This window comes from Pseudorasbora parva, chromosome 6, assembly GCF_024679245.1.
Source record: "Pseudorasbora parva isolate DD20220531a chromosome 6, ASM2467924v1, whole genome shotgun sequence".
In the NCBI taxonomy this organism is placed as follows: Eukaryota; Metazoa; Chordata; class Actinopteri; order Cypriniformes; family Gobionidae; genus Pseudorasbora; species Pseudorasbora parva.
Genome location: NC_090177.1, coordinates 44,106,145 through 44,239,517, shown reverse-complemented (window position 1 = coordinate 44,239,517; position 133,373 = coordinate 44,106,145). Strand labels below are relative to the sequence as shown.

At 42.3% G+C, this 133,373-nt stretch overlaps 2 protein-coding genes across 2 annotated transcripts; one reads left to right on the top strand and one right to left on the bottom strand.

Moving 5' to 3' along the window:
- Nucleotides 1-14,072: 14,072 nt before the first annotated feature.
- Nucleotides 14,073-19,630, bottom strand: LOC137079529 (E3 SUMO-protein ligase ZBED1-like). Its single transcript, XM_067447481.1, has 5 exons — nt 18,390-19,630; nt 17,616-18,240; nt 14,558-14,683; nt 14,434-14,491; nt 14,073-14,287 (listed from the first exon to the last, which is right to left on the bottom strand). The coding sequence occupies exons 1-5, from the start codon at nt 19,628-19,630 to the stop codon at nt 14,073-14,075; spliced, it is 2,265 nt and encodes a 754-aa protein (XP_067303582.1).
- A 36,176-nt stretch (nt 19,631-55,806) lies between these two features.
- samhd1 (SAM domain and HD domain 1) lies at nt 55,807-125,613 on the top strand. Its single transcript, XM_067446986.1, has 10 exons — nt 55,807-55,950; nt 66,040-66,140; nt 66,220-66,328; nt 66,635-66,726; nt 66,818-66,933; nt 67,042-67,181; nt 95,772-95,861; nt 98,648-98,752; nt 122,958-123,095; nt 123,443-125,613. Exons 1-10 carry the CDS (start codon nt 55,822-55,824, stop codon nt 123,629-123,631), a joined length of 1,209 nt encoding a protein of 402 aa, XP_067303087.1. The 5' UTR covers nt 55,807-55,821; the 3' UTR covers nt 123,632-125,613.
- The last annotated feature ends 7,760 nt before the right edge of the window (nt 125,614-133,373 follow it).

Genomic DNA, 133,373 nt, shown 5'->3' with positions numbered 1-133,373 from the left:
GAACTGAAAACTACAAAATTATTTAAGGTTTAAAATACAAATACAACAACTTGTTTTTTTTTTAAAAAAGATAGAGAAAATATTGCTTTATCAATTGTACACAAATCCTTACATAAACAATTTCGGTAACACTTTAGATTACGGCCCGGAAAATACTATATATAATATACTGTAAGTATTTTTTAATTAAGGGGTAATTATACTGTAAGTATTTTTTAATTAAGGGGTAATTATACTGTAAGTATTCTTTAATTAAGGGGTAATTATACTGTAAGTATTCTTTAATTAAGGGGTAAATATACTGTAAGTATTCTTTAATTAAGGGGTAATTATACTGTAAGTATTTTTTAATTAAGGGGTAATTATACTGTAAGTATTTCTTAATTAAGGAGTAATTATCTGTGTAGTTACAGGGTATGTATGGATGTGCGGGCTGTAAATTAAAGTGGCAAAAATTCTGATGAAGTGCTGGGTTGGTTAAAACCACAAGCAGTTCTGTCTTTGAAAGAGTGAGTTAAAGGTGGTTCTCCTTAATACAGCCAGAAATATCTTTTAGGCAGATACAAACACCAATTGTAGGATCATCTGGTTGAAATGAGAAGTAGAGTTAAGTGTCATCAGCATAGCAGTGATAGGAGAAGCTGTGTTTCAGAATGACAGAGCCTAATGATGACATGTAGACGGAGAAGAGAAGTGGTCCAAGCACTGAGCCCTGGGGAACCCCAGTAGCTAGATGATGTGACTTAGACACTTCACCTCTCTGATACTCTGTAGGACCTACCAGAGAGGTAAGACCTGAACCACTGGAGAGCAGATCCTGAGATCCCCGTCTTCTTAAGAGTTGACAGGAGGATCTGGTGGTTAACTGTGTCAGAAGCAGCAGACATATCCAGCAAGATGAGTAGTGAGGATTTGGAAGCTGCTTTTGCCAGTCTCAGTGCCTCAGTTACCGAGAGTAGGGCAGTCTGGGTCAAGTGGCTGCTTTTGAAGCCAGATTGGTTGTTGTCCAGGAGGATGTTCTGTTCAAAAAATAGATAGTTGGTTGAACACAACTCGCTCAAGTGTCTTTGCAATGAAACGCAGAAGGGATACCGGTCGGTAGTTTTCTAAAAGTGCTGGATTCAGAGAGGGTTTCTTAAGCAGTGGGGTTACTCGATCCTGCTTAAATGCTGTGGGAAAGGTCCCTGTGTGAAGAGAAGTGTTGACAATGTGAGTGAGTGCAGGAGTAATTAAAGAAGAAATGGCCTGAAGGAGGGGAGAGGGTATATGAGGGTATATCAGGCCCTCTTCTCCGCAGAGGGCCTGAAGGAGGGGAGAGGGTATATGATGAGAAGCTTTCTGCCTTGGAGGGTAGCATGTGTGTGTTAGTTGTTGAGATGTGTGTGTGTCAGTTTGTGGTGTGGAGAATTGGCTGCTGATGGAGGTGGTTTCGCTTGTGAAGAATGATGCAAAGTTGTCAGCTATAAGAGTTGACGAAGGAGGGGGAGGAGGAGGACAAAGAAGAGAGGAGAATGTTGTGAAGAGTGTGTGAGAGTCAGAGCAATTGTTGATTTTGTTGTGGTAATATGTTATTTTAGCAGTGGAGACATTTGTACAGAAAGAAGAGACTGATATAAGGTACGGTCAGTAAAGTAGCGCCATTTCCTCTCTGCCGCCCTGAGTTCTGAGCGATGTTCACGGAGAACATCAGACAGCAGATGGGGTGGGGCGAGCTGGTCTGGATCAAAGGGGACAAAAGCTGTCTAAGGAAGATATTAGAGTGCAGCAAAGAGGGTCAGTAGCACTGTTAGTGTCCAGTGCTGAGAACTGAGTAGGTGGAGGAAGTGAGGATGAAACCATAGTGGATAGGCGAGGGAGAGAGCGAGCGTAGATTACGCCGAAAGCAAATCTGCGGACGAGTGTGTGTTGTGTCAGGAGCCAGTATGAAGTTAATAGTGATGAGAAAGTGGTCTGAGGTGTGTAATGGAGTAACTAAAGTGTTGTCTGTGGAGCAGTAGCGTATGTAGACAAGGTCCAGTTGGTAACCTAAATTGTGAGTAGTCATAGTACAAGATGCTCTGACCCAGTCATCTAATATTTTTGCCATTGTCAAACTCGCTCAAATCCTTACGCTTGCCCATTTTTCCTGCGTCTAACACATCAACTTTGAGGACAAAATTTGTACTTGCTGCCTAATATATCCCACCCACTAACAGGAGATGAAGAAATCAGAAAAGATGATCAGTGTTATTCACTTCACCTGTTATAATGTTATGTCTGATGTTTATGTGTACATAAATCATTAACATCATTAGAATTTGTAGCTATGTGTTTTAGCCTTGAAATGCTTGCACAAGTTTCACAACTAAGGGATGACATTTACATTTATTCATTTTGCAGACGCTTTTATCCAAAGCGACTTACAATTGAGGAATACAAGCTGTATGTGGTGATGGATGGAAGTAGAGCTGTGGGTGCTGAGGTTCCTGCTGATATCCTTTGTGTTGGACATAAAACTTTAAAACAATCCTGTGTTCTACAGCTCTGAAAGATCTTCAAATGAACTTTGAATATTATCACTTGATACTATTAAGATTATAAATAGATGCAAGTTGTGTGCTTCCTTCTCTTCCTGTCTAGTTGGTTAGCCATGCCTGTCTTGTGTGATGCCTGAAGCTCAGTCAGATTAAGTAATGGGGTCATATCTTCATTGGAATTGGTTGATCAGTGACCAGGCTTTACTATTATAAAAACAAAATACATGTGATGTCCATTCCAGTTACCACAGGGAAGGGGTTTATGAAGCCTCTGTAAACCTTATGTAAGGGATAGATAGGAAATATTGACTTGAGTTTAAATGTTTTATCAGCTCTAAATGCAAAGCTTCGGCAGAAAAGCAGTTGCTAGCGAGTGACGTGTTCAAACTAGATAGACATTTAAGGGATACAGTACAGTCATACCACTTACAACAGCTAAACAGATAAACAGATAAAGCCACAATAAGCTGGCGGAGTAAGCTTGTCAATCATCTTGATAGATGACGCAGAGGAAACTGACCAATAAGAGGAAAGCTTTACTCACATGTGACTTGCATAAACACATTTTGGTAGACTTTGAAAGGTAGCCTTGTGAAATCAAAATTAATATACAACATGTAACAAATTAAGTCCCCGTTTCAAAACAAAGCAAATTATCTACAGGTCTGATTTACATTTACATTTATTCATTTAGCAGACACTTTTATCCAAAGCGACTTACAAAAAAGGGGAGAGCAATAGAAGCAACGAAACAAACAAGGCCAACAACCTGTAAGAGCTGTAAGAAGTCTCAGTTTATTAAGCACAGTACACAAACAAATATTTTTTTTGTTTATTTTTTTAATTTTTTTGACAAACAAACAAAATGTAATGGATCGTTAAGTTCTATTCTTTATTGGTCAGGTGCAATTGGAAAAGATGTGTCTTAAGATGTTTTTTAAAAATGGCTACAGACTCGGCAGCACGAATTGAGATCGGCAGGTCATTCCACCAGGTGGGAACGGTCCAGGAAAATGTCCGTGAGATCGATTTCATGCCTCTTTGGGATGGAACCACGAGGCGCCGCTCACTCGCAGAACGCAAGCTTCTGGAGGGTGTGTAAGTCTGAACAAGTGAGTTTAGGTATATTGGTGCAGAGCCAGTGGTTGTTTTTTAGGTGAGAACTAGTGCCTTGAATTTGATGCGAGCAGCCATTGGCAACCAGTGCAGTCTGATGAAGAGAGGCGTGACATGTGCTCTCTTTGGCTCATTAAAGACCACTCTCGCCGCTGCATTCTGGATCAGCTTCAAGGGTTTGATAGTGCATGCTGGAAGCCCAGCCAGAAGAGCATTACAATAGTCCAGTCTGGAGAGAACAAGAGCTTGAACCATGAGTTGTGCAGCCTGTTCTGATAGGAAGGGTCTGATCTTTCTAATGTTGTATAAAGCAAATCTGCAGGACCGGGCTGTTGCAGTAATGTGGTCAGTGAAGTTTAACTGGTCATCAATCACAACTCCAAGGTTCCTGGATGGAGTTATGGCTGATGAACCAAGCTGAATGGAGAAATTTTGATGAAGTGCTGGGTTGGTTGAGACAACAAGTAATTCTGTCTTTGCAAGATTGAGTTGAAGGTGATGCTCCTTCATCCAGTCAGAAATGTCAGTCAGACAGGCAGCGATACAAACACTGACTGTAGGATAATCTGGTTGAAATGAGAAGTAGAGTTGAGTGTCATCAGCATAGCAGTGATAGGAGAAGCTGTGTTTCTGAATGACAGAACCTAATGATGACATGTAGATGGAGAAGAGAAGTGGTCCAAGTACTGAGCCCTGGGGAACCCCAGTAGCTAGATGATGTGACTTAGACACTTCACCTCTCCATGACACCCTGTAGGACCTACCAGAGAGGTAAGACCTGAACCACTGGAGAGCAGTTCCTGAGATCCCCATCTTCTTAAGTGTTGACAGGAGGATCTGGTGGTTAACTGTGTCAAAAATAGCACACAGATCCAGCAGGATGAGCACTGAGGATTTGGAAGCTGCTTTTGCCAGTCTCAGTGCTCAGGTCTGATAAACGCCCTTAAATGTACTGTAACCTCTCGGCCCCAGAGATACTGCGGCAGCAGCTGATGCTGTGGGGAAACTCCTTTCTCTGATATGTCCTGAAGCTCTGTTGAATCTGTTCTCATTTGCATGTGAACCTGGCCTATAAAAGTGAACCCAACACACCATTTGACTGAGCCTCAAACTGCACTGCAGCAAGCTTATGGTCAGAATGATCTCCCTGTCCTATCAAATCTTGCAGATGAAGAAGGGGAAAAAAGTTCCTAGGACAAACTGTTCCAGGTAATTTCGGTGGAAACGGGGCTGTTGTTTTCATTTATGTGGCTGTTTATTGTGCCTAACAGCCTGCAGTTGAGGCTCCATGTTAGAGGGTAAAAGGAGAACACCTATGTTGGAGGAGCTATCCCTGGTCCTGATCGTACTTACTGGGTAGATCCTTACCCAGATTTCTTGGCCTCCTCTAATGGTGCTCTCCACGGTGCTGAAGAGGACTGTGCTGCTATGTGAGGGACTGTAATACTTTCTGGCCCTTACATACCACTAGCTCTAGGCTCCTGTGAAAAACCCGATATTGAAAGGCCACCTCAGGAGTGGAGAAGGCTGTCTTCAGTTTGGCTTGAGAGGTTTGAGGCACTTGCCCATATCCAAAGGTCAGGTCCATGATGAAGCATGCAGAACTGTTCAACTTTAATCAACTCATCTATTATTGGCATAGGATAAGTGTCGAACTGGGCAATCTCATTTCGTTTTCTGTAGTCTGTAACGGCCTCACTTTGAAGGGTGATAGGTTCATGCCACAGTTTCAAGAGGTTAATGTGGTAGATTTGCTGGCCCTGCAGCTGGGTTGGTGCACTCTGTAGTTGACTGGGCTCGTCCATTCTACAATTTCATAGGGTCCCTGTCACCTGGTCAGAAATGTACATTCATTGGATGCATTGGATCATTCCAAATCCTTCTAAAGGCATTACAGATTATTTGGAACAGTACTCTAAAGCAGTGGTTTTCAAACCTGTCCTGGAGGCACCCCAGCCCTGCACATTTTGTATGTCTCCCTATTCTAACACACCAATTTAATTCTTGCAGTCTCTACTAACGAGCTGATGAGTTGAATCAGGAGTGATAAATGAGGGAGACACAAAATGTGCAGGGGCTGGTGTCTCTGGTGTCTTTTCTCTGCTCTTCACACCTGTTACCACTGTATGGTAGAATATCTGTTAAAATAGCAATTGTGCTGGCATTTTAAGATTTTGATTAGACTGAAGTCACATTGTGTTTAAGTGTCAAAATAACAATAGAAATTTATTTCAAGGGTGATATTTGTGTACTATCTACCCATGTAATCAACCTTTGGAATTGACTGTTTGCACTTGTGTTGACTGTGAATGAGTAGTCCCTGAGTAGTCACAGAGTAGCCCATTTTCAACCCATGGACTAATTTTCCATTACTGAACAAACTAGGTCCCACATGGGGAGCCCAGCTGGGTTTGCCCATGTGGGGCCTACTTAGTTCACCCAAGTGGACCCCAGAAATGATGCCCATTTTAAGCCCATGCCCACTCTGTACCCCTGTAGCCCATGTTTAATCCACATGGGACCCACATACACGTGTTGGCTGGGAAAGTAATTTCTATGTTCATGAAAATAAGATGTTAAACATTCTATCCAAACAGGGATATTTCACCTGGACGTAACATTTTTGTATAAACTTTCAAAAAGGAATTTGGATATAAATGTGTAGTTCAAACCGCTAAAACTGTTGCTGGTCATTTACAAAAACAAAAACAAAGCAACAAACTGGTCATTTACAAAAACAAAAACAAAGCAACAAACTGGTACTTCCAAATCCTCTTTCTAAAAAGCTCTATTTATCACTTGAGAGGTTCTTTGCCAAAAAACAAACATATCCACCTTGTTTGGTTTCAGACAGGAGCGATGATTCGATACATTACCACTAGTGCTAAAAACTCTCTCTGATGCATAGCTTGTTGCTTGTATGCACAGATATTTCTGTGCTAGTCTGCATAGCCTAGGGAAGTTTATTTTGTGTACACAGCAAAAACTCCAGTGTTAAATTAACTCTCCTCAGAGTTTATTTGGCTCCACACTCAAGAGTGTTAAAAGTAACTCTGAAGAAGTGTTAAAGGTAATGAGATAATTAAGAGATTAATTAAGTGATGATTGACCGTTAGTGATGACACCTGATGATAACAAGCAGAATCACTGAAGAGTCACCATTTTTAAATCACCATTATGGAGATCAGTATTTGCTTTAGTTGGGCTCTTGACTTTATAACATTAGTCTTTGTCTGGCTGCTTTAAAGCAGCCATACAAGTGCAGAGAAAATGTGACCAAGTGTTGATGGTTATGTTTTGACATAATCCTCATGAGCTGAATCACTGATGTCATTTAGAGCCTAATCTTTGAGTTAGGTTTACTTTATTGACTATAGCAGCTCTGTGATTCTACAGCATACGATCTGGTGTTTACAATAATCAGAGGGATTTTTAAAAAGTATTCTGTTCTAAAAAAAGGTTTGAATCTCTTGTCATTCAGCTACACAGAGACATCATTAATTAGTGTATGAATCTCAACAATGGTGGCCATCGAAAAGCTTTTGCAGTGCATTCTGGGTGCACCAATCAAAACTCGCCCATGGCTCCCAGCATGCATTGCAGCATGCATAAATTATAAGATGAACTGATTTATTGATTTCTTTCTATTCTCTATTTACTGAATGATGATTATGTTAATCAAAACATCACTAACTCCTGAACAGATTTTCTCTGTGCTTTCTTTGCCAAAATGTGTGTTCCAAACACACAGTTAAAGCAGCCAAAAAAAATAACTAATGTTAAAAAGCCAAGGGTCAAGAGCCCAACTAAAGCAAACACTTATCACCATAATGGTGACTTAAAAATGGTGACTCTTTCCTTCAGTGATTCTGCTTGTTATCATCAGGTGTCATCACTAATGGTCAATCATAACTTAATTAATCTCTTAATTATCTCATTATCTTTAACACTTCTTCAGAGTTACTTTTTAACACTCTTGAGTGTGGAGCCAAATATACTCTGAGGAGAGTTAATTTAACACTGGAGTTTTTGCTGTGTAAGTTCCACCATTTCAGTGTGTCTTCTCCATGGTCGACACTTGGCATGTAAATGTATGCGTTGAGTTCAGCAACCACTGCTTCTCTAAATTGTACCATGGGATCATGTGTGGTTGGGGAGAACCAAATGTGGTTGATGCTGTTGGTGTTGTTGTGCGTGTGGTCCCTTTCGAGAGTACTTGCTAGATTCTAGGGGAATGTCCTTTCCTCTAGATTTTGAAGCAAATTTTCATCCTAAAAATACTATGTAAAACGCAGTGCAGCTGCACAGCTCTCAGCAGGAAGCAGCTGCGTGCTGATTGGCTGTGTTGCTGCAACTGCAGGGAACCTATGGCGAGACCGCTGGGCGGGGAGGACCAATCAGGTCCCTCTAATAATCCCGCCACAGGGGGCAGCAGAATTTGCATAGCCAGGGGTATAAAACACCCTGTCTCGCCAGGTTCATCAGATTATTTCTTCTTCACCGACTCACCTCGCTGAGCTCTGGATTGAAGCTTGCCGTCGACACGCACCCAGCGGAACTCTGCAGCCTGAGGACATCGGACTCTCCGCCTTCAGCCTGCCTTTCAGCTGCGGCGTCCGGCATATATCCTTTTATACCAATCCGTGTGTTTGTCGTTGCTACACACTCACAAAAGAGCCGAGACGTTGTTTCAAATGTGAAATTGTTCCTGTGCCACGTGTAGAGGTCTTCTCCCGGACGAGGATTGGCACATTATCTGCGTCTCATGTCTCGGACGAGACCACGCGAAGGCCGCACTCACCCTGAGCGGCTGTCCTGAGTGCGATGATATGGCGCTGCAGACCCTTCGGGCTCGGCTTGCCAGTTTCGATCCGTCGTCCCTTGCAACTCAGCCTCTCGAGCCGCGAAAGAAGAAACGTCTCAAGAGACTCATCATCGCCCGTCAACAGCACAGCTCCCCTCACCTGGTGGCTGCTACTGCCTCCTTCGGTGGACCGGAAGAGGAGGAGGATGACAGCCTTTCACTCGCTGCATCTGAAAGCGGTTGGTCGGACAACGTCTCGGAGCACATTACTTCAACGCGTACTGACAGCAAAACCTCAGTTGATGCTGAGCTTATGCGCCTGCTCGCTAAGGCCGTGGATGACCTCGGGATTGACTGGTCTCAACCCCAGGAGCCCACGAGAAGCATACAAACTGTATACAAACGCCGTTTTCACGGCGACCCATATGAGTCACAAAAAGGGTTTTTTCTCTGTAGGCAGTGTGCCAGCATTAAAGCATGTACCCCTACACTCAATCACTCCCTTATGTTCCCCAGCCCCCTACACTCAGGTGGCTGTAAACACTATCCTCATAACCAACGAGCCTGTACACAAACACGCTCGCCTGTACACAAGCACCAATATTCTATGTCCTCCGGCCCCCTGCACTCAGGCGGCGGGAAACAATTTTCTCGCAGTCACAGAGCCTGTGAACAGACGCGTTCCAATAAGCGCCACCTTAACACAACACCCTGTTACCCAGCGACTCGCCCCACAAATTAATCCAGCCCTTGGCTTTGAAGGCCGAGGCCTGGCAGGCCATTTCCGGCATTTCAAATGGGTGTTGAACATAATAGAACAAGGTTACTCTCTACAGTTTGCTCGCAGACCATTGCGCTTTCGTTCCGTGGTAGAGACAACGGTGAGAAGAGACACAAGTCACGTGCTTCAAACCGAAATATCGAAACTGATAATGAAAAGGGCGGTGGAAGCCGTTCACCCCTCACAAAGCGAGTCAAGCTTTTACAGTCACTACTTCCTTGTACCGAAAAAAAAATGGTGGTCTCAGGCCCATTCTAGATCTCAGACATCTGAACAAGTGCCCGTTCAAAATGTTGAAAATTAAACAAATCCTCACGCACATTCGCCCGGGAGATTGGTTCTTCACCATAGATCTAGAGGATGCCTATTTCCACATACAAATAGCCCCCCACCACAGGCCATTCTTGAGATTCGCCTTCGAGGGGAAAGTTTACCAGTACAGGGTGTTACCCTTTGGTCTATCTCTGGCTCCCCGCATGTTTACGAAGTGCATGGAAGTGGCGCTAACCCCGCTGAGGCTTCGGGGAATGAGAATTCTCAACTATCTCGACGACTGGCTTGTAATAGCTCAGTCAGAGATACAGTTATTGAACCACAGATCTTGGCTTCTCAACCATTTGAAATGTTTGGGCCTCAGAATCAATGTGGAAAAGAGCTCATTGTCTCCCACACAGAAGGTTTTGTTTCTGGGAACAGTGTTAGACTCACTATAGATGAACGCGTGGCGGATGTCACAGTGTGCGCTCTCTGTTCGGAACCGATCGGTTTCCCTCAGGTCCGGTGTATACGCCCCTCTCAAACACTTTCAGAGGATGTTGAGACTCATGGCCTCGGCGGTGCCAGTCCTCAGACTAGGTCTGTTACACATGCGCCCTCTCCAATGCTGGCTGAATCGCCACATTCCAGCTCACGCATGGCTCTTAGGCCGATTACAAATCAAGGTAGACCACAGCTGTGTTTTGGCTCTGGCCCCCTGGTAAAATCCCGCCTGATATCAGATGGGCGTGAGTTTGGGCACTGTTACGAAGCGGAAAGTTATCTCGACAGATGCATCCAACCTAGGTTGGGGAGCCCTTCACGAGGGCAGGCCAGTCTCTCTGGTCAGACTCGGAAAAGAGCCTTGACCTAAACTGTCTAGAGATGAAAGCGGTCACGCTATCGCTAAGAACTTTCCTTCCGTACATTGTAACAATCAATGTCTGTCACAAGATATCTAGTACCGATGGTTATGTTCTTCCTGGCCTCTAGGGGGAGATAGGAACATACTCTGGCTGGTGTGCATGTGGGTATATAACAGGAAACTATAGAGTAAATGTTAGGGTCTGTTTGATGCTGCCTCGTGGTTGTTTGTAACCTTTCTTTCCAAATCCTGTTTGAGAAACTGTTGGTTTCCAGCTCAAACGTAAGTTTAATGTTGATTTGTATTGTATTGCTTTTAAGTTAAAATGAAATAATTTAGTTTAATTTATTGTTATTGCAGTTGATGTTTTCTCTTTGTAGAGGATTTGTTTGTGAGGCACTTTTTTTGCTCCTTGACTGTGGGCAGCTACATGTTCACAAACCTACTGTTTGTGTTGGTGAAATCATCCTCTGCTACCATGAAACATTATGATTAACCACACATCCAAGTGAAGGACAACAATCTCTCATCTTTCTGTACCTCTACTCACAGACAGATAAGACTGTTTCCTTCAATTGCTGAACTATTTATGCTCTCAGATAGGAGAACAGGACCGTGTCGGATAGTGTGACACCCCCCCCCCCCATTCACATGCACATATATGTACACATGATGAAAGCATTGAATTGTACCTATGTATGACTTGTAAGAAAGAGGGTGAATACATAAGGGTGAAAATATTACACAACTCTTGTTTGTTCCTGAACTTATTTGTTGTTAGGTCCTTTTTCACTACAATACCATTTCATTAATTGCACTAAGGACGAATCCCCCTTTTGATTTTTTTGTAGCTTGCCCAGCACAACGTAACTGGGACGGTTATAACATAAAGCACCACCACGTCCTAATCCGAACGGACAGCAGGTCGGTGGTAGCCTATATAAATCGCCAAGGCGGCTTAAGATCCGTCGGGCTACACGCGATGACGAAAAAAGCCCTAATATGGGCAGAGCACAACCTGAGCTCGCTGAGAGCGACTCATGTGCCAGACATTCTGAATCTGGGTCCAGACATGCTGTCCAGGGGCAAAGTCTCTTCACCTGCAAACGATTCAGACAATTTAGGTCATGTTTGGCAAGGCAAAAGTGGATCTTTTTGCCTCACAAAGATAATGCTCAATGCCTAATATATTTCTCCAAACACAGGGACGGGTTGGCCCACAAATGGCCCAACCTTCCCCTTAATGCTTTTCCCCCAATCTCAATGTTACCTCAGGTCATATAGAGGATCAGGGAGAGCAAAAGCGCCGTGCTTTTAATAGCCCGCTCTGGAGAAATCAACTATGGTTCTCGCTGCTAAGTTAGATGTCAGACACAGCCCCGTGGCCGATCCCGCTGAGGAGAGACCTCCTCACGCAGGCGAAACGGCAGATCTGGCATCCCTGTCCTGATCTATGGGCGCTTCACATCTGGCCCATCAACGGGTACATAAGAACCTCTCCGAAAGTGTATTAAACACTATTTCTGAAGCTAGAGCCACTGGCGGCTCTATTCAGGCAAACGGTCAGCCTTTACAGACTGGTGTAAAGCACGAAACCTGACCCCACATAATTGTGAAGTGTCAGAAGTGCTCACTTTTTTACAAGAGCTACTGGACGCGGGTTGTTCCCCCTCCGTGCTCAAAGTCTATGTGCCCGCTATATCACCGCACCACATTCAAGTGAATGGACTGTCACTTGGGAAGAACGATCTTATCGTGCGCTTCCTTAAAGGGCCTAGAAGGCTGCACCCACCTTGCCCCCTTCAGTCCCTATATGGGATCTGTCCACAGTCCTGGTTGCTATGAAGGGCTCAACATTCGAGCCCCTGCATTTGGTGAGCTTAAAGCTCCTGTCACTCAAGACCGCTTTTCTGCTAGCGATCGCATCAGTTAAGCGAGTGGGTGACCTGCACACGCTCTCAGTGAGCGCCTCTTGTCTGGAATTTGGGCCAAACGACTCTAAAGTCGTCCTCAAAACAAGACATGGATATGTACCTAAAGTGCTCTCAACTCCGTTCAGAGCACAGGGCATTTCACTTGTAGCACTCTCATCATTGTTAGATGAGGAAGATGCTAATTTGCTCTGTCCTGTCAGAGTGCTGAGAATTTACATAGAGCGTTCCGCTGCTTTCAGGCAAACCGAACAGCTCTTTGTGTGCTTGGCGGCCGCACCCGTGGGTGCACAGTTACAAAGCAGACCTTGTCACGATAGATAGTGGATGCTATCTCGCTGGCTAATCAGTATAGAAATCTCAGCTGCCCTATAGGCATCAAAGCCCATACTACTGGAGGCATGGCCTCGTCATGGGCTTGGTCTACTGGCATTTTTCTGGATGATATCTGTGTGGCGGCAGGTTGGGCCTCTCCGTCCACCTTTATCAGGTTTTATAACCTAGATGTCCCTGCCTTACAGGCTGGACTTCTTGCTGTGTAATACACATTAACCCCTTATGGCCCGATAATCCGGTCTTGGTTAAATAATTATTAGGGCTGTCAAAGTTAACGCAAAATCGTTTTAACGGCACTAAATTTATTAACGCGCGTTAACGCAGCGCGCATTTTCTGTTTGATCCATAGCCTGTAGTTGGAGAAATCAGGATAAGCCATAGACGTAAAGGATGCAGCAGCAACATTAATAGGGAAAGAAAATGGTTATCATTAATATTCTAAGCCAAAAGTACAGTTATTGCCTATAAGCTACCATATTTTCTGTTTAACTATATTAGACACCAGGTCGAAAGAAAAGTCAGTTTACATTAAGCACATTCTCTGCAGTCCGAGTGCGATCCGTGAATACACTGATTCAAACAGTTATGAATCAGTGAATCGATCAAATATTCGGATCGCGTGTCAAACTTATGAAATTACGTGACATTGGCGATCCGATCATGAATCAATACGCTGATTCATAACCTTTTGAATCTTTATTTGAGGAAAACAAATCCAGAAGAGAAGACAATGCTGAATAAAGTTGTAGTTTTTGTTATTTTTGGACCAACATGTATTTTGGATGCTTCAAGAGACTCTAGGACAGACATGGACAGTATAGTGTGCATACACTTGCATACGCTCTCGGACTAAATATAAAATATCTTAAACTGTGTGTGAAGATGAACAGAGGTTTACGGGTGTGGAACGACATTAGGGTGAGGAGTTACTGACACACATTTCATTTTTGGGTGAATTAACCCTTTAAATGTCCCAGCTTCACGTCTTCATGACGATGCAGACTGTAAATCCAGTAACTGCACATGTGAAGCGTGTAGTCTCGTCCTGCATGAACATCAGCTATGGCTGTGTGTGTGGGACAGGAGCTGAGTGTTGGCTCAGCGGGTAGCTGTCGTACAGGGCCCTCAGGTGCAGGATCAGCTCTCCGGTGTTGTCTCCAGTCAGCGCAGACACAGGAATGACCATCTGACGGACACGGATCCGCAGGGCCTCCAGGTTCCTCCTGGCATCGGGCAGGTCCATTTTGTTTCTTTCTATCTTTCTCTCTCTCTCCCTTTTTCTCTTTCTTTTCTTTCTTCTTTTTCTTTTTCTCCCATGGGACAGAGGTGCCATGCAGCCAATGCCTCCCTCAAGCCCATGGCTATGTTCTCTCCCATGTGGTCGTTAGGGAAATAGGATGTTTGCAGGCAGAGGCTTTTCAGTTCAACCTCTTAGTCAACAAAGTGCACAGTTAGGCTAATATAGTTTTCAGTTGTTCTGCTTGACCACAGGTCCGTATTTGTTGAAAAAAAACATCAACATAGCCATTTCCAGTTGAACCTTGCAACGGCATTTGTTGTAAAGTTCAGGGATTGCAACTTGAGAGAAATAGTTCCGCAAGGGCAGCTGGTACCTCTTGTCCAGTGTGCGGATCATTTTCTGAAATCCGCCCTTGTTAACGGTGTATATGGGCAACATGTCTCCTGCCAAGCATTATAGAGTTGCTGATTTCTCTATATCTCTGTGAAGGCGTTCATATGGCGCGACACTCAAACACCTCTGTAGTTGTGTTTTGTTTTGTTTTGTTTTTGTCTTACAGATTGTTCTTTTTGTTCAGTTGTTTCTTTACTAATCTGGGCTTTTACCTTCATGCATTCATCATACTTTTCTCTTTGCCGTTTCAGGTGCTGATAAAAGTTTGTCACATTGTCACGTGATGTAGCAACTTTATTTTTACAAATTTTGCACAGTACCTCTCTCTGCTCAGTGTCGTATATCTTATAGCCAAAATATCGCCATATAACTGAGGCAGCATTTTTTCTGGCCACCAATACGGTGTCCGTCTGCTCGGCATCCATCTTCACCCGTTTCACTCTGCACTCCGGAAAAAGTCACGACATGACCATATGCGCCACACGTGCCACTGCCTAAACTGAAACTCACTGATCTGTTTTTTATTAGCAGATAGCGGTGTAGTGTATAAAATAGGCAAACAGCTTTCAGAGAGATGTGTGTTCATGTCCACACATGCATTTATTTATTATTTATTTATTCATAAAAGCGCAGCTTTTTGCGCCATATAATCGCACAGGCTTGATATCGCGATATGATTAATCGTGCAGCACTTATATATATATATATATATATTAGGGTTGTGCATTGGCACTTCCTTCACGATTCGATTCGATTACGATTCACCAGGTAACGATTCGATTCGATTCTATGATGCATTGTGATGCATCAAAATTCTACTGCACACAAAGCAAATTTTTCATCAGTCATGAGGCAATACAAGCAGATATTAAACAACAGATTGTATTGGCTGCTATGTGTCTCCTGTATCTTTGACATAGAAGTTCAAATAAAATAAAATGTAATTAAATAAAATGCAATTAGCCCTTAAATGCATGACTGTTTCACCAAACATTCTTACATATTCAGGTCGTTAGCTTTCAGGTCGTTAGCGTTAGATTTCTTTAAGACTGCAAGGGGAGCTCGGCTTCCCTTATAATGTCACAAAATTAATGGTCAAATATGTACAATTATATTAACATTGTATTGACTAAAAATGCGTTAGAAAACGTTCATCTCAAAAACGAGTTCGTTCAGAATCAGTTACATATAGCAGGTCGGCTGACTCGATTTCCTTCTCATACATTCCCGCAGCGTCACAGTGCATTTCCCTATTGAAGCCCAGCGTCCATTGATTTCAATGGGGCTGCTTTGAACATTTTTTTTCAGCGTTTCAAAACTAGACGGTCATTGGATAAACGCTGCGATTATGTCCCGCCCACGGACTGCTCAGCGTCTCTGGGAGTGAATGGGGAGTGGGCTGGCCCGGACTCCGAGCTTCTGCGTGATGATTGGAGGGTCTGCATCTCCTTTTGACTGACAGCGATTCTGTATAAGGAATCACTGAAGCTATTCGCGCTCAGTCCCATCGCGAATTTCTCAAGTTCAGTCGAAATAAAAACTGCTGCAACCTATTTCTTTGACATTTGCTTGGCGAAATTGCTTCATTTTAGTAGTGGGAAGTTCGGATCATTTTACTGACTCGGATCTTTGAGTCTCGTTCAGCAAAATGAACGAATCTTTTTTCGAGTCATTTCGAGTCATTTCGTTCATTTCAGCAAAATATAATTAAAATGACATGTTAAATAGCCCAACACATCTAGAACTTATGAAAATGTTGATTACATTTATAAAACTAAATAAAAAAAACTATAGGGTATTGCAACCAAGGCCAAATTATAAGAAACTGAAATGTTTAATTAATTGATTAGTTGTTGGGTCAGGCTATTGCAGTCTAACTCTGTTAGTTCACCTCACCTCCTGATCCGAGACATTCTTGCTATTGCAACTTCATATTTATATCACGTTTGTTCTCCGCCTCTCGTGTCTTCGAGCTCCTCGAGACGCACGTTAGTTGAATGTCGACTCATCTGTGTCTGACTCAAATATGGGGGCCGCCCTGACCGTGTGACACAGGTCCGGAAACAAAAAAGATTAGTTCTTTCGAGTCTCGGGTTTGAGTCTTTGGTTCTTCCTGTCAGTCCCATAGAGTCTATGCTATCAGTAACGGAAACAGAAAAGATTAGTTCATTCGAGTCTCGGGTTCGACCGGTTCCGAGTCTTTGGTTCTTCCTGTCAGTCCCATAGAGTCTATGCTATCAGTAACGGAAACAGAAAAGATTAGTTCATTCGAGTCTCGGGTTCGACCGGTTCCGAGTCTTTGGTTCTTCCTGTCAGTCCCATAGAGCCTATGCTGTCAGTAACGGAAACAGAAAAGATTAGTTCATTCGAGTCTCGGGTTCGGCCGGTTCCGAGTCTTTGGTTCTTCCTGTCAGTCCCATAGAGTCTATGCTGTCAGTAACGGAAACAGAAAAGATTAGTTCATCTTTCGGGTTTGAGTCGTTCTTTTGTCACGTGACTTGTCACGCATTGAACACTAATGCACCTTTTTACTAGGTTTTTTTTTTTTTTTTTTTTTTTTTTTACTTTTACAGTTAGCAGATGTGATTTGTTCTCAAATGTATATAGATTATTTTCTATGTTAACCCCTAATGTTAACATCTATAACATTGAATGTGATATTTAAGAGTCGGTTAATGCAAAGCTTTATCCATATGATAGGGGAAACCACGTTGAGACTTGTTTACTATGGATTATAATTTTCAGTTAATATCAGACATATACAAATATGGGAAATATATTGACTATTCAAGTCTAACATCACAAATTCAAGTCAATTAGACTATTACTAATTTTTGAATCAGCTGTATTTTATTTTTCTCTATTGAGTTGTTTATTTTTTGTCCTTTGTGTTATTACTGGATGAAAATCAGTTGAAAAAATGAAATTAAGTGTTATATATTTTGGATTCAAGCATATTTTTGAGTCATTCACTATGTTTTTGTCCATAATAAATCACCTAAAAAGTTTGAAACCTACACCTTTGTAACAGCTTATTACAACACTGTACACACTCTTGACTGGTTGTTTATTATTTGTTTATTATTCTTTTTTGCTAATAAAGCTTTAAAACAAATTGGATAACCATCCAAAAAGGAATTAAATTAAATTAAAATAAAATAAATACAAATACAAATTAAAAGGACACCCTAAAGCCACAGAGAATAATAACCATAACTTAACTTAAATCACAATATAAAGCCTAAAAACAATATTGCACAATGAGCCAGGCTTTTCAAATAAATAAACAAACAAATAAATAATTGTAAAACACACTGTGGCTATATTTTAGAGCCTGCTTTAAGGCATATTTGCATTCAAAAAAACAAGCTCCCGGACCTTGGCTGGGCTGAGCCTGTTTCTTCTGTCCGAGATAATCTGCCCAGTCTTCGAAAATACTCTTTCTGATGGCACAGATGTGGCCACGATGCAAAGTCTAGCCTTCATGACCTCAGAAAGGCTTTTATAAACAGCTGAACATCTCCTCCACCATGCCAGAGGGTCTGATGTGCGGGGTAAGAGTGGCTCTGCAAGGTAGGCCCGCATCTCCACCATAGCATCTGATGTAGTTGAAGTGGTAGCAGAAGGCCTTAAGCTTGCTACCCTCTCATCAAAGTCTTCCCAAAACATGGCCCCTGCACTGGAATACGCACCAGAATCTGGAGGATGCTCCTCTTCAGTGTGAGTTGGGTTAATCGCTGCTGCAGCTGCTGTAACCCTTTTCACTGTGTCTTCGGCTGCCTGGTGGTTGACAAAGGCTTGCTTTTTGAACCTTGGATCCAAGCAAGTTGCATCAGCAAGCTTCTCAATGAGCTCCACCCTGTCAAACCGTTTAGTCATTGCTGACATCAGGGTATCCACTAGTTTTTTTACTGGTGCAAAGCTGGAGGGATTCCTTTGATTCCGGGCAACAATCCTCTGAAGACCTCTAGTCATCAATATGATTTTGGAGGCAGTCACAAACCTACAAAAATGTAAACATTTTTACACACTGTACATTTAACAAAGCCAAAATCAATATTACACATACTAGAAATACATGATTAAGATAGAGTTTAAAATGTGGTTTTGATATGAATGTTAATCAAAAAATGTTGATTTAAAAATACTTACTTTTCTGCACTCACTTCAGTAGTGACCTGCTCAAATGGATGAATGATATCCACGATTTCTCTGCACATTTCCCATTCATCTGGTGACAGGGTTGGCAGAGATGCATTGATAAGAGCCATTGTAGAGATAATTGGCTCTTTGATGTCAATAAATCTTTTCAACATATAAAATGTTGAATTCCACCTTGTGGCCACGTCCTGTTTTAAACGCAGCTGCTCTTGACCCATTTGTTTTTGCGTGGCCTTCAGCTTATCTGAAGCAACTGTGCTTCTATGGAAGAACTCAACAGTTGACTTTACCTTTTGCAATATTTCCTGGACCTCTTTCAGTGCAGCTCTCACAATAAGGTTCAGCACATGGGCAAAACAAGGTATGTGATCCCAGTGGAGGTGGTCTTTCAGGGCTGAAACAATGTTGCTGGCATTGTCTGTGACACAGGCTACAATTTTGTCAACCACACCCCATTCATTTGTAACCCTGGTCAGCTCACTTGCCAGGTGAGCAGCAGTGTGTCTCTCAGTCAAGACAAAGCAGTCCAGGAGATAGGAGGTCATCTGAAAGTCCTCTATGAAATGGCAAGTCACAGCCATGTAACTTGTGGTAGTCACAGAGGTCCAGCAGTCTGTTGTAAGACATACAGCAGATGCAATCTTGATTTTATCCATGATGTCTGCCCTTAACTTCTCATACAGCCTAGGCATTACAGTTTTTGTAAGTGTTTTTCTGCTAGGTAGGCTGTATGATTGGTCCAGAAGAAGTGAGTATTCCTTAAAGCCCTTATCCTCCACTATAGAAAAGGGCTGAAAGTCACAAGCAATCATTTTGACCAGAGCCTCATCTAGTTTGTTCTGTCTTAATGGATCCATTGGTCGTGTAATGAAGCTGCTCATAGAGGATTGCTGTTGTGGCCTCCTTGACCTAACTGCTCCTTGGATGGTGGTGGGTGCTGCTGGTATACTGGATTCTGCAGATGAGGTGCCAGCCAAAGAAGTCGAATATCCAGCTGAAGAGGTGCTGGTGGTGGAAACAGCTCCAGCTGCTGCAGGGCCACCATCTTCAACCTCTGTTCTAACTTGTGCTAACAGCAAAGTTGGATGTGAGGTTTTCAGGTGTCTTCTCAAATTTGAAGTGCTTCCTCCTTTGGTGGAAAAATTCTTCTTGCAGATGTTGCATTTTGCGTCAGTGGCCGAAGTTGCCACAAAATGAGTCCAAACATCACTCCTTTTTCTAGAGCTCATCATGATCTATTTGAGTCTCTTCTCTGCTCTTCACCTTGTGCAAAACAACGGGGGATGGGATGGGTGTGAAAGGGTCACTGTCCCCTTGGTGACAGCCTTGAGTGACAGTTGCAATATAACTCAACCATTGGCTAAACCCTTGTTTGACACACACACACACACACACACACACACACACACACACACACACACACACACACACACACACACACACACACACACACACACTTTATCAGAAAAATAAATGTTCCACTTTATTATTGCCCCTTTCCATCACTCTTTTAAATGTTTATTGTGCATCTGTGTTTTATTATTATTATTGCTGTTATTATAATATATAATAATAACTCACATTGTTATATATATATGGCTGTATGATATATAAATAATGCAATAGGCCTATAAGCTACAAAGGTGTAGGTTTCAAACTTTAGGTGAAAAAAAAAAAAAAACACTAACCAACAATGAATGACTCAAAAATATGCATGAATCCAAAATACATAACAGTTCATTTAAAATGTTTTAACTGATTTTTATTCAATAATGACACAAAGACAACAAAATAATATAACAACTCAATAGAGAAACATAAAATACAGTTGATTCAAAATTAGTAAGTCTAATTGAATTTGTGACGTTAAACTTGAATAGTCAATATCCCATATTTGTATATGTCTGATATTAACTGAGAATTGTATATATATATATATATATATATATATATATATATATATATATATATATATATATATATATATATATATATATATATAATACCTACGTGCTAGTTACTAAAAAGGTTGTGAACTAGTGTTCAATACGGGGACAAGTCACGTGACAAAAGAACGACTCAAACCCGAAAGATGAACTAATCTTTTCTGTTTCCGTTACTGACAGCATAGACTCTATGGGACTGACAGGAAGAACCAAAGACTCGGAACCGGCCGAACCCGAGACTCGAATGAACTAATCTTTTCTGTTTCCGTTACTGACAGCATAGGCTCTATGGGACTGACAGGAAGAACCAAAGACTCGGAACCGGCCGAACCCGAGACTCGAATGAACTAATCTTTTCTGTTTCCGTTACTGACAGCATAGGCTCTATGGGACTGACAGGAAGAACCAAAGACTCGGAACCGGTCGAACCCGAGACTCGAATGAACTAATCTTTTCTGTTTCCGTTACTGACAGCATAGACTCTATGGGACTGATTCAGAACCCATATGTTGCGTAATGCGCATGCGCGGTCAACACAAAATGAACGAATCACTCTCTGAGACAACTCGGTAGTCCCGAGTCATTTTAAAGATTCGTTCAAAATGAACGAATCGTTCATGAACGACACATCACTACTTCATTTTCATCATACATTTCACACAATTATACACCACATTCCTTGTTTCAGTTTTACAGAGTTTAATATTTTTTAGATCGTTCATTCATTCACAGGGTAAAAGACCATTTTCTTGAAAAGGAACGTAGGGCAGAATTTACTTTTAAATAAATAAGACAATTGCCCGAAAATGAGCTTCCCCTCTCTAACAGACCAGTAGCCGCCACTGTTAGCGACCCAGATCTATATTTAACATGGAAAGACCTCTACCTGTCGTGATAATATATAAAACTCCTGATTTTAGAGTAGCAGCTACAGAAGAATAAAATAAAACCTATTTTCTTTTGGAGCTTGGAAGGGTTCAGTTTGAGCAGATGTTTAATACCATCATCATATGACCTCGTCAGAGCTCGTTTACCAGTATATTCATTCAGCATCTGCTCATATTCGCGATCTCCAGCATATTCTCAAAACTCATTTTCAATGTCTTAAAAATCAATATTTTGATCACTGACAGCTTCTTGACCACATCCATCATCAAGAGACAGTGACACTAACATATGATTGTGTTTAGTACTTGCTTTCTGCAGTAAATCACTGAGCCATTTCAAGTTTTGCAGATTATTGTTTCGTTTTCTGTCAGAGGTAACTATGAGTGAAACGTCATCATTGCGTATCAGACATTGCCACCTTGTGGAATAAAGGTGAATTGCGGCGTTTTTCGTCATTATAGATTCATTGATTATTGTGCAAAAAAAATATACATACAATCCTACACACCTCGGGTCGTTAGCGCGTTTTTAATAACCCGTCTATCGCGGTCATCTCCCTCCGCCTCAGCCATCTTCCTTGTTGTTGTTGTTACTCTCTCGGAACCGGAAGTATTTGAAACTTCACAACTTTATCGTCCGCCAGAAAATAAACAGTGACATAATCGATTATGGCACTTTGCCGCATCGATGCTGAATCGTTCATGCCCCGCATCGCGATGCATCGCCGAATCGATTATTGTTGACACCCCTAATATATATCTCTGACGTTTGTTTTATTGACTTCAGTTAAAGCTAGATTATTTATCGGATTGTAGTGCACATTCCAGGCCCCTCTTTGTCCATAACAGTTGTTACGTCCAAGGACGTATTGATATTTGTTTCTTCCACAATGAGTGTTTTTGGAGTATTTGTTCTTCTCTCTCTCTTTCTGTCTTTCTCCCTTCCTGTGTTTTCTTGCCCGATAGGTAAATGGTTACCACCTGTTCATTCATCTAATCTGGGAGTTGCCTACGCCCTGATTGGTGCGTGTCCTGAGGAGTCCACTATAAAGCTGCAGAGAGTACCGGGGAAACAGAGAGAGACATGCGGCGGTTGAGGCTGATCCGGTTCCCCAAACCCAGACCAGAGAGAGAGCTTGGTGCGCTCATTGTTGTTAATGTGGAATATGGAATGAGTGTTATAGTGTTAACAAGTTGGTGTCTGTTATAATTAGTTAAGATGTTATGGGTAACGTAGGGTGGAGGATACCTAACATCTTTTCTCCTGTTTAATGGTTAGTTAGGGAGTGAGGGAAGTTATTTGTTGTTTCGTTCATTTTTCTTTAACGTAGGTAATTTAATAATTAATTTCTTTTAGGTAGAGGAATTTTTGTTTTCTTTTGTTTAGGCCCTCCTCCCGAGGTAAAGTTTTTCTTTTTGTTTATTTTTCCATTTATTTATGAATGGGCTTTATTTCAAAGGAAATTTATATTTGAATTTTGTGATCACTGCTTGGTAACAATAAAAGGCAGAAACGCCATTTCAGAATTGAAAAGTTGGTTGATTATTTGTTGCTCTGGGTCTGGAGAGCTGGAGAGCCTCAGTCTCTCCATCTTTTTGTTCGTCGTTCCCTATTGTCCCCTAGATTAAGGGAAGATGTAACAATTGGGGGCTCGTCCGATCGGTAGTTGAACGCCAAATAGTGAAAAATTGGTAAGTGGAATTTATTTTACTCTCTTCTCTCTTTTTGTCGTTTGAGATGTCTTCATAGGGGAGGGGGGAAAGAGTGACCTCTTGTGGGAGGAAAAATGGAATTCGATTTGACGGCTTTCACTCTTTCTCCTACCACAGAGGTATTTGAACGGTGTAGAAAAAAAGATTTGGTATCGATTGCGGAATTTTTTAATATTCGAGTGACAAGAGAGGCTGCTAAACAAGTGATAAAAAAGGAATTGTATGACAGGTTAGTGGCGGATGGCATTTTGGCAGCAGAAGGTGCATCTGCTGAGGTTTTTGAGACTGAGCAGGTGCATCCATATGATCCCAGGTTGGAAATTAGACTCAGAGAATTAGAATTGGAAATAAAAAAACAGGAATGTGAGAGTCAAATGATAAGGCTGCGCGTTATAGATGCGGAGAAGGAGCGTGATATTCAATTGCGTAAACTAGATCTGGAAGCATTGAAAAAGCCGGTGCCATTACCTAGTTCTCGACCACCCTCTATTGCAACGTCCCCTGTTTTGCCAGTTAGTTCTGTTCTTCCTTCAGCTGTTTCTGCGTTTGATATTAGTAAATATGTTAAACTGGTGCCTCCTTTTAGAGAAGCTGAAGTTGACGCTTATTTTGTAGCCTTCGAGCGAATAGCTGGTAAGCTTAATTGGCCGAGAGATATGTGGGCTTTGTTGCTTCAATGCAGTCTTGTGGGTAAGGCACAGGAAGTTATTTCAGCTTTAAGCCTAGAGGATTCGCTTGAATATGATATAGTAAAGTCGACAGTGCTTCGAGCATACGAGTTAGTTCCCGAAGCGTATCGCCAAAGGTTTCGGTCTCATGTGAAGACATCCAAACAAACGTATGTTGAATTTGGAAGAGAGAAGAGAGCATTATTTGAAAAATGTTGCATGTCTAGTAAAATTGACACTTTTGAACAACTCTGCGATTTGTTTTTGCTGGAAGATTTTAAAAAGAGTATTCCAGAGAAAGTTGTGCAGCACTTAAATGAGCAAAAGGTGATCACACTAGCAGAGGCGGCCGTAGCAGCTGACGAATTTGTGCTTACGCATCGTAAAGTTTTTTCGCAAGAGCTACCAAGTTCCCACTTTTATTCATCTGGTGATAAATTTATATCGGAAGAATCCCCTTCCCAGAATTTTTCTCGCTCTTGCAAAAGCGTTTCTCGTCCTAAGGTGAATGGTCAAAATACTGCGCGTCAAGGAGACAGGCGGGTTTGTTTTTACTGCCTGGATCCTGGGCATTTAATTTCCGAGTGTAGAGAGTGGAATAAAAAAAATGCGAAAACAAAAAGTGTTGCCCTCATACAGACGTTGCCGGGAGTACGAGAGGTTGAAATGTCTGGGTATGAGCCATTCATTTTAGATGGACAGGTGTCAATCTCTGATTCTCCAGTTATACAAGTATCGGTCTTGCGGGACACAGGTTCTTTTCAGTCGTTTGTACTCGAAAGTGTCTTGCCTTTCTCGGATAAATCGTATACTGGTACGGATGTGTTAGTACGAGGTATAGAAATGGGTTGTGTACGGGTGCCTCTGCATGAAATGGAGTTAAGGACTGATCTTGTCTCTGGCATTGTTAAACTAGCTGTTTGTAAACAGTTGCCTGTGGCTGGAGTACATATTATTCTAGGAAATGACCTTGCTGGTGGCAAAGTTTTTTCTAGTCCAGTAGTGATGCACAAACCCTTAGTTAAGGAGCAGCCTGATCTAGGGGTTAAGTTTCCTTCTGTTTTTCCAGCATGTGCAGTGACAAGGGCCCAAGCTCAGAAGTTTCATGATGTTGTTAATCTTTCTGATTTGTTTTTAAACACAGAATCCAAGACTGCGGAGTCAAAGTCAGGTGAGGCCCATGAAGTGACCGAGACTTCCCTGATTCTGGAAGCTCCTTTAAGTATTGGTAAGGAGAAGTTGGCAGTTGAGCAGAAATTAGATCTGTCTTTGGTAGAATGTGTTAAGACCGCAGTAAAAGTGAAAGATAGAAGTGACGCAAAAGTAGGTTATTTTTGGGAAAATGAGGTTTTAATGCGAAAATGGAAACCGCGTTATGATGAACAAGGTCTGCAAGAGACATTTCAGATCGTTTTGCCTACCACTTATCGCATGCCAGTTTTAAAATTGGCCCATGAAAATATCATGGCAGGTCATTTAGGAGTAAAAAAACTGTTCGCCGTATTTCTAAGTACTTCTTTTGGCCTGGTCTTCGTTCATCTGTGGTTAACTTTTGTCGCTCATGTGATGTGTGTCAGCGCATCGGAAAGCCTAATCAGAAAGTGCCCGTTGTCCCCTTATATCCCATACCGGTAATCGAAGAACCATTTGAACGGCTTATTGTTGATTGTGTGGGTCCGCTGCCCAAATCTAAATCAGGACACCAGTATGTGTTAACAATCATGTGCGCAGCCACTAGGTTCCCCGAGGCCATTCCCTTGCATTCGTTGAAAGCCAAAACAGTAGTGAAGGACTTGGTGAAGTTTTTTTCTACATTTGGTCTACCGCGAATAATACAGAGTGATCAAGGAACTAATTTTACTTCTAAAACTTTTTCACAAGTTTTGAAGGAGTTAGGAGTTGAGCATAGAGTTTCTAGTCCTTATCATCCAGAGTCACAGGGAGCCTTGGAGAGGTTCCACCAAACTCTTAAGACTATGATTCGTGCATATTGCTTGCAGACAGGAAAGGATTGGGCGGAGGGATTGCCTTTTCTTTTATTTGCTGCGAGAGAAACAGTTCAGGAGTCCTTGGGATTTAGTCCTGCCGAACTAGTGTTTGGACACACCGTGAGGGGTCCGTTAAAAATGATGTATGAGCATTTGTTGACACCAAATTCGTCTTCTGTGTCTCTTTTGGATTATGTGAGTTCTTTTAGAGAGAGACTTCACAAAGCGTGTGCAGTAGCTAAGACTCATTTGTCTGTTGTGCAGGCGAAAATGAAACGACAGTTTGACAAAAAAAGTGTCCAAAGAAATTTGCAGGTTGGTGATTCTGTTCTTGTGCTTTTACCAGTGCCTGGTGCAGCTTTGCAAGCAAAGTTTTCAGGCCCATATGTCATCGAGAGAAAGCTCAGTGAAACTGATTACGTTGTTCAGACTCCTGATCATCGACGCAAAACTCGAGTTTGCCATGTAAATATGCTAAAAGCTTATGTGGTGAGAGAACCATCTTCTATAGATGTTCCACTGGTTCCTTCCATAGTCACCATAACTACCTCTTGTGCAGTAGAAAATGATGTTGCTCTTATTTCTACTCCTCATCTAGAGAATTCCAGTATTTTACGGGATTTAAGTAATTATTTGAGATACTTGTCTGAGGAACAAAATGAGGATGTGTGTAGGTTGATTCATTCTTTTCCCTCACTTTTTTCAGACGTACCTAGTAGAACGTCGGTGTTATGTCATGACATTGAGGTGGGTAGTGCATCCCCAGTGAAGCAGCATCCATATAGAGTGAATCCACGAAAACGCAACATTATGAAGGATGAGGTAAAATATCTACTAAAACATGGGTTAGCTGTACCAAGTCAAAGCCCATGGAGCTCCCCATGTCTGCTTGTGCCCAAACCAGACTCTACATATCGCTTTTGTACAGATTACCGGAAAGTTAATAATCTTTCGGTACCTGATTCGTTCCCCCTACCTCGTATTGAGGATTGTATCGATCGGGTGGGAACGGCAAGATACGTGACAAAAATAGATCTATTAAAGGGTTACTGGCAGGTGCCTCTCACACCCCGGGCTTCTGAGATTTCTGCCTTTGTTACGCCTGATAACTTTCTTCAATATACTGTCCTTGCATTCGGCATGCGAAATGCACCTGCAACGTTCCAAAGGCTTATGCAGAAAGTTTTATCTGACGTACCAAAATGTGAGGCATATATAGATGATGTTGTGCTGTATTCAGACAGTTGGGTAGAGCATATGGACAATCTTGAACTATTGTTTACTCGATTGTCAGACGCTTCCCTGACTGTAAATCTCGCAAAAATCTCACTTGGGAAAGAAAGTGGGTCAAGGAAGAGTGAGACCAGTAGAAGCGAAGGTTTCTGCTATAATAGACTATCCATCTCCATCTAATAAACGTGAGTTGAGGTTTTCTTGGAATGTGTGGGTATTATAGGAACTTCTGTAACAACTTCTCTAGTGTAGTGACCCCACTTACTGATCTCCTCAGTGATAAAAGAACATTTGCATGGTCTAGTGAGTGTGAACATGCTTTTGTGTCCGCTAAAGATCTTCTGTGTTACGCACCTGTCCTTAAGGCTCCAGAATTTCACCACCCATTCAAACTGCATGTGGATGCTAGTTCAGTTGGAGCGGGAGCGGTATTATTATAAGAAGACAATATGGGTATTGATCATCCGGTGTGCTATTTTTCTAAAAAGTTTTCAAAGTGCCAAAATAACTATAGCACAATTGAGAAGGAAGCTCTGGCTTTAGTGTTGGCACTCCAGCACTTTGAAGTTTATTTGGGAGGTAGTAGTGTGCCTATTGTTGTATTTACCGATCATAACCCTCTGACGTTTCTTTCCCGTATGTGCAATGCCAATCAGCGTTTGATGCGATGGGCATTAATTGTACAGGAATACAACCTGGATATTAGGCATTTGAAAGGCACCGAAAATGTTGTCGCGGACGCGCTGTCCAGGGTGTAGTGCTGAAGGGTATGTTTCCTATATTGGGGGGAATATAGGAAAATAATTATTGGTGGGGGTGTTACGTCCAAGGACGTATTGATATTTGTTTCTTCCACAATGAGTGTTTTTGGAGTATTTGTTCTTCTCTCTCTCTTTCTGTCTTTCTCCCTTCCTGTGTTTTCTTGCCCGATAGGTAAATGGTTACCACCTGTTCATTCATCTAATCTGGGAGTTGCCTACGCCCTGATTGGTGCGTGTCCTGAGGAGTCCACTATAAAGCTGTAGAGAGTACCGGGGAAACTAGAGAGAGACATGCGGCGGTTGAGGCTGATCCGGTTCCCCAAACCCAGACCAGAGAGAGAGCTTGGTGCGCTCATTGTTGTTAATGTGGAATATGGAATGAGTGTTATAGTGTTAACAAGTTGGTGTCTGTTATAATTAGTTAAGATGTTATGGGTAACGTAGGGTGGAGGATACCTAATATCTTTTCTCCTGTTTAATGGTTAGTTAGGGAGTGAGGGAAGTTATTTGTTGTTTCGTTCATTTTTCTTTAACGTAGGTAATTTAATAATTAATTTCTTTTAGGTAGAGGAATTTTTGTTTTCTTTTGTTTAGGCCCTCCTCCCGAGGTAAAGTTTGTTCTTTTTATTTTTCCATTTATTTATGAATGGGCTTTATTTCAAAGGAAATTTATATTTGAATTTTGTGATCACTGCTTGGTAACAATAAAAGGCAGAAATGCCATTTCAGAATTGAAAAGTTGGTTGATTATTTGTTGCTCTGGGTCTGGAGAGCTGGAGAGCCTCAGTCTCTCCATCTTTTTGTTCGTCGTTCCCTATTGTCCCCTAGATTAAGGGAAGACGTAACACAGTGGACAAAGGTTTGCTACATTTTGATTGGATCTTGTTGGACTAGCACAAACAAAATGTCCAACGCCATAAGATAAAGATGTTCGGACAACAGCTTCTTTGAGGGCAAGAAGAAGACCTCTAGTTTCAATCCCTGGAAGGACAGGACATCTCATTTGGTCTACATGCAGTTTCTGCTCTTCACCCACCTAGAGACTGATCCCTATGTCAGGGACTGATGTCCTGATTTGTGACAGCCCTAAACATTCCTCAGGACCTCAGCAGTAGTGGGTGAAAAAAGAAAGACCAAAATGATCCATCCAAATCCATTCACAACTATGTTTGGAAACCTTAAGACTGATGTAAACTACACATCCATTTCATACTTATTCAGCGAAATAAATACCCTCAGTAACAGCTATTTGTAATGCAACATCTTACACAGAATCAGCTGTTAATGAACAAATTAATGAACACATAACAGTTCAATATTTTTCCATCATGTTTGGTGTCTATTTGTTTTATATATTGCCAAGAGTATTCTGATGGTGGTTTGGAAAGTGAGAAATGCATTGTTAAACTTTAAAGACACTTTAAAGACTTCTAACTGTGTACAGTATGCAAATGAGTTCCACAGGGGAAAGAAGGGTGAGCAACACTGTGTGCCCTCTCTGATGCCAGCAGCCAATAGCAACACTGAAAAAGAGAAGTGCCAAATTGCAATCTCCTCCTATACGGAAAAGGATAAATGTACCTTTTCAACAGACACTACTTGTTCTGAGTCTCCATGCGAGAGACAAACAGTTCACCAGGTTCTGAGTCTCCCTCAAGAGACAAACAGTTCATCAATTTTTGAGTCTCCTCATGCAAGAGACAAACCGTTCACCAAGTTCTGAGCTTCCGGTTTAACCAGAGAGACCACACAAGATCTGAGGATCTGAATCTACAGCTTGTGGCTGCAACAGATATGACAATGGTCTGAGCATCCAGCCTGTGAGGAAAGAGACATTAACCAACACTACGTTCAGAGTTTTATTCCAGTGAGATGACTACAGCACGCCCCGAGTCTCCATGCTAGAGAGACCAGAGCGGATTGACCAACTTCTGAGTGTCTGCAAGTTGACAGAGATCTTCGTGCTCAAGGCAGTTGAAACGGATCCCAGCTCCTTTCCTTATTGCATTGTCTCCCAGCAAAACCAGTGGATGAAGTCATTACTATCGGACTGCTTACTCAACTACGTGGAAAGTAAATATCACTTAACCAAACCTCTTTCTAGAGACCATGGCATTGGTGCATATTATCAGTCTATGATTTTCTAATTTACATTAGAGGTAATATAACTGATGTAAGTTAATAACAAATAATCTTTTGTTTATTTGCTTGATGCATAATAAGGTTCTTCACCTTAGTTTCAGAGAAACAACAGTTTATCTTTCCATAAGATACCGTAAATTGAGCGTTAGCGTCAGTTCTGGCAGGCTAGGTAGTCAAGACGCTGCTAACGCTATTTGGTCTCATCAGCGGTTTCTGCTCAGCTGAGATGCATCAGCTGTTCACACTCCCCTGCTGCTAATGGCTTGATATAAACAGCGCACATCTTCAAACAGATTCAGTTCGCTCCCAACTGCTGTTGCTAGCTCTTTGCGCTTCTTCTCCTGCACGCTGCTTTGCATTCAAGATAAGTATCATGTGTTTTTCCATGCTATAATCACATATTTGTGCGGTCAACGTATCTATTCATCATGAAGGTACTACTCTAAAAGGAAATCATTCGATTTGCCTTCTATTCGCATATCAAACTGAGCTACGTAGCTATTTCTTTGTTTGCTCTTTAAGAGTCCTGTGTTGACTAATTCGCATTAGGTGAGCGTTATCATGATTTTGCAATCTAATGTTCTCCATCACGAACGTGAGGTGAGCTGCATTTTCAGCATAATCATATTAGGGCATTTACATGTCATAGGAACCGCAGTGATAAAACTTTGCCAGAATCACCCACTGCTAAATGCAACTTTTTGCTTTAATACGAATGGTCAGACCATTTTCACTTTAGCATGGATTGCTTTTTCGGCTGGTCGCCTCGCCCGCCCTTGCCATATAGATCGTGCAAACAGCTCAAAGCAATCTACAATAGAGCCACAGGTCTCCAATTAGCTATATCTCTCAAATCCCCTTTTTTGGTAGCAACGTTAGAACCGCCCTTCTGCAGCTTAAAGGGAGTTGCTCTTTGGCAAAACTCTCATTAAAGACTGCTAACATATCCGGCCCCATTATGCTCCAAAAAGTTTTTAAAAACTCTATGGGGATTCCACCGATTCCTGGAGCTTTACCATTGGCCATACTCATCACTCAGTACAGTTCACACAATAACAACGGTTGCTCAAGTTTTGCATTTATTTCAGGTGGTACTTTCGGAAGACCTTCAAAAAACTCTTGTGCAACATTCAAATCTTCTTTATATTCAGAAGCATAAAGATTTGAATAAAAATCAACAGCTCTCTTACGAATCTCAAAAGGCTCTACCAAATCATTCCCATTATCACCTCTTAAGGAATGAATTAATCTACTTTGACCATTTTTTTTGTTCAAGACCAAAAAAGAAACTGGTTGGTGCATCCATCTCATTTAAATTCTGAAAACGAGACCGCACTAATGCTCCTTGCCCTTTGATTCCCAACAGATCTGTTAAAACTTCTTTCTTTTTTTTAATGGATTGAAAAAGACTTTGATCTTGAGTGGAATCACTTTCATTCATGAGGAACTTGAATCAGATTCAAGTTCCTCAATTAACCCAACAATACTCTTAGAGGTATTAAGAGTGTATTGTTTACAGAATTGTTGAATCTGGACTTTTCCCACATCCCACCATTGTTGAGCTGATTCAAATTGCTGTAAATTCATTTTTCATTGATTCCAAAAAAACATAAAACCTTTCTTGAAACGAGCATCATTTAACAATGAAACATTAAAATGCCAATAAGCACTCTTTATCTTAACATAATTAATAAAAACAACTCCACAAACCAGACTATGATCTGAAAAACTAACTGGAGTTATTGTACAAGATTTAAAAATCTGTGAATGATGTTTATAACAATATATTCGATCAATTCTTGCCATGGAAATGGAGTTATCTCGGTAATGTGCCCAAGAATATTGTCTAAAATCTCCATGTTTATCACGCCACACATCTGTTAAATCAAAGGCTTCCACAATACTTGCAAGCTTCTTTCTCAAAGCCATATGTGGCTCAACATGATTTCGATCTAAATTATTGATTGTACAATTAAAATCCCCAGCTAAGAAAAGAAAATCAGCAGGCTCACATCCTGTCAATGTATCAGACAATTTTCCTAAAAAAAAACACTCTTTCTTTTGCATTAACAGGACCACATATATGTGATAAAGTTCGTTTGTGGAAGGAAGGAAGAGGACAAGGGGGTCGGTTTGACTGCTGACGCTCTCTTTATTTGTATCAAAAACTGCCAGTGTGTATTTCTCTCAGTCACTTCCGGGTTCCGGTTCAAACGTTCCGCTTCCGGGTCAACGTGTCTCACAACTCAATAGCTGTGTCCCAAAGTGAAGTGCGCGCACTTCGAAGGCCGAATTTGAAGTGCGATTACGTCATACCTGCACTACGAAGACTGTCCCAATGTGAAGGCTGCACCCTCTGAAGGCCGCATTTGAAGTGCAATTACGTCACAGCGGCACTACGTAGGCTGTCCCAAAGTGAACGCTGCACCTGTGAAGGCCGCATTTGAAGTGCGATTGCGTCACAGCGGTGCGACGAAGGCTGCCGCAATTCATGAGCGACTTCAAAATGCGCCCTTCGGTTCTCAGGCAAAGGAAGGGTACAGCAGATGGGACCTTCCCATAACTTCGCAGCCTTCCCTATCCCAGAATTCATAGCACACTGGTGACTAAAGGATTTGACTGGTCCGCATTCCCGCGGCACTCGATCAGATTCCAGTTAAAGACGGTAGGTCGGTAACTCAAGTGTAGCCTGGGTAGGCTACTATTGAACACAACAGCGCAAGCGCTAGAAGTAAATAAAACGTCCAACGTTAGTGCATTCACACAGTTCCCAGTTCCCTGCCCTGAGCAAGATAAACTTTAATTTCCCAATTTTGAAATGCTATTTATTTCTCAACCATTATCTCAAGAAGAGGAATCAGTCCATTATCACCCTTTTCGCTGTTTCTTTTTTTCCCATACACTTTCTTTAAATAGCCTTCAAAATATAATCTACGCGGCGCTGTATTTTCGTCCTGCTCCCGCTATTCCGCACCGCACCATTCTGCTCGCGCAAAATTCACTCCGTGCTCACGCTATAAATTATTTTATTCCCGACCCGACTGATCCAGCTAAATTTAGATTTTGTTTCCAGAATCTATCTTTTAAATTTCCCTTACAGAAAGAGAGACACTGGATAGGAATTGTCCGTGCAATCATTTATTTTTCTTACAGCAGGCTGTAGCCTATGTCAACACCGTAACTAAAACAAATATCACAGAAAAATAGGCTAAATCAAATGTGACATCTGTCACTCAGAATTATAAGAAAAAATACAAATAAAACGAAAACTGCTGACTTAGATGCTAAAATAAAGTTGTTGTTTTTTTATATGAATGAATGTTCACTGACGACGGTCAACGAAACATCGATCCTCCAAAGGCTGAATGCGTGGCCGACACAGAACAATTTAAATGGCTAGCTTATTATTTTTTATGCAAGTTATTTGTAAATTAAACAAACTGCTGTCTATTGTTCATTTTCGTTAACTTCAAACGTAAGCTAAATGAAAGAGAAGTGTTTTTTCTATAGCCTAGCTATTGTTTATTTTTGTAATGCACGTTATTATTTGTAGCTACATTAAACACATTTATGTTTAGGCTATACATATATTTTCTTGTCATGTAGCCTAATTTAAAATGTGTAAATGAAAATAAATTGCCTATTAGCCTACGTAGGCTTTTTACAACTATAGCCTATTTATAGACCAATAAAATAACTTAAGTTTAACATTAGAAACAACAAATTTTTATTATCAGCCAAACCAGAAGAAAACACTTTTCAACACTTTCATTGCGCTGAGCGGGAGAAGCTGGAGCTGGACCGGGATGGGGAATAATGCACAATAGCGACTCTGGTAAGGCCTGAGCGGGACATCATCTTCTGGGTGTCAGGGTATTTACATGGAAAGATGTCATTCACTATCCAGTCCACTAGGGGGACTCGGGGAGTTCTGTACGAGAGAGATATACAGACGAAGAGTAAGAGTGTGTTCCTGATAAAAACATGTGTGTTCCATGGCTCTTCAATAAACATCAGAAATACGATTAATGCCTCCTTGCAAATGCATACTAGACATGGTGTCAGAAGTATAAAGAAAAGAGAAGAGCAAGATGTCAAAATTTAGTCCGCCAGAAAGTTTTAACTTTGATCGTCCAACAGAATGGCCAACCTGGCGGCAGAGATTTGCACGCTACAGGACTGCTACAAAGCTGAGTAAGGAAGAAAAAGAGGTACAGATCAGCACTTTAATATACGCTATGGGCATCGAAGCTGAGAACGTGTTAAAGTCGTTTACTTTTACGGCAGAGGAAGATGCAGGGGATTACGAGACAGTTCTGGGAAAATTCGATTGTGTATTTTTTGCCGAAAAAGAACGTGATACATGAGCGGGCATGTTTCCATCAGAGAGTGCAAAGGCACGGAGAAAAGGCGGAGTGCTACATCAGAGCCCTTTACGAACTCAGCGAGAACTGCGAATTCGGCGCGAGTCGAAACGAGCACATAAGAGATAGGCTTGTAGTCGGAATTCGGGATAAAGAGCTCTCAAGGAGAATGCAGCTGATGGCAGCACTTACGCTGGAAACGGCGGTGCAAATGACGCGGCAGGCCGAGGACGTCGCGCAGCAGATAAGCCAGCAGGAGGGTCAGTCAACGGGCAGTGCGCAAGAGGTAGCAACCAGACGTTTTTCAAGAGTAGCAGAAAGGCCCTGGACAAAAGATAAACACAAAAGAGGCGGTGAGAAAAGAAGAGAAGACACAGAGAACGAATGTGGCAGGTGTGGTAGAACAGGACACAAAGATATCAGAAAATGCCCAGCAGCAGATACTGAATGCAAGAAATGTAAAAGAAAAGGACACTGGGCGAGAATGTGCAAATCAAAAACGGTGAGACAAGTGACTGCGAAAGAAGTGAGTGAAGAGAGCTTTTATCTGGGCGCAGTGAGTAACAAAAATGTGTCAGAAGAAGCTAAATGGACTGTGGTGCTTACGATAGGTGAAACTCCAGTTAGTCTTAGGATTGATACAGGAGCTGACGTAACCATAATAAACACTGCAACATATGAAAAGCTTCACCAAAGAGCTCAGCTTGTTCATTCAAACATACTACTAGACAGCCCAGGAGGATCACTAAAGTGCATCGGACAGTTCACTGCAGAAGTGGAGCATAAAGGTAAAAAGCATGCCATCACAATGTATGTGGTAGCAGGGAGAACTGTTAATAACCTTCTAAGCCGACAGACAGCTGAGGAGATGGGGCTAGTCAAAAGAGTAGAGCAGATAAGCACAGTATTTGAGGCAGGGGGCACAATGAAAACAGAGCCGGTAAAAATACATCTGAAAGAAGGTGCTGTGCCATACGCGGTACATACTGCGCGAAGGGTACCGTTACCGCTACTGCCTAAAGTTAAAGTAGAACTGCAGAGAATGGAGGAACAAGGTGTTGTGGAAAGAGTCACACAGCCTACAGATTGGTGTGCACCCATGGTACCAGTCACAAAGCCTAATGGTGCCATCAGAATTTGCGTCGGGCTAAATAAGCTGAACGACAACATAAAAAGAGAGAGATACATGCTTCCCACGACAGATGAGATACTAGCCAAATTAGCTGGAGCAAAAGTTTTTACATCATTGGATGCAGCGTCAGGATTCTGGCAGATTCCGTTGTGTGATGAGAGTAGTTTGCTGACGACATTCATCACTCCAGTGGGGCGCTATTGTTTTAAGAGACTCCCATTTGGAATCAGCATAGCTCCAGAGATTTTCCAAAGAAAAATGAACGAGCTTCTAGCAGATATGGAAGGAGTCGCTGTATACATGGATGACGTGATTGTGTACGGGAAGGACAGGGCAGAACACGACATTCACTAGAAAAGAGTACTAGAAAAGATGGAAACTGTGGGACTCAAACTGAATAAAGACAAGTGTGTATTCAGGAAAGCAGAGCTGAGTTTCCTGGGACATGTCGTGGATGCACAAGGTGTCAAAGCAGACCCGGAGAAGGTGCGTGCAATAAGCGATTTGCAAGAACCGAAAAATTTAAATGAGTTGAGGAGGGCGTTAGGCCTCATAAACTACATGAGCAAATACATCCCAGACTTGGCAACGAAGGGAGGTCCGTTGTATGAGATGCTCAGAAAAGGACGTGCGTGGACATGGGATCAACCTCAGAAAAGTGCATTCGGCTTACTTAAAAGAGCGCTTACGAAAGCTCCAGTCCTGGCACACTATGATCCTGGAAAGGAAACGGAAGTATCAGCGGATGCAAGCAGTTACGGTATCGGTGGCGTTCTACTGCAAAAGCATGACAACAGCTGGAAACCGGTTGCGTACTGTTCTAGAAGGCTGACAGATTCTGAAACAAGATACGCCCAGATAGAGAAGGAATGCCTTGCAGGCGTATGGGCGTGTGAAAGGTTTCAGAAATACTTGGTGGGTATGGACTCATTTAAGTTGATCACTGATCACAAGCCGTTAATACCGCTGATCAATAGTAAAGACTTGGACACTGTGCCAGTGCGATGTCAGAGACTCTTGATGAGACTTATGCGGTTTAATGCAAAAGCGGAGTATGCACCAGGCAAAAGCTTGGTTGTTGCGGACGCATTGTCACGTAGTCCATTGAACACTACAGAAGACTTTATGGCAGCAGAGGTGAGTTGTCACGTAAACGCAATCATCGGATGTCTGCCAGTGTCACAGAGTAAGTTGACAGAAATAAAAACAGAGACACAAAAGGATGAGCAGCTACGAACTGTAGAGAGATTAGTAACAGAAGGATGGCCAGAATATGCTAAAAGCGTTCCTAACAGTGTACAGAGCTTTTACAAATGGAAAGACTCTTTGTCAGTGAGTGAGGGACTGATTGTGCTGGGGAATCGCATTGTAATCCCAAAAGTGATGAGACCTGAGGTGCTTAGCAGAATTCATGACGGACACCAAGGGTTGTCAAAATGCAGAGCACGGGCTCAAGACACAGTGTGGTGGCCGGGAGTTTCTGAGGATATTAGACAAAAGATAGAAACATGCAAGTTTTGCATAGAAAACAAACGTGCCCAGCGCAAGGAACCTCTACAGTCAACACCACTGCCAGAAAGACCGTGGTAGCGAATAGCCATAGACTTGTGTATGCATAAAGGAAAACAATATCTGGTAGTATCTGACTATTATTCGCGCTACTTAGAAATTCTTCTGCTACACACCACTACAACAGAGCATGTCATTCAAAGGCTTAAAGCGTTGTTTGCAAGATTCGGCATACCAGAACAAATTGTTAGCGACAATGGACCGCAGTTCGCCAGTGAAGCTTGGAGAAGCTTCTGTGGTATGTACGATATTCAGCACATTACATCCAGCCCGTACAATCCACAGGGGAACGGACATGCTGAACGGGCAGTTCAGACGGCGAAATGCATTCTGAAACAGGATGACCCGTTAGTAGCGCTCATGTGTTTTCGAGCAACCCCTACCTCCTCTACAGGGGTCAGTCCGGCGGAATTGCTCATGGGAAGGAAAATTCGTACTACCCTACCTACCCTACCGAAAAACCTGAAACCAAAGTGGCCAAACAAAGCAAGTGTAAAAGAGACAGATAAAGCAGCGAAAGACAAGCAAGCGTACTACTTTAACAGACGACATGGCGTGAAGGACTTGCCAGTTCTCAGACCAGGGGACTCAGTCTTGTTAAAGCTGGATGATGAATCACGATGGAAAGGACCTGTTACAGTAATGAAGGAAAGCAGTACTCCAAGATCTTACGAGGTCTTCAGTGAAAAGGAGGGAGAGAAAAGGAGAAATCGCAGGCATCTTCAGCTGCTGCCAGATGGAGTTTCTGGAAGCACTTTAAAGACTGAGCAGAATTCAGAGCAGTCACCATTAAAAGTGCAACTTCATGGGGACTCTGATTTACCTGAAGGGACGGTTGCTAGGAAACCTAACATCACTAGGTCAGGCAGAGTAAGCAAACCTGTTGAGAAACTGGACTTATAATAGAGATAAAGTTATAATTTGCAGTCAATAACAAACATCTTTATTAAGTTAAGTGACCAGGCTTGGTTATAACTGAATAGTTAGGATTATCCTGAAATGTGAATGTGAGGAATTCAGAAATGTTGTTTTAGGACAGCATTTCAAAGAGAAACGTTATGTTTAATTTGAAGAAAACCTGTTCTGGTGAGTTCTAGAGGGTTAAATACATTGCCTTTGTTTTAGAGAGAAGTAATAGAAATTTATGTTATAATCTGAACGAAAATAATGTAAACCTAAGCTGTTTAAAGTGTTTGACTTAAAGGGGGAGGTGTCAGGGTATTTACATGGAAAGATGTCATTCACTATCCAGTCCACTAGGGGGACTCGGGGAGTTCTGTACGAGAGAGATATACAGACGAAGAGTAAGAGTGTGTTCCTGATAAAAACATGTGTGTTCCATGGCTCTTCAATAAACATCAGAAATACGATTAATGCCTCCTTGCAAATGCATACTAGACACTGGGATGAGTGCATATTTCCACTGTCCGCAGCTCTGCGGGGCCGAATCGGTCGACGGCTGCATGGCATGCCATAAAAAATGCATCTGAGATGATGAGTTGAATAAAAATAAGTAGGCCTACTTAAAAAAAAAACTTGGACGTATATAGGCTAAATGTTTAAAATATATTGTAACAGTTAAATTTAACATAAGAAATAAACTGTTAAAGAATATTTGCAATTTGACAATATTTAACCGGCTACAGTTTACATGCTTATGGTCCAGCCCATCGTCGCAGGCTTTGAAGCATGTCAAAACCCAATAGAAAGCTCAAAAAAAGTATATATATATAAGTAGTAGTATATGCTCCATTTCTCTTTTTAAAATCTCCTCACGAATGTCCGCTGTCAGTTGTCAGAACCTGCTAGTCCATTAACGGCGCTTTGGTTCATTGTTGCCAAGTCTGGAATGGGGTTGCATTTAGGCTACTGTTGCTTTGGGGTGTTTGTAGCCTATAGTCCACAGGTTAAGTTGTCTTTACTTAAGCAATATTTCTACTGCCCGCGCCCCGCATTTTGGGATATTTTGGCCCATTCTGGCTGTGATTCCGATACTTTTGAATAACAATTGGAGGGGTTTTATTATTCAGACCTGGCAACCCTGTCCCTTGGTTCGCCCTTCGTGCACTTCGTGCACTTTGAAGGCGTGGCCTGGTCTGGCCTTCGAAGTGCATGGCCTTCGAAGTGCGCACCCTTCACTTTGGGACACAGCTATGTCCGTGGGTGTGTGTGTGTGTCGCGTCAGCAGTCCCTCTCTCTCTCCTCGGTCTCCGGTTCCACCGATGTCTTATACCCTCTCCGCGCTCATTACTGGAACGAGAGACAGGTGTTATTAATCTGCTTCCAACCCACTCACTTACCGCTCGTCCCGCGGCTCTCTCTCCCGCTGCAGACCTCGCTGAACCACGCCCCCCTTGCCACAATATATAAATCATATTTTACAATGACTTTAATAAGCCTTCCTGCTATAACTTCTTCTAGTTCATATGACAGAGGTATAAAAGATCTTGAAAAAAGAATGGCTACTTTTATGACTCATTATAACAGTGCCATCCCATTCCCTCTTCCAATCAACTTCATTCTCAAAACATGAATGAGTTTCTTGTACAAAGGAAATATCAATGTTCTTTAATTTCATTAACTCATAAAAAGAAACTCTTTTCTTAGCATCTTGTGCTCCATTTAAGTTTAAGGAGGAAATCTTAAAATCAGCCATAAAAAAAGAGCTATGACTATCAAGACAACCCTTACAACATAGCGTTTCCATTTATCATTGTGATTCTTCCAATTCATCTTGTGTTGTTTGTGCTCGTGCTCGCTGCACCAATTTTTTGAGACGATAAACCTCAGCTTCAGTGAGGGCATCTCCTCCCACATTTTTCATCATCACTTTCGCAAATTCAATAAACTTAGTTCGATTCGGGAAAAACCACATTTCTCTTTCCTTTTGTTACTTTTAGGAAGCTACGAAATTGGCGCAGGCAGGGCAAGCCTCTGGGCTGGTAACGGTAGCAGTAGGAAGCCTTCTTCCGCCTTCTCTTATGATAATGAGATGGTGGTATGTTGCTTACCGCCTCTGGCAGTATTCTTTTGAGAGATGAGATGGCCAAAAGAAAGATAGTTTTGAGGGTGAGGAACTTATCCGAAACCTCCTCTAAGGGTTCAAACGGAGGCTCAAACAAGCCCCGCAAGACAATGGCCAAGTCCCATGCTGGGACCCTCGAGTGCATAACCGGCCTCAACCTTAAGGTACCACGGAGGAAACGTGTATTAAAACGTGTCTTCCCAATGACACTCCACCCAAAGGGACGTGGAAGGCACCCAAGGCCGCCACGTACACCTTTATTGTGGAGGGGGTCAACCCTGCCGAGAACCTTGCCTGCAGGAACTCCAGCACTGTACCGACCGGGCAGTTAACTGGGTCCAACTGGCGTTCTCTGCACCATGCTGAGAAAAGTTTCCATTTCAAAGCGTACAGCTTCCTCGTGGACGGAGCTCTGGAGTGAAGGATGGTCTCAACGACCTCGGCCGAGAGACCCTCCTCTATGAGCCTGGCCCCCTCAGAGGCCAAGCCCATAGTTTCCACATCTCTGGGTATGGGTGCAGGAATCTCCCGCCCGCCTGAGAGAGTAGATCCCTCCTGGTCGGAATCTCCATCGGAGAGCCTTCCAGGAGAGATATCAGGTCCGAAAACCAGATTCTGGTCGGCCAGTACGGATCCACTAGCAGTACTTGGGCCCCGTCCTGGCGTACCCTCTCCAGAACTCCTGGAAGCAAGACAATCGGGGGGAAGGCGTACAGGGGTAGCCTCGGCCCTCAGCGTCCTGACGCTTCTGGCATCAGGAACGCTTAGACGAGGCCTTCTTGGCGATCAGGACTGTCCTCAGATCAGCCCTGCCCCTCGAAGGCCTCGTCTGAGAGCGCCGCCCCTCATCCCCGCGCTGAGGGGGAGTTCGGGTGGCGACGCTCTGCTTCTGCTTAGCCCTGTGCGAGGCGCTCATACTCGGTTTGGGCTGCTTGATGTCAGCAGCAGCCCCAGGGACCTGGACCCGGAGAGGGAGGAACTGCTTCAGCGCCGCAGCTTGCTTTTTCAACTCCTGGAACCTCTCGGTGACAGTGTGAACTGCGTCACCGAAGAGGCCTCCAGGAGAAAGCGGCGCGTCAAGCAGAAAAGCTTTCTCCCTCTCCTTGATGTCTGTGGGGTTTAGCCAAAGATGCCTCTCCGTGGCCACCAAGGCTGCCATAGAGCGGCCAACACATCTGGCCGTCTCCTTGGTGGCCCGGAGAGCTAAATCAGCGGATGACCATAATTCAGATACAATATCTCCCCCCACGACATCACTATTATCCAGGTCCCTCAGCAGGTCAGCCTGATATGCCTGCACGATCGCTAACATTTTTTCCAAGCATTTCAGCCGCTTCCATCACGGTAAAACCAATTCTGATTTTCCTCAATGTAATTGCGTTTGCTACGATTCAGATTCACAATTGCGTTTCCGTCTTCTAAAGTCTAATCATGGTTCTCTAATTAAGGTAACATTGTGTTAATAGCTGGTTGTTTCAGAACATACATAAATAAAAATGACGACAGTCGCCCTCGGACATACCGCAGACTTGCAACAGGGGAAACTACAAAAGAATAGTAAATGATCTTAATTGTTACAGGCATCAATCTTTCTTGCGACTGCCGCCTCTGCGTACTACAGACATACTTTTCACACGCGACAATTGCCTTCATCATGGATCCCGCACAGGTTGCTGTGGTGATGAACTAATAATATAATGTTACTTGCTGGTAAAGCTAAATCACTAAAAAATGCCAATACAAAGCGCATATTTTGCAAACGATTAGCCACTAGTTGTAACCAGCTGATATGTGAGCCTCACGTTCTACGGGCTCGCACATCAATGCTTCAGTCAGAGCAGTTCACAATGAAATGCGCACATTCACGCCAAAGCGAATTTTATTAAAAATGAGTTTTCTTTATTGTGACTAATATTGTATGTCGTACTACACACTTCACACAGAGAGGCCGGATAGCTGGCTTGAATGGTTTCTAGCCAAGTGAAGCAAACTCACATAGGCTATCAGACTTTCAAAGGGGGTTTATTATCACCGTAAATCCCTCGCACACATGGGGCAGTTAAACACTCCACTGACAGCTGCATTACTAAACAGAAAAACAACGGCAAAGAGTAACAGAAATTAGAACGCATCCATGCGACGTTCACAGCTTGCGCTTCATCTACTATGGACTACCCCATAATATACGTAGACGCCCCATAGACTTACGCCCGTTACACACATACTCCGTCTGCAGTGCGTGTGCGTTGCGTATTTTTTTCCGTACCCATGTTAACGGATTACAGCTTTCACACTGCACGCGGATGCTGTCCGTCAGTCCGTTCCAGGAGCGTTGCGTCTGCAGCAGTGTACGGATCGTTTTCATACCGAGTCTATTTTTTGCTGCGCTGCGTTTCTGCATTAAAGCGACAGAAGACTTTTCGAATTAAAATTAACATGTACTGACGTGAAAATCTAGTCATTTTACCACAGATGCATATCATTTTAAATATACTCTTGTTTCAAAGTCAACGCATGGCTTTTTTTCTCAAGTAAAGCAACAAAACGACACCCACCTGGCATTTAGGTTAAAAAAAAAGTGCCATAATGGAGAGCACTCGTACTTTCTTGGAGGTGAAAAGCAAAGTTATTTTTGCCCTGCAGGATTTCTTTTAAAAGGGTGTAAAAACGAAAGAAAATACGAGAGTCGGCTGTTTTTGAATAGACTATTGTAAGTTTCTAATTTAAAATGTTTGTGATTTAAGGCTATAACCTGTGCTTAAATGTTTTGCCACTTGTGTGAGCTAAATCTAAAGTATACAAATATGAATAAATTAATTTAATAAAATGTTGTTTAAATGTAGTAGCCTAGGCTACGTAACCTGACTTCTATTAAAGAGTAAACAAAGAGAATTGCAATTCTGACGAGGCATGTTCAGTAAAAACTTTTGGATTTTAAATAAAAATAATGAATAAATGCTGTGTTTGTGGTGTGCAACAGCGGATCAGTTGCGGACTGCAAACGCAGCATATGTGAAAACACTACTGGGCTTACAGATCCTGCAACGCAACACGCACCGCACGCGCACTGTAGACGGAGTATGTGTGAAACGGGCGTTACGCTGCGTATTGGAGCGGACGTATCAGCGCGGCGCCATCTTGGATGGGTTCCCAATGCGCCGCCCCCCGCATTTATTTCTACTGAGGAAGATGTATTCTCAACTACAATGATCATAACTCCCCAAGTTTTTACCGGATTTTCACACGGTTTGGTTTGTTACAAACTGCAGAGACTTAGTTATGATACAGGACGCTGTCACACATTGAAAAATTCTGCTTTCATGTATGTAGTGATTTTTACTTTTGTCCACCCAAGGACACTAAGTAAGGTAGTGATTGGTACTCACGTCATCGCTGACGTTGTGAATTTTGGATCACACGTCACTTAAGGTGTGGTTATGAGTACATCAGATGACCACCTTCCCCCCTCTTAGTTTGGGACACTAGTCAAGGTCTTTTACCTTGGCTGTATGAGAACACTCCGCACAGGAGGCTGCCCAGTCATTTATAATGAATGTAAAGGGGGGAGAGTTGGTCAGCTGATTTATCTGAAAGATTGGTGAGATTTCTAACTTGTAGAGCCTTTTCTGCCTTATCAGCACAAGGAAGACACAATTGTAATAAAATAGATTTTATTAACAAAAGATAAACAGAACAATTAACACAACTACTAAATGAATACAATGAATGATAAAGGAATAAAGTGTGTAAAATGCATAAAATACATGTGAGTAAGTTAAGTGTGGCTATAGAAGAGCTACGTTATCTTATGGAAAGATAAACTGTTGTTTCTCTGAAACTAAGGTGAAGAACCTTATTATGTATCAAACAAATAAACGAAAGATTATTTGTTATTAACTAGCATCAGTTATATTACCTCTAATGTAAATTAGAAAATCATATACTGATAATATACAACAATGCCAAGGTCTCTAGAAAGAGGTTTGGTTAAGTGATATTTACGTTCCACGTGGTTGAGTAAGCAGTCCGATGGTGATGACTTCTTCCACTGGTTTTGCTGGGAGACAGTGCAGTGAACAAAGAAGCTGGAATCTGTTTCAACAGCCTTGAACACGAAGGTCTGTGGGATGCTGATCTCCTGGGGCACCAAAGGGTCCTAAGATCTGTAACACGCAGATGAGGCCCTGAAGTAGCTGCAGAAGGTCCTTAATCTGGAACACGCAGACGAAGGAACTTTGAAGTGAAGGTTTGCTCTCCTGAGCTTAACCTTGTTGCAAATGTCTCTCTGTGTCTTCTGCCCCTTTGGACCAGACACTCAGAAGTTGGTCAACCTGCTCTGGTCTCTTTAGCATGGAGACTCGGGACGTGCTGTAGTCGTCTCGCTGGACTAAAACTCTGAACGTAGTGTTGGTTAATGTCTCTTTACTCACTGGCTGGAGGCTCAGAACGTTGTTGTATCTGTTGCTGCCTCACAAGCTGTAGATTCAGATCCTCGGATCGTGTGTTGGCTCTCTGGTTAAACCAGAGGCTCAGAACTTGGTTGCTCTGTCACAGTCTAATCCTCGGCGGACAGACTCAGAACTTGGTGAACTGTTTGTCTCTCGCATGGAGGAGACTCAGAAACTGGTTGCTCTGTCATAGTCTAATCCTCGGCGGACAGACTCAGAACTTGGTGAACTGTTTGTCTCTCGGATGTGGAGACTCAGAACCTGGTTGCTCTGTCACAGTCTAATCCTCGGCAGACAGACTCAGAACAAGGAGTGTCTATTGGAAGGGTACCTTTATCCTTTTCCGAATAGATAGATTTCCAAATAGAGATTGCAATTTGGCGCTTCTCCATTTCAGTGTTGCAATTGGCTGCTGGCATCAGAGAGGGCATACAGTGTGGCCCTCCCTTCTTTCCCCTGTGGAACTCATTTGCATACTGTACACAGTTAGAAGTCTTTAAAGGGTCTTTAAAGTTCATCAATGCATTTCTCACTTTCCAAACCACCATCAGAATACCCTTGGGGGCAATATACTAAACAAATAGACACCAAACATGATGGAAAAAGATTGAACTGTCATGTGTTCATTCATTTGTTCATTAACAGCTGAATTTGTGGAAGATGTTGCATTACAAATAGCTGTCACTGAGAATACTTATTTCTCTGAATAAGTATGAAATGGATGTGTGTAGTTTACACCAGTCTTAAGGTTTTCAAACATAGTTGTGAATGGATTTGGATGGATCAGTTTTGGTCTTTCTTTGTTTCAACCACTACTGCTGAAGTCCCAAGGAATGTTTATGGCCGTCACAAATCAGGACATTAGGGATCCGTCTCTAGATGGGTGAAGGGCAGAAACTGCATGTGGACCAATGAGAAGTCCTGTCCTTCCTGGGCTTGGTACTAGAGGTCTTCTTCTTGCCCTCAAAGAGGTGTCTGGATGTTGTCCAAGCATCTTTATCTGATGGGTTGGACATCTTGTTTGTGCTAGTCCAACAAGATCCAATCAAAATGGAGCAAACCTTTGTCCACTGTTACGGGCAAAGAGGGGCCCGGCCATAAACTGGGCCCTAGAATGTGCTGTTCACTTCATGTAGAAAGACTTTGTATTACGAGCTTTTACTAAGATATATTGTAGACTATGACATATTGATAAATGTATAAATGAATGAATTTTATATTTTAATAAAGAAACCAATTTGATTGCTCATTTGAATTTATTTCTCTCACACACACACACAGGCATATTGATAAATGTATAAATTTATGAATTTTATATTCTAATAAAGAAAAAAGTTTGATTTTTCACTTAGATTTATTTCTCTAAAACACACACACACACACACACACACACACACACACTCACCTTCTGTAACACACAAGCTCCCTTATATACTGTACCAGCTCAGAATTATTATTTTTGTAAAGGCCTAAAGTACACGTTATAACTCCAGGTCATTCCAGCATCTTACATTACCCTGTCAGGCTTGCAACTGGGACTGGGGAGCTAAAATCCTTTAAAGGGGGGGTGAAACACTCAGTTTCAGTCAGTGTCATGTCAATCTTGAGTACCTATAGAGTAGCATTGCATCCTGCATATCTCCGAAAAGTCTTTATTTTTTTAATAATTATATAAGAAAGATGCGCTGTTCCGAGTCTTTCCGAAAAAAGCAGAGCGGGTGGGGGCGTGTCGTGTGAGCGGAGCTAAATAATGACGTGTGCTCGCTGCTGCTATGTTGAGTCGAGTGCGTCATAAAGCTGTGTCAACAGCGGGAAAAAAACTTTATTCAAAATAAAAATATGGCTTTTAATCAGATACAGCCATACATCTATGATCCGGAATCAGACCCAGAGGCTGCAGTTGAACAGGAGCAGCAGCAAAAACGACTAGAGCAGGACGTCTCTATGTGGTACAAGTTATACACTAACTATATAATATGCTTAGCGGCTTGTGTTATTTACATATTTATACTTGAATTATATCGTCGTATTTTTGTCTTTGAAGGTGTACATGTGGGAAGTGCAGTTGTGCACGTGTGTTTGTGTGTTTACGCGTGGTTTGTGTAGACAGTAAGCGGACTAAAAAAAACACAGACATTTGAAGCAGTCTCACTCACCCTTCTAACGTTGGGACTGCTCCATCATTCAGCATTAGGCGATTGGGAAAATCCGGCGTCGAGCTGGGCCTTGTTTATGAAACAGTCGGCACCGAAATGCAGCGAACAGATATAAACATTCGCGCAACTCAGTTGCTGATCCGGAAAAGCAAATTACATCCACTGTTGCCTTAACGCGGGGGTTTTGGCGAATCTGTGCAGGACTGTCTTGGTCTGGCAACCAAAAACGCACTTTTTTGGTGACATTGTTATGTGCACAATACCTGTCCAGCATCCTACAAGCCAGCGCTTTGATGGGCGTAGCCTGTTACTTTCGCTCTCTCCCTCTCTCTCTCTCACGCGCTTCCGGTAGAATTGTCCGTAAGGCCCATACAAGGAAATTCCGCCCCCATTAACGTCAAAGGGGACGCATGATCTCAAAAAACTTGCCGAAACTTATGACTAACCGGAAGTAGTATTTTTGACAAAGAAATACTCCCATCAAACGTCCACCTTAACTTTTGAAACTTTGTCTATGTTTAGTATGGGATTCCAAGTCTTTAACAGTGTAAAAAGATCAGTATGCATGAAACAGCATTTCACCCCCCCTTTAAAGGGATCCCCTGGTGTTGAGACTTGTATGGCTTAATATAACATAAACAATGTCTCTTACTGAAATATGTAGTAGAAAACCCATGAAAGATCTACGTTATTTAAAAAATCGATTTTATATTTGGACCATGGGCGGCGCCATTTTGTTTGCGTTCTAGGTTGATGACGTAGAATGGTTGCACTACTCAATCAGCTGGCGTTACCCGTAGCTATTTTTACCACAACGCAACTCGAAAATTGTTTCAGAGTTAAACAAAACCAATGAATTGCTTTGTAATTGTACTTAAAACACACTCAAACATACATGTGCACACAAACTCACCTACACAAGTCACAAACAGATCGGCGGGCGGGCACACACACCTGACAGACTGCGCTGTCTCAATCGAGATGTTGGGCTGCTCAGTCTCCACGACAGGGGCTGAATCTGAAATCGACCCCTATACCCTGAAATAGGGCATTGTTTAAAGGGACAGCCATTTGTAGTGTTGTCCGACACCATAGTGGACATGCTTGAGTGCAGTCATTCAGTCTCACGCTGCACCGCAATAACGAGTGTACAGCCGATTTGCACACAACAGCTGTCCGACTTCACGCACTCGTCTTCATTCACTCCTTCAAGTTGTATTAGTGAACAAAAGTAGCGAATGTTATTTGTGTCTTAAAAGTGAAAGTTTAAAGATTGAGGTTAATTCACTGAGCTTGTGCTCAAACTTTAATGCACAAACCAATCCAATGCATCATCACCAAAACATCCTGCCTCTCTTCCTCACGTTACCCTATCCCATCGTCCTACCTAGATAGTTCCCTCTGCTGGTTACATTAGACATTACAATTAATCTACTGCATATCAACAGTCTATCTATGATATCAACACAGGGAATAGTGATTGAGGGTTATGTATGCGCGCACTCAGTGCGTGTGTGTGTGTGTTCGCGCCAATCTGTTGGGGTGTGTGTGTGTGTGTTCGTGCCGATCTGTTGGGGTGTGTGTGTGTGTGTGTTCGCGCCGATCTGTTGGGGTGTGTGTGAGTCTGTGTGAGAGAGAGAGTTTGTGTGCACATGTATGTTTTGGTGCGTGAAGTCGGACAGCTGTGTGTAAATCGGCTGTACACTCGTTATTGCGGTGCAACGTGAGACTGAATGACTGCACTCGAACATGTCCACTATAATGTCGGACAACACTACAAATGGCCGTCCCTTCAAATAATGCCCTATTTCAGGGTATAGGGGTCGATTTCAGATTCAGCCCCTGTCGTGGAGATAGCTTGCTTACCGCCTTCATGTTATGTTTTGTGTGAACATGCAGCTTATGAGTTCTCATTAGCTCCATGTTCATGTCATGTCTCCCTCATCTGGCGGCTCTTTGTCTTAGAAAGAGGTGATAGTTGATTATGAAGAGTTGTAAAACGTTCATTACTCTGGGAGGAGAGTAATTGCTCAGGATTTAAATCATTCACAAAACCATGTCATGTATTAGTTAGTTTGTGCCTGGGGGTGCTTATGAGACAGTTTATAGTTACATTTACTTGACTTCATCTGGTTTCTTTTTGCTTCTTCACTGCTTGATTTGTAAACTGAAACAACTGCAACCAATAAATAGATTTGATAATCATGTTAATGGAAAAATACATTTCCACCAGTTAATGAAAAACACACAAGAGCAACTCCATGTTACTTTATTAAAAGTTTTCATTTAACATTTTTTTTTAACACACCTTCCTTTTCTCCTGGCAAGATACTCTGCTCTTGCTGCAGGGTCAGAGTTCACACACTGCCTAGGGTGAGTGTTTTTTTTCTTTGCTTGTGGCATCTGTTAAAATAGATGTAAAAAAATAAATAATGCATTACTAATAAATGCATTATTACTAAAATAAAATAATGCTCTCTCTCTCTCTCTCTCTCTCTCTCTCTCTCTCTCTCTCTCTCTGTGTGTGTATATATATATATATATATATGTGTGTGTGTGTGTGTGTGTGTGTGTGTGTGTGTGTGTGTGTGTGTGTGTGTGTGTGTGTGTGTGTGTGTGTGTTTTGTCTCTGTACACAGATTAAAAATACACCATCTGAAATGTTTCTAAATGACTCAAATTGGATCAAAAATCTATTCCAAATAATACTAAAACATATATAAACATTTATAAACATATATAAACCATTACTTGAGTATAAAAGCACAAAACCTGCCAATCTAGGACATATATATATCATGGAAAACACTATATCTATCAAGTGGTCACACCACATGATATTCGGTATCATTGAATCTATCCATGATTCGGATCGCCAATGTCACGTGATTTTAGCAGTTTGGATCGCGTGTCAAACTGCTGTTTGTCAAAAACAAAAACAAAAAAGTTTTTCCACAATGTAAAATGATTATTCATTTCTCAATTAGATAAATTAACTGCCCTAAGGACCAAATGCTGAACTGTACACCTGTCACACTTTTAAAATTGGTTTGGGTAAGAGCTTATTAAAATAAATAACTTAAATTTGTGAGTGAGTGAGAAAGTGTGTGACTGAGAGTGTATGTGAGTGTGGGTGGGTGTGAATCATCACATTAGGGGACACAATGTCCCCACAAAGATGGAGGAAAATGTATCACAAGTGGTGTTTTTTTTTTTATGTAAAAATGCAGAAAGTTTAGTGTAAGAAGATGGATTATATAATCCATAAAACATGAACACAACATTGCTTGGTCTTGTTGAAGTGAGAGGCCTGTTTGATCAAGTTGAAACCCTTGTCAGACTGCTTTTACTAGTCTAGACAATAATGACACAAGTGAAACAGTTGCCTGTGTGTGTGTGCTGTGTCCATAGGACAATATTAATTTGAACCAAATATCACAACAGTTCATCTCTGTTATTGACAGACAAAAACATGTTTTTGGCTTCTTCAAGTAGCATGGAACAAGACTATTGCATTGCACTATGATGAATAACTAAAGATATTTAATTTAAACTGCCTCCTTGTCTTTATTAGTAACCTGTAACATTATATAATTCATTATCATTGATAAGGTCAATATAGAACCTTAATACACCATACTATTCATTTCCTGAACCCCTTGCTTCCGGGGCTGCCCCCACCAAATTCAAAATCAAACCTAAGCCCTTGGGCAAAATCATCAAACCTTATACGCCCTTCTGTTCACGGTCAGGTTCAGTACTGACGCGCGCGCTCCGGCTGGACCCAAGGGAAAGTTTGACGGGTTTATAACTTGTTAAAAGATGGATAAGCGGATTAAACGGCCAAGAGAAAACGAAGAGTGTGTTGTCGACGCAAAGCCGGTGTCTGACGGAGAGTTTTTGCGCTGGGACGTCGATGAAACGGTCGCGTATCTGCGGAGAGGAGGACTAGAGCAATGGGAGCAGAAGTTCAGAGGTAATTACATCAACTTATCTCTCTCTCTCTCTCTCTCTCTCTCTCTCTCTCTCTCTCTCTCTCTCTCTCTCTCTCTCTCTCTCTCTCTCTCTCTCTCTCTCTCTCTCACACACACACACACACACAACAAGTGACCACACACTCTCACGCCGCGTTTCCATTAGACATTTGTGAAAAACTTTTGCGATATTTCTTAAATTTCGATTAAAAACTATTGCGAAATGACAGCGTTTCCATAGCAGCAGTTATGCGACTAAAACGCGATATAGGTCATTCCAAAATGATGGCACTTGGTAGGTTTGTATATCCTATCCACTGCACTAGCCATTATTTGTATTGGAAGGAGACGTGTCCAATGTCCAAGCATTAATGGCAAGGAAAGCAAGAGGCATGGATATGAGTTGTGTGTGTGTGTGTCAGATCTGCTTCAAGGTATTCATGATAATGTGGCATTTCTGTGTTTAGAATCCAGTATTCCTGTAATTCTATTGTCTTTTATGAGTTTAATAAAGAACTCTGTCTCGTCTTCTCTCCAAACAAACCGAACCATCATCAGTAAAGAATGATCGACTTTTACGTACGCGCACCAGGTTGACGCATATAGAGAAGAGCGAAATGTTTGAATTTGCATGGTAACTCAAATGTTTTTTTTATTTTTTATTTTTTTTATTTTGACCACTTTCGTTATTTTGGCTAGACATTTTGTTTGTTGGGCATATGAACTGAATTTAGAAATGCTTTGGAAAAGAAAAAAATGGCATTTAATAAACAAAATATCTATATTTTTGTTTAAATGAAGACCGCGTTTGGAGTGAGTGCATGCAATATAATTAGTTCCCCGAGTCCACAAATAAAAGTAGAAAGTTTATAGTTTATAATTATGTCTTGAATTTATATGAATAGCCAAAAATGACAGAGTAGGCTATTGTGAATTGTTTCCGCTGTCTTGAGAAAAATGAGAAAACCTTGGCGCTTTTATCGGCCGTGGGTTAAAGAAAACAGCCTAACTACGAAACTAAATAGGTAGCCTAGTTTAGGCCTAAACATTAGCATGTAATATTATTATTTTAATTTATATGTTGATTATGAAAAGTGAGCAGCATGAGTAAGATAAGATATAAGAATCGCAATATGTTTGAAACCTGGGGAGTCACATGATTTTGATTAGCCTACTTCGAGTTTTATTTTCTAGAAAGTCTTTCTTAAAACAGTTTTGTATAAATTGTATTTTTATTTTGATCGATATTTCATCAATTAATTGCCTGTATATTAAATAAGATGCAAACTAAGATCGTCTGGAATGGATTGACAACTGGCCTGGGGTGCGTTTCCCGTACAACGATGTAGCTCGCAGATTAACCACCATAGTACGATGCATCTTTGTGAAAATGAACGACCTAGTCACGACTGTTTCCCGAAACCATGGTACCTGTGTCGCACATCCGTAGTTCAAACTACGTTGGTATGAGCCGTCGCTCTTCTTCTTCTTCGATCTAATGGCTGACTGGAGACATGAGCACATACCGCCACCTATCGTAATTTGGTTTAATTTTCTCTTTTCTTCGACTCGAATTACGCTTTTGAAATGACGTTACGTAAGAGTCGAGTAATAACGAATGATTTGTTTGTTCTGCAATACATTATACACACACAGAGTTAAAAATGTGCTCTTTTCTGATCCCAATGTCAATAATTTCACAATTTCAGATAAATACTATTTCTTATGTAATATTGATAGGCTACTTAACCACAATTGAAAAAAGATGGGTTTTGAAAAACTGTGATGTACAGTTGTGGATTGCTTATTTTGCTCAATCTTTCCTATTTTTGTCTTCTTGCCATTCTCACGTGTTAATGAAAATGACACGAAAACCCCAATTTTCAATGCTTAAAATTGCAGTTCTTTTCGAGAAGGTTGTGGAATATAGTAAAGTCCAGATATTTTCAAAGCTGAAAAATAGCATTACAAATGCTGACAAAAAATAAAATCTGGCCAGAAATCACTTAAAAAATAAACATGCTAGCTATGGATATGGACAAAGCCCAGACAAAGTCAGGAATAAGTGGAAGGACTTTGCAAGTGTGACAAAACAGAGGGCTGTGGCACGTAAGAGGGAAGCAAACTAGACTGATGGGGTATCAGATCAGTTCCTCCTGTCCCAACAGAGGTAGACACAGTTTTGGCCATCCTGGGGCCTGTTGCAATGGAAGGATCCTTGGAGATATGGATTCATGTGCATCAAACAGGCCTTTGCCTTCAAAGTCCAGGCCTCCAACATCAGGCCCTCTCCAGTCTGGCCCTTCAACATCAGGCTTCACATCTTCAGAGGGCAATAAGAAGAAACAATGCTTTAAATTCAGTTGTTAGCTACACTGCATTATTATGCTGTTGGAAATGTATGGAGGTGGTGGCCTAATGGGTGGGTGATAGAAGTACACATGACTCTTTTGTGTGGGGCACTTCTGCAGTTTGCAGGTTGCTGAAGAGGGTCATGGCTTTGGTTATAGCTGGCTGTTGGAGACATTCGCCCATACGTCCTGTCACCTGTACAGCATCCAGCCACCACTGCAGTTTAAACCATTTGTTTAATGTGACATAATTTCGGTTAAATATTTGGTTTCTTTGCCGATATAAATTAATAAAATTAATTTATAGGTGTTTGTATCGTAAAACTTCATTTGAGTCATTTCACACTTGTAAGGTGTAGTAGTAAAATGATTTAGAAACATGACTTTAACTTCAATCTTTGTGGTTCATTGTGAGCAATAGCCCACACGTATGTGATAAATTACTCAACAAACAGCTCATAACTGCATCAGCAAACACAGTCACTGCCGTTAAATAAAGCATCAGGCAGCATATCATCAATGTTTCTCTGCTCATCCTGGACTGAAGCACAGGCTCTACTCTTCAGCACAACGGTAACCCACAAAACTAATGAATTCAACTCAAAGATCTCTTCTATATCATCTTGTGCAACACCACATAAACACAGGTCATTTTAATATTTACTCTCCTTATCAGTTACTGGCTTTGCCCAACTTTTTTCTATTAACTTGCACTAAAATTCAATGAAAATATCTTAAATCATCTGGTAAATTTGACTGTTATGTTTTACAGTATATTACTGTTTTTCCTTGATTTAACAGTAATCTACTGGCAGCTCTGGTTCCAGTAAATTGCCGTTTTTTTACAGAACTTTTCTGTAAATGGATTTACAGTTGCTTACCGTTAATTTACGGTTCCCTCTGTGGGTTTTTTCATCTAACCCCTTTAACCCTTTTAATCCCACAGCAAAATCTTCAGTTTTAAATGAACACTGAAGAGTATACACACTACAGAGTGTTAGAGTAATTGAAGCATTGATGAAGTTAATGAGATAATTAAGAGATTAATTAAGTGATAACTGAGAACACCTGTTAACAAGAATCACTGAAGGACAGAGAAACACAAGAACTACAACTGACTTCAGCCACAGCTTTAGATGAAATCAACTGAAGATAAAAGAAGACATTAAATCTCTGAAGATCTCATCAGAGGATTAAACATCTCCACAAACAGCATTACCAGCTTCACACATTACTAACCAGACTGACTTTATTTCTGTCAGACGTCTACAGAAGCTCTTATTGGGAATTATCAGATCTTTAGGTGTTGATGTTTAATAGAAAATATTTGGTCACCATTATCGTGAACAGTGTTTGCTTCACTTGGCCCTTGAATTTGTAATGATAGTCTTTCTTTGTCTGCTGTAATTGTGTGTTTCTTAAACACATTTATGTAGCAAAAAAGCTAAGGAAAAAAAAATGGTCGGAAATTATTGGTTATGCTTTGCTATAATTGTAATAGGATGCTTAGTTTGTTAGTCTTGTCCAGCACATAGTCTCAGCATATGAATCTCATCAATGGTGACAATCAATAAAAAAACGAACAAATCAACTCTGAACAATCACAAAACACTACTTAAAGTCAACAATAAAGGCAAATAGTAAGAATTCAAGAAAATAAACAGGCTATTCAGCAGCATAATTTATTCGTGCCGCAATGCATGCTGGGAGTTTTGAGTGTCACCATGGCTGAGATTCATACGCCGATTCTTGAGGTCTATGTGAGTCAGATTGATTCAGATGTTTTGACCACAAGCTGTTCCCATGCTCTTCAAATTATCTGGATGTTACAACAATGATGTTATAAAACTATAGGGTTCAAATTTTACAAAAAATTAGCATCAGCTATATGTTTATAGATAAGACTACTAAATTATTAGTGAATTAGACCATTATTAAATAGTCAACATAACCTACTCATGGCTTTGTCTCAGCTTTGCTTGCTATAACAAATGTATTGAAAACACACCGTTACAGCAGCGAGAGAAAAACTAATGTTATTGTGTCAATGTTCAAGAGCCCAACTAAAGCAAACACTGATCATCATAATGGTAATGTCAGAAGAAACAATAAAACATCATCTGATAATTCCCAATAAGAGCTTCTGTAGTCGTCTGACAGAAATAAAGTCAGTCTGGTTAGTAATGTGTGGAGCTGGTAATGCTGTTTGTGGAGTTGTTTAATTCCCTGATGAGATCTTCAGAGATTTAATGTCTTCTTTTATCTTCAGTTGATGAAATCAACTTTCTTCTGTTGATGTTTCTCTTTCCTTCAGTGATAACAGCAGGTGTTCATCAGTGTCTGAATTCACTGTCTCCTTTCCTCTCTCTCTGTCGAGTGGTCTATATCAGTGAACTAGTGTAGGGAATAGTGAATAAGGGGATAGGGACTGATTTTGAACACAGCCTCTGAGTGTCGACTTTAAGCGTGTTAATTCACAGTATATTACTGTTGGCTATTTTCTCGAAAATGACAAATATTACCCAGAATCCATTATTTTCTACAGTCTATTACTGTTTTAATGGAAAACAGCATTTTACTGTCAAAATGTGGCCGTTTTTTTACAGCATTTGTTTACACTGTATATATATAATATACCCAATCAGAAAAAAGTCAAATAAAGATGAGGTATTTTAATGCATGCAATTTACTGTGTATGAGCACATATGAATTCTAGCAGTCTGTATTTCTATATGCATATGAATACAATTCCATCTGGGCTACAAATATAAACTGGAAAGTCTAAGGTAAAATAGTATACTTGGTCTCAAGTCTCAAAGAGTCTTTATTAGTTTCTTGGTATTTGGCACAAATTTAATTTCATAGCCCTTCAGCTGATTTTAGTAGAGAGTGATGGCTTTGTGTGGAGAGTGTATCATTCAACACACCGTTGCCACATAGATAAACCTACACAGCGCTAAAAGACTCAGTGTTACTAGCGTGGCCTTTCAGGTCTGATACTACTAACTGACAGATGGATGTTGATGGATGTTTTTTGCCCTGCAGCATGAGATTGCCTCGGCCCAGATGTTTGACCACCTGGTGATGGTTAACAATCTCGAGGCGGCCATGATGCATCATGGGTTGAAACTTCCGAATGACCTCAATTTCATCAAGGAGCAGATCTCTGGGCCCCTTGATAAATCGGACAGTTCGGTACGTAAGGGTTCGGTACGTAAGTCACACTACAGAACAATGGGACTACATGAATCACCATGTTGTTTCACTACACACCAAGTTTTTTTTCTTGTCGTCTGTCCATGTCGTCTATCTTCACACATGAATTCACACAAGATGTTACAGAGTTCGCTGTATATTCAGAAAAAAGATAAGACAAAAAACAAAAAAAGAAACTTGGCCAGAAATACATGGGTTGTCCATGTTTGTTAAAGGTGCCCTAGAATGAAAAAATGAATTAACCTTGCTATAGTGAAATAATGAGAGTTCAGTACATGGACATCACATACTGTGAGTCTCAAACACCATTGCCTCCTACTTATGTAAATCTCGTAAATGAAAAACACCACGGAAAAATAAGCGATTCTCAACATAACGGCAACTGTGACGCAAACATTGGGGATCATTTATATGCACGCCCCCAACATTTGCATCTGTCCAAACATGTTCATTGTCAGGCGGAACTGACAGAGCCGAAGGTAAACTGCAGGTAAACAATCGTCACGCGAGGATAGCAAAATGGCAGCTCTCATGACACAAATGTTATTTTCAGGCTGTGCAGGGGACGTGAGGACTTTTCTACCCTTCCCACAGATAAAAAATGTCAACAGTCATGGTTGATGTTTATAATCGGATACCACAACAATTTAATTCAAGATCGGTCGTTTGTGCGGCCCATTTCAAGCAAGCTGCGCTCAGCGTCTTAAACTGAAGATAACGTTACCTTCTCCACCATATACTGTAAGTTAAAACGACAGTCATTTGACAAGGTTATTCATTTTGTAAAAATATACATATATATTTTTGAGAACTGAAGTATGATGTTTTTTCATGCTTGTATTTCAGAGTATATCACAGTCACTGCACTGTAAAAAAATGCTGTAAAAAAACGGCCACATTTTCACAGTAAAATGCTGTTTTCCATTAAAACAGTAATATACTGTAGAAAACAATGCATTCTGGGTAATATTTGTCATTTTTGAGAAAATAGCCAACAGTAATATACTGTGAATTAACACGCTTAAAGTCGACACTCAAAGGCTGTGTTCAAAATCACTCCCTCTTCCCTTATTCACCATTCCCTACACTAGTTCACTGATATAGACCACTCAACAGAGAGAGAGGAAAGAAGAGAGTGAATTCAGACACTGATGAACACCTGCTGTTATCACTGAAGGAAAGAGAAACATGATTTCATCAACTGAAGATAAAAGAAGACATTAAATCTCTGAAGATCTCATCAGAGGATTAAACAACTCCACAAACCGCATTACCAGCTTCACACATTACTAACCAGACTGACTTTATTTCTGTCAGACGTCTACAGAAGCTCTTATTGAGAATTATCAGATGATGTTTGATTGTTTCTTCTGACGTTACCATTATGATGATCAGTGTTTGCTTTAGTTGGGCTCTTGAACATTGACATAATAACATTAGTTCCCTATATCGAGGGAACTCAACACTGCGTCGTCGAGTGACGACACTCTGGGAACGCCCCCAGCGTGACGGCTCTGAAGTATGAATGAAATCAGCCACCAATCCGATTGGTGCAACGTCGTGACGTAACCGGCGACGGCGTACACGGAAGCTATAAGAAGGCGCCGCCCCAAACAACAGACAGTCTTTGCTCTTCAGCGAGGCGCTCTGTGTGAATATTGTTTGTCTATTTACTGTTGTCTGTCTGAATATCAGTCCCTTTTTCGAATAAGCATGGCAAGCGAGCAATTTAGAAGGTGTGTTCATCCGTGCCCGCGCTTTATCACGGGCTCGCACACACACCAGCTGTGTGTGCAGTGTCTCGGAGCGCAGCACGCTCAGGCGGCGCTTGAGGGTGCCGCCTGCAGCGAGTGTGAGAGGCTGCCGCTCCGGGTGCTGCGCTCACGGCTGGCCGTCTTCACCGAAGGCGGTCAGGCTCGCGAGCCCCGTGGGTCTGGTCCCGCGTCTGTTGAGGCAGCGCGGCGGCGTAGATCCTGGGGCTCACAACTGGATCTCGCGACGGGAGGCGGGCATGCTGAGGCATCTTCCCAATCCTCGTCCGATGATTCAGACGCTCTTCCGCCTCGTGAGGAAGCCCGCGCTGCGGCTTCTTCCCACGAGGTTGATAACCCAGTGCTGATGCTGTCTGATTCCGAGGGATCAGATCAGTTCAGCCTGGAGGCGGGCGGAGTGCAGGTGAATTCACCTCTTCACTCTCCCGCTCAAGAAGAGCTGGTGGACGTGCTGACACGTGCTGTGGCCAAACTCAGTATCGACTGGCCACAGGAAGAGGTGGAAGTCCAGCCTGTGAGCAGGTTGGATGGACGCTTCTTCAAAAAGCGTGCTCAGCCGCCACGCAGGGGCTTGCCGTTTTTCCCGGATTTGCATAACGAGTTGTGCAAGTCATGGGGAGAACCATACTCGTCGCGCCTATCGACACCCCCAGTTCTCGACTTCGGGTGTGTCGTGGGCGCGGCTGAGGCTGGTTATGGGACGCTGCCTCGCGTCGAGGAGGCGTTAGCGAGCTATCTGTCTCCCGAGGCAGCAGCGTCCCTGAAAGCCCCTGTCCTGCCCACCAAGCCATGCAGGGACACGTCGTCCCTGGTGGGCAGGGCATATCGAGCGGCCGGTAGAGCTGGTAGTTGCCTGCACACCATGGCGGTACTGCAGGCATACCAAGCTGAGCTCCTCAAAGAGCTAGATGAGGGAGAGGGTCCGTCTCCGGACGATATTACAGAGCTGCGGAAAGCTACCGACTTGTCTCTCCGCGTCACCAAAGAGACGGCCCATGCTATCGGCCGCTCTATGGCTGGCATGGTGTGCGTGGAGAGGCACCTGTGGTTAAACCTGTCGGGGATGAAGGAGAAGGAGAAATCCTTCCTTCTGGATTCCCCGATAGCTCCTGTGGGTCTCTTCGGCGACGCAGTCAATAGCGTTGTCGAGAGATTCCAGGAGGTGAGGAAACAGTCGGCGGCTTTCCGGCAGTATCTCCCTCGCCGCCAGGGGCCTCCTGTAGCCAGCAGGGAGGTCTCTGGTGGCCAGTCCCGGCCCTCCACCAGCGCCCACAGACAGGCGCAAAAGGAGAGCGTCGCTTCCCGCGCCCCTCCCGAGGGAGCCTGGCAAAGGAGGCGACGTTCTCGCCAGAAGTCTTCTAAGCCGAAGGGCGACTTGAGGGAAGTCCTTCAGGCGAAGAAGGCTTCTGGCAAGCGGTCCTAGCTGCGGCAGGATCGCTCAGAGCTGGCCCTCCCGGGGGCGGACGACCGAGGTCGTTCCGAGCCCGCAGCTCTGGGGAAATCGATGTTGTGTTCCCGCCGTTAACAACGCTTCGGGCCTCATCGGTTTCCCGCGTACGTGCGCCGTCCCAGCCGCCTCGAAATCGACCTGCGGCGGGGCAGCGAATGTGTGCGCACACCGAGCCGTCTGTGTGGGTACCAGAGACCAGCCTCGAGAGGCTGGTTCCCCTAGTAGAATATATCGGCGCATGGATGTGCCTCCCGAATATTTCTGCTTGGGTCCTGAGTACAGTGGGAAGGGGGTACAGATTGCAGTTCAGAGTTCCACCACCGAAGTTCAGCAGGGTGGTCTGGACTGTGGTCCCCCCGGCCCAGAGGCAGGTTATGGAACAAGAAGTGCAGTCTCTGCTGGTCAAGGGGGCGATAGAGAAAATCCCTCCGCCAGACAGGGAGTCGGGCTTTTACAGCCGTTATTTCATTGTTCCCAAAAAGGGTGGAGGCTTACGTCCAATATTAGATCTGAGGTACTTGAATCGGTCTCTGAGGAGATTCAGGTTCAAGATGCTCACAATTCAAATGATCGTGAATCTGATCCAGTTCGAGGACTGGTTCGTCACGATAGATCTAAAGGACGCATATTTTCATGTCTCCATCCTTCCTGCCCACAGGAAGTTCCTGAGGTTCGCTTTCGGGGGCGAAGCGTACCAATATCGGGTGCTTCCTTTCGGTCTAGCTCTTTCCCCTCGCACCTTCACGAAGTGCATGGATGCAGCTCTGGCCCCTATGAGGCTGCAGGGCATCTGTGTGCTGAATTACATCGACGACTGGCTCATTATGGCAAAGTCGCGCGAGATGGCGATTCGGCATCGAGATGTCGTTTTAGCCCATCTCAGGTGCTTGGGGCTGAGACTGAACACGGCCAAGAGCGTGTTGATACCCGCCCAGAGGACCACGTTCCTCGGGGTGGTATGGGACTCAACCTCGATGCGGGCGAGCATGTCTCCCGCACGGGTGGGTTCTATACTGGCGGAGGTCTCAGGGGTGAAGCTAGGCCACAGCCGCACTGTGAAGCAGTTTCAGAGACTGCTGGGACTCATGGCAGCAGCATCCAACGTAATTCCGTTGGGTCTGCTATACATGAGGCCCCTCCAGTGGTGGCTAGGAACCAAGGGGTTTTCCTCGAGGGGAAAACCTTTCCGTATGATCAGGGTAACGCGCAGATGCCTTCGTTCCCTCGTTATATGGAAGGATCCGAGGTTCCTGTCCCAAGGGCCTGTGTTAGGAGCGTTATGTTGCAGGAAGATCCTTTCAACAGACGCCTCCCTCACGGGCTGGGGCGCGGTCATGGAAGGCCGGTTCATGAGGGGTTCATGGGGACCCCAGCATTCCTCCTGGCACATAAATTGCTTGGAAATGTTGGCGGTTTACAAAGCTTTGAGGAGCTTTCTCCCAGACCTTCACGGCCACCATGTCCTGATACGATCCGACAATACGTCGGTGGTATCGTATCTCAATCACCAGGGGGGTCTGAGGTCACGCCCACTATGCAGGTTGGCGCTTCAGATCCTCCTGTGGTCCCAGGGGAAACTGTCGTCTCTCAGAGCGATGTATGTCCCAGGGGACCAGAACCAGGGAGCAGATGTCCTGTCGAGGCAGGGGCTGAGGCCCGGGGAGTGGCGGCTCCACCCAGAGGTGGTGGAGGCCATGTGCAAGAGGTTCGGCCCAGTGGAAGTGGATCTGTTTGCTTCCGTAGAAACGACCCACTGCCCACTGTGGTTCAGCCTCAGGCCTCCGGCCCCGTTGGGGCTGGATGCCATGACACAGACGTGGCCGAGGCAGCGTCTGTACGCATTTCCCCCGATCGTTCTGCTCCCGGGAGTTCTAGAGCGAGTCCGCCGGGAGGGCGTCAGCCTCCTATTAGTGGCACCCCGGTGGCCGTCCCGAGCTTGGTTCTCCGACATTGTGGCACTTCTAGACGGAACCCCGTGGCAGGTCCCTCTGAGGAGGGACTTGCTGTCTCAGGCAGGGGGTGTGATTTTCCACCCCAGGCCAGAGTTGTGGAACCTCTGGGTCTGGCCTCTGAGGGGGCACAGTACCTAGAGGAGGGTCTGCCACAAGAGGTCGTTGAGACCATTCTCAGCTCTAGGGCTCCCTCTACGAGGAAACTGTATAGCCTAAAGTGGAATGTCTTCACTAGCTGGTGTAGAGAAAGGGGGGTGGACCCAGTTGACTGCGCAGTCACTTCAGTACTGGAGTTCCTCCAAGACCGTTTCTCCGCTGGTTTGACCCCATCCACTCTGAAGGTGTATGTGGCAGCCATAGGGGCTTTCCACTCGCCTTTGGAAGGGGGCCCTTTGGGTAGACACCACTTGGTTGTGCGTTTTCTCCGTGGGGCTAGGAGATTGAGGCCTGCGGCTCATCCCAGAGTCCCGGCTTGGGACCTGGCAGTGGTTCTGGAAGGGTTGGCTGAGGCCCCCTTCGAACCGTTGGAGTCGGCTGAGGCGAGAAATCTGACCCTGAAGGTAGCATTTCTCCTCGCCATCACTTCTCTGAGGAGAGTGGGGGACCTCCAGGCATTGGCGGTCACGCCTACTTGCTTGGAGTTTGCCCCGGGCGGGGTGAAAGCTATCTTGCATCCCAGACCGGGTTACGTGCCCAAGGTCCCATCTTCAGGGATGGGGTCAGTATTTCTTCAGGCTTTTCATCCTCCGCCTCACGCGACGGCAGAGGAAGCTAGGCTGCACCTGCTCTGCCCGGTTAGGGCATTGAGGATCTATCTAGACAGGTCGGCTCAATGGAGGAAATCGGACCAGCTTCTGGTGTGCTTTGGCCCCCCTAAGAAAGGGTTGCCTGCGGCGAGACAGACTATTAGTAACTGGATCGTGCAGGCGATAGCCACGGCTTATCGGGTGCGCAATATGCCTTCACCCATGGCCGTGAGGGCTCACTCTTCGAGGGGCTTGGCCTCCTCGGTGGCCCTCCTTTCGGGAGCCTCACTTATTGAGATATGTGAGGCGGCGGGTTGGGCTAATCCACACACCTTTATAAGATTTTATAAGCTGGACCTCCCGGCTACGCCGGGTGCTAGAGTGCTTGCGTCCTGAGTGTGCCTGGGCTCCAGCTTCACACCAGGATGGGCGTGTCTCGGTGTGGCATAGTGGGTATTGACGTTCCCAGAGTGTCGTCACTCGACGACGCAGTGTTGAGTTCCCTCGATATAGGGAACGTCTCGGGTTACTATTGTAACCCTTGTTCCCTGAGAGGGAACGAGACACTGCGTCTCGTCGCCACACCTACACGTAGAGCGCTCGCTTCATCGCAAAGGCTGTCTGTTGTTTGGGGCGGCGCCTTCTTATAGCTTCCGTGTACGCCGTCGCCGGTTACGTCACGACGTTGCACCAATCGGATTGGTGGCTGATTTCATTCATACTTCAGAGCCGTCACGCTGGGGGCGTTCCCAGAGTGTCGTCACTCGACGACGCAGTGTCTCGTTCCCTCTCAGGGAACAAGGGTTACAATAGTAACCCGAGACGTTTTTCTCTCGCTGCTGTAACGGTGTGTTTTCAATACATGTGTTATAGCAGGCAAAGCTGAAAAAAAACCATGAGTTGGTTAGGTTGACTATTTAATAATAGTTTAATTCACTAATAATTTACTAGTCTTATCTATAAACATATAGTTCACGCTTAATTTTTTGCAAAACTTGAACCCTACAATTTTATAACATCATTGTTGCAACAACCAGATAATTTGAAGAGCATGGGAACAGCCTGTGGTCAAAACATCTGAATCAATCTGACTCACATAGACATCAAGAATCGGCGTATGAATCTCAGCCATGGTGACACTCAAAACTCCCAGCATGCATTGCGGCACGAATAAATTATGCTGCTGAATAGCCTGGTTATTTTCTTTAATTCTTATTATTTGCGTTTATTTTTGCTGCTGTTGTTGTGTTGACTTTGAGTAGTGTTTTGTGATGTTCAGAGTTGATCTGTTCGTTTTTTTTTTTGATTGTCACCATTGTTGAGATTCATGTGCTGATTCTTCATCTCTATGCGAGTCTAAATGACAGCAGAGAGCAAACTAATTTTTGAAATCATGACTTTATAAATTATAACTAATTCCTAATCAGTGGTTGATAATTTCAGAAGTGTCCCAGTTTAATAACATAAAATAAGAGTAAATGTATGCGTTTTTAAAAGAATGGGTTTGTTTGGGGAAGAAACACTGGACAAGATTAACAAACTAAACATCCTATTACAATTATAGCAAAACATAGCCGATAATTTCTGACCATGTTTTTTTCTTGGCTTTTTTGCTACAATAAATGTGTTTAAGAAACACACAGTTATAGCAGACAAAGAAAGATTATTATTACAAAGTCAAGGGCCAAGAGCCCAACTGAAGCAAACACTGATCACGATAATGGTGACCAAATATTTTCAATTAAACATCAACACCTAAAGATCTGTTGATTCTCAATAAGAGCTTCTGTAGACGTCTGACATAAATAAAGTCAGTCTGGTTAGTAATGTGTGAAGCTGGTAATAATGTTTGTGGAGTTGTTCAATCCTCTGCTGAGATCTTCAGATCTTTAATGTCTTCTTTTATCTTCAGTTGATTTAATCTAAAGCTGTGGCTGAAGTCAGTTGTAGTTCTTGTGTTTCTCTGTCCTTCAGTGATTCTTGTTAACAGGTGTTCTCAGTTATCACTTAATTAATCTCTTAATTATCTCATGAACTTCAACAATGCTTCAATTACTCTAACACTCTGTAGTGTGTACACTCTTCAGTGTTCATTTAAAACTGAAGATTTTGCTGTGGGGTTAAAAGGGTTAAAGACAGTAAGAAACTGTAAATTAATTTACGGAAAAGTTCTGTAAAAAAACAGCACTTTACTGGCAACCAGAGCTGCCAGTAGATTACCGTTAAATCAAGGAAAAACAGTAATATACTGTAAAACATAACAGTCAAATTTATCAGATGAATCAAGATATTTTCACTGAAATATTAGTGCAAGTTATTAGAAAAAAGTTGTGCAAAGTCAGTAACTGATAAGGAGAGTAAATATTAAAATGACCTGTGTTTATGTGGTGTTGCACAAGATGATATAGAAGAGATCTTTGAGTTGAATTCATTAGTTTTGTGGGTTACCGTTGTGCTGAAGAGTAGAGCCTGTGCTTCAGTCCAGGATGAGCAGAGAAACATTGATGATATGCTGCCTGATGCTTTCTTTAACGGCAGTGACTGTGTTTGCTGATGCAGTTATGAGCCGTTTGTTGAGTAATTTATCACATACGTGTGTTGCTCAATGAACCGCAAAAAGTGAAGTTAAAGTCATGTTTCTAAATCATTTTACTACTACACCTTACACGTGTGAAATGACTCAAATGAAGTTTTACGATACAAACACCTATAAATACTAGTTTTAAAATGAGAACTGTTTGAAGCAATCAGTTTTCCAAATGAAAAGTTATCTTTCATGGTATTATTACGGTAAAATACTGTAAAAAATGAGAGCTGTATATAAACAGTAGAGGGCTGTAAATTAACTGTACATTGCTGGCAACCACAGCTGCCAGTAGATTACCGTTATTTTACGACACAATTTTTTACAGTGTGCGTAGCCTACATTGTGACTAACGCTATCGAAAAAAGATGAGTCTAAAATGTAGTTTTAAAAATAAAAACTTGAACAAAAACCACTGGTTTTGGTTTTGTCTGAGGGAAATAAGAGCGTTCATGCTTGTGGTTGCCAAATTTCAGAGCTTTTCTGTGAAAAGAACACATATACTATCCGGTGGTTTACCTAAACATTCCCAATCTGGCAACCATATGCACGCAAGCTCTCTTTCGTGAGCGGATGATCTGAAAACCCCAATAAACAAGTAACCTGCATTTCAGCAATCCATTTGAGATGTTCTGCTTAAAGTGTCATTCAGTCAGTCTGTGTTCATCAGCTCTCTCTCCAATGCAGCAATTGACAGACTGGGAAACAGTCCAGGAATGTTTTTGCAAAGAAGCTTGGGAAAATATTGCCAAGTCAAGATGTGCCAAGCTGATAGACTCCTGCCCAAACAGAGTGCTGTAATAAATCAAAGCATACTTCAGTGAAGTATTGGTTCATGGGCGTGTACACTTATGAAGTTAGTTGTTCCAAGTAAATGTGTCACTGTGGTTTTCATTGGCATTCATATGTTGTTTTATATGAAAGGTGCAAAAGTTCTGATATAATATTTTTTTTCAACAAAATACCAGCTTCTTTAACATGGGTGTGTAGACTTTTCATAGCCACCGTATATTGTATTACATCTTACTATAAAGCATTGTTTGATGTTTATCAAATTCATATCATCTTAGATCTTGTTTTGTTGCTGCTCAGAGCAAATTCAAGATCATAAAAATTTGACTGTAAATTTGACTTTGATACAATCTTAATTGTAAATCTTCCAAATTTACTGTTTATGTGAGATCTTTACCGTAGACATCTATGTTTATGTCCAAACTATAAACGTTTATCCTAGTACTTGCGTAATCATTTGAATGATTGCAAATCAGAAATAATGATACTGTGTGGTTGAAAAGATATACCGGTACTGTTTATGATACTGTTTCATGTCCACACATGACAGCTGCTCTCTCTGGGTCAGAACGCAGATCTCAATGTTCGATGTGATCATACTTGTCAAAATAGAATCGAAAGGCGATTAATTGGGTGTTTGAATTGAGATTGCGATCTTTTAATGATTATTCATGCAGCTCTGTGTTAATTTTACTGACCAGACATATGCAGCTCTGTCTTACAGAACTGAACTGGAGGTAATTGGCTGCTTGTGTTTCTTTCAACTCTGCAGTGGCCATATAAGGGCAGACCGATGGAGAAATCATTCCTGTACGAGATCGTAGCAAACAAAAGAAATGGGATTGACGTGGACAAGTGGGATTATTTTGCTAGGTAAGAGGAATCGCTGCAGGTTGATGATGATGATGGTTTTCTAATCTTAATTCAGATGAATGTGTGTTCTTATGGACAGGGATTGTTATCATTTGGGAATCCAGAATAACTTTGACTATCATCGCTTCCTGAAATTTGCACGAGTGTGTGAAGTGAGCGGAAAAAAGCACATTTGCACCAGAGACAAGGTACGTTTTGGGTTCTTAGAAGTGTGTATTCATTGATTTTAGTGCATGTGATTTTTAAGTTGAACTTATACACATATAGATAATTTACCAAAAAAAACTTATTTACCAAGACAAATAGATTCTTCACTTTTTTTTCACAATGTATGGGCCACAAGAGAAATACTGACCCAATATTTAGTGATAATTCACAATAGTGAATAATTGACAGGGGTTTGAGAGGTGTGTGATCAAGTGTTCCTGTGTCAAGCCGAATTTAAACTAAATAAAGAAACTTTCTGATTTCATGTTTTGATTTACTATTTGCAGGAAGTTGGCAATCTCTATGACATGTTTCACACTCGTAACCTCCTCCATCGCCGGGCGTATCAGCACAAAGTGGTCGTCATCATCGAGACCATGTGTGTATTAGCATCGTCTAACAACACATTTATAATTTTCCTGGCTTCCAGGTTGATATCAGTGTTCTGACATTGGCTGTTTTTGTGTCAGGATAACGGAGGCCTTTGTAAAGGCTGATCCTCACATCCGAATCCAGGGCTCTTCTGGCAGGATATTTACAATCTCTTCGGCTATAGAAGACATGGAGGCCTACAGCAAACTCACAGGTAGAGGATGGCCCATGCCAGAAGGATAACCCTGAACTGGTGTCAGTTCGGTCACATGATGAAATGGGGGTATATATTCATGTCATTAAATAATATGTTTGTTTTTAGATCAAATCTTTGAACAGATTCTGTACTCGTCTGCACCGGAGCTGTCTGAGGCTCGAGCCATCCTACAAAACATCGTCTGTAGACGTCTGTACAAGTGTGTGGGTCAGACCACATCAGAGACACGTGTGGACACGTCACCGGTGAGTTCAGAGCTCAGATACGTACTAGGGATGTAATGGTTCTCTGTAAAAAAAAAATCAAATCGTACCCTTCTCCACCCATGGCTCGGGCACGCACTTGCACAGCTGTTTATTTCAAATTTGACGCCTCATCTATATTATGGTTTGTTGAAAATTACACGTGTATGTTTCTGTCTATGGATACACATTCTGGCTTCACAATGCATTACAACAGCAAAGATCAAAACGTGTGGACAAAATTCACTCTGACATCTGAAGCGCTCACACAGTGCGCCACAGATCAAGTATTTCACTTGAACTGACAAAAATCACAAGTTTGCACAAAAATGTCAAACACGGCTCCAGACAAAAAAACACAACAACAACAACAAAAAAAACCTTTAAGGAGCCACTGGCTCATATACGGGTAAAAATAGGTGCAAAATTAAAGTGAAGTGCTACAAAATAAACACTTTTTTCATGTCTGCCCTCCTTTTACAGCATTAGCATTTTCATCTATCTTGTGGATGTTCTGGGAACTAAGATTAACCTAAAGTAGAAACTGAATTGCTTATCCAGCTTTTCTGAGCCATTGTCACATTGTTGTGTCTTGCACACACCAAATCTCTTCTTCTTCATTAGTAATATGAGAGGTGAATTTAGTGAAATGCAGCTCTTCACAGGAAGTGTTGATTTTCATTTTTAGCTCTTTCTTTCTTTCTTTCTTTCTTTCTTTCTTTCTTTCTTTCTTTTTCTTTCTTTCTTTCTTTCTTTCTTTCTTTCTTTCTTTCTTTCTTTCTTTCTTTCTTTCTTTCTTTCTTTCTTTCTCATGTAGGCCACAGGTCTATCAGGAGTCTGAGCTATTTTGGGGACCTTTAGAAGCTTTGACATGCTCTGACATTTGTGTTGTTTTCAATTGCTTATAAACATAATGGCAAAAGTGTTATTATACTGTATTCAGCACAAACTGGGCTACCGTAATATGTGACCAACATGCATGTACATAAATGTCGTATTTTTGAGAGAATAATGTTTATGCATGGTTTACAAAAATAAAATAAAAATTAAGGCCCACAAGACTTTAGACTAATGGGTTATGTTTTCTAGGGTTTTTTCTTCAAACTGATGTGAGAATCATTGTGCCTTCTTATTCCTGTAAAAAAATATATTGATTTACATTTTATAAGACACTTTTTCTTTACAAAGGCCATATGTGAAGGGATGTGAATTCTCATGAATAATGCTGGAAATTACACCTGAGAGAACAAAAGACTCGCATAATGATCTGCATAATGAATCAGCTTTAGGTATGTGACTGAGAGCTAAGACACATGACCAAGGAAATATATTTTGTTGTAATTTATTTAGAATGTAGTCAACAAAGGCACATTACAAAGGCCTTATTTTAAATGATGAAATGATTTGACTAAACCACTGCAAACAATCCTCTTCTTATTTAGTATTTTTCTTGTTTCCAGTCCAAATATCAACAAAAAAAAAATCTTACATCAAGATTAATTTACTAGATAAGTAACATTTTCTGAGGGGAAAAATCAAAATGAAGTGAGTTTCTGCTTAATACCAGCTAAAATATCTGCCAATGGAGGAAGAAAAATAATATTGTTTCTTTTTGGAAAACAAGCCAACAGATTCTTAATGCATTGGCATATACAGTCCCTGACAAAAGTCTTGTCGCTTATCTATTTTCTAGAAATACCTGATATTAACCTGACTTTTAATTAATTCATTGGTGTTAGAAATAGCTCATAAGAAAAGCTAAAACCCTCCCAAATGATGTTTAATGCCCTGAAATAAATAATTTTCACAGAAAAAAATATTTATCATTTAATCAAGACAGAAAGGTCAAATTTTGGCAAGACAAAAGTTTTGTCACCTATACAGAAATGGAACAAATTTACTGCAAATACAAAAATATGTCAGCAAATTAAGTTGTGGTGCTGTGAGATCCAAATTTAATATCTTGTATGACTTCCATGAGCTTGAAGGACTGCATCCATGCGGTTTGGCAAGGATTCATACAATTTATTGATGAAGTCATCAGGAATAGCTAAGAAAGCAGTCTTGCATTCATCAATATTCTTTGGTTTCGTCTTCCATGCGTCCTCTTTCATCCTACCCCACATATGCTCAATGATGTTCATGTCTGGTGACTGGGCTGGCCAATCCTGGAGCATCTTGATCTTCTTCGCCTGAGGAACTTTGATGTGGAGATGGAAGTATGCAATGGAGCACCGTCCTGCTGCAGAATTTGGCCTTTTTTATGGTTGGGAATATAAGAGGTAGCTAAGATTTCTTGGTATTTTAGACTATTGATGTTGCCTTCCACCCTGCAGATCTCTCGCACACACCCATACTGGATATAACCCCAGACCATGATTTTTCCACCACCAAACTTCACTGTTTTCTGGGTGAATCTCGGATCCATTCGGGCACCAGTAGGTCTCCTGCAATATTTGCGGCGACTGGTGTAATTCAACAGAAGATTAATCTGAAAAATCCACCTTCTGCCACTTTTCCTGCGTCCATCCTTTTAGCAGGCTGTGGGCCTTGGCAAATGCCACACGGTTTTTCAATTGTCTTTTGTTTAGTGCTGGCTTCTGGGCACTGATTCGACCATGGAGGCCATTTCGAGACAGAATCCCACAAACTGTTCTGGTTGACACAGGGACTTCAGGTGACCAGGTCTCGTGGAGCTCTGCTGCAGTGGAAAATGGGCTGGCCTTGGATTTTCGAGCCAACAAACGGTCCTCTTGAGCAGTTGTCTTGCGGGGTCTGCCCGACCTGGGCTTGTCAAAAACGTCTCCAGTCTCTTCAAATCTTTTTTTTTATCCTCTGTACTTGATGCTGAGACACATTGAAGGTGTCTGCCACATCAGCAGTGGATCTGGTCTTCAGCCTCTTGATAATCAAAACTTTAGTCTCAGCGTGAATCTTAGGCATGTTTGCAGTGGTCTAGTTGCAGTTGATGTGAAGGTCTAGCGTACTGGGGTTCTTTTTATACACACTTGAGACCTAATTGATCCATTATTAGTCACAGGTGAAGCTCATATGACAAGGTGACAACACTTATGTCTTTGCAAAAATTGACTTAATGGGCTTTACCAAGCTGTGAATATTAGAATACTTTTTGAAAGTTTAGTTTTTCACTGTAACATTATCACAAAAGCTGGTGGGATTAAAATGAGCCATTTCTTGTAAAAAAATCTTGATTAGAAATATATTTCAGCGGCACTTTAGGTCAATTTGTACACAAGCGACAAGACTTTTGTCAGGGACTGTACTTGTCGTGATTTTTTACTTTCGGCCATCCAAGGCAACTAAGTAAAGTAGTGATTGGTACTCACGTCACCATTGACATTGTGATTTTTGGATCACACGTCACTTAAGGTGTGGTTATTATGAGTACATCAGATGACCCCTTTCCCCCCTCTAAGTTTGGGACACTAGTCAAGGCTGTCCAGTCATTTAGAATTAATGTAAAGTGGGGAGAGTTGGTCAGCTGATTTATCTGAAAGATTGGTTAGATTTCTAACTTGTAGAGCCTCTTCTGTATTATCAGCACAAGGAAAAGACACAATTGTAATAAAATATATTTTATTAACAAAAGATAAACAAGAATAACTAACACAACTACTTAATAAATACAATGGATGATAGGAATAAACTGCACAATAAACATAAAATAAATGTGATTATGTTGAGGGTGGCTATAGAAGAGTTGTGTTATCTTATGGAAAGATAAACTGTTGTGGTAATGCTTTAGATTGTAGCCCGGAAAGTACTACATAATTAAAGTGAATGTACAACATAACTTTCGGTAATTATAGTGTAACTATAAAGTAAGTTTGTGTAGATATAAGGGACCAATATGTAATATTGGGGGAATAAAGGGGTAACTGTCAGGAAAATTAACAAATTATTTATACTGTAAGTATTTTTAAATTAAGGGGTAATTATCCGTGTAGTTACAGGGTACACAGCAAAAACTCCAGTGTTAAATTAACTCTCCTCAGAGTTTATTTGGCTCCACACTCAAGAGTGTTAAAAGTAACTCTGAAGAAGTGTTAAAGGTAATGAGATAATTAAGAGATTAATTAAGTGATGATTGACCGTTAGTGATGACACCTGATGATAACAAGCAGAATCACTGAAGAGTCACCATTTTTAAATCACCATTATGGAGATCAGTATTTGCTTTAGTTGGGCTCTTGACTTTATAACATTAGTCTTTGTCTGGCTGCTTTAAAGCAGCCATACAAGTGCAGAGAAGATGTGACCAAGTGTTGATGGTTATGTTTTGACATAATCCTCATGAGCTGAATCACTGATGTCATTTAGAGCCTAATCTTTGAGTTAGGTTTACTTTATTGACTATAGCAGCTCTGTGATTCTACAGCATAAGATCTGGTGTTTACAATAATCAGAGGGATTTTTAAAAAGTATTCTGTTCTAAAAAAAGGTTTGAATCTCTTGTCATTCAGCTACACAGAGACATCATTAATTAGTGTATGAATCTCAACAATGGTGGCCATCGAAAAGCTTTTGCAGTGCATTCTGGGTGCACCAATCAAAACTCGCCCATGGCTCCCAGCATGCATTGCAGCATGCATAAATTATAAGATGAACTGATTTATTGATTTCTTTCTATTCTCTATTTACTAAATGATGATTATGTTAATCAAAACATTACTAACTCCTGAACAGATTTTCTCTGTGCTTTCTTTGCCAAAATGTGTGTTCCAAACACACAGTTAAAGCAGCCAAAAAAAAAAAAAAATACTAATGTTAAAAAGCCAAGGGTCAAGAGCCCAACTAAAGCTAACACTGATCACCATAATGGTGACTTAAAAATGGTGACTCTTTCCTTCAGTGATTCTGCTTGTTATCATCAGGTGTCATCACTGATGGTCAATCATCACTTAATTAATCTCTTAATTATCTCATTATCTTTAACACTTCTTCAGAGTTACTTTTAACACTCTTGAGTGTGGAGCCAAATATACTCTGAGGAGAGTTAATTTAACACTGGAGTTTTTGCTGTGTAAGTATGAATCTGCGGGCTGTAAATTAAAGTGACTCTTGTTTCATGTAGACACGGGGTAAGTACAATAAAAACACATATAATCTGATATCACTCGGAAACCTTTATTTCAATGAAAAAAAGAGGAAAAATATACAACACATTAATTTATCTTTCTTGGCTTCATCCTCTTCTTGTTCCTCTTCTTTTTCATCCTTGTCACAGATGAATCTTAAAGGTGCCCTAGAATGAGTTGAAACAATATTTTAAATTGGGTAACACTTTATAATAACGTTCATTTGTAAGTCATTTGTAAGTGGTTAGTTCATGATGAAATAATAATTTACAAAACAATCATAAATGATTATCAAGTGATATGCTAACATTTTATGAATGTTTTGTAAATTCCGTTACAAGTAATTTACAAGTGATTAGTAAATAATTAACTAATGATTTATGAAACATGACTACACGTTCATTAGTGATTAATGAGTGATTTGTTAATTATTTTACTCATATTTAGGAGATTCAGTTTTAAGTAATTTACAATTGATTAGTCAATGATGAACTAATAATTTACAAAAAATGACAATGCATTTCATAAATGTTACTTTTTTGTGTTTTGCAGATTCAGTTATACATTGTTTACAAGTTATTAGATAAGGATAACCTAATCATTTACAAATCATGATTATACATTCATAAATTATTACTATGCTAACGATTTACAAATCTGTCATAAGTTAGGCCTATCTTAAAAAAAATAGCATTCCATAAAATAATCAAACAGATCCTTAGTAAATAGTTTAGTTACTAGTTAATATATTATTAATCACTGAAATCTCAATATACCATTATCTCAATAAATTGTTAATCATTAACAATTAAATGATGATCAAATAGTAAATGATGAGTAGCCTATATAATGTATTTATGCATATCCTAATGCATCAGATCAAGACGCATTTGATTCTTTGCATTTGTAGACATGATTTTATAAATATAAATAGGCTACTTTTTATTGCAAAAACTGACCAAAAACAGCATAAAAGTATTAGCTCATGTTGCATTCCAAGTTTTCTGAAGCCATACGATATCTTTATGTGAAGAACAGAGGTGATCTTAATGTTTTAATCATTGAAATGATCCCTTTATGAAGGGATATCTTTCTCATATTTATCTTTCTCATATTTATCAATCAAATAAGTTTTTTTTTTTTTTTTACATTCAAATAATACTCTCGACTCAATCCCAAATCAGCATGACACAATCGGTCACATGACACATGAGAGCCAATGGCATTTTACAATCAAAGCTGACGTAATCACGCAATTGGTCACAAGACACATGACAGCCAATGTTGTCAAGGCTGACGTTTCTTCCTGGTGGCAAATTTTGTAATGTGTTAATCATTAATCATTGGCCGGTTGATGGACTCGACGCTGCTGATGGCTTCTGGGGATTTACTTCACACAAACCAATCGTTTGTCCTCGGGACACTTGGAATATTTGTACTTTTTGAATAAATTGTTCCTGCAGTCGTATCTGCCTGTTTTTTATATATAAAACACAAACGGGTAGGTTTAGGGAAGGGATTGGTTATGTGACTTGGAGTTAAATACTTACAGTAATTAGATGAATTACCTATTTACACATTTCTGTTACAACAGGTGAGGAATAGCAGAATTTAATTTTCACATTTAACGTTACATTTGTTGTAGCAATCAATGGACGCATTTGTAACGGGTAATAAATATCTACAAATGATGTGTAACACATTTACAAGTAATGAATAGTCTACACTTTAGATTAGGGGACGCAGAAAGCATTGTAAATGCCTTGTATAGTGATATGTACAGATCATTTGTAATGGGTGATAAAGATTTGTAAATGATTTATTCATGCATTTACAACATCATCTCTAACAGTTTCAGGGAAGCACCATTCAGGGAAAACCGCTGGGCCGAGGTCGTGTCCGCCATTTCTCCCCCACACTTACACTACACATTGGTCATCTGCATGAGGAAACCATCATGTTTATGGTACTGGAGGAGTCAACCGCAGACATCATCCTGGGACGCCCCTGATTAATATTACACCAGCCGCATATCCACTGGTCCACCAGAGTGATCCTGCAATGGGGTGAGAACTGCTTTGATCGTTGTATTCATCGTCCTTGCCGAAAAGGTCCATCATCATCGTCAGTTCCTTCATCATTACCTGTACAGTCCACCTCAGTAGAGAGTCCCGATACTCAAGTCAACGTGGCCATTCCTTCAGTTTACCGGGCATTCCAGGATGTCTTCAGTAAGCGGTTGGCTACCAAACTTCCACCTCATCGGCCATGGGACTGCGCCATCGACCTCCACCCTGGGGCTACTCTACCAAAGGGCCGCGTATATCCTCTGTCCACCCCGGAACAGAAGGCCATTGAGGGGTACGTGCACAAAACGCTCCACCAAGGGTTCATCCGACCATTGACCTCCCCTGCCGCTGCCACAGCCCAATACCATCAAGGAGCTGCAGCGCTTCCTAGGATTCGCCAACTTCGACCGTCGCTTCATAAAGAATTATAGCCTGCTCAGCTCCTCACTCACCTCTCTGCTCCAGAACAGGCCCAAGTCTCTGTCCTGGACTCCATCGGCCACGGAGGCCTTCCATCAGTTGAAGAACACCTTCCAGTCCGCTCCGATCCTGGTCCACCTCAATTCTCATCTTCTGTTTATCGTCGAAGTGGACGCCTCATTGACCAGGGTCAGAGCGGTTCTGTCTCAGTGGCAGGGGACACCCTCACGACTCCATCCATGTGCCTTCTTCTCCAAGAAGCTGTCCCCGGCGGAGCAGAACTACGACATCGGCAACCGGGAGCTTCTGGTCCAGAAGGGCGCCTCTATGTCCCGCCTTATCATCGCCTGCCCCTTCTGGACTTGGCTCACTCTTCACCGGACTCTGGACACCCAGGCAGGAGAAGGACCCTCTCGCTCCTTCGCCACCGCTACTGGTGGCCCGCCATGCCTCGGGACGTCTCCCGATTCGTCAAGGGATGTTCAGTCTGCGCCATTGCCAACACCCCTAGGAGACTCTCCGAGGGCAAGCTGGTTCCTCTTCCGATCCCCGAGCGTCCCCGGAGCCATCTGGGGATCGATTTCATGACCGATCTGCCTTCTTCCCAAGGATTCACATACGACCTAGTTGTTGTCGACCGATTCTCAAAATCCTGCAAGCTAATCCCCTTCAAAGGCTTACCTACCGCGTTTGAAACCACGGAGGCACTCTTCACCCAAGTCCTCCGACACTTTGGGCTTCCGGAAGACATCGTATCCGACCGAGGACCCAATTCATCTCTAGAGTGTGGACAGACTTCTTCTGTCTCCTATGGGTATCTGTCAGCCTCTCATCAGGTTACCATCCTCAGACCAATGGCCAAACTGAACGGAAGATCGAGGAGATCGGGTGATTCCTGAGGGTCTACTGCCACCAGAACCAGGAGAGCTGGAGCCAGTATCTGCCCTGGGCCTAATACACCCAGAATTCCCTCCGGCAGTCCACCACAGGGCTCACCCCATTCCAATGTGTCCTCGGCTACCAACCACCGCTCTTCCCCTGGACGGGTGAGTCCTTGGAGGTCCCAGCGGTGGATTACTGGTTCCGCCAGAGCGAGAGGGTCTGGGACTCAGCGCACGTACAACTCCAGCAGGCAGTCCGGAGACACAAGCACCACGCTGATGTCAAGCGCGGACCCAAGCCGCGGTACCAGCCAGGCCAGAAGGTCTGGCTTTCCACACGGGACATCCGTCTCCAGCTGCCGTGCCATAAGCTGAGTCCTTGGGACATCGGACCGTTTACGGTAGACAGGCAGCTGAACGAAGTCACCTACCGTCTTCTCCTTCCTCCCACCTACAGAATTTCACCTTCTTTTCATGTCTCGTTGCTCAAACCCTTACCTGAACCTATCCCTTCTTCACCCATAGATCCTGGTGATGGTGCCATACCTCCTCCTCCTGCCATCGACGAGGACCCATCTGTCTACCAGGTGAGAGCCATCCTCGACTTGTGGCGAGGGGGGTCCCGGATGCAATACCTGGTGGATTGGGAGGACTACGGTCCTGAGGAGCGGAGCTGGATCTCCAGGAACGATGTGCTGGACCCCAAGTTTGATAACTCAATTCCATCAAGACCACCCTGACCGACCCACTCCTTGGGGCCGTGGCAGACCCCATCGCCGCCCGTGGAGGAGGGGGTACTGCCACTCCCTCACAGCCATCAGACACTGCCATGCCCACTCGTTCACCCTCTCCTGAATTCTAAACACCTGGGCACCATCACCAGCAACACTACATAAGCATTACTCACCTTCACATTCACCGTCTGGTCTTGCACCGATCCAACCTCGACTACCTGTCCTCCTTCGAAGCCCTCACCTGCCATCCTCTTCGTCTCATCATCATCGTCTTCTTCGTCTTCACCTTCATCATCGTCTTCACCATCATCATCCTTCTTCTGAGTGTCACCACCCTTCTAAGTATCACCTGTGTCCGTTTCCTCTGTTAATAAACTTTGCACGAACACTGATCCATCTGTATCCTTGCCTGTGTCTGACACTAATCACTTGTAAATGACTTGCAATGTAATTTACAAAACATTCATAAAATGTTAGCATATCACTTGATAATCATTTATGAATGTTTTGTAAATGATTAGTTCATCATGAACTAACCACTAATAAATGACTTGGAACTGAGCGTTATTATAAAGTGTTACCTTAAATTGTTCTCTGATATCTACATAGAGGTTATGTGGCTTGTTTAAGGGCAAAAATTGTCCAGATACAGTTTTACAGGTCCATTTACAGCCCTATAAATTGTCCCTAGGATGTAATGCTCTGTTTTTGCCATATTTGGAAGAGTCATAAATATAATCACAGAGTTGCACGGCCTGCTCTATTGTGCCTGCTTCATGGTTTAAGTGACTGACTTCCGGGTGAACGCTGGCGCTATTAGCTGCCGCTACTCAGGGAGGGAATTTTAAAGACATGCTAGTACTTTTTAGTCTTCCTGCACTTATGAATGCATTTATGAATTGTTTTAATATCTGACCTGTGTATCTGCGTTGATTCTGCGGGGTTGTACGCTGGTTGATTGCGGTTGCCGGTCTGCCTGCCGGTTACCGACTGTTCTTCGTGGTAACTTTACCACTGAGCTACTGGTGCGGATGAACTACATCTGGGTCGTCCTTTCTGCTGTATACCATTCTGTATACCATTCTGTGGTATGGACGATGCTTCAGTATTCGGCAGCGGAACTTATTCAGCTCCGTCTGCGTCCTTTTTATCTACCAGCTCTACATCTCCCCTTGGAAATTGTGTACATACCACGACGGAAATATATACATCGCGGGTCTCGGCGGAGTTACAACATTGATGACTCCTGTCAAATACGGTCATTTTGGTCATCTAAACCATGCTCACAGAAGAGGCTCTCACGGACTGTTGATCGCAGTGTATTAACCAACCTGGCCAGATCGGTTGGCAACGACTCTGGTAAAAACAATATCTCCTTTGGATTACTTAATACACGATCACTCTCCACTAAAGGACCTCTGGTGTATGACCTGCTGTCTGACCGTAAGTTTGACTTCCTCTCTCTAACTGAGACATGGCAGAAACCAGGTGACTTTTTTCATTTAAACCAGTCTGTTCCCCCAGGATATGGTTACGTAAGTCAATCACGTGATACGGGACTGGGAGGGGGAGTGGCAATTCTTTATAAAGATAAATTTAAAGTATCTCAGTTAACTTTGCCATCAGATCCTTCTTTTGAAATAATTGCCTTAAAAATTAATGGGGCGATTCCAACCATCCTCACAAACATTTACCGTCCTCCGAAAAGCAATAATGCCTTTTTAACTGAACTCTCAGAACTCTTGACTTATCTATCTTCCATGTCTCCAAATGTTATTATGTTGGGTGATTTTAACATTCATGTAGATAATGTCAGTAATGCACTTACAAGTGAATTTCTATCATGTTTGGATTGCTTTGGTATGCAACAATTTAACACTCTGCCCACTCACACTAAGGGGCATACTCTTGATCTTGTTTGTTGTTCAGGTACAGCACCTTATAATTGCAGTGTTTCTGACCTGTCCATATCTGATCACCTGTTAGTGTCTTTTTATGCCCAACTGGCAGTTTTTAAGGTAAACCCATGCCGTCCAATCTCATTTAGGAATATTAAGTGCATTGATGTGCCTACTCTTGCTGATGAACTTGCCATCTTCTCCTGTAAATCTGATTTCTCTAATGTTGATGAACTAGTTACATATTACAATAATGGACTGAACATGATTTTAGATGACTTTGCACCTGTGAAAACTCGAACTATTTCATTTGTACATTCAGCTCCTTGGTTTACACCTGAACTACGTGAACTTAAATCTAAAGGCCGTAGATTAGAGAGGTTGTACGTTAGATCTGGCCTTACTGTTCATAAAGAAATGTATGCTGAACATATTCAAATGTACAAAAATGCACTGTCCAAAGCGAAATCTGATCACTACTCCAACATAATTGGAGTAAGTAATGGAAATCCCAGGTCTCTTTTCTCTGTGGTAAACAATATTCTGCGACCCCCTGATCCTTTGCCATCTGATGTGTATTCCACAGAATTATGTGGTCGCTTTATGAGTTTTTTTGAGTCTAAGGTTAATAATGTACATCAGCAATTACTTAATGGTACTTTCTATCATGACTCCTGTCAATTTATTTCTCATGCACCTCCCCACTCAGTTTTCTCTACCTTTACTCTACCAACTACTTTAGAGATAGTGAATCTGATAAATAAATCTAAATCGTCGACTAGTCAGTTAGACCCTCTACCAACTGTTTTAGTGAAAGCATGTTTACCAGCCCTGTCTCCACTGATTACTCAAATTGTTCATGCTTCACTTAGATATGGTTCAGTACCTCCATCTCATAAATCTGCTATTATTACTCCCATACTTAAGAAACCAGGGTGTGATCCACTTAATTTTGATAATTTCCGCCCAATTTCAAATTTACCATTTATCTCTAAGGTAGTGGAAAAGTGTGTTTCAATTCAAATTCATGAATATCTCTTAAATAATAATTTGTATGAACAATTTCAATCTGGCTTCCGTCCTCATCACAGCACTGAGACTGCTCTTGTCAGGATAACCAATGATTTATTGCTGGCAGCTGACTCTGGGCTGTTAACCATACTTGTCCTTCTTGACTGAAGTGCTGCCTTTGATACTGTTTCACATAAGATTCTTCTCGATAGGTTAGCGTCTATTGGGATTGCTGGCACGGCTCTGTCTTGGTTTGGGTCATATCTATCGGGACGCACTCAGCATATTCAATTAAAAAGTTTTAAATCAAGAACATCTACAGTCACTTCTGGTGTTCCCCAGGGTTCTGTTTTTGGCCCACTTCTTTTTATTATTTATCTGCTTCCTCTTGGTTCCATTTTGAGAAAACTTGGTATTCATTTTCATTGTTATGCGGATGACACCCAACTTTACCTGTCTGCCAAACCAAGTGATTCTTTTCCACCACCATCGTTGAACAGCTGAAATTAAAGATTGGCTTTCAGCCAACTTTTTGAAGCTAAATAGTAACAAAACCGAGGCTTTACTTGTTGGCACTAGATCCGTTTTATCAAAAGCTAATTGTTTTTCTTTGTACATTGATAATAACGCAATCTGTCCTTCCTCACAGGTTAAAAGTTTGGGTGTTATCATGGATAGAACACTATCCTTTGACCCTCATATTAATCATATTACACAGACTGCATACTTCCATTTGCATAATATCAATCGTCTCCATCCTTTTCTTTCAACTGATAATACAGCCGTTCTTATTCATGCATTAGTCACTTTACGTATAGACTATTGCAATGCTCTTCTCACAGGTGTTCCTTTGAAATTGCTACGTAAGCTTCAGTTGGTTCAAAATTCTGCAGCACGTGTTCTTTCTAGATCACCTTCTTTTGAGCAGATCTCTCCAGTTCTTCAGCAATTGCACTGGTTTCCGGTAAAATATGGAGTTGAATTTAAGATCTTGCTACTTACTTACAAGGCACTTCATAATCTTGCACCCCAATACCTTACTGATCTTCTCCATGTTTACACTACATCACGTGCTCTCAGATCTTCATCTTCAATTTTTTTTGTGGTACCACGGATTCGACTAACTACCATGGGTGCCAGATCATTTAGTTATGCGGCCCCCCGTTTATGGAACTCCCTTCCTCTTGATGTTCGTAACAGTGATTGTTTATTGACTTTTAAAACGCGTCTTAAGACATATCTTTTTATACAGGCTTTTTTTAATGTTTTTTACTGAGTCTATCTATTTTACATACTATCTATTGTATATGCGGAGTGTTCGTTGTGTGTTTTGTGCAGTGTTCTGTATTTTCATTGTGAGGTGTCCTTGGGTGTCATGAAAGGCGCCTTTAAATAAAATGCATTATTATTATTATTATTATTAAATATTAATGTTTAGCTCTGCTCTGATTTCACCAGCTCACAGCAATTTAGTTGTTCAGTGAAGCGGCTCGTGAGTCCTGACCGTCCTGGCAGAACACTGTAGCGACTGGGCTACAAATAATAATAAATTAAATTAGCTCAATAGGGAATTATGGGTATTAATATTTAATTATTTATAATTGATCATAAATGGTTACGATCAAACTATAAATCTTCAAATCACCCGAAGGGAAATACTTACCTAGGCATTTTTAAGCAATATAAATATGGTTTACAACAATGGATTGAAATGAACAAATATATATATATATATATATATATATATATATATATATATATATATATATATATATATATATATATATATATATATATATATATATATATATATATATATATATATTAGGGGTGTCCCCGACTAAGGATTTACACATTCGAAACAGAATTTTCGAATGTCTCTATAGTCGACCAATAGTCGAATCATCTATGTGTGTGTAAACCATAGACCGGAAAAAAATAAACGGTATAAACGGGTTGGGTTGGGCAGGACACTAGACAGCAGGAGGCTAAGACTATTTTTATTTTACTTTACACACGGCACACAGCCACCACTTTTAATAAAGTGATCAAAACTAGGCTACACTACACATTCGTAAATGAACCGTTCTCTCATACCATTTAAATGACGCGATCGAAACACAGAACATCACACAAATATATAAAAGAACATTTTGATAAATAAACCTAAAAACAATACCTGCCTAGAGAGGAAAAGAACACTTTGTGCGTTTATATGCGCGTTCTTAAGCCGATTGTGCCTATAGGGGGTCGCACACTGGACTGAAGCTCAGCGTCGTGTCTCAGGATCTCACACCAGGCAGACGTGAACATTACGCGCCATGCTCGAGCTCAATTTTGAATCACTGCACGATGAGTGTATCTTGTAGTACAGGGTGAAATCAGTATATACATTCACGATTTGAGGGAAATATACATTTATTGCCGCGGACAGGCGTCAAATGCTGCCGTCGGTGTATGTGTTCGAATTTGTGTCGAATGTGTCCGGTGCGAAGCTCAGTGCCCTTAAAGGGGCGAACCCTTCAGCACCGCGACACGTCTTTATAACACTAAGATTGAGCACACCAATATTGCCAAAATGGTATGATCCTCGTTTCATAACACCCGCAAAGATTCGACCATGAGATCAGTGGTTGAATCCGGTCCTGCATATCGATGCATCGAATCTTCGACTATTAGGGGTCACCCCTAATATATGTGAAGTTTTATTAACTAATTTCGGGAGGAGCACTAACATATAATTAAACAACGGAGCCGTCAGCTAATCAAACCTAATTAACAAGGGGAGCACGTCAGATAATTAAACCTAATTAAACGCAGGTGGAGCATGGTAAGCTAATCAATCTGATCAACGATAGGAGGTGTACTTATACTACAGATTTACCTCCTCTCGTTGACCATTTTTATTTTAGCATTGTAAGCTTCAGGCAGGTCGCCCCACCTGCACACTCACGCTGCTAGGCTAACTCCAAATGCTCAAGAAACAAGTATTTTCCTAACAAAAGTTTAAGCTATTTATAAACTCAACTCATACCGCTTCATCAACAGTCATGGTAAAAGATTTCTGCTTTTCCCTACGAAACACAATTGGCATTTTGTCTTCTAACAATTCTAATCGATGAACAACTTCAATAATCAATGTCCTAAAAGCATGTTAATAACGTTGCGTTTTTGGAACCACGACAACAGAGTCAACTTTGCCTACGTTACTTTTAATCCACGAGAATACGTACATCAGGGACGCACACGCGGTGACCGTGGCAATGAACAAATAATTATTCTTCTGGGAAAGTGAATGTACAGATATTTTGAGGCTACATCACTCAGATAATGACAATGCTACAGCGTACATCACAAAAAAGACAAGCCACTAGTCGGAACCAGCTCTCCCTTGATTCAATACGTCTCAACTTGACGCCCATATGAGCTCGGTCACACAGGGACACAGTGAGTACAACCTTCTTACAAGCCTTTGCGACTCAGGGCATTTCCACACCTTAAAGTCCGCACCGAGGTCTGAACTGAAGCTCATGTTTTGATTCATTTTTACATGTTGGGTTAGTTGTGTTTGCTTTCACATTGCAAATTGTGCGAGTGCACTAGAGAACTTACATGACATACTGCTGCTGTAGTGATGCTGTTTACGAACGATTCATTCATTTTGTATGAATCTTTAATCCGAATCTTTTGAACAACGAGTTTTCTCAGAGAGCGATTCGTTCATTTGTTTACCGAGCACGCGCATATTTTCTGTACAGGGAAGTACTAAACGTGCTGGAAAATGTAACATGTAACATTTTAATTAGATTCTGCTTAAATTAATGGGATCACTTTAGAAAAGATTCGTCCATTTTGCTGAACAAGATTCAAAGATCCGTATCAGTAAAAAAGGATCCGAACTTCCCACTACTATTGTAGTGTGCTGCTTCTTGACATTGATCGGCTCGTAAACGAACGTGCGTCTGACGTCAGCGCATCGTCACTCGGGCGAGTAACTCCCAAAAACTTAGCCAGCTGACTCTTTGCCTCACTGCCTTACGAGACATGGCTTGTAAAGCAGCGTTTTGTCAATGATTTTGGACAGACTTCTAAGGCAGTGTAACAGTTTAATGATCTGCAGCAAACAGAGAGAGCTTTCGTGAAAACTAAGCACATCTAATTACTACACTAGTACTACATTTATAATGACACCAGAAGTGGAAATATTGGTGGTTGCGTGTTTAAAAATAAAAAAATAAATCAAATAAATCAAATAAAAAATAAAAAATAAAATAAAATAAAAAAACACTGGAAATTCCTTTGAAATATCTTTAGAAGTTGTAGCCATTCATACAAACAAAATTCACCTAAAGAAGGCTTTCTATAAGGCTTTTAACATTACATCAACATAAAAAGGAGCTTCCTGTAAATGGTCAGATAATTCAAACCATACAGAACGCTTTCGCACAAGAAACGAACCTAACCTTCGTTCAGTTTGATCCGGACAGAGACTTTGCAAACTGAAAGTCAGAATCCGGACGAAGCAAGACGAGCTGAATTTCATGAAATACAATCCAATTTGGAGCTCCTGTTTTCCTAAATATAACACAAATTTCTTACAGTAGGCTATATTGTATAGCATAATAATTATTATTTTAAGCCATCTTATATTTTGGGGGAAGAAAACGTATATCACGATTACGCAAACCTCAAAGGCCATGATCCCATTAAATAAACGTGAGCTTCACATTCAGAATCTGTGCGTTCTACAGCCTTCACAACAACAACGCTTTATTTCAGAGCAGTTCACAATCATGATTAGTTCTCGTTTATGCCAAGTAAATGCATACAATGACAAGGTTTCTGAACTACGATTATATCGTAATTTGTTGCACACAATTGTGAGGGAGTATATGTTATTTCCTTCATACTAGTTAAAAGGAGCATTCTGCAATAATCAATCAGTAATTTCAAAAGTCTCAGTTGGTTATACAAACATGTTTCTCCATTTGTCTGTTCAACCATTTTTTCTTCTGCCGCAGCAGTGCCGTTCCTTCAGTTCCCGCAGGAGCTGAGTTTTTCCAGCTAATTTTCTCCACAGCAGCAGCAGTGCTGTTCCCTCTGCTCCCACAGGAGCTGAGTTTCTCCAGCTAATTTTCTCCACAGCAGCAGCAGTGCCGTTCCCTCTGCTCCCACAGGAGCTCTGTTTCTCCGGCTAATTTTCTCCACAGCAGCAGCAGTGCTGTTCCCTCTGCTCACACGGAGCTCAGTTACTCTGGCTAAACTTTCTCCACTGCCGCAGCAGTGCCGTTCCCTCTACTCCCACAGGAGCTCAGTTTCTCTGGCTAATTTTCTCCACTGCCGCAGCAGTGCTGTTTCCTCTGCTCCCGCAGGAGCTCAGTTTCTCTGGCTAATTTCACCACTGCCGCAGCAGTGCTGTTTCCTCTGCTGCTGCAGGAGCTCAGTTTCTCTGACTAATTTTCTCCACTGCCGCAGCAGTGCAGTTTCCTCTGCTCCCGCAGGAGCTCAGTTTTTCTGACTAATTTTCACCACTGCCGCAGCAGTGCTGTTCCCTCTGCTCACACGGAGCTCAGTTACTCTGGCTAAACTTTCTCCACTGCCGCAGCAGTGCCGTTCCCTCTACTCCCGCAGGAGCTCAGTTTCTCTGACTAATTTTCTCCACTGCCGCAGCAGTGCTGTTTCCTCTGCTCCCGCAGGAGCTCAGTTTCTCTGGCTAATTTCACCACTGCCGCAGCAGTGCTGTTTCCTCTGCTCCCGCAGGAGCTCTGTTTCTCTGACTAATTTTCACCACTGCCGCAGCAGTGCTGTTCCCTCTGCTCCCACAGGAGCTCAGTTTCTCTGGCTAATTTTCTCCACTGCCACAGCAGTGCTGTTTCCTCTGCTCCTGCAGGAGCTCAGTTTCTCTGACTAATTTTCACCACTGCCACAGCAGTGCTGTTCCCTCTGCTCCCACAGGAGCTCAGTTTCTCTGGCTAATTTTCTCCCTTATCCATCTGGCGAGGCTCCCCCATTGGAAGCAATGAGTCTTAATCTCCAATCGGATGCCGTCAGAGCCTCTCAGTCACTATCCATCTTTTCTTTTTCCATCCGGTGAAGCTTCACTTTCCGATTGCAGTGAGCATTGATCTCCCGTCGAATGTTGTGAAAGCTCTCCTGGCGGGTGTTTCCCCATCTCTTTCTCCGTACCGTCGGCCGATAGTACCCACTCATCTGATGCCAGGAATCTGCTCCTGGCGGAAGCTGGGTGGGCCCCCTCGGTCAGTCTTTCTTTTTAATTTCGACGCCCCATTTATCAATTTGGTAGGGCTCACTCATCTGACGCTGTGATTCTAATCTCCCGTCAGATGCGGCTTGAGCCCCCGATCGACTGTTTTCAAACTTCGCGCATGTTGAATCTCGTTGCGCGCTCTTTCTCCGGACGGTAAGGTTTTTTCGTTTGTTGCAGTGAGCCGGGCCCCCCTCAGACATTGCAAGAGCTTTCCCGATTGGTCATCTTAATTTGAGGAAGCTCCTCATTTATCGGCCATCAGGGTTAGTTTCTCGTCTGTTGCAGTGAGCCCGGCCCCCCTCAGACGTTGCAAGAACCTTCCCGATCGGTCTTTCCAATTTGAGGATGCTCCTCATTTATTGGTTGGTGGGGTTTGTTTCTCATCTGTTGCAGTGAGCCGGGCCCCCCTCAGACATTGCAAGAGCCTTCCCGATCAGTCACTCTAATTTGAGGATGCTCCTCATTTATCGGCTGTTAGGGTTTGTTTCTCGTCTGTTGCAGTGAGCTCGGCCCCCCTCAGACGTTGCAAGAACCTCCCCGATCAGTCTGTCAAATTCAAGGTTGCTCCTCATTTATTGGCCGGCAGGGTTTTTCTCGCCTGTTGCAGTGAGCCAGGCCCCCCTCAGACGTTGTGAGAGCCTTCCTAATCGGTCCTTCTGATTTGAGGATGCTCCTCATTATCAGCTGGTACAGCTTGTTTCTCGTCTGTTGCAGTGAGCCTGGCCCCCATCAGACGTTGCAAGAGCCTTTCCGATCGGTAATTTTATTTAAGACCGCTCCTAATTTAATCGGCCGGTAGGGTTTTTTCCCATCTGTTGCAGTGAGCCTGGCCCCCCTCAGACGCCGTAAGAAGCCTTCCCAATCTACCCCGCTGATTTTGAGGATGCTCCTCATTTATCAGCCGGAAGAGCTCATCTTACATCTGTTGCAGTGAGCCAGGCCCCCCTCAGACTTGGTAGAGAGCCTTCCCGATCGGTCCGCCAAATTCTAGGCTGCTCCTCCTCTATCGTTCGGTAGGGTCTTCTTTTTCATCTGTTGCAGTGAGCCTGGCCCCCCTCAGATGCTGTAAGAAGCCTTCCCAATCTGCCCCCCTGATTTTGAGGATGCTCCTCATTTATCAGCCGGAAGAGCTCGTCTTACGTCTGTTGCAGTGAGCCAGGCCCCCCTCAGACTCGAAAAAGAGCCTTCCCGATCGGTACGCCAAATTCTAGGCCGCTCCTCATTTATCGTCCGGTAGGGTTTTTCTCGTCTGTTGCAGTGAGCCCGGCCCCCCTCAGATGTTGTAAGAGCCTTCCCATCGGCCTCTCTGATTTTGAGGACGTTCCTCATTTATCAGCCGGAAGAGCTCGCTTCTCGTCTGTTGCTGTGAGCCGGACCCCCCTCAGACGTTGCAAAGGGCCCTCCCGATCTGTAATTTTACAAAAATTCTCCTCATCCATCGTCCGGTAGGGTTCTTTCCCGTCTGTTGCAGTGAGCCTGGCCCCCCTCAGATGCGGCAAGAGCTTTCCCGATCGGTCTTCCAACGCCCAGTTTCCTTCAGCCAGTAGAACCCGTCCGCCCGAAGCAGTGAGGCAACACGGGCTCTCCTGGTCTAGCAGCCAGGCCTCTCAAATTATCAGCCCACCAATTTTTCTGCGTATTTGGGGGTTTTCTGGTGGCTGTCCTCCACTCCTTGCATTTTGGGGGATACTCTGGGTTCGGGCAAAAATCCGAGCCCGGAGCCCTCCCCTGGACAGCACGCCAAATACGCATAATCTTTACTCTATTTAATTTGATGTAAGTGGGAACTCGTGAAGTGAAGTTTTATTAACTAATTTCGGGAGGAGCACTAACATATAATTAAACAACGGAGCCGTCAGCTAATCAAACCTAATTAACAAGGGGAGCACGTCAGATAATTAAACCTAATTAAACGCAGGTGGAGCATGGTAAGCTAATCAATCTGATCAACGATAGGAGGTGTACTTATACTACAGATTTACCTCCTCTCGTTGACCATTTTTATTTTAGCATCCCTCCACCACCCCATCTCCTCACTTCAATTTAATAAACCCTCATTAGATGCCATCACAATCCATAAAACATTACAGTCTAGTTATAGAGTATCTTTACCACGGGGGGGGATACTCTGGGTTCAGGCAAAAATCTGAGCCCGGAGCCCTCCCCTGGACAGCACGCCAAATACGCATAATCTTTGCTCTATTTAATTTGATGTAAGTGGGAACTCGTGAAATATATATATATATATATATATATATATATATATATATATATATATATATATATATATATATATATATTAGGGGTGTAACGGTTCACAAAATTCACGGTTCGGTTCGATACGATACACTGGTGTCACGGTTCGGTTCGGTACGGTCCGATTCAGTACATTATTTTAATGCGAACAATGTTCTACCACTTTAATGCAGCAACGCAGCGCAGCAAAAAATAGACTCGGTACGAAAACGATCCGTGCACTGCTGCAGACGCAACGCTCCTGGAACAGACTGACGGACAGCACCCGCGTGCAGTTTGAAAGCTGTCATCCGTTAACATGGGTACGGAAAAAAATATGCACTGCAGACGGAGTATGTGTGAAACGGGCGTTAGGTCTCATATCCGCGGCTATAAATGGACCACTCGCCGCGGTGATGTCTTTTGCCATTTGAATAAGTTGGAAATGTCTGTCTAAATGCTGCGGGGATAGTTTGTGGCTGTTTCTCCTTTTTATCGTCTTGTTGTCGGCGTAAAGACAACAAGATCGTCTTGTTGTCGGCTTTGATTGACATGACATGAATAATTCCCGCTGCTGTACCATCAGCAAATGCGACATACCGTTGTTTTTTAATCCATCAATCTTGCCAACACCATCATAGCTTACCAAGAATCCAAAGTTCACCCAGACCTGTTGGTTATTGGAGGATCTTCTATTTCTGGTTTGTTAAACGCAATTGCCATTTTGCCACGAGCATTCAGCGCGTAGCCTACTGAGTAAGCGAGCACCTGACTGAGCAGCCTAAAACATATTTGTTTTTTGTTTTTTTCTTTCACTTCGGCGGTGTCAGGGGCATTGCCTGTTATGTCGTTTTGGTTATTGGGCTACCTTGTTGAACGCATATTATTATATTTCACACACTTTTTTATTTTCCAAATCTAATTAATTAGTCCAAGAACCGTTCGGTACATAATGCGTACCGCGTACCGAACCGAAAGCCTCGTACCGAACGGTTCAATACGAATACGCGTATCGTTACACCCCTAATATGTATATATATATATATATATATATATATATATATATATATATATATATATATATATATATATATATATATATATATATATATATATATATGTATGTATATATATATATATATATATATATATATATATATATATATATATATATATATATATATATATATATATATATATATATATTACATAATTGCAGAATAACCTTTAAAGAAATAATTCAAAACTCATCTGATCTGTTTGTTTAACGAAAGATCAGTACAATCTCTTATCAACTCTCAAAGCTTTTATTCTGTCTACCAAATCTTCGGGAAGGTTACTCTTCTGGCCACAAAGAATAAACGGTAACACTTTACTTGAAGGGGTGTGCATAAGACTGACATGACACCTTCATAATCATGACATGACACGTGTCATGAATATGAAGGAGTTTTTATGCATGTTTATAACAACTGTCATTAAGTGTCATTCGCTTAATTATGTCATTTTTAATGCAATGATGACATTTCGGAGTTGTCTTTGTTATGACAACTTGACATTAACCAATACATCAAAACCTGTCAGTGTCTTTGTCATGACAACTTGACATTACCAAGACAACATAACCTGTCATAAACATGACAGCAGATTATCAAATTTAAGAAACTTACTTAGCTTATAGGGTTAACCTTAAACTGTTATGTGGTTGGTTTTGATGTTGACTGAGGCCATTATAATGTCATAAATTTTTTTCAGTGGCACAAGTTTAATTTGTCATTAAAATGTAATTAGGTGTTAATACGCTGTCAAATTATTTTTTAATAACAGCATCATTAATATTTTTCAGTTCATAATGTTTTATTTTATTTTTTAAGTTTCCTCCACCAGCTTCAACAGAAGGTTAGATAATAGACAATTTCAAATGTCTTAAAAATATGAAAAGGAGTTCGAGAAATAAAATCAATCATTTAATTTTTAAGACCTGCCCTCTCACAGAACTGACTCTTAAAAACACAAGGCATGAATTTATACACAGGTGACCAGCACCAATTAACGCAAAAAGGGGAAAACACGTACACAAATAATGGCCATTACACAAAATAAACATATATATATAAATCAACATCATATACACACATAAACAAACACAGAAAAATAACACTTTGTCAAATGACTTCACTTTATAAATTATCTTCCGATGTATAAAAATAAGAGGAATAGTCTTTAGAGCCCCACCCCGGGCTGAACAAGGAATGGTTGCGACTAGATCCTAGGCCGGAACATTATATATAGAGCTAACGTTTCCGCCCGAACCACTTTTGACGGTGCACCAGCACACGGGACTCCGCCATAACAAACAGACAAACAAAGAAATGGTAAGAATAAACTCAAACTATTCGTTAAAGAGTGAGCGAAAGTTTAAATAAAGTATATTAAACCCAAAATAACGTTGTTGTGAATTGTTTTTACTTACTGCAAACTAAATTGACATTAAACACCTCAACAAACTAACCTGACTGAGGCTCTGCCAACATCTGTTACAGCGTACACATTACCAGTGGTGCCACCATAGACATCATCATATAGGTGTATATGTCTATGCCACTCTATCATTTTGAGTTATATTAATAGTTTTTAATGACTCATCATTACACTGTTATTCGATATTCATGACACTGTTATAAAATAATTTGACAGAGTATTGACACTTAATGACATGTTAATGACAAATTCAACTTGTACCACTGTAGTTTAGGTCAAGAAATATGTTCATGACAATGTTATAACATAATTTGACAGAGTATTGACACTTAATGACATGTTAATGACAAATTAAATTTATAAAAAAATCATGACATTATAATAGCCTAATGACAGCCAACGTCAAAACCAACCACATGACAGTTTAATAATAATAATAATAATAATAATAGTAATAGATTTTATTTATAACGCACTTTTCATTCCGAAGAATCTCAAAGTGCAACAAAGGGAAAAAATAACAATACATGAATAACAAGTAAAAATGACATCTCAACATCATGCCGGACGCTGATGACGCTAGCCTGGTGCAAACTTCAGCCACCATGCAGCTCAAGCCCGAGGGAGACCACCAGTGAGCAGCCGACACCCAGAAGAGAGAGCAGCCGCAGCGAGCAACATCAAATGTCCTTCAAACCAAAACCAACCACAAATTCAAACAAAAACAGAAGAAGCGGTGAAAAAATGGCAAACAACGTCCTCTCAGTGGCTGCCAGCAATCAGCAACAGTCCCAATTGTAGCTCTGACTGTTAGACTAGTCACAAACATAAGAAAATAAAATAAAATCTAAATTTAATAGTAAAGTTAACATGATTTGTGGGTGGAGAAGCGGCGAACAGACAGCTCCAGCGTCCTCTCCCCCACGTTGCCTAGCCACTAATGTAATGTAAACCCAAAAAGCTAAGTAGTTTCTTAAATTTGATAATTAATCTGCTATGTCATTTCATGTCTGTTTATGACAGGTTATGTTGTCTTGGTAATGTCAAGTTGTCATGACAAAGACACTGACAGGTTATGATGTATTGGTTTATGTCAAGATGTCATAACAAAGACAACTCCGAAATGTCATCATTGCATTAAAAATGACATAATTAAGCGAATGACACTTAATGACAGTTGTCATAAACATGCATAAAAACTCCTTCATATTCATGACACGTGTCATGTCATGATTATGAAGGTGTCATGTCAGTCTTATGCACACCCCTTCAAGTAAAGTGTTACCGTAAAGTTTCCGAGCTATTGGGATATTAGTTAAAGTCTTCAAAGATACTTATGAGAGCTGTAGCTATAGATCTGAACATTAAAGTGACTTATGTTTTGTGAGCAGCAACAATGACAAACATGGATACAATGGTTTTAATAATTGATACTAAGAATACATACGACTAAATAAAGAATACATGTATATACAGAGTAACGACAAAAAGAAAAAAGAAAGGAGAGAAAGGAAGGGTTCAGAATGGCATTTCACAAACATTACTACAGAGAGCCAGCAAAGAACAATATCACCTTAAACAGGGTTACTAGTCTTAAAACGCATCTAAATTTCAATGGAATTTATACTTGCATGGGTTGCTTTGTGTGACCGTTGAGATGGTGCTCAGTGCCTGTCTGCCTTTGTCCGAGGACTGAGTAGCGGAGCGCCGACTTCAAGGGAAACAACCAATGTGACTGCACTGCCAAGCCAGGGCCGAAGCCGCATGGCGAAGGGTGAGCCGCATTCAGAGGACGGGAGGAAAGGTCCGAGGAGGAGTAGAGAAGAGCACAAAGAAATGTTTCTACTTGTCTTTTAAGACAATTAATCCACACCGCTCCTGGGTTAGTTTGACCAATCCAGAGGGTGAATTCTGAGCGGGAAAGATTCTCTTTGTCTCTGTTTAGGACCTGTAACAGATGGTTATTTCGTAACGTGGAACATCACGACACATTATCAGCTCAGTCACTCATGATAACTTTATTTCTCATTCTCCTATATTCTATATATCACTCTCTAGAGGCGTTAATGAACTGGTGTGCCCCCTAGTGTCACGTAGGTTCCACTACATCCAACAATCCAATCTCAAATACAACAATCTTTTCGAAAAATTTCAGTCTGGTTTCCGTTCTGCACACAGTATTGAAACATCCCTGGTTAGAGTCGCAAATGACCTAAGGATGACAGCTGATGCAGGATCTGTCAGCTGCTTTCGATACAGTGGATCATTGCATACTGCTTAACCGGCTGCATCAAACCACTGGACTCACTGGCACTGCTTTAAACTGGTTTAAATCGTACCTCACTATCAGAGTACATTTCATTTGGAAGTGCAAGGTCCCAACAACACACAGTTACCTGCGGGGTCCCTCAGGGGTCAGTCCTTGGCCCCATTCTCTTCATCATTTACATCATCCCCCTTGGCCATGTCATTAGCCACTATTGAGTCTCATTTCACTGCTATGCCAATGACACACAACTGTACATGAAATCAGAAACACACCTCTGCAATTTCACCAACAACATCTATGACTTGTGTGGATGAAGCCCAACTTCCTTCAGTTAACCAGCTCTAAAACTGAGGCAATTCTTGTTGGCACACCACATCAAACACAGTCTTCCTCCATAACGGGTATAACTATCTCTGGTCAGGACATTCCCCTCTCCACAACTGTCACCAATCTTGGTGTAAGATTTGACCCCCAACCCAGCTTCAAAGCCCATATCAAAAACCTCTGCAAGACATCTTTCTACCATCTCAGAAATATTGCTAAACTCCGTCCAACACTAACCGTAGCAGATGCTAAAAAGCTGGTCCGTGCCTTTGTCTCCTCCAGACTGGATTACTGTAATGCACTTCTCATCGGGTTTCCTAACTAAAGCTTGCAGAGACTGCAGTGTGTTCAGAATAGTGCAGCAAGGATCTGTTGAGAGTTTGAAAATTCGATCACATCACATCACACCCATTCTCCATTCATTTCACTGGCTTCCTGTTTCCACCAGGATTGAATATAAGGTCTCCCTTCTAACCCACCAGTGCATCTACAGAAATGCCCCCTCCTATCTGAAAGAACTACTCATACCTTCAACTACAGCTCAATCACTTTCTTCAACAAATTCAAACCTCCTTCCTCTTCCCAAGACTAAGCTCAGCACTATGGGTGATCGGGCTTTCTGTTCTGCCGCTCCTCGGATTTGGAATGCCCTACCCGACCATCTGAGGGCACCTCAAGCTCTTGAGACTTTTAAAAAAAGGACTTAAAACATTTATTTTTGGGAGAGCTTATGTCTTTTAGCTATTAAATCTATTTGTATTGAGAACTTTGTAAGTGTACAAACAGTTTAATAAGAAGATACTTTATAAACATAGTGCCTTTCGCGTTCACTGACAGGCGCCATCTTGGAAAACAGTCTCAACTCATCGATCCACAAGTGCTGTTCTAAGTGAGCTGGTCGATAGGAATTAAGTTTGTGAAATGTAATAACATGGACATTTTTATTTTTATTTATTTATTTTCTCTGTCGCGTTCATTGCTTTCTTCCGGAAACAATGGACCATATGATATTCCAAGTCACAGTTCATCACTTAGCACAGCATTCGTGACTCGATGAGTCGAGACTGTTTTCCAAGATGGTGCCTGTCCGTGAACGCGTAAGGCACTATGTTTATAAAGTATCTTCTTATTAAACTGTTTGTACACTTACAAAGTTCTCAATGCTTCGGTTTGCATGTAGGGACCCTCAGTATGCTACTGTGTTAGTGTGAGGCTATTTTTAGCCTTGTTAGTGGTATTAACTAGCGATTTAATTTCACTACCCGGTGCCCCATAGACTAGTGTTATAAGCTAATCTGTTTTTAAAGATAAAACTCTTTACATTCGATTTCCATGAAAATGCATCCCAGAGAACGATCTACTGTGTAACCATCTGTTAATTACCCCTAGGTTCATTTCTCACCGGAGTTGTCCTTTAACTGAAATATCTATCAATCAATCAATCAACTTTATTTATATACCGCTTTTACAATCACGATTGTGTCAAAGCAGCTTCACAGTGTCAAACAGGATAATATTGCAACAAAATTAGAAATAGATCAGTGGCGGAATCCGTTGCTCTTAGAAATAAACAGCTTTTTATGAGGTAAATTATTCCAGGATTATTCCTCACCACATCTAAAAATTATGTAAAGTGTTGATGTGTTTATTTGAGTTGATGTTGAGTTGAAATGGTCACTGTGCTTTCGCATGGACCACATCAGATTTAACTCAAAAGAATGCACGGTTCAAAAGAACTAATCAGAATATGACACATAACTAAACCAACCAATGTGAACATAATAAATGAGACTAGGGAAGCACATGACATGATCACATCACATGACATGAAAAGTTTAAACATGATCCAAAAATCAATCAATCAATCAACTTTATTTATAAAGCGCTTTTACAATCACGATTGTGTCAAAGCAGTTTCACAGTGTCAAACAGGACAATATTGCAACAAAATTAGATTTGGTTGTACAGTCGTTCTGGAGAAAACAGTGATGTGCACAATTTCCAATAAAGCTCAGGATGGACATATTCAACCCATCCACAACTGCTCCTTGCTGATTAGCGAATTTTGATTCAATGTGAAATTGTGATTTGGGGGTTATTATACACATTATTTTGCATCAAAGTGAAAATCGCAATTGACAGTGCTACTCTTCATCACAATGGTAATTCAACATTCAATAACAGAAACTCCTCTACACATCCAACATAGCTGAACATCCCTAAATAAGCTTTCTTAATGCAGTCCCTTAGCAAAGCATGCTGAGATCCATTGCCCAGGGCTGCATTTCTCAAAAGTATTGTGAGCCAAATTGAGCTATCATAGACCATTGATGGCAAATGCTCTATAATCTTTTTAGGCTTACCATGTTAAACGCAGCCCTGGGCAGCTCTGTTCATCTTCTCTTTGAAACACATATGAAATGATTAATGTTCTCTTATCTCTTTTGTCTAGCCATTGAAGGTTCACTAATGTAACTCATATCACACGCTTGATGCACAAGAAAAAACAGTTCAGTTAAAGCAAGCACAGTTCAGCTGGCATTAAATCTGTTCGTCATATAAATCGACTGTGTCTCTTCAAAAGACTTTGATTAAACCGCTTGATTATTTTTCTTTTGTGACACATGAAAGTTTTTGTTGTTTGGACTTTTAGTGGATGGAAACAAATGATGAGAGAATATGGACAAAGATGAACAAAAGTCTTATGGATTTAGCAATGTCATTGGGGGACCATCCTTTAACTCTGTTTTAGGGTTTCATGACCTTTATGGCTTCTGCAGGAGAAAGGTCAAGGGAAAATACAAATTTTGTCTCTACAGAAAGCTTGTAGAACCAGCTGATGACAAAAGAGCAAAGTGTGAATTGTGTGTGTGAAGTGAGTGATTTGTCTGTGATCTCTTGCAGGAGAAGCTGCTTGACTTGGCAAAGCAAGTGGCCCGATCCAAGCCCAGCAGCACAGACGGCAACCTGATAGCGGAGGACTTTGTAGTCAGTGTACGTGGGAACTACTCATTGTTTTTCTCATTTTGTTTGTGCTTCTTTACCTAGTTCTGTGAGGTAACAGATTGTTTTAAAATGACACTAAAATGTTTTAAAGGGGAAGGGAACGTTCAGTTTGAGTTAGTTAAGACATGTTTTAATACCCGTTGAGAAGTGCATGCTTGTTCATGTCATTTTCTTTCGTTTTTGTGAACAAAGCCAACCAGTCTGTAAATATGCTGATTTAAGTCCTTGTATTGTAGAGATGTACAGTCTTGTTCAAAATAATAGCAGTACAATGTGACTAACCAGAATAATCAAGGTTTTTAGTATATTTTTATTGCTACGTGGCAAACAAGTTACCAGTAGGTTCAGTAGATTGTCAGAAAACAAACAAGACCCAGCATTCATGATATGCACGCTCTTAAGGCTGTGCAATTGGGCAATTAGTTGAAAGGGGTGTGTTCAAAAAAATAGCAGTGTCTACCTTTGACTGTACAAACTCAAAACTATATTGTACAAACATTTTTTTTTCTGGGATTTAGCAATCCTGTGAATCACTAAACTAATATTTAGTTGTATGACCACAGTTTTTTAAAACTGCTTGACATCTGTGTGGCATGGAGTCAACCAACTTGTGGCACCTCTCAGCTGTTATTCCACTCCATGATTCTTTATCAACATTCCACAATTCATTCACATTTCTTGGTTTTGCTTCAGAAACAGCATTTTTGATATCACCCCACAAGTTCTCAATTGGATTACGGTCTGGAGATTGGGCTGGCCACTCCATAACATTAATTGTGTTGGTTTGGAACCAAGACTTTGCCCGTTTACTAGTGTGTTTTGGGTCATTGTCTTGTTGAAACAACCATTTCAAGGGCATGTCCTCTTCAACATAGGGCAACATGACCTCTTCAAGTATTTTAACATATGCAAACTGATCCATGATCCCTGGTATGCGATAAATAGGCCCAACACCATAGTAGGAGAAACATGCCCATATCATGATGCTTGCACCTCCATGCTTCACTGTCTTCACTGTGTACTGTGGCTTGAATTCAGAGTTTGGGGGTAGTCTCACAAACTGCCTGAGGCCCTTGGACCCAAAAAGAACAATTTTACTCTCATCAGTCCACAAAATGTTCCTCCATTTCTCTTTAGGCCAGTTGATGTGTTCTTTGGCAAATTGTAACCTCTTCTGCACATGCCTTTTTTTAACAGAGGGACTTTGCGGGGGATTCTTGAGAATAGATTAGCTTCACACAGACGTCTTCTAACTGTCACAGTACTTACAGGTAACTCCAGACTGTCTTTGATCACCCTGGAGGTGATCATTGGCTGAGCCTTTGCCATTCTGGTTATTCTTCTATCCATTTTGATGGTTGTCTTCCGTTTTCTTCCACGTCTCTCTGGTTTTGCTCTCCATTTTAAGGCATTGGAGATCATTTTAGCTGAACAGCCTATCATTTTTTGCACCTCTTTATAGGTTTTCCCCTCTCTAATCAACTTTTTAATCAAAGTACGCTGTTCTTCTGAACAATGTCTTGAACGACCCATTTTCCTCAGCTTTCAAATGCATTTTCAACAAGTGTTGGCTTCATCCTTAAATAGGGGCCACCTGATTCACACCTGTTTCTTCACAAAATTGATGACCTCAGTGATTGAATGCCACACTGCTATTTTTTTGAACACACCCCTTTCAACTAATTCAACTAATTGCCCAATTGCGCAGCCTTAAGAGCGTGCATATCAATAATGCTGGGTCTCATTTGTTTTCTGAGAATCTACTGAACCTACTGGTAACTTGTTTGCCATGTAGCAATAAAAAAATATACGAAAAACCTTGATTATTCTGGTTAGTCACATTGTACTGCTATTATTTTGAACAATACTGTAAGTCACTTGTGGAAAACATTGATTTTGGCTTCGACTCGGTTCTTCATTGTGAATTAATGTGATGGCTTGAGGTGTATCAGTGTACCTGTGCTTACTGGCCATCATATTATCAGTTTAATGATGTCAAAACTAAGAAAAAAATGATTGCTAGATATCTGTCTTTAAATCCTTTAAAGTCTCAGAGTTTTCGCCATTTCTGAAAATCAAGTCCAAAGTTGATACAAGCTTTATTTCAGGCTCTTTTCCTGTTTGCTTGTAAGCTCTTTTCTGAACAAGATTTTATTGGTTTTACCATCAAATTTTAATCTGATGTTTGACATTGTGTTGATAATGTTGCTCATTAGATTACACACTTTCACCTCACGCTCTAACATTCTGATCTTCTCTGTTTGCTGAACTTACATAACCACTTATTGACAAGTGACCTTAAACTGACATTTCCTTCCAAATCCCACCTGACGGCTCAAATTATAAATCATTATTATAAGCTTAACATGTGAATCTGTGTGATAATTTGATTTATCCTAAATGATAATTAGATAGTTGCTCTGGTTGGTTGCACTATTCTATCGCGTGCAGAGGGAGTTTGAAAGACAACCGTTTATCCCGCCCATCGGATTGAGCAGTCAATGGTGAGTTTCCAGACCAAACATCTTGATGTGGGTTTGGCTTGTCAGGCTACTTGTGTACTGTAATAATAGTAATAGTAAGTAGCCTAAGTAATAGTTCTTGTCTTTTTTTGAGTCATGATTATTTTATTTGTTTGTGGAATGGACTATGTTGGTTGCACTCTGTTTTTGATTCTGTTAATGATTTAGTGAAGTGCTGTTTAAAAAGAGTGTAGAACAGCATGTCAAACTGCACTGACAGGGTTTTGATAACTATCCTCATTTGTTCTTTAGGTCATTCACATGGATTATGGGAAGAAGGAGAAAAACCCTATCAACAGTGTCTACTTTTACTGTAAGAATGATCCCAGCCAAGCCATCAAGATCCGCAAAAAACAGGTACACGTGTTGTTCAAAAGTTACAAACTTAATGGGGTATAGTCACAACTAAATATAACAAAATCAAATGCTCAAACTATTTAGGATATGATCATGGCTGAATGAATGCATACAATCAAAAAAAAAAAAAAATGTGTGCAGGTGAAGTGAGGGGCCAAATGCCCCAGCTGTGACTAACAACAGCGTTTAAAACAATGTGGCGTCTAAGAGTGGCTCTACTAGTCAGACCATTAGGCAATGCTGTACAGTTCTTTGGGGACATCAGACTTGTGTCATTCACACTTAAAAAAAAAAAAAAAAAAAAAAAAAAAAAAGACAAACTAGCAACATTGACAACAGGAACAGGGCAGAGTATCCGACACAGAACGAAAAAACACAGAGATATTAAATAGCAGCACTGATGAGCTGCGACTGATCGCTAATGAGCTATCTTTAGTTGCCCAGATCTTCGGGACACGTGCAACAACTGATCAACAAAACAAACAGAAAAATCCACTGACCTGTGAACCGTGACAGTACCCCTCCCCTAGGGATGCCTTCTGGCGTTCCAATGAGCAGCTACCTGTCGAATGAAATCATCGATAAGGGAGTAATCCAATATGTCTCTAGCAGGTACCTCTGACACCTGTGCCACCAAGGCTTGCACTGTACGACCTGTGGCCAAAAGCTGTTCCTCCTGTTGATCCATACGGACATTATAGTAGCAAAAACGTTCCTCCACTCACCACTTGCTGAATCCATGTTGGTCGGATTGTTATGTCAGGAATAATAACGTTCCCGGTTACGACTCTCACCTTAGTTCCCTGAGAACAGGGAACGAGACGCTGCGTCAGCTGACGCTACGGGGAACGCCTTCAGCGTGACAGGTGTCTGAAATCGCTATCAAATCACAATCTTGCTGACTGTTGGCAGCTTGTGACGTCATCACCATGCGACCAGGAAGTCCGGGTCTCTGTGCAAACATGACGCTATCCGCTTCGTTTGAAGGGACTGTGGGCAGGCGCACCTTGAAGCATGGCAACCTGACGCAGCGTCTCGTTCCCTGTTCTCAGGGAACTAAGGTTACAGTCGTAACCGGGGAGGTTCCCTTTCGAAAGGGAACTCGAGCTGCGTCAGCTGACGCTACGGGGAACGATATACCCACGCCGCCATGCTGAGGGGAGTGCATGTCCCTTACTAGCAGTGACAACTATCTGGACAAGAGTTCGAAAGAAAAGTCTGAACCACTCCCCCTCTGGTCACACTAGGCTGTCAATGATATAATTCCCTATGGTCATAGCCCAAGCTATATGCCTAAGAGAGGACCTTATTAATTTTATCTGAGGTCTCTTACCCTCAGCTGCTCAAAGGCCTGGGACCAACTACTTCAACAGAAGGGGTCCCTTTAAGGGAATGTGGCTAGGGGGCCCGAGGGCGCCCCAGCCGGCCACTGTTCGGGAAACCCTTCACTGAATGCCACCAGGGAGGCCTGACCTAGCATCACTTATGTGGGACACCCCGGCTTGGCCAACCCTGTCTGTTTAGAAACAGAGCCTCCGGACTTTTGCTTACTCATGAGCATCCAGACTGAGGGACTGCAAACTGGCAGTGTCTTCCTCAAACCGGAACTCAGAGACGGGAATCCTGGAGAGCAGTACTCAGCATAGTGCTTTCTAACCCTTGCCAGCGAGGGGAGTCTCTTCAGGTCGATCCTAGGATCTACTGAACACATATATTACAGGGGTGCTCAGGAGGCCGGACAGGCCTACGGGGCTGATCTAACCGGGAGGCCCAGAGGGGGGCCTGACCATCTGATCAGGCTCAGGCGGCCGTAGGCTCGCAGACGACCCTCAGTGAGGGGAGCCCTTAAGCCTGCCTGGTAGGTAAACCATGCTGTAGGCCTGCCGGTCCCTGTCCTGAAGGGACCGCGCAGCAGAAACAGCGTCTCGTCGTGCTAGGGCATGAGCCCACCCTCGGGTATTGCCAGCTAAGGCCGGGACCCAACAGTGGGCAACCACTAGCTGTCAGCATAAACCCAGTTATGTGTTCCCGTCCAAAGGATAACCTCTATAATATTTTATGTTGCATCAGGATTCATATTTAAATAGTCTTTTGCGGTTTAATATTCACAGACACTAACAGAATAAACTTATCTCACAATGGGCTGGCAGTTACTCTTAGAAATAAACAGCTTTTCTTCTGAGGTAAATTATTCCAGGATTATTCCTCACTATGTCACAAAGTGATGTTAAGTACATTCACGAATCTTGATTTGTTTATTTGAGTTGATGTGTGCATGACTCTGCTCTCATGGATCTTGTAGTATTTAAATTTTAAAAGAACGCACGCTCCATGGGCATGCCCATTAACCCTAATGAACAGGCTCGAGAACGACTGATATCTCTGTCTTTTCTAACAGATTGCATAAACACAGGATATTTGTTTTTGATTTGATTTACATTATTTCAAATCTGCCATTTCATCGTTTTTGTAGACGCGTCTCATGTTTGTGAGTATTCACTATAGTAATCACATACAGTATAAGTTACAGTTCATTATCTGAAGACCATCTGAATGAAAGTCATTGAGAGGCTGCAGATCGCGCATCGTGTTTGTTTTCTTTTAGCAAAAAGCACAACATGTTTTTTTTGTACACAAATAAAAGTAGAAATGTAACAGGTTATAATGATGTCTAACACCTGCCTGAATTATAAAAATTGACAGAGTTATTTAAGTCTCTTTGGCACTTAAAAGAAAAAAATTGAGGCTGTCGCGCCGGTGCGACCATCAACTGCTAGGGGTTAAATAGATGAAAGTGGGAATGTGATGCAGAAAGTGGGAATGTGATGCAGACAATGTATGGGTGGATCGCCTACAGTGGTTCTGTTTGCAGGGTTGCCGAACGACTAAAGAAACGTTATCAGCGTGATGGTAGAAAACTGTACATTTCTTGTCTATAACCACCCACTGCAACTTATACCAACGACGGAAATAAGTGCAGTTACAATAGCAAAATATGTGGGAGAGCGTTGCTTTAATGTGACTATATTGTATTGCAATAGGTAGCACTTCAAAGTCAATACCAAACCAAAACTAGTTAGCAAATCCTTTATAATTGAAAGAATTTAATGACAAAATCCGGTTATGGTTACACTTAAAATAGTTACATAATAGATGAATGAGATGATAAAAACTTATACCATTAATCGTACCCAGCATGTGTAGAATGTTACCTGAGAGATAGAGAGAGAGAGAGAGAGAGAGAGAGAGAGAGAGAGAGAGAGAGAGAGAGAGAGAGAGAGAGAGAGAGAGAGCAAAGAGAAGAGCCAAAGAAGGCCCCTAGAAGCGACAGCCAGAAAGAAAAAAAAGAAGAAAAAGAAGAAAAAGACCCCCGAGCAACGTCAGTTGCAATCTTCTTTCATCCATCCCTTGACCATGTGACTGAAACCCTGAGACATTCAAACTGACCAATCAGACCAAACATCCCCCATTGTACTACAGGTGTGGCACACATTTGGCCTACAGGCCCTCAACATCTCTTTGTCTTTAGGAATCCCAAACAGCCCCACTGATAAGAGAGAGGGGGGCGGAACACAGTAAAACGAATGTCTTTGTTCTAATTAAAATATCAAATATCTTTGATTATTTTGGATTCTTTTAGTCCTCCCATGGCACCTTTGGCCAAGTTCATAAAATGCGCCCAGAGGTGACACAGAACACAAAGACATTCTTCCAGTTGTGTGTAGATGTCATCTTCAGACTTGTCATCCAGAAATGTTGCAAAAGCAGTTTGCCAGTTCGGTCTTTGTTCTCATTGCAGTCTTGCATGGGAAGGCTCCATCAAATGGTGTTGCATCATTCTTTGATATGCAAAACGTCCATTGAATACCTCACACCTCGAGAGAACAGTCATTGAAGGTTAGAGCAAACGCTTGTCCCTCTTCCTGAGGACACAGGATGTAAACTTGTCCAGCAGGGATCCTGTGATTAAAAGAACATATAGCACCACCACAAAGAGCAAAAGCATACATGGCATTTGTCATTGGTCAGAAGTTTGATGTGGTCAGATTAAAATGGTCTCTGGCAATAAGCCCTTAAATCAATATACTTAATAAAGTGGTCAAGGTTGAGAATAAAAGAAGATCTCACAAGCTCTTACATTGTTTCTGGAAACATTAAAAATAATTTGCATTATAACAAAACAACAATCATTGCTGGTTTTAAACCCTTTTTTCATGAAGCGTATCAACAAAGTATTCAGTGTAACCAAATACAGAGATTCAATTGAATGGATGTCCTAAAACATTGTTCCGAGTCAAATGGACAAAATTCAAATAATCAAATAAGTTCAAAATCAAAAACATTGTTGCAAGTCAAATGGACAAAATATAATAATCAAATTTGTTCCAGAAATGTTTCAAATCAAATGCATTGTTAAAATAGGTAAGAATGAGAAATACTAACGTAAATTTTGATTTTTAACTTGGTGAGACAAATAATAACTAACTGAATTAGTAAATCTAAAGAAAAACAAAACAAACAATAACTGGAAGAAATTCACAGTTATAATACAATCTAAATGTTAAGAATTTTTATGAGGCAGATGTAGATTTGACTTTGTGTGTAAAGATCAAATCTATGTGAATGCATTTAGCTGTGGCTATGTGTATCATGCCCAAACATGATGAGGAGGGTTTACAATTGTGATGCAAATTTGGTCCTGTTGAACTGGCAGCCAGCATGAGAATGTGAGTGAGGTGTGGTTGGCTCAACATCTCCCCCCACCAATGTTTGTGTTAAAGAGCATAATAAAGTGCAAAAGTCAGAGTGACTGAATCCTGCTGTGATGAAAACATTTTCATGGTTAATGCAATTGTAAATTACACTGTAGCCAAAATGGCAATTCTATTCTCCTGTACATGGGTTTACTTCAGCTATATGAAAAATAGCAGAGTTCCCTATCTGGGAACTCGAGCTGCATCGAAACGCTGTGAGAACGCCTCTGTGTGATTGCGTCGTGAAGCGCGTGTAGAACCAGTCCATTCAGGAGATCGAACGTCATCGACGTGGTGACGTCATCGACCGGAAACTATAAAGCATCCGCGAACACAAACAGAAACTAGCTTCTGTGCCTTCAGTAAGCGAACTGTGTAAACCTGTCTGTCTATTTGGTGTTTTTGTCTGTCTATGAGAGAGAATTTTTCCACCTTTGTTAAATATTGATATATACACACACATATATATATATATATACACACACATATATATATATATATATATATATATATATATATATATATATATATATATATATATATATATATATATATATATATATATATATATATATATATATATATATATATATATATATATATATATGGGCGGCAGTGGCTCAGTGGTTCATGTAGGTTGTCTACAAACCAGAAGGTTGGTGGTTTAATCCCCGGTTTCACCTGACCAAGTGTCGAGGTGTCCATGAGCAAGACACCTAACCCCAGCTGCTCCCGACGAGCTGGATGGCGCCTTACATGGCTGACATCGCCGTCGGTGTATGAATGGGTGAATGTGAGGCAAAAATGTAAAGCGCTTTGGATAAAAGCGCTATATAAATCGGTCCATTTACCATTTGCAGTCCATATATATATATATATATATATGTATATATATATATATATATATATGTATATGTATATATATATATATATATATATATATTAACAAAAAAAGAAAAAAAAGGAGATATAATGGCGAGTGAACAGTTCCAAGGGTTGTGTTCATCCCTGCCCACGCTACATGTGGGGTGGGGATACACACTCTCTTTGAGTGATCTGTTTGGGAGCGCAGCATGCCCAGGCAGCCCTCGAGGGGGCTGCTTGCGAGTATTGCAAGCAGCTTCCATTAAGAACTGAAGGGGGGGATTCTGAAATCCACTGCCACTTCATTATACCTGTATATATTGTCACGGGGTGAAGAACCACTCGACAAGGCAGGCTTCGTGAAAAGTGGCCCCGGAGGGTAGATTTATTTACAGTGAAATCAAACTGGTGAAGGAAGGGAATCCGGTGCGTGGTGGCTGGTGCTTTAAGTGCTCTTCAGTGCTCAATCCAACCAAAAGTGGGTGACCCAGACGTGCTCCAAAGGGGTGGGCTGTCGGTCACTCGCTGCTTTCTGGGGAGAACAGAGAAACAAAGGTTAGACCAGCGTTTTGTCGGCTCAAGACCTCAGTCTCCCCATCTGCTCAGTCTGTGCTGCTTATGTGGCTGTGGGCTGATTGGGAGCAGCTGTGACCGATCAGCCGGCGATGAGGAGGTGCAGGTGTTTTGTGTTGGTTACCAGGGCGACGCTGATTCTTCCGAGGATGCTCGTCACATTCCCCCCCCCTAAGCGTCGCTCTGGTCCTTTGAACAAAAGGAGACAGCAGGGGTGATGTAAGGGGAGGGTGGAGAATGACCCCTGACAGACCTGCATACGCTGTCCAGATCCGTGAGAGGCCATCGGCGTTCGCGTTGGCAGCCCCGGCCCGATGTTGTACCTCAAAGTGGAAGTCCTGGAGCGCTAGGAACCAGCGGGTCACCCTGGCGTTGGTGTCTTTGGCGCGGGCCATCCACTGTAGGGGCGTGTGGTCTGTGACCAGGGTAAACTTGCGGCCTAGGAGGTAGTACCGGAGCTCCAGGACTGCCCACTTGATGGCCAGGGCTTCTTTCTCCACGGTGGCGTACTTCCTCTCGGCCGGGGACAGCTTCCTGCTGATGTAAATGATCGGATGCTCCTCACCTTCCTGGATTTGGGACAGGACGGCTCCCAGTCCTGTGTCGGAGGCATCCGTCTGCAGCAGGAAGGGGCCGCTGAAGTCTGGAGCACGGAGTACGGGCGAGGACGTCAGCGCTGCTTTGACTTGGGCAAAGGCCTCCTCAAGCGATGGGGTCCAGCATACTTTCTCCGGCTGCCCCTTCCTGGTCAGGTCTGTCAGGGGGGCGGCTAAAGAGGAGAAGTTGGGGATAAAACATCGGTAATACCCCGCCAACCCCAAGAAGGCTCGTACCTGGGTCTTCGTCCGGGGTCTCGGGGCAGAGTGGATGGCCTCTACTTTCTTTTCCTGCGGCCATATGAGGCCTCGGCCGACTTGGAAGCCCAGGTACTTGGCCTCGGAGAGGGCTAGGTGGCATTTGCGGGGGTTGGCGGTGAGTCCAGCCCGCCGGAGCTCCGAGAGCACCCTCCGCAGACGATCCAGATGTTCCTCCCATGCCTCGGAGTGGATCACCACGTCATCTAGGTAGGCGGCTGCGTACGCCTGGTGGGGCCGCAGGATGATGTCCATCATTCTCTGGAATGTTGCGGGGGCCCCGTGCAGGCCAAAGGGAAGGGTCCGGTACTGCCAGTGGCCACTGGGGGTTGAGAAAGCAGTCTTCGGCTTAGCCGTTTCAGATAGGGGTACCTGCCAATAGCCCTTGGTGAGGTCTAGGGTGCTGATGTACCGGGCCCTTCCGAGGCGGTCCAGCAGCTCGTCGACCCGAGGCATGGGGTACCCGTCGAATTCGGAGACTTCGTTCAGGCGGCGGAAGTCATTACAAAAGCGGAGGGTGCCATCCGGCTTTGGGACCATCTCAATGGGGCTGGACCACGGACTCCGGGATGGTTCAATTACCCCCAACTTTAGCATTTGTTGGATCTCATCCTCAATAGCCTGCCGACGAGCTTCCGGGACGCGGTAGGGCCGTTGCCTGACGATGACTCCTGGGGGGGTCTTGATGTTATGCTGGATCACGTTGGTCTGCCCGGGTTGGGAAGAGAACACATCCTGGAACTGACTGACCAGGTGCTGCAGCTCCGTCTTCTGGGCAGCCGAAAGGTGAGGGTTGACGTCCACAACCACGGGGTCGGTGAGACTCAAAGCAGCCAGCTGGTCCCGGGTCCCCACCCACTTCTTCAGGAGGTTGATATGATAGAGTTGCTCTGTCTGCCGTCGTCCAGGTTGTCTCAGCCGGTATGTTACTGGTCCCATTCTTTCCAGTACTGTATATGGTCCTTTCCATGAGGCCAGGAACTTGCAGGCAGAGCTGGGGACCAGTACCATGACGCGGTCTCCGGGCTGGAATTCCCGTGGTTGGGCTGCCCGGTCGTAGTGGCGTTGCTGCGCTTGTTGGGCCTTGCTGAGGTTTTCCCGGACCAATGGCATCACTCGATCGATCCGTTCTCTCATCTGTCGAACATGTTCGATGATGGTGCGATGAGGGGCAGGCTGCTGCTCCCACGCCTCCCTGGCGACGTCCAGGAGCCCACGTGGTTGACGGCCGAACAGGAGCTCAAAGGGGGTAAAGCCAGTGGAGGCCTGGGGAACTTCGCGGATCCCAAAGAGCACGTAGGGAATCATGAGGTCCCAATCCCGCTTATCCTCCGCCGCCACGCGTCTAAGCATCTGCTTTAGGGTCTGATTGAATCTCTCTACGAGTCCGTCCGTCTGAGGGTGGTAGACCGTGGTCCTCAACTGCTTCACTCGCAGCAGCCTGCAAAGATCCGCCATTAGCCGGGACATGAACGGGGTCCCCTGGTCAGTCAGGATCTCCGAGGGGAGGCCGACTCGGCTGGCCAGCAGAAACAGCTCCTGGGCGATGGACTTCGCGGTGGCCTTACGAAGGGGAACTGCTTCTGGGTACCGGGTGGCGTAGTCGACGATTACCAGGATGTGTTCGTGTCCGCGGGCAGACTTTGGCAACGGCCCCACTATGTCCATTCCGATCCGCTCGAAGGGCACCTCGATGATAGGCAGCGGAATGAGCGGGCTGGGGGGAGGGGTCTTGGGCGATGTGACCTGGCAGGTCGGGCAGGCTTGGCAAAACCGCTTCACTTCGGCCTCCAGGCCCGGCCAAAGGAAACGGTCACGGATGCGCTGAGTGGTGTTGGCTGTCCCGAGGTGACCTGCCATGGGATGGGAATGTGCCAGCTCCAGGATGGTTTCGGTCTTAGCTCGAGGTACCACCAGCAATTTCTTCTCCTCCCCCCTCCGCTGAGCGACACAGTACAGCAGGCCATTCTCAATGACAAAATGCGGGAGAGGATGGGCCGTGGGAGAACGTCTTTTCCATCGACGACTCGCACTTGAGCCCAACAGTGCTTGAGCCGATCGTCCTCCCGCTGTTCCTTGGCGAATGAGCCCCCTCCAGCAGCCTGTTGGTAAATGTCATAGAACAGATTAGTATTCTGGGCAGGGGACTCACCATCTCTCCCGCTGTCAGAGGCGAGCAGGGCCGGTCGGCGGCGGGGTCCCCGAGGCCGTCTCCGTCTTCGATGGTTTCCCTCCGGGCTGGCAGGCTGAGTAGCAGCGTTGAGCAGTCTGTCGAAGCCAGGCCAATCCCTCCCAAGCAGTACGGCCACCGGCAGGTCCTTCACCAGGCCCGCTTCTACCGGCCAGGTGCCTTGGGGTGACGAGATGATGACTCTGCGGGCCGGTACTTGGCGAGTGTCTCCGTGCACACATGTAATCGGTAAGAAGGTCTTCTGGCCGCTTCGAGGGGCGCACAACCGTGACTGGATTAGGGTGACCGCACTGCCTGAGTCCAGCAAGGCCCGGAACCGTTTTCCTTCCACCATCACTTCTGCTTCGGGGGCTCCCGAGGGTACATGCTGGTGGACGATGCAACCTGCCAGCCATGCTCGCGGAGGTGATGGAGGTTCAGCGCTGGGCATGGGCTCATCTCGCGGTGGGGGAACCGTCGGCCTGCTGACTGGTCGCGGGGTCCCTTCGAGCGGGCGTCGCTCCTGGCCGACTCTCCGGGGGAACGGCGGCGGTCGGTCCCCGGCCTCGCGATGATGGACGGCATCCGCCAGCTCGATCGCCTCCACGAGTTCCAGGGTGTTGGTAGGATTCCTCATCCCAACCGCTTGCCGATGAGCGCGGGGTAGCGCGTGGAGAAGTCGATCGACCACTACCCGTTCCGCTACCTGTACTGCGGTGGGGTCCCCCTCCAATAGCCAGTGATGCGCGATGCGGCTGAGCTCGGCTGCCTGGGCACGGGCTGGTACTCGGGGCTTGAATTCCCATTCGTGGAACTGCTGGGCGGCGCGAGCCTCGCTAAAATTTCCCGCTTGACTTTGTTATAGTCTTCGGCGGTCTTCGGCGGTTATATTATTATAATGATTCTATCCAGTTATGATTTTGTTTTAGTTTCTTATTTTCTAAAGTGTGTATTTGCTCTGAGGAGTGACTGAGGGTCTGGCCTAGAGATGTGTGATGTGTCACTAAACACTGGCAACAAGGTCATGTGTTTGGATTTGAGGTATCACACACCCCTAACATGTCAGGAGTGCAGTAACAGCGTTTGCTCACTTAGCCCGGCTTCCAGATATGAAATATGGATGTGTCTTTCATTTAATTTATTATGTTTTATTCCTTTTATATTTCCTTTTACTGAAACACTAAAGACTCAAGATGAATATTGCCTGTACTATTGTGTGTCCCTCTCACTGAAAGAAAGCACATGTTATCCGTATGTTTTGGTAAGAACTGGTTAGAACTGGAGCTTAATCAGCTCCAAGAGAGACTGTGTATCTGTGTATGTGCGCAATATTCTCTGTTACAGATCAGAATGGTGTACAATGGGCACCCTAAGAGATGGGTGGACTTGTTGTTCTGGGCAAGCTGGCGCCTGCTCCAGATCGGGAAGGTCACTACGGGCCTAATTCTGGGGTGAAAGCGTCAACAAGTGACACGTCAGTGGAAACGTGCATCAGATTAACTGACTCGAGTGGAAATTTACCATGACTGTGCATTGTCTCTGAGCCAATCAGAACCATTCACATTGCAGTAATGACGTGGATAGACCTTGAAAACGGTATAACTGTTGGGACAATTGTATGTACGATAGGGCGAGGCAACGAGACGGTGAGAGAGGGAGCGCGGCCTACGAACTCCTTGTGAGACTTGAAGCTGGCTTCTGCTTTTGAAACTGCAAACTATTCTTAAGTAAATTTTTCTTTTAATTAATTATAATCCTGACTCTGTCTTCATTTCTTCACTACTAGTCCTGGGTCATAAGCTGTTAACCCCTAACAGAACGCTGCGCTCCCGGCGGGCACTCTTCGAGGAGGGTGCCTCGGCTTGTGTTCCCCGCGGCTCGGGTCCCGCTGCTGCCGAGGCAGAGCGGCGGCTTCAGTCGTGGGGTTCACAAATGGACCTTGCAGAGGGGTTTGAGACGGGCCCAGCCTTATCTCAGCCCTCACCTGCACCGTCCAGCGTCTCTTCTCGGGGCTTGGAAGCCCGCCCTGCGGTTTCTTCCCCCCCGGGTGGGGTGCCGGTGCTCCAACTATCCAGCTCTGAGGAGGTGGACGTTGAGAGCATCGCGACTGAAGACTTGCCACTTCAGTCACCTGCAAGTGAGGAGCTTATTGAGGTGCTCACAAAAGAGCGGTGGCTAGATTAAACATCAACTGGCCAACCAAAAGAGCAGAAACCCATCGTAAGAGACAGAGCAAATTAGATGAGCGATTTCTGCCCTCTCGTGCAGCGGAACCTCAACGTCGGGGCCTGCCGTTCTTCCCCGATCTGCACACAGAGGTGTCTAGAGTGTGTAAGAAACCGGCATCATATAGAGTTTTCAGCCCACAAACGTCGACATATAGCAACATCGTTGGGCTGAAACAGTATGGTTATGGGGCGATGCCGAAGGTAGAAGAGACGCTTGCGAGCCATCTCTCACCTTCGTCAGCATCATCCCTAAAGGCCCCGACTTTACCCACCAAGCCATTAAAGACAACATCGGCGTTGGTGGGTAAAGCGTACTCGGCGGCAGGTCAGGCCGCGGCATGCCTGCACACGATGGCGATCATGCAGGCGTACCAGACTGACCTGCTAAGGGACTTGGATGGTAGAGATAACACCTTATCTCTACCATCCAAGGGGTGATGTCATTAACGAGTTAAGACAGTCCGCCGATCTCGCTCTCCGGGTCACCAAGGAGACGGCCACAGAGAGGCATTTATGGCTAAACCCCACCGAAATCAAGGAGAGGGAGAAGAGCTTTTTGCTCGATGTGCCGCTGTCCCCTGCGGGCCTCTTCGGTGACGCCGTACAATCTGTCACCGAGAGGTTTCAGGAATCAAAGAAGCAGGCGGCGACGCTTAAGTTTCTCCCTCTCCGGATCCAAGTCCCTAGGGCTGCAGCTGAAAAACAGCAGCCCAAAGAAAGATCGAGTACGAGCTCCTCACACAGGGCGCTACAACGGCAGAGCATCGCCACCCGTACTCCCCCACAAAGAGACTGGGAGGCGGGTCGGCGCTCTCAGACGAGGCCTTCGAGGGGTAGGGCTGATCTGAGGACAGTCCTCATCGCCAAGAAGGCCTCATCAAAGCGTTCCTGACGCCAAAAGTGTCAGGACGCTGAGGGTTGTCCCCTCTGGGGGCCACGCTGCCAACCCTGCCGCAATGCCGGGGTGCAGGTGGTCCCCGCGGGCCACCCAAGGGTGGTCCGCTCCCCCCTCCGGGGACCCCGAGCAGTCAAGTCAGGCGTTCCCTGCCGGTTCGCCACTTCAGGGCACTGCACTTGTTGCTCAAAGTACACCAGAGGCCAGCCTCGAGAGGCTGGTTCCCTTAGTAGATTTTCTAGACAAGTGGAAACATCTATCGGATATATCTCGTTGGGTCCTGCAGATTGTAGAAAGGGGTGGGCCCGGAGCAGGCTCTGGTAATGGCACAGGAAGTAGAGACACTCCTGCGAAAGGGGGCTATAGAAAGGGTTCCTCCTCCCGGCAGGTAGTCAGGGTTTTACAGCCGTTACTTCATCGTGCCAAAGAAGGATGGGGGTTGCGCCCGATATTAGATCTGCGTCTATTAAATCTGTGGCGAAGCTCAAGTTCAAGATGCTTACACTCAGACAGACTGCATCTCAGATCAGGTCAGAGGATTGGGACCATAGACCTTAAAGACGCATATTTCCATGTCTCTATCCTTCCACATCACAGGAAGTTTCTGAGGTTTGCCTTCCGGTGGAGAGGCATACCAATATCGAGTACTTCCCTTCGGTCTAGCACTATCACCCCGCACCTTCACCAAGTGTGTGGATGCAGCTCTGGCACCGTTGCGTCGGCAGGGCATCCGCATACTCAATTATATCGACGACTGGTTGATCTTAGTTCACACCGAGCAGATTGCGGTTCAGCATCGAGATGCTGTTCTCGCGCACATGTCGAGGTTGAGGTTGAGACTGAACAAGAAGAAAAGTGTGCTTTCTCCGGCTCAGAGGACCACCTTTCTAGGCGTGTATTGGGACTCGGTATTTATGCGGGCGCAATTATCGCCGACACGCATAGCATCGATCTTGATAGCAGTCAAAGAACTGAACCTGAACCTGAACCAGGGACCTGTGCTGGGGGCTCATGTTCGTCGTGTCACGCTAACGACAGATGCTTCCCTCACGGGATGGGGAGTGACCATGAGTGGTCGCTCGTCCCAGGTTCTATGGCAGGAACATCAGCGGCTATGGCACATAAATCGGCTAGAAATGCTGGCTATGTTTCTTGCATTGAAACAGTTCCTGCCCGACCTCAGGGGCCACCATGTATTAGTCAGGACATACAACACATCGGTGGTCGCCTACATAAATCATCAGGGGGGTCTGAGGTCCCACCCATTATACAAGCTGGCACGTCAGATCCTCCTGTGGGCCCAAGGGAAACTGCTTTCCATCAGGGCAGTTTACATCCCGGGGGTCCTAAATCAGGAAGCGGACATCCTGTCAAGGCAGGGGCCGAGGCCCGGGGAATGGAGACTCCACCCCGAGGCGGTGGAGCTCCTGTGGCAAAGATTCGGGAAAGCAGAAATAGTAGTTGGTACAGTGCTGGAGTTCCTGCAGGCGAGATTCTCTGCAGGGTTGACCCCCTCCACAATAAAGGTATGCGTGGCGGCCTTAGCTGCTTTCCACACTCCTTTGGGTGGAGTGTCTTTGGGAAGACACCCATTAGTTACACGTTTCCTCCTTGGCACTTTAAGGTTGAGGCCGGTGGTACATTCGAGGGTCCCGTCCTGGGATTTGGCCATTGTTTTGCAGGGACTGTCAAAGGCTCCATTTGAACCTGTTGAGGAAGTAACAGAGAAATTCCTGACTCTTCAGACCATCTTTTTACTGGCCATTTCGTCCCTTAAAAGTATTGGGGACATTCAGTCCTTGTCTGTAGGGCCCTCATGTCTAGAGTTTGCGCCTGGCATGGTAAAGGCTTTACTTCACTCCAGACCAGGATATATTCCCGAGGTCCCTACGAGCCCTAGGGGTCCCATCACTGTGCAAGCCTTCTGTCCTCCTCCTTTCGTGACGTCAGACCAGGAAAAGTTAAAAATGCTTTGCCCAGTTAGGGCGCTTGACGCTTATGTCCACAGAGCTGCCCTGTGGAGAAAGACTGTTCAACTATTTGTCTGTTTCGGAGCTCCAAAGAAAGGAGCACCAGTGTCTAAGCAGAGAATGAGCAAGTGGCTGGTCGAGGCCATCTCACTTGCTTATGAAGTGGTCGGACAGCCGTCTCCTCTGGCTGTCCATGCGCATTCCACTAGGAGTATGGCTGCTTCTAAAGCACTTCTGTCGGGGGCTTCCCTCCAAGATATATGTAACGCGGCAGGCTGGTCTTCGCCGCTAACTTTCATAAGATTCTACGAATTGGATGTACAGTTGGGGCACAGGTGTTATCGTAATCGTGTGCGCTACGGTTTCACACATACGAGCACTTGGTCCCATGGCGATGTGGGTATAAGCGTTCTCACAGCGTTTCGACGCAGCTGGAGTTCCCAGATAGGGAACGTCTCGGTTACGTATGTAACCCTAGTTCCCTGAGGGGAACGAGATGCTGCGTCGCCCGGCCATACTCCCGGCATGCCCGTGATCACTTTCTTCAGGCTATTTCAGAAGCTAGTTTCTGTTTGTGTTCGCGGATGCTTCATAGTTTCCGGTCGATGACGTCACCACGTCGATGACGTTTGATCTCCTGAATGGACTGGTTCTACACGCGCTTCACGACGCAATCACGCAGAGGCGTTCTCACAGCGTTTCGACGCAGCGTCTCATTCCCCTCAGGGAATTAAGGTTACATACGTAACCGAGACGTTTTCCACTTAGGAGACAAACAAATTCAACATAGAAACACATGAAACTTGAAATTGCTATACAATTCAAGTATTAAATTTATTCCAATTTTCACAAAATACATGTCCTAGAATGCATAGCATCTACAGCCTTTATCCTAAGTGTTTCATACAACACTTACAGTAAAGCAATCGTGTGTTTTATCAAACATATTTTTATTAAAGCATACAATTAAACATACAATTCACTTATACATTCTGAGACTTTTTTATAATTCAAAAATAAAATAAAAAATTTAAGTTAAGTAAGTAAAAAAAATAATAACAAATTAGATATTAAAAATAAATAAATCTAATAACAGTAAGCTTAAATAATACAACATTAAAACAAGTAACAGCCATACAAAAAAAAAAAATCATCAGGCTAACCACAATTACCCAAACCATCCCAACCCCTAATCCACTTGTCTATCCCTTTCCCATCTATCTCCTCCCTACCCACCCTTCCTCATGAAGACCTTCACTCAAGAACCACTATAATTGTCATATATCATGTGCTAGGATGCTGACTGTTGTGTAAATTTTAGGTATGATATGAGGGGTTTCCATGTTTTGTTGAATAAGTTGAGTCTGTCCCTGAGCGTATACCTTATCCTTTCTAAGTGAAGTGTGTTAGTTAAATCATCTAACCACATCTTTGAGGTAGGTACAGTTGCGCCTTTCCATAGGATGAGGATCAATCTCTTTGCTATTATGAAACAATAAGAGAGAAAACGCTGCTGACATATACTCAATTTCCTGAATGTCTCAGATATTCCAAGAATGATGAGCAGGGGCTCAGGTTTAATTGAAGTGTTTATGACCTCAGACATAATGTTGCATATATCAATCCAGAACACTTGAACCCTTGGGCATAGAGCAAAACTATGGAGAAGTGTTGCTTTGGAAGAGTGGCACTTATCACACATAGGTGATACTTCTGGGTATATGTTATGTAATTTCTCCTTTGAGTAATGAAGCCTATGTATAATTTTAAATTGGACAAGACAATGTCTTGCGTTATCTGAACAATTATGTATGTTTTCGAGACTTTCTTCCCATAAGTCATCTGGAATAATGTCACCAAGTTCCTCTTCCCACTTACGTTTATAATTTTCAGTCGATGGGGAGCTTATTAATAAGAGATTGTTATAGATGCGGGATATTAGTTTGTTTTCGTTAGGAGACAATTTCAGACAGTCATCTATTTCAGATTTTGATTCAGTCTCAAATTCTCTTAAGTATTTCCGAACGTAGTCCCTAACTTGTAGGTAACGAAAGAAGTTATTATTCCCCAGCTCATACTTCCTCTGTAATTGTGTGAATGAAGCAAATACGCCTCCTATGTATAAGTCACCAATACAGTGGACACCCCTCTCACTCCATGTGGAAAAGGCTCCATCCAGATTGGAGGGGGCAAATGTAGGATTTCTCGCGATGGGTAACAGAAGAGAGATTGGTTTAAGATTAAAGGTGGTCTTGATTCATTTCCAGGTGCAGATCATGCTATGTATTATGGGATTGTTATTATATAGGGACTTATTAACCGCAGCCGGAGCTAGTAGGATCGCGGCCATAGAATACGGATGGCAGTCTTCCCGCTCCAGCCTTAGCCAATCAGACATTGGTACTGATGTGTCCAACCAAAAGGTAAATATCTTAATCGTTGAAGCCCAGTAATATAGCAAAAAGTCTGGGAGTGCCAATCCTCCCTTTGGCTTTGGCCTACAGAGATGCTTTTTACTTATTCTGTGAACTTTGTGTCCCCACAGAAAAGGAACTATTAAAGAGTCTAGGTGTTTAAAAAATGATTTTTTTATAAATATTTGGATGTTTTGAAATCGGTATAGCAATTGCGGGAGGAAAATCATCTTTATGGCATTAATTCTCCCAATTAAAGAGATTGGAAGCATGTCCCAGAATGACATTTTAGTTTGTAATCGCTCTATTAGAGGGGGGAAGTTTGCCTGGAATAGAGATGAATATTGCCTTGTCACTTCTATCCCCAAATAGGTAAATTTTTCTGGAGCGACTGCAAATGGAAAGTGATCTAAGTGTGCTAAGTCATTCATATGGACTGGCATTAAAACGCTTTTAGTCCAATTGATCCGATAACCCGAAAAGGTCCCAAACAGATTGATTTTGTCAAGAAGATTTGGTATGGTAATTTGAGGCTGCGTTATGTATAAAAGGATGTCATCTGCATATAATGATATCTTATTATTTGTGTCTTTAGTCGAGTATCCATAAATCTGGGGTTCCATTCTGATACATTGGGCTAGAGGTTCAATAGCTAGCGCAAAAATCAAAGGGGATAGTGGACAACCCTGCCTTGTCCCTCTATGTAAGCTAAACGGGGAGGATATTGTCCGGTTTGTTAGGATTTGTGCTGTAGGATTCTTGTAAATTAGTTTAATTAGTGACAGGAACTTATTTCCGAAATTAAACCTATTAAGAACTTCAAATAAATAGCACCACTCAATCTGGTCAAATGCCTTCTCGGCGTCAAGTGTAAGTATGACTAGATCAGTAGGTGGACCTCTCTTTGTATATATAATATCAAAAAGACATCTAAGATTGAAAGTAGCATTCCTATTTGGAATGAAACCCGTCTGGTCTATATGAATTAGCTTTTCCAATAGAGGATTCAACCTGTTAGCCAGTATTTTGGCAAATAATTTCCCATCAACATTAAGGAGAGAGATCGGACGATAAGCACCTACTTCCTGTGAGTCCTTCCCTTTTTTGTGAATTAATGTAATCACAGCCTCAGTTAAGGTGGGGGGTAAAATACCCTGTACCTGGGCATGTTCATATAATTTCAACAGATAAGGGGAAAGAATTTCACTGAATGTTTTGTATAGTTCCCCTGGAAGTCCATCAGGACCGGGTGTCTTATTACTCTTTAGGGAGGCAATGGCACTCCGGACCTCTGCACATGTAAGGTCAGAATCCAAAGAATCACAATCTTTCTCGCTCAATCTGGGAAGCTCACATTTATCTAAAAATGCATTAATAGTTACAGAGTCTGAAGTATTCTTTGAGGTATATAAATCAGTATAAAATTCCAGAAACCTGTCATTGATATCTTTAGGCTTTGTAAGTACTGTATTATTTTGGGTTTTTATCTTGTGAATCGTTCTGTCGCTTTCCATTTTTCTGAGTTGTCTAGCTAGAAGTTTGTGTGGTTTGTCACCAAATTCAAAATATTTTTGCCTAGTATAGAGGAATGCTTTACTTAGTTTTGCAGAGATAATTTTGTTATATTCATACTTAAGTGTTGCTATTTTCCTGTGCAATATACTAGAGGGGGAGTGTGCATTTTTCTATGTCAAGTAATTTAATTTGATCTTCTAACTCTTTTAATTTGGTCTTTTTTACCTTTCGCCTAGAAGCTTCAAACGAGATGATACAACCTCTTATATAAGCCTTGAATGCTTCCCAGAGGATGGAGGGAGAGGTATCATGGTTATCGTTTATTTCAAAGTATAACGAAATCTGGTCTTTCAAGTATTCGCAAAATGTATTTTCAGTGAGTAAATGTGAGTTCAATTTCCAAAAGGTGTGTGGCTTAACTACGTGGTCAAAACACACCGAAAAGGTGAGTGGGCTGTGATCTGAAATCACAATACTGTGATATCTAGCATTCAGTGTGGATGGTATGAGTCTGGAGTCTACTAAGAAGTAGTCTATCCTACTGTAGGAGTTGTGTACAGGTGAATAAAATGAGTATTCTCTGCCTGTAGGGTTCATCGCTCTCCATATATCCAGTACATTCGTGTTATTAATGAACGTATTTAAAAATTCACTGGAGGCGTTTCTTGGGAGTCTCTTCGTGGAGGACCTATCAAGATATGTGTCGAGGACAGTATTAAAGTCACCCCCTATTATCAAGTGCGTTTGTGAGATATCTGGTATCAGTGAAAAAACTTTCTGAAAGAATATGGGGTTATCTATGTTGGGAGCATATATATTTACTAGGGTGAGGGACATATTATGGATTTCACCAATCACTATAATATAGCGGCCCTCTTTATCAGTAATTGTTTTTTTCTGCAAAAAGGGCACACCTTTTCTCAGTAGAATGGCCACACCTCTTGCTTTGGATGAAAAGTTTGAGTGGTAAACTTCCCCCATCCAATTTGCTTTTAACCTGCAATGAGACCCGTTCTTCAAGTGGGTTTCCTGTAGGAACATAATGTCTGAGGTCAGTGATTTTAGATTGGACAGAACTTTACCCCTCTTGACTGGATTATTTACTCCGCGTACATTCCAGTTGGAAAACATGAGACCCTTCATCCCTCTGCTGTGATTGTTTAAATTGTCATACATCCTAAATATGTAATCCGTACAATATTCGTAGCAGTGTAGTTACCAATGTGTAGGATTTGAGTGAATGGTCTTCCTATCCCCCCCTCCCTTCCCCCCCAGTCCACCCCATACCCGTTATCAAAGTCAGCCCAATCCCCATAGTAATAAAAGAAAACAAAAATACTCTAGCCAGTTCAAAATGAATATGGCACGAGTCTTCTTAAGGAAGTATAAATAAATCAAATGAAACTTAAGATAAGTTACTTCCCCTCACTTTCTGGTGACCTGGTGCTTACTCCTATCTGTGATCCCATAGCTTGGCAACACATAGACAGACATACACACCCTGCTTGTGTCATAGTGACATAAGTATCCATGGGCATGTATACACCTAAGCATATGCACAGGCGCACACACTCATATACGTATACCCAATATCTAAATCTAAGAAGAAGAAGTGTAATCATCACTACCGGGGCGGCAGTGGCTCAGTGATTCATGTAGATTGTCTACAAACCAGAAGGTTGGTGGTTCAATCCCCGGTTCCACCTGACCAAGTGTCGAAGTGTCCATGAGCAAGACACCTAACCCCAGTTGCTCCCGATGAGCTGGATGGCGCCTTGCATGGCTGACACCGCCGTCGGTGTATGAATGGGTGAATGTGAGGCAAAAATGTAAAGCGCTTTGGATAAAAGCGCTATATAAATGCAGTCCATTTACATATGACAAACATAAAAATATGATATTTAGATTTGCATATCCAAAAATTAAGCTGAGTTGCAACTCCAACGGAGGCAATAACCTGATATCTTTCAATAACAATGAGCCATCTTAACACTTTAGAAAAACTAGCTCAACAATTGTGTGGCTCTAGATAGGATATCGGGAAAAAATAAGAAAGAAAGAGTAACAGTGCAAAGAAACCCAGATCTGTATGAGTCAAGACATAACCTTGTCCAGTTGTTATTCGAGACTGGCGATTTTACAGTCACATGGTGAGACAAACGCTGTCTGTGCCTGAGTGACACACGTAACTCACCTAAATAGGTAACAGCCAGTGTTGACACTAGCCATACAAGCTAGTAAGCATCAGTACATCACCATCTTTCTGAAAATCTTGATTCTCCGCAACAATTTAGGCGTCCCTCTGTCCCACTTCAGTCGAGCCTGATGTCGAGAGGTGTTCAGCATATTCTTCCGCTTTTATGGCATCTATAAACGAGATTTGTGTGTCGTTGTGGGTTATCAGGAGTCTAGCAGGATAGAGGAGGCCGTACCTGACCCCGGGTCTGCCCCGTAGTAGTTCCCTGGTGCGGTTGAATAATGCTCTCCTTTTAGCCACGGCAGGCGGGTAGTCGGGAAAGATTTGAATCTTTTTACCTCCATAAGAGAGCTGTTTCGCCGCTGCAGCCCTGCGTAGAATGTCCTCGAGCGTATGAAAGTAGTGTAGCCTCAGTATAAAGGGTCTAGGTGGTTCATGGGGTTCGGGTCGTCTTCGAAGGGTCCGGTGCGCTCTATTAATGAGCGGTTTCTCGTCCAGGGATAGCACCTCTTGCAGCAGCCCGGCGATAAAGTCTCTCGGCCTGGGTCCCTCGGTCCCCTCAGGGACTCCAATGACCCGGATGTTGTGTCTTCTCGAGCGCCCTTCTATGTCTTCGCATTTCTCAGTTAGTTTTCCTACTTCAGCGCTCAGGCGGGTGACTTGACGTTGAAGAGCAGTGACATCGTCCGACTGATGTGAGGCGGATTTCTCTATCTCCCCAATAGTGTTAGCATGCAGGGTCGAGGTTTTCTCCAGGGCCGCAATGGAAGTCTGTAGTTCTTCTTTAGTTGTGGCCATTTCGCTTCTCAGCACGGTGTACACAGACTGTATACGGGCATCGATAGTGGCGCATATGTCATCCTTAATCTGTGTAATTTCGTTTCGCAGAGCGGCAATAGCGGCCAGCACTTCCCGGTTTGGTGGGTCTGCCTCCTCACTCAGATATTCGGGCTCCACGTCTTCAGTTGAGCCCGAGGGTTGATCAAGGCCTGATTCTTGTTGGTCGTTCTTTTTGGATTTTCCCTTTTTTGACATTGTTTTCTCCTTTTGAGTTTAGTTTCCCACTCACTTCAGTTTTCTTATGTCACTTCTAAGCACTTTTAGGCGGATATACAGGTGTTTAGTGTATTAATAAAAGAAAAGTTGCCGGAGCTATGTAAAACACGTCTTACTCCTCCATTGCTCAACAGCGCCCCCAATCATGTGTTTTAAAGAATAAACTTAACTAGTCTATGTGTATTTATTAACACAAACAACTATAATGTGTGTTCAATGCGCACAATGCGATTAGTACAATGACAAATTTGAAAATACAAACAGGATCATTGCAATTTGGATGTTTAACTATTAAACTCATTGCTATCAGGCTTCTAGCCCACTAGCCAGTGAGGTTAATAGCTAAAGGCCTTGCATGAACAATGCAGTTAACTCACTGAGAGTTTTACCTGCAAATGAGCGATAATCTTTGCCCTTAGAAAAGAATTTCCTTTTTTCTTTTTTTTTATAATAAGGTGGAGGTCGACACCTGCCCAGTGACCAGCATTTAACCTCTGAATGGCCTATTTTCTGACAGGAACTGCAAAGCCTGTTCTCTTTGCCATAGGGTAGACTGCTATGTTCTCCTGGAGTTTGAGGATTTTCATGACTATCTAATGCCTGAACACAATTACTGGTACATGACTCTGTGCTATTGCGGTGCTGCATCACCTTAAGAACCGAAATAGGCACACTTCCTTGAGTTGCACATGCATTTACTGAACTAAACGTTTCAGATTCATTAGAGCAAGTCATCTCATCTAAGAAGTGAACATGCGTTTTAGTCCCATCGCTGTTAAGCGTTTTGGGGGGCATGGACTTTTTAGCTATTAGCTTAGCCTTGAGATCTGCAATTGTCTCCTAGTGATTTTTACACTTCTCAGTCAGGGCTAACTGCTCAGCTAGTAATTTATCTAGCTGTGCTTGAAGAACATGAATCTTTGCCTCAGACTTTTCTGCTTCAGCATTTTTAGAATCAATTTCTTTACATTTAGCCTCTAGACTTGATAATAGAAATGGTATCACAACATTTTGTAGCCTTTTACAACTTATGAAGTTTAAAGCCTCAATTATTTCACCATGTTTTGATTTCTTTTGGTGTTTGCCAATTATGTGCCACCATTTAAGCATTTCATCATCTGAACTTTTAATTCCAATATCCTCTTTCTTAAGTTTGGACAAGGTAGGCTCAAATTTTTCGCTCCATAAAGCAAACAATACTGTTAAAACTGTAAAGCAAACACTGTTATTAGAAATGTTCCCTTCCATCCCGAGGTGTTATCCTGAATAGTCTTGGATTGTACAGTAATGGGACTATTACAGATGTTTAAAACCTTCTTCTTGGATGAAGTTCTGTTTCATGCAATTCATAAACAATGAAAACAGACTTACTCATTCCTTAGTCAGAAGGTCAGCTTTAATCCATACACAAGATCAACTGTGGAAAAATGTCCTCATTCTGATGAATTTCAGAAAATTCACTGCAAGGGATCCCGGGTTTCGGCACCATCTGTAAGGGTGGATCGCCTAGCCTAGAAATCTAGACGCACCCTAGTGGCAGCTTTGACTGTGAAGACTTGGAGTTAAGCTTTTCTCTGAGAAAAGAACAAAGAACGGCACTGAAGTCATTCTTAAAAAGGGAAGATGTGTTCCGAGTTTAGCCGACCGGATACGATGAATGTTTAATCTTTCAACAAGCTCTGTTTCACCTTCGTTGCTCTGGTTGGTTGTAGCGCTATCCTATCGCGTGCAGAGGGAGTTTGAAAGACAACCGTTTATCCCGCCCCTCGGATTGAGCTGTCTATGGTGAGTTTCCAGACCAAACATCTTGATGTGGGTCTGGCTTGTCAGACTATGGATAGCCTACAGTGGTTCTGACTGCAGGGTTGCCGAATGACTAAAGAAACGTTATCAGCATGATGGTAGAAAACCGGTTATGGTTACACTTAAAATAGTTACAAAATATATGAATGAGATGATAAAAACTTTACCATTACCATTAATCGTACCCAGCATGTGTAGAATGTTACCTGAGAGATAGTGAGAGAGAGAGAGAGAGAGAGAGAGAGAGAGAGAGAGAGATAGAAAAGATAGAAAGAGAGAGAAAAAAAGAGAGCAAAGAGAAGAGCCAAAGAAGGCCCCTAGAAGCGACAGCCAGAAAAAAAGACAGCGTCAGAGGAAAAAGACCCCCGAGCAATAGTTGCAATCTTCTTTCATCCATCCCTTGACCATGTGACTGAAACCCTGAGACATTCAAACTGACCATTCAGACCAAATTTCCCCCATTGTACTACAGGTGTGGCACACATTTGGCCTACAGGCCCTCAACATCTCTTTGTCTTTAGGAATCCCAAACAGCCCCACTGATAAGAGAGAGGGGGGCGAAACACAGTAAAACAAATGTCTTTGTTCAAAGTCAAATATTAAATATCTTTGATTATTTTGGATTCTTACAACAATGGTTTTACAAACTGTAGGATTTCTGTACAGTGTATTACCACAAAGACAAACATAAATGTCTAGAAAGTTGATTATAGATTAAATTTCCATGTTAAATTTAATGTGAGAATGGTTAAGATTTGTATTCTTTCTAGTCCAAATGGATATATCCTCAATATGTCTGTCGAAAATGTGTTGATCGAGATTGATTGAGAGAAGACATAACGTGCTTGTGCACTGCATCCAGTGAAGGCCAAACACAAGCCATAAAGACCTGATGCCTGTGTCGTCTGCCAGGTGTCCAAACTCCTGCCGGAGCGGTTCGCTGAGCAGCTGATCAGGGTTTACTGTAAGAAGAGGGATGACAAGAGCCTGGAAGCTGCTCAAAAGTACTTTGTCCAGTGGTGTATGAACAATAACTTCACTAAACCGCAGGTAAGACTCACTTCCTGTCAGCCTGCATCTCCAGCTTTTTGTCAATTAATTGAAATTTCAATTTATTTATATTTTACTATTTTTGAAATGCACATATTCAGTTTTGATTTAGTTACCTTGAAATATATTAAATCCAACAAACAAATCCATTGTTCAGTTTATGGACATGTTCATTTTAAGTATTTTATTATTAGTATATTTAGTATATTATTTTATTCTATTAACTTTAGTCATTTAAATAATCGCTTCAGAAATGAAACCAAGTTCACCCAAATAATGAGTAAATATGGACTGTGTTGGTTTGGGTGGACTGATCCTAAAACTGGTGAATGTGTGTTGTGTTCCAGGATGGAGATATAATCGCTCCAGAGCTCACACCGCTCAAACGAGACTGGAACACGCTGGAGCGGGACGACAGTGGCAGCGATGACAACGATGAAGGCCTGCATCCAGGAAACAGAGATCAAACACCCAGGAAGAATCGACGTAATGCCAAAGTGAACCTTTTTCAAGCTCCGGGAGAAAGCAAGCACTGAAATACTGGCTCTTAGATCTCAGATCTCAAACACCTAGTGGAGATCAGCAGATGCTCGTTCAATCTTTCAAGTGTTTTCATTTTTTCATTTAATGGTCTTTTTATTTTCAGCTTTATTATTATGTTCTTCTTCATCAGGGTTTTAATGCAGCTCACCCCTCTGACACTTAGGGTGCTTTCACATCTCTAGTTCGGTTCATTTGGTCCGAACCAAGGGCAAACAATTATACATTGTTGCATTTTTCCGCTTTTTTGGTTCCTTTTCACACCACACTGATTGCTTTGGTCCAAACCAGTTGAAACAAACCAAAACGCAGGCACGTGACAACATCCACATCACTCATTGATCATGGTGTATTTCCTAAATTGCTTTTCAATTGGTCAGAATTCTTCCAGAAAATTCCCTGAAAATTCCAACAGAAGAGGAAAAGGCAGCAAACTATAACACTATGGAGAGACGACTGTGCGGGCTAGTTTTGTCCCTGGCCATAATCTACTACATTGTGTGTATTTACCACAGTATGCAAACAATACCTTTCTATAATGAAGCTCGGATGCGACTTGAAAACAACATTAATGCACTGCAGACGGCGAGCGTGCATCGCTCGTCACTTAAAGTGGAGGCGTGCCTTAATTATTCTTAACTCTGACATCCTCATCTTCCGAAAATATTGCCAACGATCTATCAGGTAATAATGTCATGCACATAATGTCAGCGCAGCTTACTATGGCAGCTGGTTTAGTCCAAAAATGATTAGTACTTTTGCAGTTTTTTCTGTTCGAGGTCGGATCACGTTCTCACCACAAACAAACCGCTCCAGAGTTCGTTTGAAAGCGTACCGAGACCAGCTCTTCAAGGAGTTCTCGGTATGTTTGTTTGGTCCGCTTTTGGTGCGCACCAGAGTGCGATTGCTGCTTTCACACCTGACCAAACGAACCACACCAAAGAGGCAAACGAACTCTAGTACGATTCAACCGAACTAAATAAGGCAGGTGTGAAAGCATCCTGAGAAGCTTTATCATTTACTCCAGAATAAACCATCATGTCTCTGTTCGCCATCATGCTTCGCTGCAGAGGGGAAGCTGAATGCCTTTTGTCAATTTTTGTTAATTAGGGACTTGCTTTTACTTGTTTCCTTTTATTACATCTGACATTTTATATATCTATATTTGAGCAAAATTGTAGGTAACGCTTTAGATTACGGCCCGGAAAGTACTGTATAATTAAAGTGAATTTACAGCATAACTTTCGGTAATTATAGTGTAACTATAAAGTAAGTATATGGGAACAATGTGTAATATTGGGGGAATAAAGGGGTAACTAACAGGAAATTTTACAAATTATTTATACTGTAAGTATTTTTTAATTAAGGGGTTATTATACTGTAAGTATTCTTTAATTAAGGGGTAATTATACTGTAAGTATTTTTTAATTAAGGGGTAATTATACTGTAAGTATTTTTTAATTAAGGGGTAATTATACTGTAAGTATTCGGTAATTGTAAGTATTTTTTAATTAAGGGGTAATTATACTGTAAGTATTCGGTAATTGTAAGTATTTTTTTAATTAAGGGGTAATTATACTGTAAGTATTTTTTAATTAAGGGGTAATTATACTGTAAGTATTTTTTAATTGAGGGGTAATTATATTGTAAGTATTTTTTAATTAAGGGGTAATTATACTGTAAGTATTCTTTAATTAAGGGGTAATTATACTGTAAGTATTCTTTAATTAAGGGGTAATTATACTGTAAGTATTCTTTAATTCAGGGGTAATTATACTGTAAGTATTTTTTAATTGAGGGGTAATTATATTGTAAGTATTTTTTAATTAAGGGGTAATTATACTGTAAGTATTCTTTAATTAAGGGGTAATTATACTGTAAGTATTTTTTAATTGAGGGGTAATTATATTGTAAGTATTTTTTTATTAAGGGGTAATTATACTGTAAGTATTCTTTAATTAAGGGGTAAGTATGGATGTGCGGGCTGTAAATTAAAGTGGCTCTTGTTCCTCTTGTTTCATGTAATTACAGGGTAAGTACAATAAAAACACAAATACAATTTGATATCACTCACAAACCTTTATTTAAAAAATGAAAACAGATTTTTAAAAAAATTTCTAAATCTGTTTTTAAAAAAAAACAGATTTAGAACACATTCATTTCTCTTGCTTGGCTTCATCCTCCTCATGTTCCTCTTCTTTTTCTTCCAATTGCCAGAGATGAATCTTAAGAAGGATCCCACATGTCTCTAGCTTGTATTCTGTAACTGTTACACTAAAAATACAGTGCGCGCAGAAATATCCTCACCGTTTACTCGTCTTTTACCCTCATGCAATCAGAGATGTATAGCCTACGACTTTATTTCCTCAGATGAACACAGATAACTAAATAATCTCTGCTAATTAAAACTCATTTGGGTTTCTAAGAGTTAAGGCATCAAACAGCACATACAGCAATAACTACAGTAATCCATACGATCCCAATGGATAAGTGTTTGTAAGAAAAAAATACAATATATCGCATCCGACCAGCAGTTATCTGCGTGTGCATGCGAGGGTTGATTTCACGCTTGACGTAACTTGAAGGGTCAAGCGTGACATGCGCGCGCTGAAAAACTCTGGTCATGTGGATGTCTGATGCTGTCGTTTTTTTATGCTCACAACAGTATACAAACAATAAAATAATATATGATAATAGCAATTAGAAACAAACAAGAATAAAATACAAGATATGTTCGTTCTCACGTGTGTTTCAGATGAAACGTGCATGAGAACGTCATAAAAGCTTGAAGCGTCTCATGCACGTGCGCGCAGTAAGTATTAATACTTATACTGTAAGTATTAAAGAATACTTACAGTATAATTACCCCTTAATTAAAGAATACTTACAGTATAATTACCCCTTAATTAAAAAATACTTACAGTATAATTACCCCTTAATTAAAAAATACTTACTTACATTAAGTACAAATATATTGCCTTGTTTACTCAATGTCTGGTTGGGCCAGACAAAACTCAATCTTTAGCAGTGACAGTGGTGTAGGGGTAAGATGCTTAACATCAAGTTTTGACAAACTCGCTCTCTTTTCCCATCGCATATCAGATTGGAAAGGCATTTGTTTTCAATAAAAATAAAAAGAAAGCTTCTAACGTGTTTAGTAAGTGTTTATCAGTTAGGGGTTTGTAAACAGACATGTTAGAGTAGAGACTATAAAGGTGAGTGATAAATACAATTGGTCTTAAAAAGTGTGGCATTGCATCGCAGGGGTGTCCAACCCTGGTCCTGGGCTGGAGGGCTACCACCCTTCAGATTTGAGACCCTTCTCTAGCCGTCAAGAGTACATCGGTTTTAAACTCGTTATTGCGCTGCATTGTGGGATTGAATGAGTGCACTCAATAATGTCCACTATGGTTATGGTTTGTGCCCTGTTTAAGGGAATGGGGTAGATTTCTGCCAGGAGATGGCACCCGCAGCTGAATCAATCATCCATCCATCTTCCAAACTGCATTGGTATAGTGCAATATCATGCATGCAGGTTCAATTCCTTTTTAATTATTAAATTGTTCAATTAAGTTTGAATAAATTATGCAAGTTTCCATGGCAAAAAAGATAAATCTTTTCATTATTACTAGAGCTGCCTGTTTTCTATATTTCAAAGCACAAACTGCATAAGGGTTAGCCCTTCCAGCCACTTAGTGTCCGAATTGACTCAATATTTTTCATTTACTCCTAAAGTGGACTATATCAGAGGACTAATGTAGGGAATAGTGAATGAGGGCATAGGGGGGGGATTTCGAACACAGCACCACCGTCCTGAAAAGTTTATTTACAACCTGCTTTAGCACACCTGCCTGCCCAGATAGCAGACAAACAGTGAATCAGCGTTGAATCAATGTTAATGCATCAACTAAAATATCATTGAATCAATGTTGAGATTTAACATTGATTTTTCATCAGGTTTGCACCCTGAAATAATGTTATTTCAACAATGAAAAATAGATAAATCTTACTTTATGTACAGCAGGATTCTATGCCAGTTAATTTGTCTCTTTATTTTATTCATTTTAATCAGAGACCATGTGTGGCTGCAATCGATATGATTTTGCATCAAAAAGTCACTCAAAGTAAACAACATCCTTCAGTTTACATGCAAATGTATTTATTTATGCCCCCACAGTTACAACAGGAAATCTCACATTGACTTAAAAGAATTACATCTGAATTTATGACACAAATGGGAAGAGCCTGGAAAAACATGACAACTTGCATCTGCAAAATGGAAGTAAATACAAATGTAAACTTGCCAATAAATACAGAAATGAGACAGTACTACTGAAAGAAAGAAGGTAGAAGAAAGAATGAAATACTCCAAACGCAGGGGGTTCCACCATGAGCAATGCCCCGAAGCCTTTCAGGTTGTAATGGAGCCAGTTCTGCACCGTCCCAGCAAAGATAAAACTCTGATGCCTCTTTTTATCAGCATTCACCGCATCTAAAACAACAAGAAGTTAGTAAATATTTGGAAATGTGATTAATTATACATTACAAATATAGCCTACAACAAAATGAAGTGAAACTTGAAATTTTATCAAAATCTTGATATCCCAGTTAAAACGGTAACACTAAATTGAGGACAATTTAATGCATTTTAGTATAGACTGTAAGGACCTGCAGACACACAATGAATGAATGAAAAAGCAAAGTGAATGTATCCGGTGTTTTATCTAATAATATTATTGTATTTAATAGTACATAAATAAAGTGTGAAAATGAAACAAGTAAATGAATGACCAAATAGCTAAATTAAGAAAATAAAAGAGGAGCTGTATAGGCATGGTGGTTTAGAGGGAAGAGATTTTTTTTTCATTTACAACACGAACTGGAGGCACAACTGTTTACTAAATTTCTGTAGTTTGATATAGCTGCCTACCGAACTTAAAGATCTCACTCTTTTATTTTATTTTCTTTCTTGCTGCATTAAAGATTAAACTGTAATGATGTAATTGTGATCTGCTCTCGATGATATCGTACAGCTCATGCAGAGCTACAAGCTGATTGTATTTCCCCTCACCACGCTAACAGGTCAATCAGTTCTAGCTCTGCTTCAGCTGTGAGATACTCTCACGAGTGGCGAACACACTGACAAGCCAGAAATTCATCTAACCTTCCGATCGCCTCTCGTTTATACACTTGACGAATATAGGATGATTCAAAATGATTCATCTGTGCGCGCAACGAGTAAGATACGTTTGTGGATCCGCGCCGCGCATGCATTCATTGCCTTGTGAGTCGATCCTATATGGCAGTGTTACTCATTGCGCGGCTCGCGAGCCTCATGCGGCTCGCCATACTTTAATTTCCGGCTCGCATTATATCACATGTGAATGCGTATCAATAGTATGAGTGTGGAATCGCGTGGAATGTATATGAGTTTTGCCGTGCATATGCTACGCAGTTTTTCGCGTGCATATGATACGCACTTTATGGCATGCACATGACATGCTCTTGGATGGGGGTGGGGGGTGCGTGCGTATAATACGCGTATCATATGCACGCGAAAAACTGCGTACCATATGCACGCCAAATACATTCCACAACGCTAAGTTAGGACGATTCTAACAGAGAAACTGCCTCACCAATGAACATCTTGCATGCCTCACAAGGGCAACGACAAGCTACAAATACAACATGAAGAAAGTCAAGGAAATGCATGCATGCTTCCGCTCATCCCAGCGTTAATGTAATCCTGCTTTTTTGGATGGCGGAAGGCTTCGGCTTCGTCCCGTCTTTTTTAGTCTGCGTGTTCTTCAATCCGCAGCGGTGCGGAGCAGAGCGCACGTCAGAAGCAGAGGTGTGTGTGTGTGTGTGTGTGTGTGTGTGTACATCTGAGCCTCTGTAGCAAATATATGCACATTTTGTAAAAATGAAAGTTAAGACATCTGCCATTTATTTTTCTCTTGTATTGTATCTTCAATTTTCTTTTTGCGGCCAAGTTTTATTTTCACAAAAATATTCAGGCAAATTAATAAACTTTTGTCTACTCTAATTTCACAATTTTTAACTGAAAAAATGCCTATGTGATTCATAATGTAGGCCTAATTAACGAACAAGAAATATTAACAAAGCCATTTTTATCAGATTAGGCATTTTTAGTGCCTAGTGGAATTTTTCTTCTTCCATTTTTAGTTATCTAATTTTTTGGCCTTCAGAACATCTTAAAATGCACATATGTAGATCATAGAAATCAAAATTTTCTCGGGGGAGCATGCCCCTCGAACCCTCGTAACTTTTTGGATCTCTGTAATTATAAACATTATTGGATACAAATATTACATGTAAAGTATGAACATGCAGTAAGGGGGTAATATTTGCTTTATAAGTAATAAACAGCCAGTTTGGGTATGCATGTTTGTAAGCTACTAGTTAATGGCGCAATTTGGACACTACACTATGTTACCATTTTTTCCATAGGCTACCCTCACTGGGGGCTAAGCTCCCCTAAAACCAAAATCCTAGAAACGCCCCTGCTTTGCAATAAAAGTAGCTCTCCTATTGATTTTGTGCTATCAGTGCGGCTCTCATGAAAAAAAATAGTGAAGACCACTGCTATATGGTCTCAAAATCCAAATTAATCAAATAGGATCGACTCACAAGTCAATGAATGCATGTGCAGCACCATTTCCACAAATGCACATTTTACTCGTTGCACGCACAGATTAATCATCTTAATACTAAAATCATCTCATAAAATAGATGAACACCTCACAACAAACTGGCCGTTGGTTGTGTAACTTACGAGGGCGTTCATGTGACTATTATTAACATTGCAGTTCACTCTGACTTGCTCAGGAGAAGCACACAAGTTGTAAAACATAAAGATGAATAAAAACACTAAATTAAAATTGATATGAATTTTATAAATATATTTTTGTAGGCCACTTACCTCTAAAAAACACGATCGTTGTCCTGTGTCTCTTTTTCGCGATTGAAGCTGTGCTTGCTTTGATCTGAGTGGTGGTTGTCTTGAAGGTGCATTACCGCCACCTGCTGGATTGGATTGTGGCGCATTCGATAGGTAGGGACACATATTCTAAATTCTTCATTAACCCTGTATTCTTTAGATAAATAATGAAATACATGTACATTCTACATGATTTAAATAATAATATTATAATAACTTTTTTATTATAATAACATGAAACACAGAATGACAACATTACATGCCAGTAAGCAGGAAAATAATATACCTTTTAAAAAGATTCATAGTTTTTACAGCTTTCTTATTGGAAGAGTCAGAAATCAAACACGCATACAATTTTAACTTTTCCAGAAAAAGGTTAAAGAAAGGCTTACAGTTACAAAATTTACATTTATGTATTCTTTGTTAATCCACACACTCGTTGGTGTACTCATCGTATCCTTTGAGGATAATGAATGTGCTCACATTCACACAAATATACCCAATTGATTTGGACTTGCCTTAACATGTTGGTTAACGTGACAGATAGATTGACCGTAAGCCTCACCAGTGGAGAATTAAGCTGACCGAACACCAGCATTGATTCAATGTTTGTCTTTTCAACACTGAAAAGCATGGAATTATCAACATTGATACAATATTATTTAGCAGTGAATTTTCAACATTGGTCCAGTATGGTTTTAGCATTGAATTTTCAACATTGATCCAATATTACTTAGCATTGAAATTTCAACCTCAAACAAAATGATGATTCTGATGGAATTTCAAAATTAAATCAATGTCACAATGCTATCTGGGTGTGTATTTTCAGCAAGTGATCCTGAAGAGCTTGATTAGCTTCAGCTGTCTTTGATTAGGGTTGGAGCTAAACTCTGCAGGACTGTGGGAGCTGGGCTGGATTAGATGGTTAGCAAATCAGTTCTCGTAATTTTGTAATGGTGAGGCGACTGGGTCAGAGTATCTCTGAAACGGCAAGGCATGCGTGTTTCTCCTGGTTAGCTGTGATGAGAATTTACCAACGTATCCGAGGAGGAACAAACCAGTAACGAGGCTCATCGATGCATGACAGCAATGAAAACTATCCCTTCTCACTGACTGTAAACTGTGGCACAAGTCACACTAATTTTGAATAACGATTATGGGAGGAATGTGTCAAGTCAAGCAACCTTTATTTCTATAGTGATTATACAATACAGATTGTTTCAAAGCAGTATTACAGTGATAACAGGAAAATTATTAAATAAAGCAACAAGAGTGACCCCTGTCCACCTTCAAAAGCATCTACAATGAGGTCAGTCATTGTAGCACCTGTTTATCATGAGCACCAGGACAGCACCCTGGCGCAGCAGAAGGTCTCCTGGTACAATGTGACCCATTTTCTTTATCATTTATTTGCACTCTGTTCAGGAAATCTGACATTTTGATTGAGTTTGCATTGCTTCAACCCTACATCAGATAAATTCTCCACGGACAACATCCACTGTCATTCATTAACTGACTAAATCATGGAGATTTTGGTTTATACTAAAGCCCTGAAAATAAAAATAGCTGAGGTCAAAAGGGTCATACCTCAACACCCACTACTGTTCTATAAAATATTTACAACAAAAAAAAAAATATATATATGTTAACATGTTATCTCCCCTCTACACTGTTCATTACGGTAAATGTGCTTCTACACTGTTGAATACGGCACGGTGTGCCGGAGGTTGGCGCATGAGCAGAGTGTTGAATCTGCGTGCAGGTGACGGTGATGGATGTTGTGTGAAACTTGGCCGTGCACTGAATAAAGTAGTACGAACTATAAACGTCGTGTTTATTTCAAGTAACATGGTAGCAGAGGATGGTTAAAAGATGGCAGCTAGTTATAAAGTTCCGCCGAAGTTTGATGAAGCCAGGCCCTACGAGTGTTGGAAGAATGAAGTTAATATCTGGATGCGGGTTACCGATCTCGATAAAAAGAAGCAAGCCCTTGCTGTCGCTTTGGGGCTTGAAGGGAGAGCCCGTGAAACAGCGATGGAAATACCTGCGGAAGATTTGGACAGTGATGACGGTATGGCAAAGTTGATTGCAAAGCTGGACGACGTGTTTCTTAAAGAGGAAAAAGATCGCGCGTATGAAGCCTATTCATATTTTGATGGCATAACGAAGAATAGTTCAGTTTCAATGGAGGACTACATAATTGACTTCGAACAGCGTTACAACCGGATAAAAAAGTATAGTATGACGCTTCCTGATGCTGTACTGGCGTTTAAACTGTTAGACACGGCCTGTCTCGACGATAAAAGCAGACAGCTAGCATTGACGGCCTGCACCGAGTTGACGTTCTCCTCCATGAAGTCTGCTCTAAAAAGGATTTTCGGAGGGAAATCGACAGGCTCGTTGAACGGAATACAAGTGAACCAGGATGTAGCGTTTTTCACAGAACAAAGACCACAAGGCAGGACAAGACGGAGCACAACTTTCCAAAGTGGACAACTAAAGCAGCCATTACCAGGGACTAATCCACTGGATAAGTTCGGTAAGAGATCCAGATGTGCTATTTGCCAGTGTACATTTCATTGGGCAAAAGACTGTCCCCACAAAAAAACTGAACAAGTAAGAGTAACTGAAGATGCAAATGTAGAGGAATGTAACATTACATTGCTTACAAAGGCAGCCATCTCAGATGCAGAGATATTTATGACTGAATCATTGGGATCAGCAATTATTGACACTGCTTGTACACGTACTGTGTGTGGGGAGAAATGGCTGGAAAG

What these genes read in the sequence shown, in the direction of transcription:
- LOC137079529 (XM_067447481.1), bottom strand. Translation starts at nt 19,630, where the DNA reads ATGATGAGCTCTAGAAAAAGGAGTGATGTTTGGACTCATTTTGTGGCA. An exon ending in ACAGGCTCAGCCCAGCCAAG is followed by an intron (nt 14,684 to 17,615) that starts GTCCGGGAGCTT and finishes CTTTTTCCGGAG; the next exon opens with TGCAGAGTGAAACGGGTGAA. An exon ending in GAAGGTAAAAGCCCAGATTA is followed by an intron (nt 14,288 to 14,433) that starts GTAAAGAAACAA and finishes AATGCTTGGCAG; the next exon opens with GAGACATGTTGCCCATATAC.
- samhd1 (XM_067446986.1), top strand. Translation starts at nt 55,822, where the DNA reads ATGTTTGACCACCTGGTGATGGTTAACAATCTCGAGGCGGCCATGATG. An exon ending in ACATTTGCACCAGAGACAAG is followed by an intron (nt 66,329 to 66,634) that starts GTACGTTTTGGG and finishes TACTATTTGCAG; the next exon opens with GAAGTTGGCAATCTCTATGA. An exon ending in GTCGTCATCATCGAGACCAT is followed by an intron (nt 66,727 to 66,817) that starts GTGTGTATTAGC and finishes TTTTTGTGTCAG; the next exon opens with GATAACGGAGGCCTTTGTAA.